Source organism: Aulonocara sp. 'chitande type north' Nkhata Bay, linkage group LG23, assembly GCF_057382095.1.
Source record: "Aulonocara sp. 'chitande type north' Nkhata Bay isolate Kocher_YH1m ecotype deep benthic linkage group LG23, A_spYH_male_GT1.1, whole genome shotgun sequence".
Classification (NCBI taxonomy): Eukaryota; Metazoa; Chordata; class Actinopteri; order Cichliformes; family Cichlidae; genus Aulonocara; species Aulonocara sp. 'chitande type north' Nkhata Bay.
The window spans coordinates 8,752,644-8,874,539 of record NC_141365.1 but is presented as its reverse complement, the minus strand read 5'-3'; the positions used below and the strand labels follow the sequence as shown (position 1 = coordinate 8,874,539).

Here is a 121,896-nt window from a genome sequence, read left to right as displayed (position 1 = left end):
GTAATCCTATCCGTTTCTATTGTATTTTTAGACTATAAAGAAACAAGAGAACAAAAATATCTGGTTCGTTAAAAACACATTTTACACTTTTGCATGCTATTAGTCACGTTCCTACTTTAGATTTTGTTTAAACTCTGCTTTTAACAAGTTAACACTTCGTCACTTACACGTTTGTGGAAAACAAAAAGATCAAAACAAATACAAGTCTTGGTTTATTTCATTTACCACATAAAACACATTTAAAGTAGGGTGGTTTTCTACGTACGCTCATACCGCATGGAACAATAGGACTACAAATCCCAAAGTGCAATTCCATTGAGGCCCTGAATAATTTGCCTGACTTTTTTAAAATTGTGTGTGGTTTATTTCACATACTTAATAAATACAAAAAAGTACATACACCAGATGCTTGGATCAACAGTGAAATAAAAAGTTTGGGTTTTTTTAGCAAATTATAAAACACATTTTTTAATTTTTATTTCGGCGGGGTCCTAAGCTGTCGCCAATCTTCAGAACATTTCAACTAGAAGTCAACTTCGGGCGAAGGTAGCTAACAGCCGCTGACTGACCGGCCTCTTTAATCACATTTCTGGGTCTTTGGGACTTTTAGGGTCATGGCTTTGACCATGAAGATGGTCCGGCTATTTTTGTGTGTCCTGTCCGTGTTTGTCTCACTGGTCTCGGAGAGGTTAGTGGTGCTGGCTGCCTTCTCTCAGTCTCTTGACAGCGACTTCACGTTCACTCTGCCCGCCGGTCGAAAGGAGTGCTTCTACCAGACCATGAAGAATGATGCCTCACTGGAGATTGAATATCAGGTCATAAAGCCTCATAAAATAGGGATGTTGTTTTGGGGTTTGTATGGGGTTAGCTGGTCAACCCAAAACTTCACACTGCTATCTGCCAAATCAAATCAGCGTTGACATATTACACTTGTGAAACCTGTTGATTAGATCTTTAGTTGTGGTACTTATTCCAATAATGGAATATAATTAAGGCAATTTAGCCAGGTACACGTTTAAGGTATTTATGCTTTCTATATCTAACTAATGTTCTACTTTTATTTCGAAGTGTTTTACTGGTAGCTATTTGCTTTACAGCTTTTATTTGACTAATGATTATTTTATCAGTTAAGCTACCGAGCAGTCCATACAAGTAAAGGCGTAGAGATATAAAAATAATCATTTTACTGGGTGCCAGAAATTCTAAAGGTATTTCTCAGTATTATATTCGCAATGTTCAGAAAATAGTTGAATTTTAAAAAGAGCTCAAATGGAGTCCACTTAAACCAGATACAGCAGTAAAACTTAACTGTTACATTAAAATTTGGGTGATGCTTTTAAAACTTTAAGTATAATGTAATGATTTCGATAGTAGCTATTTTTACTTGTAACGGAGTACATTTAAAAGTGTTGCATTTGTACTTTTACTTCAGTACAGGATGCGAATACTTTCTTCAGTTACATCATTCAAACCACATGCAGCCTACACTCGTTTACTACTGTTTTAAATCCAGAGCAAAAGAAGCAACAAGTAAATTGGTTCACACCTTGATTTTCATATTGTTGGGAACCTGTTTTGCAGGTCAGTGTGCAGGTTACGCAGAGAATCGGAATCTATTCTTCCTGTGTGACGTCACAGAGTTTTAATTTGTTATTTAGCTGCATAAATGTCAGACTCCTTACAAAAAAAACAATATTCCTGACATCTCATGTGTTAAAACAAGCATTAGTAAGCCACAACAGATGTGAATTTCTCAGGGGTTGAGGGCTGATATGAATGCTTCCATCCGCAGGTGTTAGATGGTGCAGGCCTTGATGTAGACTTCACTGTCTTCTCTCCATCGGGCCAAATGCTATTCAGTGACTACCACAAGTCTGATGGTGTCCACACGTAAGTAGCTCCGATCTTCTATTTAAAAACTGACATTAATAACTCAGGTGTTTGGGGGAAGATCTTACTGCTTGTGCTTTCTTCCAGCATAGACACTGAGGAGGGAGACTACATGTTCTGCTTTGACAACACGTTCAGCTCAGTCTCTGAGAAGCTCATCTTCTTCGAGTTGATCCTGGACAACATGGATACAGATGAAGACCCAGATGACTGGAAGGAGTACGTCCAGGGAACAGACATCCTGGACATGAAGCTGGAAGACATTATGGTGAGAGTTGGTCTTGTTTGAATAAATTCAACACATTCCAAACCTGTCGTTTTAATAGATTTGAATGTGTGAGCTTTAAACCTTAATAGCACTGATAGATGGTAGGTGGTTAAATTAGATTCAGAGTGTGTTGGTTTTATTCCCACTTGCATTTTTAGACTTTGTCCCTCTGTTGCCTGAGATATTTCAGAGGATCATCCAGGATGACACGGGGGGTGCAAAGTGACCGAACACACTGCCAACAAAATAGCACATAATCCATCACCAACATGTAAAGTTACACGAAGTGTGTCACAAGAAAGGACAATGTCATGAACTCTCACCTACTGGCTGAGGGCGGCCAATTGTTTCAGCTTGCACCACTCATTTGCTAAAAATAGCCTAAATTTGTGGCATAAGTCACATAGCCTTGTCATCTTGGTAAGAGGTAGGAAATTTGTCCCCCAGCTGTTGAGGAAGTAGTTTTTTCAAGGAGGAAGGAACACCATTTCAGACTCACTCTGATTACCTGCTTTGTTTTTGTTTAACATTGGTCAAGTAAAAGGGGCGATCGTGGCTCAAGAGTTGGGAGTTCGCCTTGTAATCGGAAGGTTGCCGGTTCGAGCCCCGGCTTGGACAGTCTCGGTCGTTGTGTCCTTGGGCAAGACACTTCACCCGTTGCCTACTGGTGGTGGTCAGAGGGCCCGGTGGCGCCAGTGTCCGGCAGCCTCGCCTCTGTCAGTGCGCCCCAGGGTGGCTGTGGCTACATTGTAGCTTGCCATCACCAGTGTATGAATGTGTGTGTGAATGGGTGGATGACAGGTTGTGTAAAGCGCTTTGGGGTCCTTAGGGACTAGAAAAGCGCTATACAAATACAGACCATACAGACCATAAAATTGACATAAAGAGTACAGTGGATCTATTAGCTTTCTTCTCAGATTCCCTCAGTATGACCTGCTTTTCTCCTCTCCTTCAGGACACCATCAACAATGTGAAGGCTCGGCTGGGAAAAAGCTCTCAGATCCAGACGCTTCTGCGAGCGTTCGAGGCTCGTGACCGAAACATCCAGGAGAGTAACTTTGAAAGGGTGAACTTTTGGTCAGTGGTCAATCTCATTGCTATGGTTCTGGTCTCGGGGGTTCAGGTCTACCTAGTCCGCTCGCTGTTTGAAGATAAACGGAAAATTCGAACATAACACAACCTGAAATGGAGTGAAACAGAGAGACTGACACAGTTGCCCACAAAAACCTTATGGATTTTTTCAGCTGATTTCCCCTTTTGTGACTTTTAATCAAGGATATTATATATATATATATGCACACTTACACACACAATGATAAAGAGGCAATTTACCACAGTTGTTGCTCTGGTCTTTTAAGTCGTTGCAGCTTGAAGGAAACCCCAGGTTTGGAAAAACTTATGACTCTCAACTTTACATACAACCTAGCTCTGTCTTTCTTGAAAAAACATGCATCTTGTTTGATAGGTCCCCCCAACTGCTGTAGTTCATCAGTGATAGAAGCACATTTACAATGCAACTATTTTTCTAATGGAGCCAGGCCAAATGCAAAAATGTCTTCTTTTTTTCCTTCCTTTTTTTAAAAAAAAAATTAATTTCAACATAGGTTAAGCTAAACTAGATGAAGGAATGGTCTGGGGCCTGTTATTTCTGTCAGATAGGAGTGAGAGGTGCTGCCAGTCTGTTAGTGTGTCTTCCCCTTACTATAAGATGCCTTATTCATTTGGATTTCGCTCCCAGCCTTTTGCCTATTGGTGAGGCCTTTGAATACTTTTCTTATTGCCACAAATATTTATGTTGTTACAATTCAGCCACATATTCCCCTTCATGCCAATACTGAAAATACAGGGCTGCACTGCAATGCTGCTCTTTGGCACCCAAAAGACCGCAAGAGAAGGAAACGGGCCATCTCCAAATCTCTTTATAACTACTGCCCCACTCTCCTCTGCCATGATTTGTGGACTTGTGGCCTGAATGGCTGCCAGCCAGCGCCGCCGCTGTGAAGCCTGTCTGCTGCTGCTGGGTGTCTACTTACAGCCACCTACTGTGTGAAGATGTTGAGCCTGCCCGTCTCTCCTGTGACAGAAGTCTATTTCTATCTGAGTGACATCTGGAAGGTCATTGCCACTACTTCAATGCACTGGTTGGTTTAATATGCATAAACTATCCTTTGCCTTGTGGTTTTGTTTTTTTGTTTGTTTGTTTGTTTTTTTCCTCTTTTCAACATACTTTTCCAGGTCCTTGCACTGCCTCAGATCCCACAGAACCCCATTTTGGCAAACAAAAATGGGTCCACAGTCTACACGGTTGGAATAACACCAGTTTGTTACCTGTTACTTGTATTGTATTAAACTGCTACTGCGGTTGTAGTTTTTATTGATGTTTATTCATCTCCACTGTGGAACCCTGGCTGCTCACTACCTTGGCTCGATGCTTCATGTTGCAGTCTTCTGATTTTTGCCTTGTGCTGTAAGGTGAAGATCATACAGTGAGTTTATGCCTTTGTGATTTACACTATCTTTTGTTAGAAGTGAATAAAACCAAACTGAGTAGACTAATTGGTTTACAGTTATAACATTTTGCCACACGGTATGTGCATATGTCAATCACAAATTCTTTGGATGCCTGTAATAATATTGGATGTCTGGTTGTGAGAAATGGTCATCATCTGCCTCAGTTTCAGTGCTTTTCCTTATTCTCATGTATGGTTGCTGTCACTGGTATTTACATACTGTATGTCTGGATTCTAATAAGTGATGTATTGGTAATAAAAAATATTTTTTGATCAATTTTTAACATGCTTTCAGAATTCTACAAAAACAAAAGAACAACGTTTTTTTTTTTTTTAAAGTATTTCTATGTTACTGAGTAATAAAAGTTTGTGTCTACAGCTTCATTGTCTTTGAGAAATGTTTTCTGTCATAAAACAGCAGTGGGAGAAGAGGGAAAGTGGCATCATATTTATTTAGCTAATATCCTGCAGTTGAAAATTTCTGCAGATTAAACAGCTTCACCTTTTTTCTGACCTCTGCATTCTGTTGTTATATTCCCCCCCAAAGAGTGTGATACTGTGATTCAAATGTAGATTTAAAAACAGAAATTATCTTTGTCATCAATGCAAAGCCATTATATTCGATGCTCAAAGTGAGAAATTTTATTTTTTTTGGTTAGCATATGCTAATGACAGTAACATCTTTCAAAAAAGGTGAGACAAGGGCAACATCTGGTGAAATGTTCCCACAGGTAATTAGGTTTATTAGTAATAGGGATGGGTATTTTTAAAAAAAAAGAGCATCCCGTAGAGAAGTGTCAAGTGTTTCAATAGGCTTAGGAATACTTTGAAAAACTACTGCATGCAACCGTACAAGGTGTGCTGCCTCTCTTGGCCCAGGACATTTAAGAAAAAGAGATTTAAAAACGTAAGACTTCCTGGCTAAATGATAACTGAGCTGTTATCAAATCATTCAAAATTTTATTTGATCTTTTTCTTGGTTGGTGTATTCTTCAGGCTAAAGAAGACCATCTGGCTTAATCTCACTGTACTGTTAAAAATACCAGCATCTGTGACAGTATATAGGGGCGGTCATGCATACAGCAAGGACAACTTGTGCATCTGCTAAACAGATTTTGGCACACAACAAATGCTGCCATCTAGATGATGTCTGTTTCAGAGAAGGCTTCCTTAGGTCAGTAAGACAATGCAAACCATGTTCTGGCTGTATTATAGTAGCTACATGGCAACCAGCAGTCCAGACCAGTCACCAAAAAAAGAAAAATACAAATTTACAACAGTTTCGATAATTATGGAAGTTAAAATGCAACAAATCAACTTAATATTTATTTATATATATATTAAAAAAAAAAAAACAATTTAAGATTCTCACTTGGAGCATTTGATATGTTGTAAATATCATCTTTTTCCAAAGCATCCAAACCTTTTTTTGAAACAGCGTTATGAATAGACCTTCTTTTACAATCATTTCGACATGTTTGTGCATACAGTAACAAGCCTGGTTTTACTGCATATGAGCGGGGTGTATAAACCAGTTATGCAGATGCTTGTAGAATACCTAGGGTATCTGTAAGGATAATTTACCCTGCCGTGAAGCTGCTTGGCTTCTAACATGTCCTTCGTGGTGCGGTGGTGCAGAGATGTGATGATCAGACATTCTTGTAGTGTAGTAACACAGGCCCTTCCAAAGTACAGTGAATGTAACACGGTGGGAAGAAGCAGAATGAAAACGTTACTGCGACTTACTTGCTTTAGTCAATCCACAAAATATCACGTTTCATGATACTTACGGGCCTATCACACCCTGTATGCACGACCGGGTACTCATGGAAACACCGTTATGAAATGATTTCCTCTGTAAAGTCAAATATAGAACAGATGTGGCAAAGATTAAATCATAAAGTAATAATACAACAACATGAATTTAGTGGAAAGTGGAAGAGTAGAGAATGTAGAAACCTTGTTGGGAATTAAATGTTCTTTTCCAGGGTTTCTTTGTGTTGGCAGAATTTACCGTGGTGGTCGGCGTTTGTGGCTCCTTTGACCCCGAGCTGGAGCTGACATGACTGCTGGCTGCCTGAGCTGTTGTCAGGGAGACATGGGGCTGTGGTCTACACTTTGAGAAGCTGTTATTATCACGATACAGATGAGCGTATTGATTAATATCACAATCAACAAGACAAACAATTTTAAAATTGACATAAACTATTGCCACTCTAAGAATATTTTCCTAGAACTTTAAAATGCCTGATTACCTTTTTGAAGCCACTTCGGTCTGTGGGTTTGGTCTTATAACTTCAGCACAGAATGGGCTACGTATGTTCAGCACAGGCAACTTGCAAAAGAAAAAAAGGTACTGTCATAAAGTGGACAGACAGCGCCAATGTGCTTTTCAAACAAAGCACGGTTATTCACAGATACCAAAGTTGACTTTTGAATCCTGACATATTAAAAAAAAATCAAAATCAAGGGGCATACCCTTTCAGACTGGTGAACGCAGATGAAATTCATACACAGATCTACAATTTCATTTTCAGCACAGGCGCGTGGCATGCTAACCACAGATTATTATATCAGATCGTAAGGTTCCCTGCAAAGATGCACTCACATTCATGAAGAGAGCAAGAGAAAACTATATCCAAACCCAGATTTCATATACGAACATTTATCATACTGTATACAATAGGCAATTCTAATGATGTTAGTACCAGTACACATGGGAGTAGAGGGAAACATTTAGCATGCAGACTTTCATGATGCCAATCTGGTATAAACAATTTTGTTAAAGAACTGAGTCAGGATATGTGGGGAAAGGTGGAAGAGGAGTTCTTACTTCCCTGAAATAAGTAGAAAGAGAAATCCCAGGTTGTGGGATGAGCTAAATCTCCACATTCCTAGCTCACTCCCAAATATGTTCAGTGGGCTGGCTGTGAATGTAAAATATCCAAGTAATAACTAGAAACAACCACTGAAGCAAATACTCACTTCAGAGGTTGATTAAATACCTGAGAGCAGAGGTAAATAAACTGTATTTATTCTTTACACCTTGCTTGATTATAATTTTTTTTTTCCTCATTTAGGTGGATCCATCATATTATTATTATTATTATTATTATTATTATTATTATTATTATTATTATTATTATTATTATTATTATTATTATTATTATTATTATTATATCGTACAATATATATAATAAGAGGTCTTGGACTGTATTAATGACATGTAAAAATGTCAAGAAGAGTCTGACCAGCAGACAGTAGAGGGCAGCAGCACGCCAGTGTAGCTACTTCAGAGAGCGCCAGAAGAAGAAGAACAGAGTTCTCCAAGAGGTCGCTGCAGCTAAAGCGCTTTACTTCCGGGATACTGTCAGGATGAGATTGTAGCATCGGCGCTGAGTAAAACCATATTCCAGGTAGGTGGAAAACACCTAAGAAATATTTTTGTAGGTATTTCAGTTAACTCAGCACATTATTGTTTTTACACTCGTGCGTACCGGAGATGCGCGGGCTTATTGTCCCTTTTTTAAACCGGAAGAACCAGTAGTTTTATAATAGACAGACTCAGACTTGACAGCAAAGAAAACGCTTCAGATGTTGTTCAGATCCAACATTTGTTTGGGTAACAGAGCTGTGGGTGAACTACCTAAAAACAACATAATATTATATCAGCTTTAGAGCTTTTGAAGTCTTTTTATGAACCCAGAAAAGGACCCTGGTTGGCCTGCTACTTTAAGCCTTGTCTGTAAGGCTTAATATGTTTAGTAAAATAATGATAAATTTCCCTAGCCACTTTGAGTCAAGTCATGTCACAAAACGGTAGTAACTTTAACCAAAGGGCTTTCCAGTCGTGCAATATTCAGAAACATAATGTGTTTATAATGGGACATTACTGGGTAAGCAGTGCAAAAGACTACGAGGAAACCACAAATAATGAAAACCACATAACAAAGATTGCAGGTATGACAGATCATTTAAGTAGTGGATAAAACACCCCTGCTGGTCTCAAACTCTCCACCGTCTGTGTTTTGTGTGTTGAAATCAGGGTGATGGGGCCAGATGGTGCCCCAGGTCCAGCTGTGCCATGGCGTAAGGTGCTGTGGGAACGCCAGCCTTTTCCAGATAACTACGTAGACCAGCGGTTCTTGGAGGAGTTACGCAGGAACGAGGGCATCCGGCAGTACCGTTACTGGGCTGTAGTGAAGGAAGCTGGATTTGTAGGACAGCAGCTGTCTTGTGTGGCCATTTTTATCACCCTCTGGCTCTACATGGAGCAGGTACTGCTTTGGGTCCCCCCCCCCCCAATCTTTGAAGCACAAAGTGTCTTTACCAAATGGAGCGGGTTATTAAAGAGCTCTACTTTCTTCACAGGGTCTGCTGCTGCCTGAGACGTTGCTGTGGTCCAGCCTCATCTGTGCCCTACTGGGTTATGGACTTCATCAAGCCTTGACATCTCGCGTTGAATCATGTGGTGAACCCCGCACTCATCTGGCCGATTTACAGAGTGCAGCCATTTTCCTTTCCTTCACCTTTGGCTTCTCGCCAGTTCTTAAGACACTAACAGAGTCTGTGAGTACAGACACTGTGTACGCCATGTCTGCTTTGATGCTGCTGGCCCATTTGGTGTCGTTTCCTTACGCCCAGCCATCGCCTCCTGGAAGCCTCTCTTTAAATGCAGCTCTGTTTGCCTCGGTGTGCCTAGCCTCTAGGTTACCCGGAGCTCTGCACACTTTCGCCATGCTAAGCTGCGCCCTGCTGGTGTTTGCTCTGTGGCCCTGCCTGCTGCAGACGCTGAGGGAGAATGCCCCTGGCCATTTTACTGGGGTGTGCATGGGAGTTTGCATTGGAGGGATAGTAGGTCTGGGGTCTCAGACGCTGGGTGGAGCTGTGCTCTTAACCCTGGCTTTAGCAAGTGTAACACTGCTCTGTCCTTTCCTGCTTGTCAGGCTGCAGAGGCACAAAGACAACATTCATGGACCCTGGGATGAGGCTGAGATTCGTGAGGACCTGAGCCGCTTCCTTCACTAATAAGCAGCCTAGCACAAGCAGCTCCTAAACAAACTGATATTAAAAGTGTAACTGAATTTTATATGAACCAATTCACTGTCATAGTGCTGGTTTCTTGGTGCTGTGCATGTAAAAGGACTAATTTTAACTGTTTTGTTTTTTTTTATCACTGGTTCATGTATGATTGGAAAGCAATGACAAACTATTATTCTCTTCCAGGTAGTATGAGGATGGTTTTTAATGTTCAAGCTGCTACTGTTTTGTAATTTACCTCAGTTTGTGCGAAAGGTCTCAACTAATAATATGACTTGTTACAGGATGTTAATGGTTTGCAAATCTCTGTAAGAAAAAATGAAATCACATATAAAGGGCTGTAATTCCATTTTCCACAAATTATTTGTAAATATTAGAAGACTTTTAGGATTTCATTGTGTATTTTGGTAATGAGAGTATTTCTTCAGTGTTATTCAATACAATACTACAAGAAGCTGTTTTACTTGCTACACACTACAAGCTTAATATAAGACATAGCCGCAGTTTTTAGAGTTACCATGTCCCTTGTTCACAAGTCATCAGCACAGCAGGTTGTTCCTAGTGTTTGATTTGGCAGATTTTTACACCAGGTGTCATTCTTGATTTAAAAACCCTGGAAGGGATTTGTCTCCTTCCAGGGTTAAACCGGGTTGCGTTCACTTCAGCTACTACACAGTGGAGCTACACACCCCATATAATGATAACTTCATGAATCTTGTAAAATATGGTACTTTTTGGGGGGGTCATGTTTCAGTTGTTATCAAACTTTCTGTCCTTTACTATTAAGGTGTTTTTAATAAAAAAAACAACACACATACACACAAAGGGACAATATGTTGTAACATTGTCGCTGTGTTGTGAATTTAAATATGGCCCGAAATATGAAATGTGTCATGAGCACTGAGGTAAGAAAATGTAGACGTTTTCTACAGTCAATGAAAAAGATGAGGGTCTTTCATGTCGCCTTCCGTTCAAATCCCAATCAGTGACGTCACATCCGATGAGCAACACCTGTTGACAAGGTGTTTTCGGTCGACAGAGAGCAACATGGCGGAAGTTTGCCTACCTAATTTAGTCAAACTTCCATTAAAAAAACCAAAAACAACTTTATGCTGATGACCTCCCAGTTTGCTCAGCACACAGTGTGAAACAGACCGGGGTTCCTCTGTTTATTTTTAATTTTTGGCTCAGATTAAAGAACAACTACATGGCGACACATTGTCTCCTCTTGCTTTTTGCTTTAATTGCAACATGTAAAAAACAAAAATTTGCTGTAGAAACTACACCAGAACTACTGCTATATGTTGTTTAGGAGCCTCTGTGTTAGCAGCTAATGACCAAATAAGTGAGCTATGACGGCATCAGCGGGCACTAGTGCAGCCGACCTGGCAACAATGCGCGGTGGTCGCTAGGTGTCATACCTTCACTTCTTTCTTTGTCCTGGTGCGACGTTTGACGGCGGGCTTTGCAGCTGGTTTTGACTGCAGTGTTGGCCCCATGGTATGAACAGCGCAGCAGGTAAGATGTTCAGCCGAGCTGCTTGTAGCTGTGCGGCCTCCTTCGAAGAACTACAGTAGAGTGTGCCGTGGTAACAACGCGTCACAGGTTAAAATGTTTATGTTTAGTTTTTTTTCCTTCGTCTTCCAGTCGGAGTTTATTTACACACCAGTGAGAACGCATACACTTTACAAACACGCACACACACACACACACCTACATATAAACGGGTATTATGAACATTATCTTCAAATTGGATTTGAAGACCATAGCTTTAGCTTTACAACTAAAATTATTTAACGACTTTACTGGAGACCACTGCAACCCCATAAGGTAATTTCTAAGGTTTTGAGTTAGCTGGTTTTAACACCTTGTAGGCCACTGAACCCCCCCCCCCCCCCCCCCAAAAAAGAAATAAATAAATAAAATAAATCAGCATAGGGTTCTGCTTACACTAATGCTGATCAAGTCAGCGATAGCTAGCTTCCAAATAATGACATTTGCACATGCATTCAAAAATAAAATACCTGTTTATTCACGGAAAATAGAAACAGTGCATGTATATTCTTTTCAGTATAATAATTCAGATTGATATTTTTATCTACAAAAGGTTCAGGCACTTGAGAGAAGCCAGCAGACAGTTGTGCACATTCCATCGTTTGTGGCCGTTGATATTATGTACAAAACAGGCTCAGGATGGAGTGAGTTTTGCAGACAGCAGCTCCCAGAGGAGACAGAGAAAAGCCCATCATCGTGCTTCAGCTGTATTATACATCATGCAGGTCAGGAGTGTCTCCGGGTAGCAGCCAGCTGCAGCTGAAAGGACCATGGGGGCAGATGGGTAATGGAGTTCAGAGCAGAGGGGGCTTATTTCACACTTGGGATTGCTGGGGGAAGCCTCCTGGAGACAATATTAGATCAAAGACATTACTATATGGTTTATATTAGCAAAGTTTCTATAAAAGTTTCTCTACATTAGATCTTATAACATCTTTCAAAATTTGAAAGACTTATGCATGATTTTGAGGACATGGTATCTCTGATGGGACGGTGCTGTCTCTCACTGTAGCTTTCTTAATCATCCGCATTTAAATTTCTAGTTAATCTGCAGAGAGGTACAGTCTGGGGCTAAGCAGTCAGGACTTTATAAGCTTTATACATTCAGCCTTCCTAAATAAATAAAGGAATAAGATAATTCTGAACCCTGGATAAAGATGTTCATGAATTAGGAGATGCCTTATTATTAGCAAGGAGTTGATCCAAGTGTAGCAGTGCCAGCTGGGGCTTTCAGTTGTTCCTAATTCCAAGTTATAATTTACATATTTCTATATTTCTTTACTGTGTTTTTATTTGCCCGTAGCTCCACACATGATAAGCTAAATAGACTTTATAATGATGAGAAAATGCACATAAAGGCAAGACTCATAAAGCTGCATAGAGCATACAAGTAGAGTACAAGTACAAGACTGATTACAGTAAGATCGTGTCCCAATGACTCTATATCTATAGGGGAGCCAGACAAGCATTAGGCTGGATGGAAAGACTCAGGCAAGGAAAGAGAGTGTATGAGGGAAAGAACCTAAAGAACCATTGGAGAGCACAGAGGAAATGAGGCAGAGAGAAAAAGGAGAGACGGGCCAAAAGCAGGGGAGGAACCAGTGAAAGAGGAGAAGTAAAGAAAAAGTTGAAGAAAAAGAGGTACGGGCAAAAGGAAAAATAATGGTTATTGCATGAGGGAAACTGAGGAAGGCAATAAAACAAATGCATGCTAGAAGAAAAAGGGGGAATGAAGGACAGAGAGAAAGATGAAAAGTTGACAGGGCGCTCAGCCTGTTGTATCTGGCTCCAGTAGAAAGCATGCGGAGGTCTTGTCTACTGAGGCTGATGGGAAGGAGAATATGAGAAACACATTTTCCAGCAGACCCCCACCCAGCTCAAATAACAACTTTTTCTAACCCTGTGCCTTTGTACGGGAACATTTGATTTTGCATGTGTGCGCATGTGTATGCATAAATGCCAGGCTTGGCGAAGCCTAGAGGTCATCATTTATACAACAGGTCAGGTTTCATGGGCTAATCTCTCTGGTTTCACAGTCACCTTGGCACCAAGGCTGGGGTACGATTTTGTTGACTAGTGTGCTGCCGAGAGCCATTAGGGGAGCTTTTGGGTCCAGCGCTGGGCACTCGAGGAACAGGTGGAGCATGGCTACGGATCCCAGGCTTACCACTGGCTGCAGTTTTAGGGAGGCTTGGCAAGAGAAGCAGAAGACGAGAGAAGCTTAAGTGATAGGTTGTACAGATTTGTTTCAATGAATCCATCTATGTATATGTGTACATTTGCACCTGGATGGTTTTATCCAGGAAGAATCCACAGGTGGAGGCAAAGGGGTAGTGCAGGTAGAGGTGGAGATTTCTCCAATGGCAGCGAGCGCCTCCTTCAGGGCAGCATGCTTTTGGAGCACTTCAACTCGGTGCTGTTGCTGCTCTGGTGACTCATCCATCAGAGCTGAGCATTCTCCCAGAGCGTAGAGTTGGGCCAGGAGCTCAGAGCTAATGAACTCCTTAACCTACAGAGAGGGATTATAAACTACTGTGAGAAGTTAAAATGTAACTTTGTGAAGTGGTATTTTATTCTAATTCAGAAAAACGAATCTATATTCTTAATCGGTGGCAAAAAATGTTTTTTTACCCCCTGAAAGTTTCTTTTTTCTGTTGGTCAGGATATGGATCAAGTGGAATTTCAAATTTCAAAAAAACAAAAAATGTAGAAAAAAAAGTGAAAAGGATTTGCTGCACCAAAAAAAATAAAAATAACAGTTAAAAGTGTGGTCTGGAGAGCTTACACTGTTAATCATGAGGTGCATCATGGTCTTTGGCATTAAGTCCCTGACCATCTTATAGATGATGCCCATGTAGGAATCAACCAGGTTACTAATGGTCTCCACTTGACGTTCCAGCTGGGGGTCGGAGAGGTTTTCAGGAGGTCCATTCCCCTGCTCATCCACCTTAGTAAAAAACACACAAGTTGGGACATATACATACATCTTAACACTATACAGACAACCCATTTAAGCAATAATCTACAGTGTAGTGTGCCATGCTACAGGGACTGCTGATATACCACAGCTAGTAATTTAATACAAATACAGATGTGTAAAGAGACAAAGCTTTCTTTTATATTTAGTGGCCACATCTATTCCATGTTAGTAACAAGAAGAAACACATTTGATAGGATAAGAACAAGGAGAGTTGAACACAAGGAACAAAAAAGAAGGAGTCAAGGAGGAATGGGCAGAAGAAAAAAAAAAGGGGGAGTGTGTGAGGGACGAGGAACTGCTGATTAGAAACAGACCAGAACACACACACACACACACATATTGTAGTGACATCATGGACCAAGAATGCTGTACTAAAGAGCCAACGACAGAGCGGGATGGAAGGGGTGGGGGACTTGCTTTTTCTCTTTGGCAGGGGGAGAGAAAGGGGAACATGGAGAGAGAGGGGTAAGGGGTTACAGACAGGGTTTAAGGTTAGCAAAGCCAATGAGTGCATATAACTCAAAGGTAAGGTGCAGACAGGTGCAGTTCCCCAAAGCTAAGGTCAGGACTGGGTTTAATTACGTTGAATTAGGGGTCAAAGTACTAACAGCAACTTTCTCAGGGTAGACTCCGGCCCGTAGCAGAGAAGCCTTCCAGCTGTCCAGCTCCTCCTGAGAGTTACAGGCCAACTCCAGGCATTTGTAGTCCTTATACACATTCCTGCAATTCATTACAATCCTGTCAGAAATGTCCAAAAAATATACAGCAATAACACTTTTAACTCAAGGGAGCTTTCTGCAATACGGAGTAATATACACAAAACCTTATATACGTTGTACGGGAGACTGGCCCAGTGCTTACCTTACGGTTAAGAAAATATACAGTTCATACCAAACACATTTTCCGATGTGTTTCATGGGAACTCTGATGAACGTATACAAGACCTATTATCCATAACAGGAACTTTAACCTTTTCTTGTGAACTCTGTGTAGGTGATTAAGCCAAACATTTAGTTATAGTTGCGAACTTATCAGCTAGGGTGTAGAGTGTTTAAAAGAGAACATCAAGGCCACTTGGACGATTTCACTGTTTGTGTTCGAAATTCTTTATATACAAATATTATTTACTAAGCCTCTGACCCAATCTGTACACAAGTGAAATGTTACTGGCACAAGGATGCCTTCATGCGCTAACCCACAGACTGTATATATATCTTTATATACAGTCTTTGTGTGAAACAAACATAAGTAGCATTTTGTTTGTACAGAAAAAATAATTTCTTGTGTTTCCATAACAAACGTTTAACAGTTTTATTGTTTGTCAGTCTGGGTACCGTATTATTCAGTCTGCTTTGTAAAGCAATGTGCAGTGTGTCCTGCAAATATTTCTCGTTCATGCTGATAAATTTGTTTGTAAAATCAGCCAATGGAATCTTTTTAAATTTACTTTGTTTAAATGGAGCACTGGCTGACCTGTGTCCCATTACTGCATCCTGTATAGTAATAATAAAAATATAAGTATACATCAAGTGATACACGGGTAACAGAAGCTATCAGGCTCTATGTAAACTGATGTGTGTCAGGTCTATGTTACACTTTCAAGTAGGCAACCCTCCCCGTGTAACATGTTGGACACTTGCAGATCTAAAGGGCATAAAGACAGACGCAGACACTTTCAACTAGATTAAAACACACACAGAAACATACACGGCACCGATATACACACATATAACACATACATCATTTATTGCTTCCCAAACGCAATGCTTCACACGACCTTATTCACGGCAGCTTATCTCCTTATCATCATCATCACGTATTTTTTCACCGTGATTCATACCCAAACTCAGCTTGCTCTCTGTTTGTCCTCTCACGTCCCTCTTCACATCATCTGACATCTCAACGCTTAGTAACAAAGTCAGAAACAAGTAAAGAATCTGGAGCAGGCCGTGGCCCATCTGTTAAACATTTTTCTTTAATCACTCGATTGTTTTTTTCCCCCTTTTGTTGTTCCCTCCTCACATTCAGAACACGTAGCAATTAACCTCAAAAATGTGAAGACTGTGTGTGAGAACAACAGACAGCAGAAACTGAGAAACTACACTGTGGTGACAGAGAGGTATACAGAGCGATGAAGAAATAGGCTTTTAGTTTGTGTGCTTATAACTGGGCTAGTATGGGTGAGGCTAATAAATCAGGGTGTGGTGGCTAACAGACGGGGAGCCGGGCCAACCATGACAATACTGGAGTGCTATTACACTAAGATCAGGACACTGAACATTCGTTTACACCAGTGAGCGCATAAGAAAATTGTTCTCTATGTTGATTTATCACTTACACCAACATTTGTTTTAAACGGCCTTTTTTTATGCTCTCTCCTCAGCTCACTGGGAGCTTTTTCACTAATCTGAAGGAATTTCTGCAGCGCTATGACTGCTTTAGATTTGAAGAGTTTCCTGAGGTTTTGATTACTGTCAGACAGGGACAAAGCCACACACACAAATACAGAAAGAGAAACAGAGTGAGGGCGCAGGAAAGGGGGGTAGAGGGGTTGGATTGGGGGGGGGGCGCCACAGGACAGACTTTGACACATTCCTGGCCCATTGGCTCTGATACTCTCTCTCTCTCTCTCTGCTGCTTTCTTTCTCCCCCCCAACCCTTCCAGTTCTTCCCTCTCCCTCCTTTTTGTGGTGAGTCGAGCAATTCTTTCCAAACAAGAGCAGCCTCATCTCTGATCCAAGCGCTCTGGCTTTGATTAGCTGCTTAATGAGCCTGCCGTCGGTATGCTGTGGTCTATACGCATGCTCTTTGCAAAGGCACATACACACATGTGGAAACACACACACGCACTTTTGAATTCAGTTTGTGTGTCCGAATGTAGCATAGCAAAGCATTATAAACAAAGCCCACATGCTCTGGTACAATCAGCCAGGCTTTGGGTCAGCTCCAGCTCCTAAACACTCTCTCTCTCTTGCCTCTTATGTTTTCCCTTTGTCTCTCTGTCCTTCTCAATCTGTTTCACACCCATAAACTTAGCAAACCCAAAACCCAGCTCTGCCCTCAAAAGCCTGGCATATACTTAGAGAGCAAAAAAAAAAAACGGCATCCGCTCCAGTACCCGCTGGATATCCCTTTTGGTTCCGGTGGCAAAGTTGAATGGAAGAGGTCGGCGGAAGGGCAAAACGCCACTCTGACATCTCCTCCCTTTCCTCCTCCAACATGTCCACCCTCGTAAAATATCACAAAAGTTTCATCGAGCAGGTGACAAGAACAGAACTCCCTTTTCTGACTCACGCATTCACTCACCAAACAGGCACATATGAAAAAGCACACGCCTCCAACCACACACAAACCTTAACTCTGTGTTGAAGATAGCAAAAACATATTTGCTGGACATGAAGCCCTTTTCCACGTCTCTGAGCTTTAAGTTGTCCAGTGGAAGCATGTACTTCTTTTCCTTCTCCTGAAAAAAGACAGAATATGAAAAGATAAAATTTTGACATTGGTATGCAGAGTAATATACGACACCATAGAGGCAATAACAGCGTTGATAGCAAAAACCACCAGAGACTAAGGCCAGTTTGCATGTGTCTGGTAGTAAATATTTCTTAGCGTGCACCTAGAGAAGAAAGTGGAGCCAAGAGACATGAACTGTAATGGGAAAAGTGTCAGAAGGCAAGGCGAAATGGAGATGTGGAACATTGTGCTAGGAGTGCATCCGAGTTCATATAAGATGATGTGTCTGACTGTCAGACTGACTCACATTAACAACTCACAAACTAGTTCAGGAGAATCAGTGGGGGAGGGGGAGAGTTGCCATAAGTCTATAGTCTGTCATCACCATGGGGACTTATGAATGACGGAGAACAGTTGGAGGAGTGGAGCGGCTAGTGTGAGGAGAACCAGACAGTATGGAGGCAGGATGCAGAAAAGTGAAGCAGGGAGGGAGGGAACGAGAGAAGTAGTATGAAAAAAAGAGGTAGAGAGGCCGGGCCACATGTGAAAGTCATTACTCAGACTCAAGCTCTAACACAACATTTCTCCTAAAGTCAAGCCCTTCCCCCTCATCTCTCTATTCTCCAGCCTGCTCTTTCTGTCTAGCCTTTGAGAAAGGGCCTTCCATAAAGCCTGGTTATAGGTACAGCCATGGATGGATGGAGAGTTCAAAGAAAAAAGTGACCACCAGAGTCAGAATACCTAACGCCAGAAGAGCATTTTTTAACAATGTGTAGATTCGAATATGTGCTCATGCGTTTGATCATGTGCACGAATGAAATGAGAGGCGACTATTCTGGAAGTACATTTTGGTCATCAGTCTTTCTCCCAGTGCTTCCCTGAACCCTACGACTCTCTTCCTTTGCTCCTCTTTCCTTTTTTTTTTTTAACAAAGGGGCCCACTTCCTGTAACAGAGGTTGAAAAAAAATGACAGAACGCGATTGGCGCTCATACAGCAACATCTGGGATCGCTTTAGACGGAGAGGGAGGAGACCGGAGTGAGTATAGGGTGCTCTGATGGGGTAGAAATAGAAAGTAGAGATGAGAAAGAGAGGAAGCGGAGGGATAGACATGGACAGAGGGAGGTGAATTTCGCAAAAGTAGACAAGGAAATGTTGAGGAACATAGAAAGCAGGAGCGATTGTGAAGAAGAAATGGGGAGAAACTCCAGACCACTCCAAAGTTGATTCCCCCATGGGTCCCATCAACCCATATATGGCTGCTAAGTTCCTCCCTAACTCTCTCTCCTTCTCTCACTCCCCTTATTTCCTTATGCCTTCCCTGAGTGAACAGGCAGATCCCTGGCTGAATGGGTGAATGTGCCACGTCAAGACTGGATACTACATCGGGACACAGCCCTGCGGACGACCGAATCAAGGTACACTAACATGTCTGAAGGAGAGATGCCCATAGGAGTGGATGTCTGATGTGTGTGTCTTGCCCTACGACCCAGCATTGGAACCGGATAAGAAATATGAGAAAAACAGAGGAAACCTTTTGTCAACTCTCCAACGCCTCATGCAGGACTGCAAGAAAACAGCCAGAGATGGAAAAGGCAAGGCCGAACACAAACGAGAAAGGGTCCTGCTCCGTCATCCCAGTGTTCAGACTACCTGTTCAGGATCTTACTGGTGTACAGTAGTCTGCACATTGGTTAGACTGTGCAAGGAAGTGCATCAGCAGCTTATACTAATGCCATCTACAAATACACAAGAGAAGATGAAAACTGCACATAGTCTATGCTGGCAAATATAAGGTCTATTATTTTGTGATGTTTCTCGCTTGCAGATGTGCAAGTGCCTTTAAATATGCATATACTATCACACGATTTCATATCTTTAATCACTGTGACCAGCTTTATACTAAGTTGCACAATCTCTCATCCATTTTGTGGTATTTGTCAGCTTGAATTAACTGTCTTTGTTGACTAGTGAGAATAACACATGTGAAGTATAACTTGACTGTTTTTCCTGTCTTTTAGGGCTGCAAACTAAGAAGGCTACAAATCAGCTAATGAGCTGAGCTTATTTTGCGCACAGCAACTTCAGAAAAGCTCTAACCTAACTTTTTCCACAGATTGCCTCACACATTTTGCATGTGCATCTGCTTTGCAATATGATTGCTCTTGTGGTTAAAGGACATTGTGGCATTGCTTTGTATACACATTTGTGTATTTATGTGTGTGTGTCGTAATCGCAGTGGTGTCAGGGTGGTCGTGAAGGATCATACATCAGAGCTGCTGTGTCTGAAGCTATGTCCCCCCTTCCTAGAGGCTAATGGACCTGAGATAGGCCTCACATGCAAACACATAGAGGAGTGCATGTAGATTAAATGTATAGTCATGAGCCGTCTGTTTTTCTTCAGCTCCCTGGTGGAGTTCTGGCAGTTGAGGGGTGAAGGAATGTTCGTCTGTTCAATGTGCTGTGAAGATTAAACTCTGAACGGTTAAGCTGCACTTTCAGCATGAGGTCAGTGCAGGGTACATATATAATAGAATGAAGATGTAATTCAAACAGGTTAAAACTGTGTGCATGGAAGCAATCAACACAGAGATGATGAAGGGAGGGTGGCAGGGGAGTTTTGGGGGGTGAAGAGGGGGGAAGAGGGGTTTTTGGGAGTAAGACTGTGGAGTAGTTGAGAGGAGAGAGGGGGAGTCAAAAGGGGAGGTCTGCAGTGTAGAAACAGCCATGTGGGATTTCTCTGGGCAGATCTTGGAAGCTGGTGTTTGGACAAAGCTTCAGATTTTCCAGCCAGGAATGTGCACAGTCCCAGGGAGACTGCCAACCACAGAAAGGGGGAGAAAGAGAGAAAGAGGGTGAGACAGACAGAGAGAGGGAGAGAGAGAGAAAGGAGGAGTAAAAGGCAACAGAGGCAAGAGAAAGAAAGAAAAAAATAAGTGTGTGTGCGTGTTGGGGGGGGGGGGCAGCAGTCAAAGAAAAAAGTAATGTGTGGAGGTAGTGTGGGCGGGGGGTTATGAGAGCGGGAACTGTGAGCTGTGAGGGAGAAGAAGCAGGAGTTTGGCTTATGCGTCTGTGTGTATGTCTATGTGCACATAAAAAAAATCAGTAGATCTCATCTCCTGTGATACCATGGGTGACTTAAAATGCACATAAACGAGTGATAAACATGGTGATGAGGTGCAGAGATTAAACAACCATAGCAAAAATGTATAAAGATTTTTTTTTTAAATTTTAATTCTTATAGTAGCTTTAATCCATGTAGTGAAGCATACATGTCTCATTTTGATCATCAGCAGAGAACCAGCTTGCTGCTCTGATGTGGTCGACAGATGATTACTTGCCTGCAGTTGTATTACTTCTTGCCTGTGTCCAAAAAAGTCTTTGTATGACTGAGTTGATTTGCAAATGCTTAGTAAGGGAATGACAGCAAGAGGAAACCTAAAACACTGTGTGTATAATATGGATGCCTGGGGCTATGTTTGGAACACAGCGTTCAAGCAATCCAGTGTTTATCTGAAAAGTGACCATGTGTCTGTCTGAGTGAGTGTATATTTTTCTCCACTATTTGCATGTCACTTTGTTTACATCAGAGTCTGCATGTGTACTGTATACTGTATATACAACCCTGTCCACTGAGTGCGTTTGTGTGTGCATGTGTGTATGTGTGTGAGTCTCAGTTTGGCTTGGGGCAGCTCCAGCTGTGTCAGAGTGAGCCGCTCCAAATGCCTAAACTCCCAGAAGAGGAAGAAAAGGGGGGAGCAAGGGGGAAGACTGAAGGGAGAGCAGCACGAATGGGAAGGGGGGTGTCAGAGGAATGAATGGAGGAAATGGTGGGGTTCAATTACAGGTCCAGGTGGTAGGAGAGAACAGCAAGAGTTAGCTGGACAGAGAGAAGGGGGTTAAAGATGTGCTTTTAGTTGTGACTAGAATGATGTCACTGTTTGTTTAGCTTAAACCTTCAAACTATTTTAGTGTGGTTACCAAGAACAATAACTTATTTGTAAAACAATCAACATACTGTTGCTAAAAAACACTCAATTCTCAGTCTGTCAAACAATGTCAAAGTTTCTTTATCGCGTTCACAGTCACAAATGTTAACTATCCAGCCGTAGAGTTTTCATCCAGATGTGAATGTTTACAGGTGCTTGTTTCTATCCGTAGAGAAATGCTCCAATGTGTTTCCCCTTCTCTGATCTCTTTCCCTCTACTCTGCCCTTCCCTCTTCCCATGACATCAGCTGTGACAGGATGAGACTGTTGTGGTGTGTCTGCCTGTCTACACTTGCTGTGCAGACCTTCTGCTCCTGTACAGCAGGCACAGACAGGCAGACAGATGGCAGCCCCACTGACATCAGAGCAGAGGGCCACTAAGATCTCTGCCACCTACTTCTTCTTTTTTTTAAGAATGTGATCTGAACAGATGAACAATTTTACTTTGCCTCTCTAAAATGAACAATTAACACACTATTTCAAGCTTAGTTTATTTATTTAAATAAACTGATGATGGCTTAAGTGCATTTCTGTGTTTTGGACTATATAAATAAAATATTTGAAGTGTAATTCATCTTGATAATAGATATTCAATTCAGTTTGTCATTAAATAAATGTGAAGGCCTTACCTTGTCATCCTTGAACCATGAGAGGTTCTCTGCAGAAAGTATGAACCAGTATTCCTTGGCTCCACCTTTCATGATGCCAATGTTATTGATGGTCAGCCAACCCTTGCGTATGACCTGCATCAGTCAAGGGTAAGAAGCTCAGAAGGCAACACAGCAGACAATTGTTCACAGCAAGGCACAATTCACATGAAAGCATGAAAAGCAGGTCATACAATGAGAGCAGATTGTGCTGACGAAAACAAGAGTAAAAGTCAAACAGCTGACACTGGAGGAAAAAAATAACATTTGTGCGGGTTAGACATTTGTGAGATACACAGTGATGCAATCAACAAAATATTTAACTGAAAAACAGCTTGCACAGGTGTTTAAGAGAACCTAAAAGGGTAAAGACGGTCGAGCAAGCACAGAAATCAGAGCCTGGCTGTTCAAATTTGGGAGAAAACAGGAAGAGCGGTCAAAGGTGACAGACAAAGGCACTGTAAAGGAAAGATGTGTCAAGTTATAGGAAATGAGACATATTATACCAAGATAACATATACTTCCTGCAAATGTATATTTTTACAGTGGGGGACTGTGAAAGAGAAATTATAAGATTAGCACAGACTGAACAAGAAAAAGAAAAAACACTTTCTGAGAAAGTTGCAGATGATGAAAGATGTGATTATTAAAGCTACAAGGAGCCATTTTGCTGTGTTTGCTGCAATCAGTAGCATGCCAACCCACAACCCTTAAGCTTCACCGCTGTGCACACATATTGCCAGCAGAGGCAGCAGTGAGTGAGAAGATTTAAAGAAACGGGTCTCCTACTATTAGACTTGAATGAGGCGCCACACCCTAGAGAAAAAACAGGAGATGAAGCAGCAACAGAAAGATGGAGTTAATTTTTTCATTATATGACAATTTTTGGGGATGGCGCCAACAATGACTACATTTAACAGTTAACTATTAGCAAAGCATCACTCGGGACTTTGAAAATAAATTTTTTTTTATTTACCTTTGAAGCTGTGGTTGAAATTTACTGCTGTTTAGCAAATATTAACAACACCACATATCAATGTTCCAGTTATAGTAGAAATGTGTATTTAATTATCACTGCTAAATCAAAATGTGTCACATAAATATGTCTACATATAAATCTAATAGAAAAAGACTAAAATGTCTTATTTTTGCTGTGGCACACAGATATGCTATGTGCCACAGCACATAAATTAAATGCGTTTAAAGTTTGAATTTTGTTTGTATTTTTGCAGATTCCTTGTACTGATAATAATTAATAATAATTAAGTTGTCAGGAGATTTAACTCAGACAAAAGTAAAGCTAAGGATCAATGGACTGGTTCAACTGACAAACTGTCTCAGAATGCCTTCATTTGCATTTTAGGGCTGCATGATCCCTGGTTCATTTTATTAAGCCAAGCCATTTAGACTCTCACCTGTTTTCCTCCAATCCGTGCAGCAATCTTGGTATTGGTGTGATTGTGCATCTGGGGGGAACTAAGATAAATGAAAAGCAAGTCTGATTTAATATAGTGTATAATTAACGATGCTTATTATTAGCTAGAAATCTTAAAGGTGATGTGGAGACTCACTTATTGAAGCCAACAAAGTCTTCATGTTTGGTATTTATGTAGGCTACCTGTATGTCAATAAGCAACATGACCTGGACAGTGCGAACATATGTTAACTCATGAAATAAAACAATACACAACATAAGAATGCAACTGAGTAATCCAAAACAATTCATCCCTTACACAAATATGGATTACCTGGTCTCTGCATTTAGTCTCTAGTTCTCGAATTTCAGTGGTAACAATTCTTTCTGTCTCATCTCGCAGCTTGGGAAAGGAACTGAGCTACAGAGTAAAAACAGACCACAAATGAGATATGACACAGTTACTACACCACGAAGTGTAGAAAGCAACACACAAATACATGAAACAAGAGTATTTATACCTTGTCGATACACTGGTACAGAGTGGTGGTTAGTTCCTGACTGACCATGTCAATAAATTTAACACATGGCCCTTTTAACCTCGATATCTGTTTCTTTACTATGGCTTCAAAGGCCGTGTCAGGGGTGAACAAACCCGTCCTGTAGGGAAAAAAATATAAATATATGTTACAGTAGAAAAACAAAAAAAGACCAAAACAATAAAATCACTTGACACTGCTACTGTACTGAACCTGACACCATGGGTGTTTCTGATGGCATAGTTGATTTCCGTCCGCAGCTTCCCTTCATCAGACCCGATCTTAAGACATGCAAAGATGCACAGTACTTCATAAAAAACAGCACTTGGCTAAGGAGCAACTTGGTTTATCATTACACTTATTAAAGGAAATGCAGGTGCCCGAAGAACATAAACCAATCACCAAAACCATAAACATCATAATCCAAACAAATAAACAAGGCACCCACACACACACATGAAATGATGCCAATCATATATATATAAAATCTCTGTATTATTCTAGAAGCTATTTGTATATATTGAACCTATTTCTTATATTTGTAACTTTGTAATACATTGTATTATTTAATTTTGTCCAGTCTGTAACTGTTCTTATTGTGTTGGATCAACTGTAACCACATAATTTCCTTAGGAATTAATAAAGTATTTTGTTTCTGATTCTCATTCTGACACACACACACACACACACACACCTTGATTAGTTCATAGGGGAAACGTTCATGGAAGATTCGATTGATCTTAGCTCCTCCGGACAGGTTGACGGTGTCTACTTTGTCACCTGAGCCCTCAATCAGCTTCTCAAAGTCAACAGCAAAGCGCTGAACTAATCTAAAAGACAAACATGCAGGCTATGAAAAACACAGAAATATATATACATAGAATATGTATACACAGAATGACTGACTCACTGTAGCAATGTCTTGGTCCTTCGTGCGGGGTCATTTGGATTAAACTGCATGTAATCTTCAGCTTCTTTCTTCAATGCCAGAAGCTGGCTCTGCAGATGACTACGGAAGGCTGGCAGTGTGTCCCGAATGTGGTTTGTGAATTGCTGAAAACAAATATTGTTAGTAATAACACAAGCACATAATGTAATATTTCTCAGTTTAAAAGTTCACATATTGAACCTGGTTGAGTATTCTTTGTAAATAAGGTGTTCCCATTTTTTCAGACATGTGTTTGTAGGCTGGGTGGGACAGGAAGAACTCCTTCTCTGCCCTCAGAGCTTCCTTAATGTCCTTTTTCCCATCAATGTCCTTCTGACTACGGTTCACCACCCCTATGTAACCTGGGGAGAAGGAGTTGAAAGGGAAATTATAAAAAGGTATGTAAGGATAAGGATGACAATGTGCACTAACAGGAAGGAGAAATTACAGGCCTCTGATGTAAGATGGATTCAACTCGCATTTTCTGGAGGGTGCCTGGGAACTCTTCCCAGACCACCATTTGTTCCATTATAACTGTAGCATACAAGCAGGAAATGTGTGTGTTTCTGCAACAGCAGGGCGGATTGTGAGGGGCAGGCCAAATTGCCTATTTGGTACAGTAATAGATGTAATAGCACTAGGCTTCACATCTAATACTTCAGCTCAATGCTGCTACCGGCGGAATTATTTCAGAGGGCTTCCATGGCTAATGCATTAGTGCTGTAGGAAAAGCATGAAGCAGCCAGCACCTGGTGGTGCTTTAGCCAGTCTGTACACTGCCTGCATTGCCCAATTCCAGGCCTCTGTCTCTTCCGCTCTCTCACAGACACAAATTACAAACTTTTCTAAGCTAACAGCTGGGCTGGTGCCTATCAGTTCCCACTTGTCAGACTCTACACTTCTGGCTGATACACAAACCAACACCATCAATAATCCATTTCTTACTCTTTATCTCTTGCTGCATACATAGAATACATGCACATACACACACACACTGAATGGGAGTACAGTGATGTCACGTAAAGAGCTAAAGTTATCTTTGTGCTTGGCTGTGAGTGAGCTTGTGGCTGGTAATAAATACACAATGATTATGTCAATCCTCTCCAGAGAGTCTCTATTGCGATTTGATAGCACACTGAGCAAGAACACACACACAAGCAACACACCTCTGCGTAAAGGAAGCAACTTGTTCTCTAGTATTTGTCTGGCATTTGTTCCTTCATCCATCAGGTCCAGCTTGGTGATTACACCTATTGTGCGCAGCCCTAAAGAGAAGAGAAAAAACATGCATATTTCCATACAAATGTGAATAAGGAATATAACATCCATCTTTTATTAACAACAGAGCATGAAATTTTTTTTCAAATGGTTAAACTGAGAAAATGTATGATTTTAAGAAAAATGAAAGTTATTTTAAATTTGATGGCAGCAACACATCAACTCAAAAGAGTTGGGACAGCAGCTTGTTAACCATTGTGTAATATCCCCTATTCATTTAACAACAGTCTATAAACATCTAGGGACTGAAGAGAGCAGCTGCTGGACTTTTGGCAGAAAATGTTGTCCCATTCTTGTCTGAAAAAGGATTCTAGGTCAACAGTCCCTGGTCTTCTTTGTTGTATTCTTCAATGTGCCAAATGTTTTCAGCGGGTGAAAACTCTGGGCTACAAAGCCATGCTGTTTTGATACATGCAGTATGCAGTTTAGTATTGTGTTACTTAAGTATGCAAGGTCTTTGTAAGGCCTTATGTAAAGAAACAATTCCAAAATTCTACCCATCTTTACTTTTAATAAGCTCTTACGCAACATCCCAACTTCTTTGGAACTGGTTTTATATTTTAATAATGTCACTATTTAAAAACAGCAGGACATTCACAGTCACGGGGCTTACCTTGAGGGTCAACATCTTTGGCCAGTTTAAGTGCATCAGAGTTGGCCAGGTCAGTGTTGGCAGGTGTGACAGCCAGGATGAGACAGTTTTCCTTACAGATGTACTGCATGATCATGTCTCGTACCTGGTACTCTATGTCTGTTGGCTGATCGCCTACAGGCACTTTGGTGATGCCAGGTAGGTCTACAAGAGTCAGGTTCAGCACTGTACACATACAAATAAACACACATGGACATAAGGTTTGTTTAAGAACTAGACCAAAAGTAAGTTAAGCGGGGCAAGTAAAACACAAGGACCTGCACAGTACCATGTGGTGAGTGGATCCGTAGGTGGATGGGAACAGGAGAGATGGCTTTATTAGATCCCGTAAGTCTGTGTGTTTCTGTCTCGATTTCCTTGCGGATCTCGTCAAAATCTGTAAACTTCTTTCCCTGACAATGTAGAAATTCACCATACTCTGGGGGAGACACAGAGCATTTGAATACATGCAGCACCTAAACAATAAGAGGCTCATAATATCATCTTAGCATTACAGTATCTTTGGAAAAACTCTGCCTAGTCCACCAAATCTATAGCTGTTCTTAAAATTAGTCAACTGGCTAACACAATAACATAGCACTAACTTTCAATATAACCAATTTTTCTTGCAACTGTTTTCTTCTAGCAGCTGTCTTAAAATACTTTGACTGTTTCTGAGAAAAAATAAAAATGCTATCCATCATGCCAATCCTCTTTTTTTTTATAGAAAAGGGCAATAAAAAGCAGGACTCTATGAGGCACAGTCATCATAAGACGCCATACTGCCATCTGGTGCCAGTTTTAAAGAAATGCTACGGCATGACATCCCTATGAGCTCTCTTACCTGTGTTATCACTTAGCAGCTGGAGAATTAAAGGTCTCCGAGTAACAATTCCTGAACCCCGCGGAAGGAAGTCTCTGTTAGAGGAAAGATAAAAGAATATACACATAGATGTGCGTATTATTACTGGTGCTGATTCATCTTCCCCGCCACCACCAAACCAAATATAAAACATTAAGTTTACCATACCATATTAATAATTTTACATACTTTGCCCACAGATATGACCATTAAACTGAAAGTATTTAGGGAGTACCTTTATAGCATTAGACACAATAGCACCCAGTATTAGGTTTAGTTCAGTTGCCATACTGCTTAAAAAAGGGGTGTCACACTCACTTCAGTTCATGGACCTCATGTGTTTTGTTGGTGCTCACCTGGGCCGGACCAGTAAAGCAACTGCATAACTTTAATTTACGTTACTGTACAAATTGTCAAGATCTAGAAATCAAATTTTCAGTACATGTGTATACCTATGTAGTAAAGTGAAGCTATACAAGACACTACAATTTTAACTTCCCTGGTCTTTGTAAGCCATCTGCTGGGCCAGGTTTGAGCCTGTGTTTGACAGCCGTGTCCTAAAACATCAGCAACGTTCTTGTTACCAAGACCAAGAAAATGATTAGCATTTAATCCGCTGAACCAGATGAAGAATTGAGGAATAATCAGATATGTAACCTGGATGGTATTAACCTGGCCTCTAGTAATACTGTAAAGAGACCTATGATTTTCACCACTATATGTCCTTTAAGAGACACAATAAACTGATATATAGGACTGCCTTCTTTCATCTCTATTGTTACTTCTAGGCTGCACTATTGTAATTCTGTATTGTCACTCCCCCCAAAGCCTTGAGCTGATCTAAAATTCTGCAATAAGAGTACTAACATGGACTAGAAAGAGAATTTCTCCCATATCATCTCCTTTTCACTAACGCTCTTTTAAATCCAGTTGAATTTAAAATCATATTATCCCATATTATCCAAACCAAGCACTTCTCTGTCAGACTGCAGGATTACTTGTGGTTCCTAGAGTTTCCAAAAGTAGAATGGGAGGCTGAGCCTTTACTGCTAGGCTGTTCTTCTGTGGAACCAGCTCCCAATTTAGGTTCAGTAGATAGACTTAAAGCCTCCCTTTTTGATACAGCTAACAGTTTCCACTGAATCAGCTGACCCTGAACCATCCCTTACTTTTGTTGCTATTAACTCAGGCTGCCATGGGACTTTCCATGAGGAACACAGTATTTCTTCTCCACTTCCCTTTTGTTCACTCCCAGTGTTTTTTTAATATAACTATCACATGTCATAAATTTTTCTACCCTCTCCCATAGTTTGTGCTTTGTCCTTTTTGTTTCGTGGTCTTGCTATGCTTGTCTTTTCTCTCTTTTTTCCCCTCTCAACCCCCAACAAGTCACAAAAGATAACTGCTCCTCCTTAAACGAGGTCTCTTCCTGTTAAAAAGGAGATCTTCCTTCCCACTGTTTCCAAGTGCTTGCTCACAAAGGATTGTCTCATCATTGGGGTTTTCTCTCCAATATTATAGGGTATAGCACCTTACAAAATAAAGCAGTCTGAGGTGACTGTTGCTGTCAATTGTTGCATTAAAACAGCATGGATTAGATTGGGTAATAAAGCTAAATAAAGGGTTAATTCTAGAGAAACCAAATGCACCGGGTATAAATAACACTCCCTTTCCTTTTAAAATCAGATTCAGGAAGTTTGTTTTATTACATCCTGTCTTAGTTTAAACAGCTGTTGCAGTCATTCACAAAAAGAACATACTCATGTCCAACAGGTATGTTACAAAATATCAGGACGTGAACAGCCTGCTGCTGGAATGCCACAGATTATTGCATAGACGGCCTACAGATCAGAACAATGCATAGGCCTCCTACGGCTAACAAAGCTTTACTGTCTCAGGAAGCTTGAAGACTATTGACTTAATCATCAGTTTTCCTTCCGGACAGGATAGAAATACTTGGTCTCCTCATCACACACCAAATGCTCTCAGTTGCATTTAAACTTTACCCAGACAACACTGTTATTCATAAGCAAGCGAGGATATTTTTAGGACCTTGAAATCTGTTAAAGGGCAGAAAAAGATGAAACAAAACAAAGCTTGTTTAGCTCCACCTTGGTGAACGTAATGACTTACAAGATAGCAAGAATTCTGCTTTGATTGTGTTTCAGAAGTCATATTAACTGTCACCTATTCAGTGACATCTCTCTATGAGATAAGCTGCTATACTGACTACTTACATACAGACCCTGACATGCCCGGCATCCACCACTCCAGACTAGCAACATAGCATTTAAGACTAGAGTTGGATGGATGCCATGATGTAGAAAGTATGAACACAGGCAGCTGTATTAAGTTTTCCTTTCACTTTAGGGAAATCATGCATTTCACAGGCCCAACCTTGAACAGTTTTGACAACAGAAAAAACTCACCAATTGTATTTTAATACAATTAACAAGTTATTTAAATAAAAAAAATACATATTTTCTGACAACGATGCAGGCTGTTGACGATGTTGTTGATGATAATTTGAATCAAAATTTGAATTTATCGCTTCAAAGACTTGTTACCACTGATTTTCAATCCAGTTCTCAGTATTTTCCACCTGTTTCCCTTCATTGGGAATGGCTTATTGACAGCCACTTTTCCACTAAGATAATTTATGATGAAGCTGCAGTGAACAGCGGATGGATCAGCTGAAGGGGCCTATCATCTTGTTGGTGCAAAAATACTACTTATGCCTGACAATCTTCTTTGTTGTTTTTTGGAGATTCAACTAAAGAAATTGGACGAAACTGTGTGTTTTTGCAACAGGCTGTTAGCAGCAAAATACCCAAAGATACAATTTAAAGTGGATTCTTTGCTAAGTTGTCTGTTATGTGTAAACACAACACTGGTTCATTACTTAGTTGCCTTTTTGATTCTTCAGTGATTTTTAGATGTGTTAAGTTAAAAAAAGAAGACAAACAATACCTTTGAAAATAGTCAGAAATTGACAGAAAATTGGTGGGGAAAAGACAATTTTCAACAAAAGAACATTTAAAAAAATTACAAGAAAGTCTGGCTACTTAGAAACAAAAAAATGAGCTGTGGGTCAAGATCACAGTATTTTCTGTATAATACTGTGTGTATAACAAGTATATACTGTAATATATATAAAATGATTTAAAGTACTGTATATAAAGTGTATACAGTACATTTTTTGCCATGCCAAACCCGAGTAATGTGTCCCCAGTAGTCTCACACAAACGTAGTCATTACTCCACATTAAGCTCACTGGTTTATGATCAGCCTAACTAAGTTGTGACAATTTGATTAATTAATGGTGAGTATAGCATTTGGTTCATGATGGTTCATAGATTTGGTATGACTCAAATAATCATCATCAGTTATAACATTGTAACTTCACCGTTCTTTAGTAAAGAGTGAGTCACTTAGGGGAAAGTCATGAATATGAAACTTGTTCATAATGGTTATGACTAATTTGTAAAAGATCTGTTACAAATGAAAATGCTCTCTTGGTATCAGTGGTCTCTGTTGTATAGAGATGAGTATCTTTGGTTTACCTGCCAACAAAGTTTTCCAGCACGGAGCTCTTGCCTGCGCTCTGGCCGCCCACCACAGCAATCTGGGGCAGGTGGAGGCTGCAGCTTTCCCCCACGCTGCTCAGGGCATCTCGAAGGCGGTTGACCAGCGGAATTAGATCCTCCATCCCGCGGTTGCCCATCGCAACGGGAGTAGCTACCTGTCCAGCTCCTGCCAAGCCTCTTTACCTCCGCTTCTAGTCTACACCACTTGATAAAGTAACTATCATAGTGAGTGGCTGCTGGTAACCAGAATTATTATTGCTGTTATTAAAAACTGCAAATTAGAGTTTTCTTGAAGATCGGTGTGAACTTTTAAAGATCCGCAGCTTTAAGGAGTCGTTAGTACGGTCTGGTTAGTGTGTCTGGGAACGACGATAGTGTCCACATTTGTACTCACGCCCCTCTGCTCTCCGAAAAAAGCTCTTCGAAGTCATTTTCCGTTGTTTTAAAACTCCAGCAATTCGTAACGGGAGTCGCTTTCCTTAAACTCGGGACATTTTTAATTAGTTAGTCACCGCTCACCGTGCTATGTCTGGTCTCTGTTCAGTAGAAAACGCTCTGATTTGACAGCTTACGGAACAGTTTTGTGCGCATGCGCGGTAATAAAGAAGTTTAACTCAGCAGCCCCCACCCCTTAAACAGGAGATAGACAAACTTCACAGCCAGTTATGAAGGTACCCCGAATTAAGAGAGCGCACGCGAGGATTCACTCCTCCAGCTATTTAAAATCCCACGTATCCAGTGTGGGGAGGTCTGCGCTGCTCCCCTCTCAACACTTGCAACAAGAACCAGAGTGTGCGATTCATCTACTGTAAATAACGCTGCTGCATTCTTCACCAGAGCAGGGAGCCAGCACTGTGCAGTGCAATGGAAAACAGACAAGTAAAAGAGAAAGTGAAGGCATTTAGTGGTGAAATAATGCAGTCCCATCTATGACATCTAACAGCATAGTTAGAATAGTTTCAGTACCACTCTACTACTTAAGTTTAAAGGATAAAACGTTTATTTGTGACTGCTTATGTTACACATGTACACTTTAAATGACATTGTACTGAATGGCAAAGTCAAAGCACTTTTTCCCATATTTTAATATGTTTGTCGTACAATCTCAAACACTGTCCCGACACGTGGTTAACCTCAGCCCTCAATGGTCACAAACATGCTTCACACTATTCTCAAGTCTTTTAGCAACTCTGCAATGTCTATATGCAGCCTACGGCTGGGTTCAGTCCCACTGGAGCACAGTGCACTCTGCAGATTCTTGGCTGCCTGGTTTAAGGATGGCAAAATGTGGGTGGCGTCCGTTGTCTCCTTTTCACCACGAGTGCACAGAAGGACTTCATTTATCTCTTCCTCGATCTTTCGAGACAGGATGGTGGGAAACACGCCACTGACACGCTCAAGCACGCTTTTCCTCAAGGCTGGGTCTCGACATGCAAGGTTCAGTATGAACAGACCTGGCAGGGAGGGATAAAGAAAGGATATTACTTGAAAACTAAGCACATAACTTTGATAAACTGTTTGTATCAAAAAGTAACATGTCATATTTGAGACTGATAAAAGTATGGCTGTTTATTAGTCTATTTTATTTTGGTTGCAAGTGTCACATCAATTTAGCAAAAAAGATAAGATTTAAGCATAAGAGATAAAGTATTTTAAAATGATTCTGTACCTCTGGGAGTTAGCAAGTTATGGACTTTCTGCAGGATTGGGGTTTCTACAAAGGCAGCAGGAGGACAGCTCATACCCAGAGTGCTATCTTTATTGTCTACATCAAACATGATGGCATCAAACAAATGACCACCTAGAGAAAAGGAAAAAACATACTTTATTTTTAATACCGATGAACCATTATATTCACTGGATTACTTTTAATTGCACTGTAATCCACACCCTCACTGACCTTCTTTTTCCAGTGCACAAATGCGTTCCAGACCATCCCCAAGAGTGACAGTCAAACGGTCATCTGGTTGAAACCCGAACCATTGTTTAGCCACCTCCAACACAACTGGGTCTAGTTCCACAACTTCAATAGTTACATTGGGCATAAAGTCCCGCAGAAACTGTGGAAGGCCTCCTCCACCGAGCCCCACCAGGAGCACTGACACTGGGATGTCTAGGAAGGATTAGGGAATGAAGTTTAATTGAATGTGATATTTTAGAGCAACTGAAGAGTGATAAATGCATGAATTACATGATAGGTTCTTCCTACATACACGCACCTTTGTTCTGTGGCATGCCCACGCCAAGCATAGCAAGACAAGCCACCATGACTTCATGGTGAGCACAGCAGAGGAAGCCACTGTCCACAGTCATGGAGGTTGAAGATGCTACTGGAGCTGCTGATGCCTTGGCCTTCCTTTTGTTCTTTTTCTTCTGACTTGTCGCTGCCCAAATACAAAACAATAAAATTAAGAGCTGTACAACTTCAACATCTTCTGTTTTTTCCTTTTGTGTTTTGGTTTGCTCAGTTTCATGCATTCTGGTATTAACTGGTAATCTCCCTATACTGTATGTCTGTGCATCATTGGTTGTGCTCAGTAGGTTAATTATTTACTTGTAAAAAGACCATTCATAAAAAATACTTTATTATTAAGTGAAACAAATCAGGAAAGTACAAGACATTACCTGTATTTGATGAGACCAGACGGCTCTCTGATTGGACAAGGGCAGCATTAGACAGGAAAACAAGTCGGCGATACAGTTCTCCGTCCTCTCCTTTGACATTCTCCACGCAATACTCCCCACTCAGCTGACTCACTCCCCTGCTAACCTCCTCTCGCCAGCCAAGGTCACCTCCCACAGACAGAAATGGCACCTGAAAACAGGGAAAAGAGCACAAAGGAAAGTGCTTCTTTAGACTGTTAATATTTTACATAGCATGTTTTTAAAAAAGGGATGCTTATGAGTGGTTACCTGGTGGTTGGCTGGCATACCCGGGGGAGCCAGGTCCATCACCACTGGTGAGAGTTCTGACTGGACAGCTTGCATCTCTGTGTACTCCTGATTCCTGTGCATTGATACAATAACCAAGCGCCGAAAGTTAGCACTGGCTGCTAGCTGCCTCCGCCCCTCACCAGAGCTGTAGAGCCAGGCTGTCTCACTCCCTTGAGGAACTGACAAAACAAACAACAAATCAAAGGACTAAATACACCCAATTCCATTAGAAGGCAGAAACTTGATGAATTGAAGCCTGGGCTCACCGATAAATATAGCAAACTGGTTTGCTCTTGGAACCTTAGCACCTGGTGGAGAATCTTGTATTGTAAGAGTGTATCTGGGAAGGCCGGTCTTTGCATGGCAGAGCGTGAGTGAGAGGTTTGAGTTGGCATCAGTGTTCGTCCGGAGCCTCTTTCTCAAGACGGAGTAAGCCTGATGCTCCCTCACAGCTGACAACAGTTCAGAAACATGCGTGTGACGGACAGGGGCTCCATCCTCTCCGAGGCACATCTCAAGAATTGGTGTGGGCATAGGCTGACGGAACTTGGTGCAAACCAGAACAAAAACAGGCAGAGCAAACGAGTCTTCCTCTGTTCTGTTTTCTTCCTGCAGGCAGTGGAGCCTCACTGCCCAGCCGAGCTGAACAAAATGCTCCACAGCCAACTTGATCACGCTCTCCTGAGCCAGTGTCACACAGACATAACGACCCCCGACACTTAGCACACGACCCACCTGGAAACACAAGAAAAATACAGTGAAGTTCATGCAGAGGTGTATATTGATGATGCACAGCCTGATCAACCTGCTTCTCACCTCTGTGAGCATGTTCCTGGCCAAAGCTCCTTCTTCTTCAGATGCCATAGCATCTAAGGTGCCCTTGTCCAGAGCAGCCTGATAGCTTGCATCCTCATATGGAGTTTTAGTAGCATCCACCTGATGGAAGGTAAGGCCTGGCCTGCGCTCAGCATTTCGCTGGTTCATGTTGTTGACCACAGTCTCACTAATGTCTATATTGGTCAGATGCTTGTAGCCAACATCATACATCTGTTCACTCAGCTCAGAGTTACCACAACCAACCACCAGCACCTGAAGGACAGAAATAAAGCCTAGCGGTCACTTATCAAGGCAAGAAATATACCAAGGCACAATCAGTGTTAGCAACACCCAAGTATATAAACATTTCAGGAGGTGGATGATTTGGTAAACTTTTCTTCTTTGCTCAGCTTTCCTATTTAGGTGTCATCAGAGCAGATGACCTGCTTCCATCTCATCCAGTCCCTCACATCCTCCTATGTCCACTTTCACTACATCCATGAACCTTCTCTGAAGTCTTTCTCTTTTCTTCCTGCCTGACAGCTTCATATTCAGCATTCTTTGTCCAATATATCCACCATCTCTTCTCTGTAAAGGTCCAAACCCGTCCTTGCTTCTCTGACTTTGTCTCCAAACTGCTTGACCTGCGTTTTTCCTCTGATACACTCAACTCTTCTGCCTCCAGCTCGGCCTCCTATCTTTTTGTTAGTGCCACTGTCTTCAGAATATACATCATAGCAGGTCTCAGTCCCATCTTGTAAACCTTCACTTTCATTCTTGCTTTCATAATTCTGTTACAAATTACCCTGAAAATTCTCCACCCCACTTCATCTCTCTTGTTCACTGTTCATTGCCCCCAACTTTTTAAACTTGCAACCTTTACGCCTCTTCCTCTTTACACCTATCTCCCTCTCACTCACAAACATGTATTCTGTCTCGTTTCACTGACTTTCATTGGGCTTCTATCCAGAGAATACTGGATCTCTCAAGGCTCCCTCCCGTCTGCATCCCTACTCTCACCACAGGTCATGTGTCTGTCTGTCATCTGCAGAAATTCCTGCCCGACATCAACGGTCAATCTATTCATCACCACAGCAAACAAGAAGGGGCTCAAAACAGATCCCCGATGTAATCCCACCCCCACCTTCAACCAATCTGTCACCCCTACCGGACACCTCATATATGTCTGCATTACCCTACCATACTTCTCCTGACTTCCTCACATAGTACCACAGTTACTTTCTTGACTCCCTATCATATGCTTTCTCTAAAGCACAGTGCTACTCCTTCAGACCTTCTCTATATTTCTCCATTAAAACACTCAAAACAAACATTGCCTCTGTAGTGTTCTTTCTCTTTATAAAGGCATACTGTTGCTTGCTGATCATCAGTTCTCTCCTCAATCTTGCACATCAGCTCTCTGTAGTTACTGCAGCTCTGCATATCACTGTTGCTCTTGAAATCATGTGGCAAACTAAATTTCTTAATGCAGTATTAAAAGAAACAGTGAGTGTTTCGCCAAACCCCTTCGTCACCCAATTTACCTTATCTTGGACTTTGATGTATTTGTGCAGCACACCGCACAGTTTGTTGTAGTCTCCATACCATTCAAAAGCCTTCTCCCCTCTCTTCTTAAAAAACTTCTCCCAGTACTCAGCAGAGCTGAACTCCTCGGCGGTGCGAGGTAAAAGACTCATGGTCGTCTGTGATGGTTCAAAACGTTGCAGATTTTACCGTAACTTTACCTACAGCCACTTCTACACATGGCACTTGGCTCTGATTTCCACCCGGACAACATTGCTTCCAGTACCGCTTGCTGATTGGTGGAGTGCCCCTACAGATTTAACGATGATTGGCTGAGGCTTTCAGAGTTGCTGTTATTGGTCGCTGCATATGTGGAAGTGCTCGGTTCGCTGTTGTTAGTCATCCGGGTTCAATTCATCATGGCGGTACCCGCTGGAAGGTCTGTGGTTTTCGTGACAGGGAACGCAAAAAAACTTGAAGAAGTAAGAAACAAATACTTCATACCTGAGATGGATTGTATGTTTACGGTCGGAGTGGCCTTTCTAATCCGTTCCAGGAAGAATAGTGTTCATTTAACGGTCCTTTTCATGCTGCATGTTGAGCTAGCTAGTTAAAGTGAGATTGAGACTGGAGCAGTAACTTAATCCAGAAATCCCTTGTTTCGTTTGCCACAAAAAGGCCTCACAAGATTTATGAAGATTTATGCTTCGTCTGCTTGTTTGTGATCCATCAGGTCATTCAGATACTGGGCGACAAGTTTCCCTACAAACTAGTGGCGAAAAAGATCGACTGTGAGTATCAAAAGTAACACCACCGGCTAAAGAAAAATAAATACATTAAAATTATGTGGTCATTGCTTTTGCAAAATTTTCTTTATGCAGTGCCTGAATACCAGGGAGAGCCAGATGAGATCTCTATACAGAAGTGTAAGGAGGCTGCACGACAGGTACAATGTAATACCACTGCCATATCACGTATTAATTAAAGACAGTGCCTTAACACCCCCGCCCCCCCCCCCAATTCAGATTGATGGACCAGTCATAGTAGAGGACACCTGTCTATGTTTCAGAGCTTTGGGGGGATTACCTGGTCCTTACATGTAAGTCAACTATCTAAAGTATGTATTCAACGGTATCATCTTACATGGTGATAGTGAGCGTCAATTTTAAAACAAATATCTGTTTCCATAGTAAATGGTTCCTGGAAAAACTCAAACCAGAAGGTAAGTAATGAAATAAATGCTATCAAAATGTGTTGTTTAAACAAACGTATTCAGAGCTTGATGAATGCTTGATAATCAAGTTAGGAAATCCCAGAAAGTTGATTCAGTTCATTTGGGCAGATTGCTTTCAATTGGAGAAACCTGTCATCCCTTATCCAGATGACTTCACTGCAGGCTCCCAAACCTTATAGACAGTACGGTTGCATAAAGATCAGCACCATTGCTTAACAATGACTCACGTGACCAGATATGCCAATTAGAATTTTCTTCAGAAAAACCAAAGAACTGCTGGCTAGGCATGTTGCACGGAAGTGTTACCTAAGCAGGCCAGAACTTGGCAGTCTACACTTACAAGCCAGAGGCCAATCTTTTGATGAAGATGTGCAGATTCTGGACAGGAAAGAATGAAGGTTTGAGCGAGGAGGGCATTGATATAAAAATAGAGGCCCCCTTCCTCAGTTCTAAAAGTAAATCTCCTACCATCTTACAATGCCGTGATTGGAGCCATTCCCCAGTTCTTTGTTAGTAGTACTCATGGCCATTCATATTTGCATATCAGCAGTCATCAACTGATCGTGTGGCTCATTCTTATGCAAGCACCTTAATAGTTAAATTTTACAATCTGTTTATAAACCTGCAGTCAGCTGATACTGAAGAAGTCGCACGGTCACTTCACATAAACCAAATCAACATTCTGGTATTATGCAGAGCTTCTTTAGAAAAACTAGTCTTGACTTTTGAGGGGTGTTGTTTTTTTTTTTTTGTTGTTGTTGTTTTTTTTTTCTCTTTAAATTATTATTTTTAAAATACGTTTTAGGCTTGTACAAACTTCTAGCTGGATTTGAGGATAAATCTGCATGGGCTCTCTGCACTTTTGCGTACTCTGCTGGGAAAGATGAACCCATTCAGCTCTTCAGAGGGAAAACAGAGGTCAGTCTGTCTCTGTAAATCTGTCCTGGTGTTTGTGCTTTTGTGCGTGCATTTTGAATTGACTCCTGTGGTATTTTCAGGGGTGCATTGTAGAACCCAGAGGGCCTCGAGACTTTGGCTGGGATCCCTGTTTCCAGCCAGATGGATATGACAAAACGTAAGCAAAACAATTTGCATTTCCCCCTTTCGACCAACAAGGGGAGCCAGAGGTTAACACACTGCCTCTGCATTATCAACCATACAAAATCCTTTTTGCTTCATGCGGTGCACTTGGGATGAAGTATTACTGTTATTATTTAACATTTGTATCAAATAATAATTTTCACTACTAATTTCTTCTCACTTCTCTGCAGCTATGCTGAACTGCCCAAAGAAGTTAAAAATTCAATCTCCCACCGGTACCGGGCGCTTGCTGCCATGTCTGAGTATTTCTCGCAAACCAACAATACCACACCACAGACCAAGAAGAAGAAAAAGGAGGAAGACTAAAGATAACTTTTGCTCCAACTTCAGGCTTTGAAGTTGCAGTATTATGCATCAAATATAAAGGGAGAAAATATTCCTTAATAAGACACTGTTTGTTAGCCCAGAAAAATACAAAAGATAAAACATTTTTGATGCGTACCCGTAGTCTCTTAAGCGGGCAAAGTGCTGCGTAATATCTGTTTTCTCTTATTTTTTAATAAATGGTTTTGAACAAATGCAATAGTCCATGTGAACATTTCTCTTTGAATATTACCTCTTGGATACTCTGAGACAACCTTCTGAGTTTTTGCTTCCAAGGACTGACAGAGATAGACTGAGGAAGAGTATAATTCATAAAAAACAAGAGCTCCAGGGTCCTGATGAGAGCAGCAGACTCCTCTGTGGCTGAGACTGGCTCCTGGATTTGGGGAGGGAAGCACAGGGCTAGAGTCCAGAGAGGGGAGGGTCCCTGAAAGGGAGAGCGGGGTGTTCAGTACAAACACCACAGTGATAACAAAGAATCTTGGGTTATAAATGACCCATGAAGTGAAAGCCTCCAAGCAGGAACTATGCATACACCTGTGACTAATATCTCCCACATGTATTGAATCAGTGATGCATGCTTCCACAGCAGTAGAAGCATGTGTCTGCTTCTACTGTTACCAACTGTTTAATCACTTGAATCAGTTGTGTATTGTTCTCACTTATCTTTCCTACATGAAGCACTGCACACTGTAAATTTTTCCCATCTAGTTAATAACATTGATAATCAGTAAAAGTAACAGTTTCAGAAATAAAAGTGCAAACACAGGACCGACCACCCTGTTTCCCTAGACCTCTGACTCTCATTTGGGAGTTGAAATAACAAGTTGCAAAAAAAAAAAAGAACATGGGAGCTGTTTTGTTCTCGTCAGGAAACATTACCAGTTTTTCCCAGAATACGAAGTCTGCCTGCCAGGCTTCAGGTTACTAGAGGTAAAAGACAAAACAATTACTGTAAGTGCTGAAGCATTAATCAAAGCCCCACTGTCTGTGTGAATGTTGGATCATTTGAAAGGTATGATAAGGGCATGATACCTAAATTTCAATACACTGTCCAAGCCTACTAACAGGAACAATATTCATGATTTTAATATGATACAGTTTTTGGCTGATAATGTGTTATGTCGTCCCTGGGGTCTATTTATGTAGATTTCTAAGTGTCTTCAGCCTCATATGTAGAAATCTCACAATATATTTCATTCACTCCACTTTACTTACTTTAGTACTACTTGCAGCTCATTTTTTCTTGCCTTTTTTGTACTAAAGAGTGTCTGCAGCACTTAAAAAATCTGTTTCCAAGAAAAAGAGTTCTACTCCTGGTACCATCCAAACTATAGAGATTAATAATGCTAAAGTTTCTGAATTTTCTTAAAAAGCCATTCAGATTTAAAGTTTTTGGACAGAGTTTTAAAAAGAAATGTTGTAATCCAGATACTGATTTCTGGAATAGGAAAATAAATAAATAAAAATTATATATATATATATATATATATATATATATACACACACACATATATATACATTAGGGGTTCGATACATTCGGTTCGATACTTTGGTGTCACGGTTCGATATTTTTTCGATACAAAAAAAATGTTCATGCCTTTTTAATTTGTCATTTATTAAAATTATAAATATATATTTTAACTCAAAAGTACAGTTTTTAAATTTAATGTTGCTGAAACAAAAATAATTAAAAAAATAAATATATCTGATTGAGGAGTCACTCATCTTTGGAAAAGAGAGTTTATTACAGAGAAATGGCTCTTTCCAAAATAAAAGCTATACTATACGCTTCTTCTGGGCTATATTCTCAGCAGCATATTGTAGCGGGTCAGGGCTGTTCGGGGTTCTGTTTGTACAGTTATGTTTTGTTTATGTTGCCATAGTGACGGGTGACGCCCTCTTGCTGCGACGGTGTGTCCTTCCGGGGTCAGAGGGCGCCGTGTGTTGTTGTTGTTGTTGCTGTGCGGTTGCGCGCTGAGCAGTTAGCTAGCAGCAGTGTTCTTCTGCAGATGTCAATAAACGGCTGTGCTCCCTGGCTAGCTCACGGGAAGCAAGACCAAACAACACCTCCGTCTCCTCGTTGTCTGAGCTCGCCACATTGGTGTCAGAAGTGGGATGATGGTGGCACCCCATGTTCTGACCCGAGTGACTTTTCCCCCGCCTGTCGTGACCGGCGGTGCGCCAAAAGAAGGCACCTGGATATTTGCAAAGTGAAAGCAAAAAACAAGCGCAAATTCAAACGATTTCAATATGTCACATATTGACAGTGGCTCACCGATGCCAATGACATAATTACCCAGCTACATTTCCGAAAGAATGCAAAAGCATTGACATATATTTTTCCTTCCTACAATAGCCCGACGGGCAGGGCAGAGATAGATTTTGGTAGCCCAACTGGAAAAATCGCTAGCCCGATTTTGCAAGCCCTGTGTTACAGGCATGGCCCTTTAAGGATGAAGCCTGATGGGAAATGTATTCGGGATGTGTGTAGCGGGACTGCCTGGTGTGTGTGTGTGTGAAGAGAGAGAGCAGAGAAGGGGAAAAAGTAACGGTTAGCTACAGAAGAGACGGAAAGAAAATAAATAAAAGGAATATAATAACTCCCTCGACAGCCAGAGTTGTGTCAGCGATGCTCGCTGTGAGTAAACTGTTTCAGCCCACTGTACGCTGTGTTCGTGCCTTAGAGAAGAAATAAAGTTCGGTGAAGCAGTTTCCTACGCCTCCTTCGATCTTTTTGCTAGCGGAGTTGACCTGTATAGTAAGCTGTTGCGGCTACGAGTCAGTTACGGAACCTTCAAGTAACTGCCAGAGGTTTCCTTACTACGGTTCGGGGCCGCGGATCTGGCGCGGTAACACCTGTATCTGATTGAGGAGTCACTCATCTTTGGAAAAGAGAGTTTATTACAGAGAAATGGCTCTTTCCAAAATAAAAGCTATACTATACGCTTCTTCTGGGCTATATTCTCAGCAGCATATTGTAGCGGGTCAGGGCTGTTCGGGGTTCTGTTTGTACAGTTATGTTTTGTTTATGTTGCCATAGTGACGGGTGACGCCCTCTTGCTGCGACGGTGTGTCCTTCCGGGGTCAGAGGGCGCCCTGTGTGTTGTTGTTGTTGTTGTTGCTGTGCGGTTGCCGCGCTGAGCAGTTAGCTAGCGGCAGTGTTCTTCTGCAGATGTCAATAAACGGCTGTGCTCCCTGGCTAGCTCACGGGAAGCAAGACCAAACAACACCTCCGTCTCCTCGTTGTCTGAGCTCGCCACATTGGTGTCAGAAGTGGGATGATGGTGGCACCCCATGTTCTGACCCGAGTGACTTTTCCCCCGCCTGTCTTGACCGGCGGTGCGCCAAAAGAAGGCACCTGGATATTTGCAAAGTGAAAGCAAAAAACAAGCGCAAATTCAAACGCGATTTCAATATGTCACATATTGACAGTGGCTCACCGATGCCAATGACATAATTACCCAGCTACATTTCCGAAAGAATGCAAAAGCATTGACATATATTTTTCCTTCCTACAATAGCCCGACGGGCAGGGCAGAGATAGATTTTGGTAGCCCGACTGGAAAAATCGCTAGCCCGATTTTGCAAGCCCTGTGTTACAGGCATGGCCCTTTAAGGATGAAGCCTGATGGGAAATGTATTCGGGATGTGTGTAGCGGGACTGCCTGGTGTGTGTGTGTGTGTGAAGAGAGAGAGCAGAGAAGGGGAAAAAGTAACGGTTAGCTACAGAAGAGACGGAAAGAAAATAAATAAAAGGAATATAATAACTCCCTCGACAGCCAGAGTTGTGTCGGCGATGCTCGCTGTGAGTAAACTGTTTCAGCCCACTGTACGCTGTGTTCGTGCCTTAGAGAAGAAATAAAGTTCGGTGAAGCAGTTTCCTACGCCTCCTTCGATCTTTTTGCTAGCGGAGTTGACCTGTATAGTAAGCTGTTGCGGCTACCAGTCAGTTACGGAACCTTCAAGTAACTGCCAGAGGTTTCCTTACTACGGTTCGGGGCCGCGGATCTGGCGCGGTAACACCTGTATCTGATTGAGGAGTCACTCATCTTTGGAAAAGAGAGTTTATTACAGAGAAATGGCTCTTTCCAAAATAAAAGCTATACTATACGCTTCTTCTGGGCTATATTCTCAGCAGCATATTGTAGCGGGTCAGGGCTGTTCGGGGTTCTGTTTGTACAGTTATGTTTTGTTTATGTTGCCATAGTGACGGGTGACGCCCTCTTGCTGCGACGGTGTGTCCTTCCGGGGTCAGAGGGCGCCCTGTGTGTTGTTGTTGTTGTTGTTGCTGTGCGGTTGCCGCGCTGAGCAGTTAGCTAGCGGCAGTGTTCTTCTGCAGATGTCAATAAACGGCTGTGCTCCCTGGCTAGCTCACGGGAAGCAAGACCAAACAACACCTCCGTCTCCTCGTTGTCTGAGCTCACCACATTGGTGTCAGAAGTGGGATGATGGTGGCACCCCATGTTCTGACCCGAGTGACTTTTCCCCCGCCTGTCGTGACCAGCGGTGCGCCAAAAGAAGGCACCTGGATATTTGCAAAGTGAAAGCAAAAAACAAGCGCAAATTCAAACGCGATTTCAATATGTCACATATTGACAGTGGCTCACCGATGCCAATGACATAATTACCCAGCTACATTTCGGAAAGAATGCAAAAGCATTGACATATATTTTTCCTTCCTACAATAGCCCGACGGGCAGGGCAGAGATAGATTTTGGTAGCCCGACTGGAAAAATCGCTAGCCCGATTTTGCAAGCCCTGTGTTACAGGCATGGCCCTTTAAGGATGAAGCCTGATGGGAAATGTATTCGGGATGTGTGTAGCGGGACTGCCTGGTGTGTGTGTGTGTGTGAAGAGAGAGAGCGGAGAAGGGGAAAAAGTAACGGTTAGCTACAGAAGAGACGGAAAGAAAATAAATAAAAGGAATATAATAACTCCCTCGACAGCCAGAGTTGTGTCGGCGATGCTCGCTGTGAGTAAACTGTTTCAGCCCACTGTACGCTGTGTTCGTGCCTTAGAGAAGAAATAAAGTTCGGTGAAGCAGTTTCCTACGCCTCCTTCGATCTTTTTGCTAGCGGAGTTGACCTGTATAGTAAGCTGTTGCGGCTACGAGTCAGTTACGGAACCTTCAAGTAACTGCCAGAGGTTTCCTTACTACGGTTCGGGGCCGCGGATCTGGCGCGGTAACACCTGTATCTGATTGAGGAGTCACTCATCTTTGGAAAAGAGAGTTTATTACAGATAAATGGCTCTTTCCAAAATAAAAGCTATACTATACGCTTCTTCTGGGCTATATTCTCAGCAGCATATTGTAGCGGGTCAGGGCTGTTCGGGGTTCTGTTTGTACAGTTATGTTTTGTTTATGTTGCCATAGTGACGGGTGACGCCCTCTCGCTGCGACGGTGTGTCCTTCCGGGGTCAGAGGGCGCCCTGTGTGTTGTTGTTGTGGCTGTGCGGTTGCCGCGCTGAGCAGTTAGCTAGCGGCAGTGTTCTTCTGCAGATGTCAATAAACGGCTGTGCTCCCTGGCTAGCTCACGGGAAGCAAGACCAAACGACACCTCCGTCTCCTCGTTGTCTGAGCTCGCCACATTAGTGTCAGAAGTGGGATGATGGTGGCACCCCATGTTCTGACCCGAGTGACTTTTCCCCCGCCGGTCGTGACCGGCCGGTGCGCCAAAAGAAGGCACCTGGACATTTGCAGGACTTTGTGTGGGGCAATGGGGTCGTCGGGGACGACTGACCCCTTAGGCGGGGGCTATGTAGCGGGTCAGGGCTGTTCAGGGTTCTGTTTGTACAGTTATGTTTTGTTTATGTTGCCATAGTGACGGGTGACGCCTTCTCGCTGCGACGGTGTGTCCTTCCGGGGTCAGAGGGCGCTCTGTGTGTTGTTGTTGCTAGCGGCAGTGTTCTTCTGCAGATGTCAATAAACGGCTGTGCTCCCTGGCTAGCTCACGGTAAGCAAGACCAAACGACACCTCCCTCTCCTCCTTGTCTGAGCTCGCCACAATATTAAACATATCAGGTCCCCATAAGGAGAATCATGTGCTAACGGCTGTCTAAATGACTCGGGTAAAGTTTGTAACATGCATGCTTGTTGTTTTTGTCTGCTTCCACTTGTCTTTGCACTAGGATGATGTCGGCGTAAATGTGCAGTCATATTCGTTGTGTTCCCACTAGTGCTCCGTTATCGAGCTACCCCTGCGTGGGGCTAGACGGCTAACACTTTAACGAGCTAACTGCTCGCTAACACACTAGTTCCCACCCATGTAATTGAGCATTGCGTGGCACATCCAACATACTGTTTTACTTTAGTCCATGACGCGCTTACCTTCAGGGTCATACGTCACATGAAAACCAAAATAATTCCAAACGCCACATCTGAATGAGGGTGGGGAAGGTTCAATTTGCCATGTTGCAAGGAGAGCTTAACTTCTGTCTCGCTAGCTTGCCCTGCGCTCGTCCTTCTGATGATGCTGTCTGTGTTGAGCGCTCAGTGGATCTGCGCTCGACAGTGCAGCCTAGGCTGAGTAGTCGAACGCAGATTTACTGAGCGCTCAACACAGACAGCATCGTCAGAAGGAAAGTTGATAAAATAAATTACAAATTTTGTATTGTTCGATACATATGCGTACCGAACCGAAAGCACTGTATCGAACGGTTCAATATCGATACGAGTATCGTTGCACTAGAGCTGGGCGATAGAACGATAACGATATGTATCGCGATATAACTTTTACTCGATAGAGAAATTAAGCTATCGCGATAGACTTCACCGCTCTTGTCCTCAAAAAAAAAAAAAAAAAAAGGTCAGCCAATCCAAATTAAGTAGCGCAGAGCCGAACCAATCACAGCCGCAGCGTCACGTCGCGTGACTTGTTACGTACAGCACAAGTGCCAAGCCGCACGTGTGTTTGTTTGGGAAGCAGCCAGCGGGTAATGGAGCCAGCGCGTAATGGAGGAAATGAGTGTGCCGACTAGAAAAATCAACCGAGCGTGACCGAAGAGAAAACAGATGATGGTTCCAATGCCGGAGAGATTGTCAAACGGAAGAGCCATAGAAGTTCCGTAGTGTGAAGGTATTTCGGCTATTTCAAGTCTGACAAAAACAGAGTAGCGTGCACTGTAAATTGTGCCGAAAGCAAGTCTGGAAATACAATAAACTGGTGCATGCGTCACACTGTGCGCCACGTTATTGTTTCGGTGAAATGAATTTCTACAATACTGTTACTGTTAATTCTACTCTCTGCAGTGTTTAAATGCTTACATATACACACAGTTACTGTCCCTCCACACTTACGACTCGGTTCTGCTTCTATGCCCCAGCTTTGTTTACTTTTTCCCACCGAGGCTTCTAGACTTCTGATTGGCCAACATTTCTGCACGGTTAGGAATCTAGCGCCACCTGCTGCTTTGGCATGTTCATAGCAGCGTTTTCCTTCATTTCTGCCTTTATGTGTGGACGGGATTATTTTTTAAAACGAAAACGGAAAATCTCCGTTTTCAAAAATACCCGTGCACGTGTGGACGTAGCCTCAGTCTCTGACTGGAAGCGCTAATTCGTCATTCGGCTTTTGTCAGACTAAAGTAACTGTTAAAACTGTTTGAAAAGCTCAGCTATACAACAAGGAGAGATTGAGAATTTCCTTTTAGTTCTCAGTTTATTTGATATTGACAAAAGTTAGTCAGTTTTGTCTGTTCTTCTGTAAAACAAACTAAGATTTCTTTTTAGAATTAATATTTTGTTTCTAAGTGGAATTGACAATTTAGTAGTCTGTTTCGTTTGTCCTATTTTGAAACTTAAACGCTTTAGCGGCTGCCTTTTGTGTAGTTTGCAATATTTGCCTTTATTTATCTGAAAAAGTCTCATGTTCCTTAAGTACATCTACCCTGTTGAACTTATTATGGGAAATAAATATTTAAATCAAAACAAGCTGCTGATTATTTCACATTTTACTTGTGAGCAACGGCACATTTAAATCTTACAAATATAGTTATTTGGCTTATATCGTGATAGATATCGTTATCGCCTGAAATGAAAAAAACATATCGTGATATGAAAAAATCTCATATCGCCCAGCTCTACGTTGCACCCCTAATAAATATATATATATATATATATATATATATATATATATATATATATATATATATATTGATCGTGGCTCAAGAGTTGGAAGAAAAGTGTCCGGCAGCCTCGCCTCTGTCAGTGCGCCCCAGGGCAGCTGTGGCTACAATGTAGCTTGCCATCACCAGTGTGTGGATGACTGATTGTGTAAAGCGCCATTTTCCATTTACATATTTTTACATATTTTTCCATTTACATATATTTACATATATTTACACTCCTGAAGAAATTCTATGACTCTGTTGTGGCTTCTGCCACAACAGAGTCATAGAGCAGCTCCTTCAGTGGGAGACTGCGGCACCCACGGTGTGGGACGGAGAGATTTCGCAGGTCTTTCCTCCCCACTGCTGTCAGACTCCATAATAAAGACTTTAACTGATCAAGCACACACATCCATACATATGCAGTAATACTAAGTGCAATAATCCTTTCTGTCATCGTTGTATTTTTACTCAGTTGTATATAGTATTTGTATTTGTATTCTATTTTTATCTTATTGTATATTTATTTTATTCTACTGTATATAGTATTTTATTTTATTCTATTCTGTACAGTTGTGTACTGTATTTATTCTTATTGTATTCTAATTTTTGCCTCATAACTTTTGCACTGTCCACTTCCTGCTGTGACAAAACAAATTTCCCACGTGTGGGACTAATAAAGGTTATCTTATCTTATCTTATCTTATCTTATATATCTATTCTTTTTTTTAAATTTGTGACTATATTTCTTATATTTCAATTTCCTTTACCATGGCAGAAACAGACAATGGTTCTTTTGTTTGAAACTGACTCTCACTCATGTGCATACGACAAGCATTGCAAGCCAAAAACCTGGAGACTATAGAACTTGCCCAGGAGCCCGTCAGTAGTAGGCTTTTTTCCAGGCACTGAAAGCCCATGGTAGCTGGAAAAGCGTCTCCTGACATGACCTGCAAATCAAATACCTTTCCCCAAAGCCCTCATGGGGAAACACAGGATGTTTTCATTCTTTATTACAAACAGAACCAACACAATGCTTATTCAAGGAAACTTGCTGTTCTAATAAGAGAGTATGCTTTGGTTAAAGAAGGAATGTGCTGCTTAGGGATCACTGAGAGGAAAGGACGCCTGACTTTACGAGATTCTTAATCAGTCGTGGTTGTGCCAGAGGAGAGGGAGGGCTTGATGTGGCACTGGGGAGACAGACTTTACTTCATTTTTATTTGTTATGCACGACTCACCTGAATTCTCCTGCTGTGACAAGTTTTATTTAACAGCAGATTCAAGTTAAAAATATTTTTTTCTTCCTACAATAACACGTGTACCTGGAAAAGGCTTTGATTATACACCACATGACTTACAATGCTGAAATCTAAAAAAAAAACTGACTGCAGAAGGACACTTAATAGAGGCCATATTCCACTCTATAAATTTGGTTTCACCAAACTCACTCTTGAATGAAGTGTCTCCAAGGGATTTTAGGGTTCAGACTAATGAATTAATCCACCATGAGGCCACTGGTGTGCATGATGGAAACAGTTGACCTAATACATATTCCTGCTGGGACTGCTCCTCTCCATTTTCACTGTTTATGACAAAACCATGGAGCTCTCTGTGGAGGCACAGAGGGCTCCATGAATATTTTCCTGTTTTTAACTTCTCCAGAGAGATGTTGGGATCTAATTTTAGCCAAAACCTTCTGACTTGTACAATGACTTTTGGCACTACTTTTATCACCACTGTACTGTAAAAACAGCCAGTATAAAGAGCATATCAGAAGCTGAGTGTTACAAACTTAAAATCAAGTAGTCCTAAGGGGAAGACTGCGATTTATACATAAGAATAAGGTATTTCTCTTCGTTAGTCATTTCTAATTTACTTGTGTCTTGTCTGAAACAGGTCTCTCTTGTAAATGAGACACTGAGTCTCAATAGGACTACCTGTATAAATAAAGTTTAAATAAAATAAGTAAGTCTGCATAAAACATGCTTGAGTACAACAGCAGTGTTTTAGAGTAAAATACAGAGAGAATGAGACAAATAATTCCAGACATGTATAATAAAGTCATTAATTTTTTCAACATTTAATTGTTTTTGTTTCAGCCCTTAAATTAAAGTTGATTTTGAAATTTTATCACCTTGTAAACATTTCAAGACCCAACTGTACCTTTACATGGAAAGGAAATGTCTTCAAATGAACGATAACTTGCTCATATTAATCCAATATGTGAGATTTACTACAGAATATAGTGGCATGGTACATACCAATCATTTGAACTTTAAATAAAACTAAACAATAGTTCAGTTTTTAAATAGAACAAAGCATAACAGGGACTCCTGTGTTTCAGGGAAGAAGCATGACTGCTGCTCTCTGAAAACTTTATTTGCATCAAAACATACATCTGACTGTATCTCAGCCCTAAAACAGACCATAGCATTGACGCCATGCATAAAATATTCTTAAAATATGTAATTAGCTACTGAACTGATTGAGAGATTTAAAAAAGTTTAACTATGAGGTTATTCAACAAAGCATTTCCCCCCATAATAGCACTTTTTAAAAAGATAGCAACTGCATTATGGTATAGGGGGAAGGTGGCTTTAAATAAAGGGTCTATTCCACCGGGGGAGATGTGTTGTGTGACATTTGATGCAAACAGAATAAGCTCAGAATTTCAAAAATATAGTCTATAACCAGCCTGCCTTTTAAAAATGTTGTTAATGTCCCCCAGGGAGAGAGACACCACATCATAAAAGTGGACTTGCTCTACCCGAAGACCCCAGGGTTATGCAGAGTCAGAGTCTGTACGAGGTGCTGGAAGTCCTTCACCATCCAGGGCTGTTGGTGTGTCCCCACTGCACAGGCACTGCTGCTCTCAGGGCTGATACTCTGCGGGTCATTAAATGTTATGAGGACATCTGTGGAGAACTGCGGCAGACGGAACAGGCCCAAGTGGATGGTCACTGAATTCCTTGCTTCTTCATTGAACTTAGAGACGCACTGAGTCCCAGACAGCATCCACGCAGTGCTGCACTCTGACAGGGACAGCTCAGATTTGGGCAGAGCCACAACACTGGTCACTTCAAAAGCCCCCGGCTCCAGAGCTTTGTTGCTACCCGCGATGTCCTCAAAGTGGTACCTGGCTGCATCCTGGTCAGCCACCTGACCCTGGTACTCCACCAACTCGACGATCAGGCTCTGGTCTGTGTGGGCGTGGGCAAACACCTCCTGGTTGTCCGGGATTTCCCTCAGCTCGCTGATGTCTGTGGCGCTGTGAGGGATCACAGCTGACAGGGCTCCTCCAAACAGAGGATGAGCCTCGTTAGCGCTGCCTGCTGCACTCTGCATTTCTCTGTGAAGCCTGTAAACAGAAAGAAACACCACAGGTGAGACCGTCTCCACCCATATAAACACCACCTACTTAACAAAAATTGTAAAGGAAAAAAAAGAAGCTTATAAACACACATCTGCAGCTCACCAACTCACCTCCCACTGCACGCTCAATGTGGTTCCGGTGAAAACTTAATCTTCTTCTTGCGCGTGTGGCTTTTTTTTTTGCCATTATAACAAACACGCTGCTGCCACCTACAGGTGTGGCAGACCTCGACAGAGACGATTTCGCAGAATAAACTTAAAAAATAAAAATCTAAAATTTCTGATTTTGTTTTAAAGCTCATAACATACATAGCAAAAAAAGAAAGAAAGATATAAGTAGGTTTAATTCGAACATTTAAATGCTGAATGTCCAAATGACGTGGACGTTCAACAAAACAAAGTTCCCAATATATTATTCATCTGCATAAAAGTAACACAAATTTTGTGCTAAAAGGATAAGTATAAACTTATATGATCGCACTCCTGCTTTCTGTTTCATAGCCAGATTCAACTTTCTTTCAAATTACCTGGAAATGACACAAATGACAAATGACACAAATAAACAAAAGACTCCCTTAACGAGGTAAAAAGATGGATAAATTGATTTACATTAATTTTTTTGTTGCATGAATTGATTAGGTTCATTAATAATCAGCAGCCATAACTATGCAGTTTCCACAGGTCTTTTGTTCCGATTTGAAATCAGACTTTGCCTTTATGTGATAAATTACACCTTGGATACGGATTCAACTTTTTTTTCAACTTTTTTTTGGGAGGGTGGATTGTACCTTTAAAAGATGTTGGGTATATTAATTATGTTTGGTCTCAATTGGATTTGTGGGAAAGAAACGACTCAGTCTTTTCCTTTGTGAGTAAAAAATAACGTATTTTTTGTTTGAAAATGTGAAGTTGTCAGTGTTATCAGCTCAACATTTTTAAGCAACCCAAATGTAACAAGGAAGAAAGCATGTACAGAAAGAGCGGAAGAACCTGTCTATTTATAGATCAGCTAAAACTTATTTTATCGTATTTATTTGAAGAAACAAGTGGCAATACCCTTGGCACAATTCTCTGTCTCAGCACTGGTGATTGTTTGCAATAAATAAGGTAAAGGCACCATAAATACATTGGTAAAATTATTTGTTTCTTTGAAGAGACCAGATTTTTCTTCTTTCCAAAAATATATCACTTTGATCCCATTTGAACTTTCTGTGTAGAAGTGGAATATTTACTGCATAAAATAATAATGGATTGCATTTATATAGCGCTTTTCGGGGCTCTCAAAGCGCTGTACAATTCCACTATTCACTCACTCTCAAAAGAACGTAAGGTAAAACATTTTCCGCAGGCCGTCAAACATCTGCGGCATTCTCTCCTCCTCCTCCACCAGCTGTTTGTGTTGATTTCCTGGTCAGCTGATTCAGACCGAGCAAAGATAGGACGAGGAGAGCTGACATCCACAATGATCATCGTGTTTCATGGTCATTGATAGCATTTGCGATGAATCAAACAGATCCGTAAAGTCGCATTAAGCCTTCGTGTTAATTTCTGAGTTTCTGTGTGGAGGAGTTTACCTGCTTCGAGCGAGCGGCGGATCCTGTGGAAAACAGCAGGTAGCCGCGTTAGCATCCTTAGCTTAGCTTGGTAGCTAAGCGGCCTGTTTCATACAGGTAAAATAATAAAGAAGAGTGTAACTAAGCTATAGTAGCTTTTAAATTGTTTTTCGTATTGTGGAGTTGAAGCTTCATTGTTAATTAGGTTGACAGGAATATTATTTGCTAAGATTTAGGTTGTCAAATAGCTCGACCTGCTAAAGTTGTTGACGGCTGTGATATAATGTTAATTAGCTTATGAGATTGTGAGCTTGAGTGTTCAGTTTTACTCCTTTGCTAAACTGAGGGACCCTTAAAGCTATTACTTTACATGTAATAGAAAAAAGGGGGGGAAATCGGCCAAGCTAAGGGTTAACCCCTAACCCCAAGCCAAGCTTTACTCATCTGGTATTCCTCCCTTGATAGAAATTGATTGTGGGGTTGATTTTTCATTCTTCTTCTGTTTGCGTAAAGTTGCAATCAATTAATTGATTAGGGTCATTAATAATCAACAGCCAACATTAAGCAATTTCCACAGGTCTTTTGTTCCAATTTGAAACCAAGCCTTTCCTTTATGTAATAAATTACTGCTTTTCTTTCTGTTTTTCTGTTTTTTAAAATTGACTCATCCTGCTTTCCTGCCTGAGCCTTAACATGTTACATAGATGTAACTCTGGCTTCTTTCTCTTCACACTATTCCTGCTTCAGATCTGTCCCCTGCCTCTCTTCTCTGTTTACTGGAAAGCTCTTCTCCTCTCCTGACCGCTGAAAGGCCCAGTTTTCCAGCTGCAGTGCCAGAAAAAGAATCTGAGAAAGCCACTGTGTCAGAACTAGCTGGATTCAATGGTATAAGTTGTATTGTTGGGTTAGCAGAGGTTGTGTGTGTTTGTGATTATATTACCACTGAGGGTCACATGTTGTTTAGTTCAGTGTCACAGAGGCCCTTTAATGAGGCATCTGTGTGTGTTTTGTCTCGCTCTTTGGAGCATGAAACACCCAAACACAGACTCCAGGGTGCATAATTGGAAGAACAGCATGTTTTCCATTTCCGTGTTACATGGAGAGCAATGATGACATTTCCTTTCATATCTAGTGAGACTCAACACCTGCTCCACCAGAAGGATTTGGATTTAAAACAGAAAATAAGATATCTGTTTTTGGACTGTTTTAAAAAAATATTATGTTTCTTGTATATGAGAAGCTGGAAACTCAATATCTGATCCAACATCACATCCAATTACTTTGGGGACTGCAATAATCAGTTATCTTGAGCTACACTCTTGAGAGTCCTAAACCTGATACAGTAAACAGGCTATGTAAAGTAAAATAGCTCAGGTGAATAAAATAGAATACAGATGTCTTGCATTAAAGTGGCTCAATATATCCAGAACAATAAGAGTGAAATAAAGTAGCTAAACAAACAAATAGAGTTGTATTGCTGAACCGTGAATTCACATTTAGTCATTTATAATGTTTAGATTCTCAGTATGTTTGTAAACTCTGCATGTGGTTATGTCTGTAACTCCTTTCCTCTTACCAATACTGAAATCTTCTCTATTCAGGTATCTAACTCTGTTTTCAGTTCTCCCACAGTGTGGTAAAGCTTCATTGATGATTTTTCTTCTCCTGCCCTACAGAGGGAGCCAGACCGGGAGGAGCAGCCTGAAGACAACATGCCACCGAAGTTTAAACGACACCTCAATGACGATGAGGTCACGGGATCCATTCGCAGCGAGAGGGTGAGACACAAATAGACATGAAGGAGCTGGTGCTTGGCATTTGGGTTTGCAACAAATTGCATCTGCAGTTAGAGAAGTAAAGTAGGACATGTAGTATATTTTCTTAACCACTTATACCATTCATGGTTGGAGAGAGATGGAGCCTGTTCCTTCAGATGTTAGGCAAGAGGGTATTGGACATGCTGGACTTCTATCTCATAGGGTAACACATTACTTTTACTGTGGATTGACTGATTGAGCCCATCCTGAGCAAGAAAAAGCCCCGTATCAGATGTAGATTTTTCCAAGTTTATTTGTCAGATTAGTCATAATGGAAAAACAACAAAAATAAGGGGAGAGAACCAAAGCGACTTTTTTTAAGGGGTGAAGCTTTAGAAACTGCTACGGCCAAATGTCTGGTTCTCATCAGGTTGATCACCCCGTCCCACGCACCTGCACCTCCCCTGTCCTCCCTCCTATTCTTTATTGTGTTCATTCCTCTGTGTCATCCTGTTTGCTGTTGTGCTGAGCTGAGATCAAAGCAAAGCTTACCGGGAGGCTTGCATAACAAAATAACCTCCCATGCTTTTCCTTCAGTGCCCGGCCTCCTGTCTTACAATAATTGCTAACAGTTTCCTTCACGTCTGCTGTCTCAAATGGAAAGAAAGAAAGACGTTTGTACAGAAGGAGATTGTTAGTGCCTTAACTTATAAAGCATTTTATGATCATATGGCCACCATTCCCACAGATTTTTTGCAGATGCCGTGTTATTTACAGGAGAATAAATTGTATTGGCTCGACATTGACTGGCAGAATTGACACTACAGTGCATCCATAGGCGCCGCAGTTATTAGAAGGTGAATGCCATGGCTGAAAGAATTGAGATTTTAACCTTGGTTACTGCTAAGGTAATGAAATTCAAATGTAATTGATCTTTCTCATAAAAATTTCACACTGTTGGGTTTTAATATCGATTACCTTTCTTGTGTAGTATCTAGTAGCAGTGGATAAAGTCCACCTGCCTTCAGTCCAATAAGAAACAGACTCGTTCTCTTCTCCTGTGAGAATTCAATGCAGCTGTCCTCACTTATTCTTTATACTTAACAATTTACACCAGAGTGCTTTTTGACCTGATTACAGCCAGCAGTGGCTCAGACTTGTCGTCACTGCAGGGATATTGTGGCGTAATTCACCGTAAGATGCCAGACAGTTTGTCCCATCCTTTTCTTTTTACTTTTTTATCTGATCTGTAAATTTTTATGTTGGATTCTCAGCATACTGATTGTCCATCCATTCATCCATTTTCCTCCACTTATCCGGTTCGCTGGGGTAGCAGCCTAAGCAGAGCCACCCAAACCTCCCTCTCCCTATCCTAGTCCTCCATCTTATCCAGGGGAACACTAAGGTATTCCCTGGCTATCTGAGAGATATAATCTCTTCAGTGTGTCCCTGGTCTACCCTGTGGCCTCCTTCGGGCAGGACATGCCTGGAAAATCTCACACAGGAGGCATCCCAACCACTTCAACTGGCTCCTTTTGATGTGGAGGAGCAGCATCTGTACTCCGAGCCCTTCTTGAATATAAAGAAGAGGCCAGCCACCCTTGAGAGAAAGCTTACTTCTGCCACTTGAATTCACACTCTCATTCTTTTAGTCACTATCTAAAGAGCATGACCATAGGTGAGGGTAGTGATATAGCATAATAATCGTCCTGCTCTGAAACCATTTCACTCCAGTGCTTGTGTAATGTAGTGGCTGCTCTCACACATCACATTCTTAGATCAACAGACTTGAACTTTTATTGCTGCACACTGTGACGACTGCCCACCTGGCCAGTAATAACAAGGCACCAGGCTGGAAAACAAAATCTGGGGAAAAGTTAATGGTGTGCCTGAATTCAGCCAGTCATGCAACAGAAGCTTGGGTTTGTATTGAGCCTGTCTTAGAAATAAGACAAGAAAACACATCGGGTGTCTGTTTTAGTAGTCACATAGCTCTTTGTAAGTAGGCAGTGTGTTTACACACACATATTGGTTATGTGTTCCTCCAATTATTATGCATTATTTTAGTGATGCCCTTATTTTGGGTCATCACTAACAACCTCTACTTAGAACAGATGAAGGAGTTTTTATTGGGCTTTGGCCAGCAGAAATTCAGCTTTTTTTTTTTTTTTGCTTTTCAGTAGAGATGGCACGATACCACTTTTTTATGTCCGATACCGATACCGATATCATAAATTTGGATATCTGCCGATACCGATATGAATCCGATATAGTGTTTTTTAATCAACAAAACTGTTTTTTAAATATCTTGTTGCATTTTGTATAAGTTCATACTCAAGTTTAAAACAACAACTACACTAAAGCTATTCTGTTATACCTGTATGCAAAAAAAAAAAATTTCATAGTTCAGCAATACTGATCAATCTAATAAACTTAAACCTGCACCATCCTCCCTATTCTGGTATTTTAAAGAGTACTTAGCATAAATATTAAGCAACCTAACTAATAGGGTTCCAACTCCCAGCAACAACAAAAATAAATAAATAAAAAATAGGGAACCACCCCTCACGCTCCACCTCATGATGCTTAATCGACGTAATCAACCTTAATTTGATGCAGTGTGAAAAAAAATGCACAGAAATCAATTATTTTTCAAGAAATATTAAATAGATTCAACATCTTTCTTCAACAAAATTGCAGACTGCACAGATGGTACCTTCCCAAAGGAAAAAGTACTATAGCTTACTAGGGTATATATATTAGACTTAATAGTTACTATATACAGTAATTGACTTCTATTCATTTTACATCAAATTAAAACTTTGGGTGTCAGGTAATTATTTATTAAAAGCTTTTATTTATTAGACATTTTAAATGAGAATAAGAAAGAAAAGTATGTCTTTGTGCCCCCTTTTCCCTGTTAATGCCCTATCGGCCCCCCTGGCTAAACTTTGCTAGATCCGCCCCTGCACAGTTACCAGCGTCAGCTACGTAGAAAAAGATCCTCGAGTAGAAAGTAATATTAAATACATTCTAACAACAGCTGATCAAGCTTAAACGTGCTGCTGTTGTTCAGCCGCTGGTTTCCTCTTTCTGGTGCAAAGTGGGCCAAAAGCAAACTAGAGACACGGACTCGCGACAGAAAAGCCGATCAGCTGATCGTTAAGCAGTTTCATGATTGAAGTAGCAGCAGGAGAGGCAGTCGCTTGTTAAGCTTAACGCAGGAATGCTTTACAAACATTCAGAGATGGACTTACACACTTGCTTTACTTCTCTCGGGATAACTTTGTCGGAGATGAAATGCCGGGTTGCTAGCGAAGCTCCACATGCTATCCAGACCACCGACAGGTCCTGCATGCCACAGCCGCTCTATCACGTGATGCATACTGCTCCAACGTGCTAACGTTCTGAGGTGAGTTACGGCGTGTTGCAAGTTTTGTGAGGTGCTTTCCTGATATTTAATGGATCGGATTACATTTTTTTTATTTTTCTCCGATATCCGATCCAGTAATTTAGGTCAGTATCGGACCGATACGTAATATCGGATCGGTCCATCTCTACTTTTCAGCCACCATACAACAGCCTGATATTGGAGCCCTTTGTAACTTTGGCCCGTTGTAGCATGGATCCTGTGGAACTTGAATTTTGTAGGATGGGGCCTGCATTAGTCAGACTTGTTGTATTCCTGGGTGATTTTCTTGCAGTGTGCTGGGGATTATTATCCTGCAGTGGGCTGCTATGGGGTTGCGCTGTTTTGGCATCAGTGTTTAGGCAGGGTGTTCAGGTGTGAAAGTAACATGTTGATTAATTGCCAGGACCCAAGGTTTCCTAGCAAACAACTGCTTTTTAACAAGCTGATCAGTTTGACTGTATTTAGACAATCTGTTAGTGGTTTTAATGTTTTGGCTGATCGATGCACTGGGCTAATGTTGTATTCACTGTATTGACCTTCGAAGGATAGTAAGTCAAAGACTGTCATTGATCCCTAAAGCAGCATTGTGGCCTTTTGGTGAATAAAGTGCATCCAGTTTCTTGAGTTCTCGTCACCAGGACTACTCCTCAGCAATCTGCTCAGGCTTTAATATTGGTTATAGACTAGCGCTCTGACCAAGTCCCTCCTCATCCAAAGTAGATATCAGGCAGGCAATAGTCCCAACTTCTGTGACCTCTGACCTTTTTCTCTTTTACAGAGGAATTTGTTGGAGGAGGACTCTGATGAGGAGGAAGACTTCTTTCTGTGAGTGTTTGTTAATTAATTTATTAATAATACATTAGATATTTAAAATTAAGTTGCATTTCAAACAGTAGAGCATTAATTTGCTCAGATGAATCAGGTTGTGAAGATGTTATGTTTTTCTGACATATACTGACCAGGTTTTAGAGCATGGAGAAAACAACCAACCACCAAATTGAGAAAGTTTAATAGCCAGTCTAAAGTTGCAGCCAGTCTATGGGAGTAATATTGATTGTTAGAGCATAGTACACTAACTAATCAGCACAATTCATGCTTGTAGTCTGTACATTTGACTTCATCCATGCTTGTTTTTCAGGAGAGGGCCAACAGGACCCAGGTTTGGACCTCAGAATGACAAAATCAAGCAGTAAGTACAAACGCATACCTCATTACAACAAAGAATCAGAGGTCAGAGTAGTATTTCCATTACTGGTTTTGATATTGGTGTTATGTAACTATGGTTCGTAATGTTTACCAAAAGCTGCTGGTTATTACCAGATTGTGTAAGAGAACCCATCATGTGCAGGTTATTGTGTAACCTTCTCAGGATGTCTCAATCCCTCTGCAGACTAACAGAGAACAGAGGAGGTCATTGTTTAGATCGTCTCGCACTCTGACTCGTTTCTCCACACTCCATTCATACTTTATAGTTTGTTATTGTTGTGAGCATATGAAACTAGATGCCATAGCTGCACATTTGACGAATGTTAAATTCACGGGGCTCTTGAACCTTAACCGCTGTGGTCACTGTAGTTGTTTATGTGTCATGATGGCAGCTCATACTTCTTTTATGTCTTTCTTTCTTGTTTGTTTTGCTCTGGCTTATGACTGTATACTACCTTCAGCATGCAATCAAGCTGAAAGCCAAGTCTGATAATTTACTGCAGAGCTTTTGTTTGAAACAGTCAGTTTGATTGTGAGTGAGAGCAGACAGTTGTTATAGAGAGAAATTCCACAGTTTTATATCATTACTTTTCCTCCCTCGTGAGTTTCCTTGCCAACTTCTTTCCGCTTGTTAACCATGCAGGCCTCCAAGTGGTATTACTCTAAAATAAGGGTGACCTAAGGGTAATGTGAACTACTCATGCCATACTCAGTTATGAGTAGTATAAATAAAGGATTTGAACTTAATGCTGCAGATACCTAACAGGTGCAGACAGGTCACGCTGAGGCTGTCAGGCTTTTCATTGTCTGCCAGCTGGACAAGGCCAGACATAGAGAATCTTTCTACTGTACCAAAATAAGACCGGTCCTACCGTTGTGATTCTGTGTCCTCAGGGTGCAGTCGCAGGTCGACGAGGTGATTGATGTGATGCAGGAGAACATCTCCAAGGTGATAGAGAGGGGCGAGCGACTCGATGACCTGCAGGACAAGTCAGGTGAGACACACCAGCCACCGCGTGTGCATATTTACCAGACATGTGTGCACTACTCAAGCATGAAAGGCAGGAAATACCATTACTATTATTGTTTGTTTTAAGGTTTAGTTTCCAGAAAGACCCTACAGACTTATTTTATTTTGGGTTACCTAGGTATTTAATAAATTTGATGCTATGTGCATCAAATTCAGAAGAAAGTCATTTACTAATGAGGCTTGGACATTCGTAGCATGCAAACAACCTTAAAGTTGAATGCCCTCAACTTTAACGGTAATGCAAGCATGTGGTTAGCTCTCATTACAGTGTGAGACTAATTTAGAATAGTTTTTAACAGATGTATTCAACTGGTAAGAAGGTCCAAAGTCAAACAAACAGCCAAGTGTTACTGTGCACTGAAGATATCCTACCTTTACATTGTGTCGGTGTGTTAAGTAAATTAAATGGAACAATTTCTGTAAACCTTAAAATATTAAATGTTTTGGCTCTTAACAAGGATAAAAGCATTAACATTATGCAAAGTTGCTACTGCACACACTCGGGTGTGCAGTAGCAACGATGGCATGTGAATAGGCTCCATACATGCAATGTTAAAAATACCTTGCATGCATCCTTGTGTAACTGTTTCCAGGTATGCAACTTAAAGCGTTCGACAGGTTCTGTGCTCTTACTGCTCTTTGTTGGACACGCACAGCTCATCTTTTTCGCCGCTAATGAAAACACATTGCTGCATTGCACTTGTTGTTTTTTTTTTTTTTTTTTTTTTTTTTTTTTTTTTTTTCCCCTTTTTGGTGACACACACACACACACACACACACACACACACACACACACACAGATGTTGTACATTGTACTCCAGCTTAGGTCTATTGTGTTGACCAGACAAGCAAGACAATGACGCACATCTGGAACACATCTTTGTGTGTCTTTGATGTGAGTCTTTGTGCATGTGGACATGTCTGTGTCTAATTGTGGCTTCGCTGTGCCTGTCGCCCTTCAGCCTTCCTTCTGCGTTTACGTGAGAAATTTACAATCATGTAATCGACACTAGCAGTTTGCCCTCTGACCCATGTGCAGGTAGTCTGTGGTTAAATTCCACGAGTCTTTTTAGAAGCCTGAGCACTGCTCTGTAGTGGTGACAGGTTGTAAACATGGAGATGGAAACAGCAGAGACAAAGACTTTAAATAGGGACGCAAGCTTAGATAAGTAATACAGTGCACACTAGGGAGCTCAACCCTACCTTCATGTTATCATGCATAAACATAAAGTTAACAACAGTATCCAAGAAACAGAAAATCGGCGGTGCGGGTGAGTCGTTTGGAGAAGGGCTGGAGGAAATGTGTTTTTGCTCCATTGTGTTTTAATGTGGAAACGTGTACAACAATTGATGCCAATAGAGTTGGTTTTAAAAAAAAAAAGCTGTTTAGAGGAGTGACTTCACCATCACAGTTAAGTCTTACATAACTCCTACACATGCACAACACCGAGCCAAAAAACTTGAGTGACCCTATCCAGTTTGAAAATGAAAACAATATTCAGCTTATTGTTTACTTTACTAATAAACAGATGTCCTTTTTTTTTTTTTTTTTTTTTTTTTTGTCCTCTTCGATTTACTTCCCTCCTCACGTGTCCTTCACTCATCTGTGCCGTAATCATGTGATGTTGCAGAGAGCCTATCGGACAACGCTTCTGCTTTCAGCAGCCGAGCCAAACAGCTGCACAGGAGGATGTGGTGGAGAGATATGAAGGTGGGGCATCCATTTCTTATTTAATATATATATTTAAATGCAACACAGATAACATTTAAATATCTGCTCATTATGGAAATGAGGAGGTAATCTAGCAAATCAGCTTGATTAGCAAAAGTTTTAAGTTCTGTAGTTATTTGTAGTCTGCAAGTAGCTATTTCCAAAGTTGATCTAAATAGGCAAAGCATTGAACCCCATGATAGCGCCCTTCATTTGGATAATGAAGGAGAAATTATACAAATTATATGAACATTTTACATATTAATGAATGCCTACATTAACTTTTAGTGTTATTTTTAATGCATTTAATGAGTTATTTTTTGCATGTATTTACGATTATGACAGTTTTTGGTCCTCCACGGGAGATGTTCACCGTTGTGTGTTCTGTGTCTAATGTGTTGTTTCTCTCTCAGATGAAGATGATTATTGCGCTGGTGGTGGTTGCTCTCCTGCTGATTATCATTAGTAAGTATTATACCAAATACATGAACAGAGTGTAAATTTACAAAGTGCGCGGGACTTCTCTCTTACTGTTACTTTTTCTTTTCTTCTCTTCATCAGTTCCAGTGATTCTTCGATATCGCTAGTGACTTCGGAGGAGGATGGGAACAACCTTCCTCTTCCTCTAGCTACCCCTGCACACAATCCTCCACTCCAGCTAGGGGGCGGCAGCCAGCTTCCCACACCCTCTTCAGTATCATCCTGTATACCCTCAAGGATCTGGTCTCTACTTTCCACTTAGTACAGATCTTATCACTGTATTCTCACATAAATCTACAGTGAGGTCGGTACTAAGGCTTGGTTTGATCCCCAACTTGAAACTAAGCTCCAGAAATGGGACACATGGGGAAAAAATGGGGAGATATTCCACCAGTGCTGTTTGGGAGAAACCTCTCAGCCCTCTAGTCAATGTGAAGGAGTGCTCCATTCCATGATACATATCGCATGCAGGACGTGACAACAAGTCCTGCATGTAGCATCATATACATCGATATTGTAAAGGCAGGGAATCGATGCCAACCATCTCTTAGTTTAGCCAGTCTGTTTCTGCTGCAGCAGTCTTATATAAAGAGGCTGTGAACTTCCAGCAGATAAACCTCTGATGTCTGCCCACGATTTCCTTGTGTGCTCACTTACTCTGAGGCTTGGACACTGAGAATGTTTTCTGCCCATCACAAGGTGGGAGAACATCTGAGGTTCATCTGTGGGGTCTAAAGTGGTGTTTCTTTCTTAATCATTTCAGTGGCTTTGACTGCTTTCACTTTTCAGGTATCTTTCCTCGTTCTCACAGAAACACGAGACTAGAAAGGAACTACATGTATTCATACAAGAACCTGCTCTGTAACAAATATCACCATAGATTGTTAGTGTACAGAAGAACCATGTCAAACCAAAACACCAAGGTTATGAATGTCTCCTAACCATTCTGTTCTCAGATGCTGAGCTTGGTCACAGCTGTCAAATTTGTTTTCCCGCTTGTGACATTACATCATCTCTCACGCTGCAGATGGTTCTGTTTGGTTTATAGGCTGCTTCTGTCTTTTTCTTTTTCTCCACCGTTTTCGATTTCTTATTCGCTCAAGTGTTTAGCTGCTGGTGTTCCCGTCGTCGTTGGAGGGATTGTATGGTTCACTGTATGGTTACGTTATAAGGAGGGGGGGTGATTTATGTGGTGAAAGCTGAGCTGTGAAACAAGAGTAGGTGTAACTGTCTGGAATTAACTCTACATGGTCTTTTTTTTTTTATTTATTTTGGCTGTAAATATTGATTCTGTAATGATGTATAATACTCTGGCATTGCATTGGAAGACTGTGATCCTTTTTTTTGCTCTGAAATAAAATGATTTTAAAGGGCACTTGTCTGCTTTGCTGTGGTCTGAACTAGTACACTGTCTTATAGGAAGTCAGAATAGATGATTATGGATGGAAATGGGGAAATATGTATAGAGGGGGAAAAAGTAATTCTCATGCTGTACCTCCACTTTGAAACACCCTTAACTATCCTCATGCTCACAGAGCCTGCAAAGTCCTTTTATCTCTTCTCATTACCCGACAGTTTTATTGGCTTGTGGCTTTACTGGCAGTTTGGCGTCCCATGATGGCACTAAAGTTGGAGGGACTGGAGCTCGTGAGGTGTTATTGTTCTGACAGACGCGCTGCCTCTCGTTCCCTGGACAGTAGACGCAAACGCACACTGACAGCTCTGCCCTTTACTTAGCCAGCACTACCCAAGTCTTCTAAAGGAGGAGGAATTAAATTGGCCCATAGGGACCTTGCCTTTTATTGATCATACGCAAATGGCATTCCAGTTCGTGCTCATTAGTGATGCACACAGTAGGGGGGATGACTTAATTTCAGCTATGAAGAGGAGAGAGGTCATTTCATGTCATGCACTTGCCTGAATGTCGTTAAAGCTGTGGTGATAAAGGTGCATGTTGCTCGATGGTAATCACAGATGCTGTAAAGTCCTGGCTGTAAAAGCTGCTGCCCTGTCAAGAGTTAGAGCTTAGAGTTTTGAATTTTGCTACTGGTCAGGAAAAAAGATTTGGGCCACACTACTACTTAAATCTATGAGACACTTTTATCCGTTGCCCCTGCTGAGACACTCTCACATTGGCAGCCGAGGATGTTTTGGTCCTCTGCAAGGTGCTGATATCTGATGACTTCAGATTCCGGGCATAGCGACGAATTTATGAGTCGTATAAAAGTGAATTAAACCCACAAGAAAGCAGAATGGATAATATGGCAGCCAGATAACGAGCACACACCCTCTTCATCTGAGAATGATCAAACAGAAGATAGTGTCAGTGGTTTTAGGAGACTCTTTGCTCTTTATTTTAATTCTCCTCGTGAGTGTTTACCTGTGGTTCTTTTGGTTTCGCCTTTAAACTTCTCTTTAATTTAAATTATTGGAAAATATTAATGAAATTAATATCTAACAATACCACATAAAAGAAAAGTTGATTTTAAGCATAGTGTACCCTATTCATCTGTTCATCCATCTTTCCAGCCAGTCATTGCTTCGATAAAGGTAAATGTGTCAAGTAAGTATTACCAGAAGCAGTATTACGTCTGCATGTCTTATCTTGTTTACTTTCTAGCTGACTGGCTCTCCTTTTCCCTCTTTTCCCTTTGGCATCCCTAAAGTAGACGATTTAGGCATCAGAGTGATCTGCCAGGTCAAGAATTGAGAACATAGAAAAGTAAGGAGGCATGAGAATAAGAGGAGTAGGAAAGGAGCCAGGAGAGATTCAAGAAATGCAAACAAAGGCAGGATATGAAGGTAAGCTGAGAGCTGTAAAGATTAGTTTCGACTGGAAAGTATGTTTATCTGCACCTGGAGTGTTTCTCTTTCAGATCTTTTATTCTGGCTCTCTAAAGCTATCCTCGTATCTGATAACTGTAGGAATGAGTCACTACAGGCAGCGTGTCAGAAAAGACAGAAACAAATCCACTCAGGCAACAAGTGCTGGGAATTTTCACTCATGGGGATCAACGTCAGGTATCCAGTTGTCAAAGGACTTATAACCTTTGACCACTCAGGAGGACGGCTCTTACTTGCCGATTGCATCACCCCCGCCCCCCCCCTTCCAATTTGGGAAGGGAACACTGTCTTCTCAGAAGGTAATTGTATCCAACAAGGACAAGCTTTCCCCTCTATTATTGACCGAAATGTCAAGCAAATCGCCTTTGACACACAGGATGAGGCATATTATTGGAGGCTTTTACACAATAAAAGGTATAATTATAGCAGTAATTGAAAATAATGAAAAGACAGCAAGCTGTAACGTCTGATTCCTAAATCTGTAAGCATAAACAGCTTGTGCATGAATGAGACTTTTTTTTTCTCAAAACAACCAGTATTTCTTTACTTTCTTTTTCTTCCCTCCCTTCTCTTCCTCCCTCCTCTACACCTCTCCTCTCATCTCCTTTTCATTTCCCTCCTTTCGTCCCCTCCAGAATGTATAAATATCTGTGAGCTGTCGGGGGAGAGCTCAGTGTTGCAGACCTGTTTATAGAGGAGAGACAGAGGAGAGAGCAAGAGTGGGAGGAGAGGGGCAAAACTGCAGAAAAAGAGAAAATACCTGAGGGAAGACTTAAAAAAAAGAAGAAGAAAGCCATCAGTTGAAATTAGGAGTTGCGAAAGGTTTAGGATAATTCCACAATAAATCCAAGAGTGGGCAAAAGAAAGAAAAAGTTTTTAGAGTTAACTGTGAGCTGTCTCAAACATGTTTGCTCTACTCTCATTCTGTTTATGCGGTCTTCTGATGCGAGGTGAGGCACAGGACAGAGCTACTCTGTGGAGGGGAAATGACCGAGGTGGGCGATGCCACTACACCTTCACGGTTCCTAGCCCTGTTGAGTCCAGCTGCCCACAAATTGGAGGTCCGGAGGTGGAAGGACTGAAGGCCAGACTCAACCTATTGGAGGTCCTGGTGTCCCAGCTGAGTGCAGGGGACTCTCGGCTCCCAGGGGTTCAACAAGGGTCTGGAGCCAGAGTTCAGTCTGAGCTGCAGGAGGCACTGAACCGGGCTGTTGGAGAGAGGAACCTGCTGCAGAGCGAAAAGGAGCACCTAGAGAGGGAACTGAATGGGCTTCAGCTTCGAATGGAGGAGATGAGGAGGGAGACAGAGAGGCTGAGGAACAAACCCTGTCCTCAACAGACACCCATGGTCCCACCCAGCCCCACTCTGCAGGACAGGGTCTCAAAAAGACCTGGTAGTGGTAAGAGAACCACCACATACTTACGTGCAATGCTTAATAACATTTGCAAATAAAAAAAGAATATCTTTACTTGACAATATCCTATTTTTATCATCAAATTAAAGAAATCTACCAGGTCATTTTATATCTACATCAGTAATTAAAATGCACAACAGAAGGAGCTACTGTCTGCACACAGGCTGTCATTTAGTTGAAATATATAATGAGCGTTTCAGTGAAGAATATTGGGTGCATCAGAGCAGCGAAGGGATGACACAACAAATTCTTCTATGTAGAGTTGCACAAAATACCAAAGCACTGCTCATGTATGTGGATCGTGTGGAAGTCTGTTTATGGTCACTGCTTAAATCATCAGTGAGTTCATGTTTTAATGATTCACACCTGTTTGCATGCTGTTAATGTTTTGGTTGCCCCTTTTGTCTGCAGCTACACTCAGCTCAGGTTTCTGTGCTTCCCACTTCCTGCACTGCATTTAGGGATGATAAACACGCAGCCCAGAGGGGGTCAGCTTAGTATTTATGGGCAGAGGTTGCTTTCTTTATGACTGGTGTTTCCCTCTGCATGGCAAGAAGTGTGCGAATAGCTCTGCTGGGGAGGGAAGGGGGACTGAAATGTGATGCACTCTCTGGAAGCGGTTGTTCCTTTGCCCAGATCTCATCTGAGGGCTTTTGATGATAGCTGGTGGGCTGGGATTGTTGAGGATGTGGGTCTGTGGCCAAGAACAGGGGTTAGAGGGCTCCACGGAGCTTAGAAGTTATCTTAGAGCCACTGAGGTTATAAGTGGCCAAACACAAGTAGAACTGACATGGCCATAATATTGTTGGTAAGCACTCTCTTCTTTTTTTCTACGCCGTCACTCCGTCCACCCTCCTGGCTCTCGTCGTAAGTTGCTTTTAAGGCTGAGCTTGCCATCAGCAGTAAATCCTGCTTTTCTAATTCCTGCCAGACATCCCTACTCCCTGTGCATCAGGAGAGCTTATAAGCTCTATCTCCTGCATACTCCAGGCTATCTGCTGAGCTCCTCATGTTTGCACCTGCAGACTGAAATACACAGAGAGGCTCCCTCAGGGTGACAGGCAGATGTCGAATAGATCAGAGTCTGAGGAAGACATGCAGGAGGAGAGAAGAGATAAATGTCAAACCAGGTTGTGTTTAGGAGTAAGGAAACTCTGACAGGAACATTTTTTTATTGTTTACAACCCATGCAGTGGTTATGATCTCTAGTAGTAGTTGCCACTCAAAATATACGAGCCGCACTGTGTAATGTTATTCTAGGTCTTATAAAAAGATATTCACATAGAATTTACACTGGAAGTGATAACACAAACCTTTTTTAAGGTAGACAGCTGAACTAAGATCCAAGAAAATCAAAGTTTACAACTTGAAAATGGTGGAAAATCGATGAAGCCAGTAGAAGACAAGCAGTAGAAGTCAGATTTATATAGAAAAAGGTTATTTTAGTTTTAAGTCACAGGAGAGGAATAAATACAGTCTGCTTCATTGTCTTTTAGAAGAGTTTCTTCAACTTCCTGAATGTGCAGCCAGCAGGATTTGCAGTAGTAAATAATATTTGCAAGATGCCTCAGGCACAGGGCTTCACATGCAACAGGTAGAGGAACTGCAGCTTAAGAAAATCTTCTGTGTGGTATACTTCAAACACTGACTCATGAGTATACAGGAAGAATAAATATCCAGATGCAAAATGTTTACAGCAGCCGAGCCGAAGTCTGCTAGCTGGGGTCAATTAGACTCCTCCATCCTCACATAAATCCTCCGGCGGGAAATTAATGAGGTTTATGGTATTTTACTCAGTGACATCCCAAACAAAAGAGGCAGGATATGAGGGCCCATATGGCAATCACTGCCATACACACTAGGGAAAAGACAGTAGGAGAATGTGGCTGTTTACCTGTGATGATGATAAATGGCTGTTACTCTGTGGGACTGTCCTCAGAGCAGAGGCAGACATTAAACTTCCTGCTACAGTTAAATCACGACTGGTGCTTTTGCTTTAAAAACCTTTAATTTTTGGGAACATTTGGGAACGTTTTTTACAACACGACTGTTGTTCGTCATTTACCATCCTTCTTCCCGTCTTTATCATAAATCAAGATTTGCTTCCAGATGAAAACGTTCTCTGCATCATTAGGCTTGATTATGAAAAGCACGGCTTTCACATGCTCACACCCATGCAATTAGTCCCAGAGGACGGCCATACCCAGACATAGACTGCGTATCATTTTTTTTCTTTTGTAAACATCACCGTGTTTACGTCTTCAAGTTTCTGAGGGGTACACAGTTTGCAGTTATTGTTTGACATTGTTTAGGTTTGAGTATTTCATGAAGGAGAGAAAAGGAGAGAAAAGGAGAGAAAAGGAGAAGAGAAGAGAAGAGAAGAGAAGAGAAGAGAAGAGAAGAGTGATATAGGGGAAGAAGAGCAAAACGGGTGGTTTGAAGTTGAGCTGACGGTGGGGTGGAACGGGGTGTCAAGTGTGTTGACTTGTGTGTTATGTATGTGTGTGTTATGGTCGGTCAATCTACCGACTGTCTGACTCCAGAGCAGCTGGGAATCCATTTAGGGGTGTTTCTTTTCTGCTGTCAGATTCCCTGCTGTCATTGATGCCATAGACATATTTGGGTATACATAAACTCTCTCCAACTACAAGAAAAGTGTGCAACAAAAACCTATGATGTGCCTGTCTGTGTTTAGGGTTGAATCCGATGTCTCGCCTCATAACCAGACCCAGCAGGCAGGAAGACAGCAGCAATTTGAGAGGTGAGATGACTTTTCTGCAGAACTTTCACTGTCTCCTGTATCTTCTTCAGCTCACCCCAGGTCTCTCTCTGTTCAGATTCAGCATGGCAGTATGGAGCTCCGGGCTTTCAGGAGCTGAAGGCTGCCGTGACAGAGGTACCCGCTCCAGGTGGCAACGAGGACAACACAGGTAGTTGGATGGTGTATTTGAACTGAGGCTTATTGCTATTTATGGAATCACAAATAGAGACCAGTAGATACATATTGTCTATACACACCAATTAAATGCATGTTGTGCAGTACTGAACTACTAGTTGCAAAATGGAATAATGGAAACAAATATTTTACAGTTGTACGGTGGGTCATTTAAAAAGTGGTTTTCTTTAAAATAACTTACTTGTTCCTAAACGGGACTCCTTGAACATGTTTGTGCCTTTTGAAGAGTTTTAATACCACAATACTTATTATTTATTTCACTTTTATTGTTTTTTTTTTATTTTTGTTCTCTTTCTGTGTCATTTTTATCTCAGTGAGATATTATTTAACTTTTCCACCTGATATAAACTATATTGTTATAGGTTGTGTTTAATGTTTTGTCTCCTTTGGTATAATATTTTAAATTAACCTATGAGATCCTGGTGTTGGTCTTGTGCACCACTTTTGTGAGACTCTAGTCTAATTAGCAGGTATGTGTGTCTGTGTAACACACCCATACAGATTATACTGTAGATTACTAGAGATGATATTGTAGCACTCTACCCTCTCATCCTCTCATCCCGACATGGTCACTCCTGACTCCAGAAAAACACGGTGCTCATAAACCAGTGGATGATGTCACCATGACTACGTTTTATAAGGTTTATAGTACAAACACACCAGTATGACCCTTTAAAGTGTCCAGTTTTTACAGCTCCTACTTCCCTCCCTCCCTTCACCCTTCTCCCCGTGCATCCATCTGACTTGCCAAACATGACACTCGCCCCCCCACCTCTGCTGACAGTCTCAAAGCAAATACTACTATTAATACTGGGGCATTTGGGGTGAGAATACCACAGTCATGCCTGTCTGTAGGTATGAGCGCAATCCTGAGTTTCATATTTGTCTTCTAAGTGTAGAGGGAAAGCACCTCTAGCGATGACACGCTTGAACCTTCCCAAAGCCACGTCACCGCTCATTTCTGGGCTAGTTTCTTTTTCATGGACATCATGAAAATACACATGCAGTCAACACAGATAGTCATTAGATCTTAGATGAGGCCACACTAACCAGTATATTTATAAGACATACTCCTATTTAACCTTAAATCCGGCTTTACTTCCTGAACCTGAGAGCAAGGGTGTATTTAAGGAAGTGGTAAATATACAGCCTGCCTTATCGTTTTCCAAATAAGAGAAGCATAGAGTTCCCGCGCAGGATGAGTCGTACTACAGCTGCTGCTGCTCTGGTCATGGTGACTCAGGCAAAGTTGGACTTGTTGTCGAGTTGCATCTCCAGACCTGTTGTCTGCTTCCATGAGGAGAAACCGTGACCTCGATCAGATTCCTGTCGTCACCCCTCAGTCATGCGCATGTAGATCTCCTCGTTTGAGCCACCTTAAATGATCCCATGGCCTAAATGTTTAACTATCAGGGAACATTTGTGTTTTTTGAGAAAATAATAGTAATTTCTATCCTTCCTGTTTGCAGGATGTGGGGAGCTCCTTTCAGTTGGTGAGCCGGTAACTCACAGGAAAGCTGATAATATAGCAGGTAAATATGGTATTTGGATGCAAGACCCTGAGGCTGTTTCTCCTTACGGACCCAACATGCTCTGGCGCATTGATGCCATTGGTGCTGAGGTCAAGCAGATGTTTGGGTATGAGGACTTGGAGCAACTCTCTAAAGGCTTCCCATCCAAGGCAGGTGTCACATGGTTGATGTTCAGGATGGAACACATCTTTGATCTTAATTAAATCTTGATTATTGTTCTTGTTTCCCCTCGGTAGGTCCTGCTGCTGCCGGAGTTGTTAGAGAGCACTGGTGCCACTGTGTATAGAGGTTCCCTGTATTATCAGAGACGCAATAGCCGCACTCTCATCCGATACGACCTGGCTTCTGAGAGCGTCGCAGCTCGCCGTGAGCTTCCTCACGCTGGCTTCCATGGCCAGTTCCCATACTCCTGGGGAGGCTACACCGACATCGACTTGTCTGTGGACGAGAATGGGCTGTGGGCCGTCTACTCCACCAATAAGGCCAAGGGAGCAATCGTTATCTCACAGCTGGACCCAGAAAGCCTGGGGGTGAAGAAGAGCTGGGAAACCAACATCAGGAAGAACTCTGTGGCCAACTCTTTCATCATCTGCGGCAAGCTGTACACCGTAGCTAGTTATGCATCTCGTGAAACCACCATCAACTACATGTACGACACCAAAACCAGCCAGGGGAAGAACCTGGCCATCCCCTTCAAGAACAAGTACGGCTACAACAGCATGATCGACTACAGCCTGGCTCAGAGGAAGCTCTTTGGTTGGGACAACTTCCACATAGTGTCCTATGACGTCAGGCTCGGGCGCCAGCAGGCCAACTGAGGCCAGCACGAAAAGTGACATTTGCTTGGCTGTTCCCGCTTCAAAGACTCACAGCTTTAGAGCATGAGTGGCAGCAGTTGTTAGAAACCTAACACCTTCAGTATCCATGTGTAGAGGAGCCTAACTACCAAACTTAAAAGTGAGATGAAAACATCTGAGGAACAGTGTTCCAGGCAGGTGCTTTTTTCCTCAGATGTGAGGAGCTTTGGCTGTGGTATGGTCCACAAACATGTTTTTAGAGGAATTATTTTTGTACCGCCTTTAATCCAGATGTATAATTTTGTTGTTTTCTTGTTAAGCTATGTATATTTGAGGTTGAAAGAAAAGAACACAGAATTTTTCTATGTGGAATTAAAAATATATGACAAAAACTCCTGTGGTACTACATACACCCTATACAGTTGTTTCACCAGTCAACATCTTTTATCAAATAAACTGCGCTCTTACTTACTGAATAATGCATGTACTTGTACAATGTAGTCAAAATAATGATGTAATGTTCAAAATCATCATGAAATAAACCTGAATTAGAAAGTCTGAGTGATTATTTGTTATCTTAAGATGTTGAGACGTTCAATTTTTAAAGAAAAGCCAAAGATTTAATGCAATTTCATCGCTTTCTAGCTATTAAAACTAGATTGATTAAAAATAAAACAATTATTCTGATCAAAGTATTGCACATGCTCACTTAAACGTCAGGGGTATAAATCTATCCAGGTAGGGAGCAGAAACCAGTGTGAATCCATTTCACACCCAGTCTCCCAGCACAGTTTCAAGAGTGTGGAGAAGATACCATGAGACAGGTCTTTTATTGCACCCTCTTCTCACCACCAGGACCATGCAGCTCGACTGGCATGTCCCAACTTCTTCCAGCTCCCCCAGGATGACACATACACAGGCACTGCAAAGTTTGTCGTCTCTCCCAAAACAGTCTCAAGAGTGTGGAGATGGGGTGTTACATGATGGCACCTGGACAGGGCCGCATAAGGACCAGCATATGCTCCTTTGTGCAAGGAAGAACAGAAGCACTACCAAATTATGTCCAGAGGGCTACTGGTGGATATGTCCAACTAAACGGTTAGAAATTGATTCCATAAGGGTCTCATCGGGTTCTGCAATCCTTTAGTGAGACTTGTGTTCACAGCTGTAGATTATGCAGCTGAACTGGTATCTGCCAGAGAACACCACTGTCGACTTCACAGATGACAGCAGTTTAACCCAGAGCATCTGGTAGACGTTAATAAGTTGCCAGTTGAGCTGCTGCTCGCCACTTTCATTTGTACCAAAGCAGGTAGAATGGACAGCTCGATATCCCTGAAGTATAATATATGTTCAGCTGAACAGGTGTCTAAAGTCGTTGTTGGTAACACAGCTAAAACGGAACTGTTGTTTTTAGCTCATAAGCTGAGGTTTTCAAATTATATGGTTCAGGAAATATTACTTTAATACTACTAAAATACCATTCTAAGTCTTGGAAAACTGAAAGGGCTCAAAGCACTGCTGATTACTGGCGATTCAAATGAATAAAAACCAAGTCTTACCAATTAGCAAAGATTTAATCTAATTTTCAAATAAATAAAATGATATTTAGCATATTTGAAAGGTTTTTAAAGTACTTTCTCTCGAGACAAAACCCTGTTAACCTGGTCAAGCAGTGACTTTAACCCTCTCCAGGCAGGCGTTGCAGATTTGCAACAGTTAAATACTAACAACGTGATTACCCAACATACATATTTTATGAGTTTCTTTTACTCAGAAGTACCACTGCAGGACTTGGTTGTGCATTAGCAACAAAAAGTTTAATTTAAGCCTGAGAGGGTTAAGGGGTAATAAAACATCAGTGATTTACTGACCAGTCATAAGACCTTTCCATCAGCTCTTCAAAAGAAGGTGGAACTAGAAGAAAATGGGTTTTCCTCATGTAAGCTCTCCATTGTTCCCATTTAAAATGGTGTTTACTGACACCTAGTGGTCAGATGCAATCAAAACCAGAATTAAATTGATTAGAAATTTCACAGCATGATCATCGAAAAGGATTTGGAAGTAAAAAGCACACTTCACTGAAAAACATCTCAACAGTATATTATTTATTAGTTTCTGTAACCAAACCAAGAGAATGTAAATAAGACCGTACATATTTTAATACAGCGATGAAACCCCTGTACAAGTACAACAAAAATAAAATAAAATCAAAAACAAAACAAAACAAACAATTCATTACCCTCCCTCCCTAATCCCCCCTCCAGAGTAAGGACTTTTCCCTCAACCAGGGTAGACGTGAGGAGTCCCCTCACCACCTCAGGGCGCATACTACTGTACATTTCTGAAGGACCATTGTCACCACAACCCCAAGATGAGAGCATTGTGGGTGGGGCAGCCAGTGGAGGTGAGGCAGAGAGAAAACAGCACTGATTGCTCTCATCAGCAAAGACAACAAAATAATAATTGTCCTTCTGCCCAAACACTTCAGAATTTGAGGCTTCTCTCCCTCCGTCTTTTTTTATTTTTATTTTAAACTTGTTCTCCGTCCTGTTCCTGTTCCCTCTCGCCATAAAGGTCAATACACACACACACACACACACACACACACACACACACAAAAAGATTTGTTTTAAACGATCGGCTCACTGATTCCTCTACCCAGCCCTATCCTGCTAAACTCTAGCTAAACTCTAAAAATCAGTCAATAGCAGCAGGTCTCGGTGTTTGACAGTGAGGTGTGTATGTGTGTGTTTGTGTGATAGCAAGGATGGGTGTGAAAGCAGTGAATGGGTGTGTGTGTGTGTGACAGCAGCTCCTACACTGGAACAACTGCAAGTAGTGATCATACATCATCCATGTAAACCTGTAAATCCACTCAAATCTCAGCAATCTTAAAAAGGCTGCGACTTCATCTCTGCTCTGCTTTAACCTTTGGCTAAATAAACAGGAGAGTCCAGCTACAAGCTCTCCCTCTGTTTTTACCACACGCACAGACCCGACACACACCCACCCCAACACATCGGTAAAATCTCAGGCAAGGAGATGAGAGCAGAAGGCAGGAGCAAAGGCTCACAGGCAGACGAATCAAGAACTCAATCGATTATTAAAGTCAATCAAAAGCTGCGATTTTCACATTTCAATTCTGGTAAAAAAAAAGAAAGAAAACAAAACAAATGACAACAGGATTTCAGAATTCATATCTTCGAGCAGTAATCGGATCAAACCGTTGAGCGAGAGGGTGTGCACGCCTGCACGGATCTCTGGATTAGTTATAATGGGAGATTGGGGAACAAAACGTGTGCTTCACTAAATGACATCTTAAGATTGCTTCAACTACAAAATCAAATTTGATTCATTCTCTTGTTAACAAAACAGGGATCTGATATAATGTGTGATCCTATTTGGTGGGTGGGAGGGTAAACTGAACAGAAATGAGGAGCTATAAAAAATGGCAAACTCAGCAGCAAATTTCAGATTTCTCTCTCTCTCCCCCCAACTCTCTCGTCATCTACCGTCACAGTAGATTTCTATGGAACAGCTTGCTCAGCAACTTTACCGGCAGCTAAATGTGATGGAACAACCCAACTCAAATGCCCCCACCTACAGCGGGACAAGACGGGGGAAGGAAGATGTGGAAGAGGATTTTGTTTACACTCCAAAGGGCCTACTGTCAGTAACCACTACCATCTGTATCTCTACCCAACTCCTCCCCCACGCTGTCCTCGGGGCTGATGTGAGGTGGTGGCTGAGTGAATGGGGCTAGATTCACTCTTCCATCCTTTCGTTTCATTATCTGAAGAGGGTCAGAAGTGCTTTACTTTCCCTCCTCTGGTTTGATGGCCTGCGGCTTTATGGGGCCAGTCCGTATGGGCTTGGCCGTGGATGCGGAGGGTTTTTCAGAATCTGGGCGCTCGCCTCCTGTCTGGTGGTTTGGAGCTGATGTGTCAAGCGGGGGTTTTCCTCCTTGATCGATTCGAGATGCTTTGCTGGCTTGCGGGGCCTTGAGCTGCTGCTGCTGTTGTTGCTGCTGTTCTGAGAAGAACTTGTGAGTGGACTGGAGCACCTCAGCCCGCTGCTTTGCCTAAAGAGGGAAAGAAAAATACAAATAATTCAACTAATATATCCATTAGACTGCACAGGCTACTCCAACAAACAAATAACAGCAGACACACCTTTAGGTCCTGTTCAGCCTTTAGAGCTGCTTGCGTGCCTCTGGGTGCAAGGGTTGAGCCAGGTGGTCCCCGTGGGGAGTGGTGGCTGTGCTGTGGGTGCTGCGGTCTGGGGTGAGGCATGAGCCCACCGCTTACATTGGGTGACATTGGAGGGCCCATGGGAGAGCGCTGGACACCTCCAGCGAAGGAGTTAGCATGAGGAGGGCGAACCAGAGGAGAGACTATGCTGGGCTGAGACAGAAGCTGAATAAAAAGGGAGCAGAATAAACTCAATCATTTGGAATTAATAGTTCAAAATTAGTGCTTTATACAAGTTACCAAAGAAAAACAAAATTTGATTATTACCTGTGGGTTGAACTGGCCAGGAAAGTGCTGCGTCATTCTCATGCCGGCAGAGCTGGGCTGAAACTGCTTCTGGTAGAGCATACTGTTAATCTTGCTTGACTGGCTGCTAGGAGAGGTGGAGCTGGCCCTGCAGAGAGAAGTCAAAGAAACATTACAGAAACATGATATTAACAAAACCTATGAACACTCCTGAGAATAAGAAGCGCCTTAAGGTACATTTTTAGTTTGTGACACAGGAATATCTATATAAAATGACTGGTTTTCATTACAGTTTGTTCTCTTCTGTTTTGTCCACATTAAATAAGGCTTCAAATAAAAATGATAACAATGTTAACTGTACTTTTACGCATTTACCTGTAAGGACTAGAGGTGGGTGTAGTGCTCCTGCCGCTGACAGGAGGAGTCCCTGGCTTCACGTCCATCCCACTGCCAAATAGTTTCATATCCATGTCCATCTACAACACGTCACAATAAGCCACTGAGTCTCACGTAAAAACTTCTGTTTATTTAAATTGTCAAATACAGATGGTTCAATACCTTGCTGGTGGGAGGCTGCATCATGCTGTGGTTGGGGCCCATGATGCCTCGGTACGGCTGAGAGACTGGGGGCTGTCGGTTGATATTGGGGGGCTGGGTTTGGGGAGGAGTGGGAGGTAGTGCCAAGAGGGGCTGGCCTCCACCCGAGCCAAAGTTAGGCAGGGACAGCTGAGGGACCGTCACCTGGGGAGAAATTAAAACAATGGTAACCCCAAGTGAGAAGAAGAAAAATAAAGTGTGGTCCAACATTTAAAACCCAGAACAGGTTCATAAATTTATTATTATTTGTTATTTTTGCATGTAGGTTACCTGCTGCATTGCAGAACTGGGTGACTGTGTGTTGCTGTAGTAGCTACTCTGACCATGCTGTTGCACCTGCCCTGAGTACATGTTCGAGTGCTGATTCATTCCCTGTCGAGTCTGAACCAAAGGCACAAAAAAGTGAGATGAAATGCATGCATATACAAATTAATCAAATTCACTGTCCATATGATTTTCCGTTTACCTGCAGCAGGTGTGTATCAATGAGCTGAGACCCACCCATGCCAGAGGGCTGGTTCAGCTGCGGCTCAAACAGAATGGGAATGTGCTGGGTGGAGGAGGGTTGTTGATAAGCCAAGTTGGACTGAGGCTTGCCCAGCTCAGGTGCCTGTACACCAGGATAACTGTGGAGGGATGGTCCTGAGAGCATCATAGAGGGCTGTGATAAGTTGCTCTGCATGAATGCCTGCTGGGACCTGATGGATGACAAAACCAAAGAATGAGATGAAAGAAACAATGGCGGGAAGAGAGAAGCAAACTGAAAGCCTGTGATGCCGTTACCTGTAAGGCTGCAGTGAAGAGCTAAAGAGGTCCTGTGGCTGTGAGACTGGAGGGCCGGCGCCGAGTCCTAGCTGAGCCTGATGAGTGTGTTGATGCTGAGGCTGACCTTGCAGAGGAGCATATATAGGGATGGGAATCTGCTGCACGGCAGTTGGCTATAAGGTGGGGGAAGAAGAAAAAAATTAAAATAATGGTTTTGTCTTTTAATATTTCTCTAAAGACTTAACTGTATTGTTTTATTCCTACCTGTGAGAGGCCGGGCTGGAAACCTTGCTGCTGCGCCAGGGAAGGAGGAGCCAAACGAGGATGGGGTGTGCTGAAGAGGTGGCTAGTGTCCATGTAGAAGGCTGGAATCTGAGCTGCAGAACCTACACATGTTAAACATTACAGATCAATCACAGAAACACACACACACACATACACACACACACAAGAAATCCACACATATGTAATAACAAAACCTTTAAAATCTGTATAACAGAAGTTTTCCCCTCACCTGCTGCAGACTGAGAGACGTACACCTGTGGGGTCTGCTGTTGCTGGGGCAGGAGGGGAGGCACACAGCCAAGCTGAGAGAAGCTGCTGCTACTGCTGCTATTGCTAGAAGAGGACAGGCTTCCACCTTGCAGCTGCTGGGGCTTCACCTTACAGATGTTAGGGGGGTCAGAGGCTGTGGTGGTTTTGGTACTGAGGGACGATGTCGTATAAGTGGCAGAGCCTGCGAGGTGAAAATGATTAAAAGATGTGTTTTAACAAGTTTGCAAAAACAATACTGTGGGAAGTAGGATATGTTTGAGTGGGAGTTACATTACCTGATAGTGAGGTACTGGGGGTAACAGAAGCCACCGGGATCTGTGGCATGGAGGCTGAGGAGAAGGAGGAGTATGAGGAAGCGCAGGAGGTGATGGGGGATGAGGAGGTGGTGACAGGAGAACTCTTCTCCAGACTTGGAGAATTTTCCCATGCTTTGCGTGCGGATTCCATCTGAAGAGGTAAAAGAAAGAAAAAAGTGTTTAAGTGATGGTTCAGAGAACAAAATTTTGCAGAAAATAATGTTGCTTAGAGTTTTCTGTACATCTGTGTACCTTTAGTGTTAGGTCAACAGTAGCTGGAGAGACTGTACTGAGACTGGAGCTCTGCTGGAGGGTCTCGCGGCGAGGGAGAGGCAATGAGTGCGGTAGTGCCACCTAAAAAACATAGAACCAGAGGGAGGGGAAAAAAAAGACGTAATCTCCTCAAATTAAAAATGGTGTGTAACATTTTGAGCCTGTGTAAAGACATATACTCACATTGGCCACTAAACTCTCTTCCATTTTGTTGCCTGCTGTGGGAACGCTGTCGGCCAACGACGAGGAGGGGGTGGTATAGTCAGTGACAGACTCCTGAGGGACAATAATTTAATATGAAGGCATTCATATTAAAACAGAGTAACAAAAGTACTATAAGTGTTAACTAAATGTTGTTCATGATGAAAAAGTAAAGAATTTTGGGGAGGAAAAAACATCACTGGTTAAGTAATAATTTGAATATTGTGCCAGCCATGAATGAAGTCCCAAATGAAGTCATTCAACAGAGTTTGAGGGACAGGATTTGATGCCCGGTGTTCTCTGATTTCCATTTGTAGTTTGCTTGTAGCCCAAGTGCTACTAACTGATCACATTTGAACAGACTTTGGTTGCCTGCCAGTAACCACAATGTGTGGTGAGCAAAAGATGGATGGCTTTTGCTTACATGCAGTCAATAATGACCTGATATTGTCTGAAGAGAAGTGGTTTCTTTATCATTGTATTTTTTTTAGCTCCATCTGTAAACAATAAATTGAGGACATAAACTAAACTCTCCCCCATTTCAGTCGTCAGACTATATGGGTTAATTATAGCAGGACTTCATCTAGCTCAATGTGAACGGTTGTAAAACAGTTGTAGTATACCTTAGAGTTGCTGTTGTACTCTGCTGAGGGGACTGTGATCATGCCCTCAATGTCTCCACCCAGCTCTGGTACTGTGGTGTCGCTAGTGGGAGGACTGGAGTCTGCTGCTCTGCTAGCACCTCCTCCAGGTACTCCTCCCTCCATCCCATCAGCTTCTCCTCCACGTGCATCTTTGGCCTTACGATTTTTTAGAGAGCGCTCTTTACCAATGGGACCTGGCTTGTACTCCTTGGTTTCCACTGGTTCCATCTCTGGTAGCTGAGGAGAAGTGGTTAAACATTTAGGCTGGAGTAAATATTTACAGAAATGACACAAGCCAGTGTCATTTAACACAAAACTGCATTTCTAGAAGACTATGTGTACCTTCTGTGTTTTGATTGGGCCAGCTCGAGGTTGTTTCTGTCTCTGTTCTTTGGGAGCAGGTAGTTTGTTTTCAGAGCCACTTTCAAGCAATGCAGGAACTCCATCACTGTCAGTGCTGCCTGCAGATGATGGCGCTCCAAACTGAATACTGTCTATCCCCAGCTCCACGCTGCCCTCCGCTCCAGGCTTTATACCCTAAAAAACACATGTTTCATGGTTTATCGTGTGACAAAAGCATTAAAACAATAAAGAGGAAGGTGCGAGAAGCATTTTACCTACCTCAGAGGAGACAGTACCAGTAAAGGAGGTAAGAGGTTTGTTCCAGGCACTCACAGAAGGTGGCTGGGGAGGGCTTATTGGACCAACTGGAATAAACATTGTATATTTTAGATTAGAAAGCCATCCACAATTCAACCAAAGATAATTTCAAGAGTCAAAAGATTAAGACCAAAATTAACTTTTCCACTCACGCTTCTTGACATCCGGAAGGACGGTACCACCCGCTACCTTGTTCTCCCACAATTCAGTACCCAGAGTACTGTGTGTCTGTGCAGGTGCAGGGGGTAGGCTCTTTGACGTGAAGTCTGCAGCAGCAGGGGGAACAGAAGGCAGAGGAGCCACTGTTCCTTCCAGAGTCTGAGGTGAAGCAGCAGGCTGGGAGGAGGCATGATGAGGATGTTGGGCAGCAGGAACTGAAGGCTGCTGTTGGGCCTGGGGGGCAGCAGCTACAGGAGGCTGAGACTGAGGGGCCTGTTGTTGTTGCTGCTGCTGCTGCTGCGATGACTGCTTTTTAGCAAATCTTGGTGGCAGCTTTCCTCCACTTCCTCTGCTCTTCTCACCGGGGCCTTTTTTACCCCAGTTCTGTAGGACATGTGTGGATATTAGTTACACACCTACATTTTTTTAACTTTAAACATTGCACCACACAAACTATCGTTCCCCCACCTGAGTAGTTTGCTCTTCTTTTTTCCGTTTCTCTTCATCCTGCAGACGCTTCTGTTGTTTTCGGGAGACAACCTCTGTGAAACCATCATCGTTGGCACTGGACTGTGGGTCCTCTGTGGTGGTAACCTCTGGGTGGTCATCAATAATCACAACACCTACAATAACAACAAATTTAACCTCAGTTTTCAAGTGATAAACAGCTCGAGTGCAGTACAGGCTTAATCTATGAGCATGTTTACTGACTGGCATAATTATTGAGATCAAACTGAGAAAGCGCATTCTCCTTGGGCTTCTTGGTGGCCTGCTTAGCTTCATCTTTGCGACGCGCAGGCTGCTCTTTTGCAGGTCGCTGGGCTGCTCCTCCAGGTGCTAGCGCTGCTGTCTCTGAGTTCTGGGCTGCAGGGCTGTTTCATTAAGAGACAAGTAGAAAGCAAAAACATTTAAACCTTTAATTCCTGTATATTTATGCAAAAAACAAAACCACAGGCAGCTTGTACAAGAAACAGTGAGAATCTTTCTGCTTTCCTTCAGAAACCTGAGACACAGTAAAAGTCTAAAAATACCACCAGTCTGATTCCGTATTTAGCTACTTTTATGACAGCCAATTATAGCATACTGATCACCAGAGTGAAGAATCCTTCTAAATAATTGCAGAAATAATGGCCCCTTTTAACAAAACTTAAAGCTCAAATACAAGGATTGAATTTAGTTCCTACATCCCATAAAACTGATTGTGTATAATAAATATACTATGATGATTATACCCCTTTCCTTTTTTAAATGCACTTCCAGTAGAAATTCTTCTGGAAATTTCTTTCATCTTAACAAGATCATTTCCAGATTTATTTACCAGGGAAAGAAACCCAGTCTTGAACTTAAAACAACAAGAACATGCCACTTCAAACTACTGCGATATTTACATTCTGCACTGGTGCTATTCAGTTGAACTCTTAATTAGGCATAATAACTACACAAATGGTTTACTGTTTGAAAATAAACTCTGTTCAACTTCTTTGTGCAAGTGACAAAAGCCTCATTGTCTCACACTCACCCTTTGCGGCCAGCTTTGGCCCCTCCTCTCCTCTCTCCCTTGCCCCCTGTGTAGCTGCGCCCTGGTTTGGCTCCACTGTTGCCTCTACGATTCTGTCTCTCTGTAGGCCTCTGACTCGAGAAGCTCCTCTTGGCTCCAGGAGCTCCATCACGTTTTGGTGTCAGCCCTCCATCAGGTGAGCTTTTACTGGGAGTCAAAGAGCCCTGGGGTGGTGCAGGGGCTGGTGCAGATGCTGTAGCTGCTCCATTAGCAGGCTCCACTGCTCCTTTCTTCTCTTCTCGCTCTCTCCTTTCATTAAAGTCACTGCTCTCAGAAGCAGTTTCCCATTCCTCATTCGCCTGATCTGACGAGTTCTGATTTGACAAATCAGGCGACTTGGTACCAGCAGCAGTAATAGTGGGACTACTTGTATCAGGCAAAGGCGCTTCTAAAGGAGACGGCAGGTCAGGTGTGGGCATAGAGGCTGCCGTTTCTGCAGGCACAGTTAATGGGGTTCCTGGAGCTCTAGAGAGAGTTGGGGAGAGGGGGATTGGGGCAGTTGCAGTGCTGGGCACAGCAGCAGCAGGAGGCACTGAGGGTAAAGAAACAGGGGGACTGGGGGCTGACTCTCCACTAGCCAAAACTGCAGCCTCACGCTCCTTTAAACGCCTAAAGCGGGGCGGTTTATCTTGCCTTGGGGGCCGTGCTGGTCTAGATCGACGAGGCCTCTCTCTGCTACTTTGAGGACCCCCCTCCCCAAATTTCTTCCCCTCAGATTTTGGGGGTCGTCGGTCAGTAGGAGGATTGTCAAATCTTGATGTGGACTCTGCATCTTCAGGCCTGAATGTCTCCATGGGTTTAGAGGGCCACTGGGACGAAGGTTCTCTGGGTGCTGGTCGTCTAAGAGGGGCTGAGCGTGGGCCTCCACGCTCCCTCGCTCCACCTCGTCTGCTGTATAATCCCCCTCTTCCTCGCCGAGAAGGCTCTCCTTTAGGAAGGAATCCTGGTTTGGGGCGGCTTTCATCATCTGCTCTTGATCCAACCTTTTCCCCCATGTGAGGTGGTCCAAAGCCTGGCTTGTGAGATACTGAGCGGCCCTCCCCAGGGAGCTCTCTTCTCAGTGGACGGCTAGGTTTGGTGCTAGGCTCACGGTCAGATGGTCCAGTATCACTGGCAGACTCCCTCCCGCCTTCACTTTCAGAGTCTGTGTCTGAACCACGGCGCCGTCTACGTTTTGGTATAACCTCAAAGTCCGAGCTCTCACTTCGCGTTTCACTTTCCTCCCTGTTGCGAAAGGCAGCAGCACCTGCAGCAGATGGTAAATCTGAGCGTGATCGGGGCTCTCGATAGGGGTATTCTGCCCGGCTTCTACCCCGACTCCCCCTGCCTCTACCACTGTAAGTCCCACGGTAGCTTCGTCCTCTGGAATAATACTCCCCTCGACCACGACCTTTGAAATTTGAGTCTGCCGGCCATTCTCGCTCTCTGTCCTTATCCATTTCCTTCTCCCGCTCTCGTTCCCTCTCTCTTTCCTCTCGCCCCCTCTCTCTTTCCTCTCGCCGGTAGGAACGTGGAGGGAGGTTGGACTCTTTCCGAGAGGGCAGTTTGGGTTCTGGATGTTTCTCATTGCTGGGTGCCTTTTCCACCTTCTCCTCCTGAGAAGAAGAGGTGGGAGCCCCAGAAGAAGGCTGAGAGTCTCTGGCCCTCTGATGGGCAGTTGGAGTTTCCTCCGCCTCTGCAGTTTCTCTCTTTCCCTCACCGTGAGGCCTGGAGTCTTCTGATACAACAGCAGCTGCAGATGGAGCTTTGGACGACTGTTCCTTTTTGGGCCTATCCCCTCTTTCCCCTCTCTCATGACGCTTCTCTCTTTCTTCTCTTTGCTCCCTCTCTTCTTTCATGTCCCTTAAGACAGGTTTCTTTATTGGCCCAGATCTACGTGCAGGTCTGTCTCCTCCTGGTCCTTCTCTGCGTCCAGCTCCTGATCTTCCACCCCACCGCAGCTCAGTCTTCTGCTTGCTGGGTGCTGGCAGAGGCAACTTCTCTTGTTTGTGTAATCCATCAGCAGGAGGGGTAGCTCTGTTATTTGTTACAGCAGCCTGAGAGTAGAGCTCATTCTGGGGCTTATCATCAGTTCGTTCCCCTGCTTCCTGTATCTCTAGTGATTTTGTTCCCAGGGGTAGCCCGTCAAACCTAGGCTCTTCAAGCTTAAGAGAGTGGCTGGAGCCCTGTGAGACATTTCTCTGGAGCATGGCTTGGCCAAGAGCTTCTACCTCCTCCCCACTTGGTAAGCCTGGCTCCTCTGGGTCAAAACCTGTGCCTACAGGGACTCTGTCAAGAGGTCCTGGCAAGTCTTCCGGGCCCTGCGTAAATGCTGATAGAGACTCTGAAGGGTCCCGGAAGAAGTTACTTTTACGAGAGTCCAATGAACCGTGATCTTGGGGATAGATAGCTGGAAGACCCCTGTCCAGATCCAAACCAGAATCCATCCTATAAATAAAAACACCAAATTTTAATTGAGATGTTTAAAGCGTGAAAGAAGTTAATTGCCAAATACTTCCATTCATATTTTTCTCTGTCAATTAATATTTTTTAACCTTTGCTCCTTGTTATCATCCCTTCCTTTTGGAGGAGTCACAGAAGGTAATGGCTCTGACTGTGGGTATGGGTCTGATCCCCAGACCATCCGTGAGTCTGAGGCCAGGCCGTGGTCACGAACTGGTCGGGTTAAGTGGTCAAATGAATCCGAGCTAGAGCTTGAGTTGTCCCCTGGCTCCCTGCGTACAATCTGCTTAGGTGGCATCCTCCCTGAAGTTGACAAAAGATGTACTTTGAAAAAAACAAAAAAAAACCCCACACAGCAACACTTATCACACCCACACCAAATTTATTTTGCATATCTACTTACCAGGGTGAATGTTAGTTGGCATGTCCATAGGTGGCCGGCCTGACATCATCCGAGGGTCCATGTAGGACTGCATCATAAGCCAACGGGGATCAAATCCCATGGAGGCCAAGTGTTGGTGGTGAGGGCCTATGGGTTGGTACATGGAGCGGTGCTGTTGTTGCTGCTGCTGCTGCTGTTGTTGGGCAGCTGGAACGCTGCCACCACTTGAGGGAGACACAGAGCCCCCACTCTGCTGTTGCTGCTGTTGTTGCCATTGCTGCTGCTTCATCTGTTCCTACAAGTGCATTGAAGAACATTTAAGAAATGTTAAAAAAAAAAAAAAAACTCAAGCCAACTTAACCCATCAAACAGACACATCTTATCAAATTATTCTACCAAGCGCTCAACCTGATCACCATATGTCACAGTTAAAGCTATTGCAAAGAAACAGCTCAGGTGTGGAAATGTTGCTTGACAGGCCTTCTAAGATCCCCAACTAGCCTATGGTACAACCAGATAATGATTTACCAAGTAAGGCCAAACCCTTACCTGCTGTCTGAGGAATCGAGGTGGTAAAGACTTCTGAAACTGTTTGGAATAGCCTGAGATGACAGAAGGACGCATAGCAGCTGCTGCCTCCCCTTCCAGCGGTGATTGTGCAATAGGGACTTCATCACCAGCAGGGGTTTCCTTGTGGGGCAAAGACATGTGGGGCTCATCCACTGTGGAAAAACAAAAACAGTATTGGCATTAATTAACAAGTGGTAGTCAGATAATTTTTTTGCAACTTGATCATTGTTCAGAGTTAGCTTACCTCTGTTGTCCTCCATGTTAAAATAGTCTCGGATTGGCACTGAGGTCCTATCAGTTTGGTTCTCGTCCATTATGGGACCAACCTCAGCCAAGGAGGTCTCTCCCTCGCCCTGTGGCTGCTCTGGAGCTAAGGCTACAGGTCTCTGGACAGGCGGGGTGGGCTGACGAGGCAGGTGAACCTCTTCCTCAGCATTTGGTTCTGCTCTATCTCGCTCCCCTCTCTCAGGTAAGGAAGTCTGCATGACTGTGGCTTGTGATTGTGAAATTGGGACTGAAGGTGCAGGACTAGAAACAGGAGGAGTTGATAAAGATGCTTCCTCACGGGGAGCTCCTGCCTCATCATTGGTGGTCTGAGCAGGGGAAGGCTTGCCCTCATTAGCCTGGCGGTGTTTTTCATTTAAACGTTTAAGTTTTTCAGCACAAGCAGCAAGTCGTTGCTCCTCCATCCGGCGTTCCTCTTCCTCTCTCCTCCGTCTTGCTCGCTCTACAGCTTCAGAAATTTCAGAAGACTTTTTCCGTTTTTGCCGCCAGGCTTCAGAATCCTCCTCAGCACCAGGTGCCCCTGCAGCCTGTGCTTTGCCCCCACGCTGAGCTCCACCACCACCAGAGCGACTGCCAGCCTGAAAAACGGAGAATAAAGTCATAAACAAAGTGATCACAGTGTTGTTACGTTCCCCTAAACGGGTCCAGGCGGTGAGGGGGAAGTAACAGTGTTAATAAAATTAAGACATGATAGTAGGCTTCTTTAACTTGCACATGCTTTACCTGGAAGTCCTGTGTAGCAGCTGATTTATTATATTGCCCCATACTCCCAGGTGATGGGGCTCTGGGATCAACACTCTCAGCCCATGAAGCTTTACTTCCTCCACGGTCCTCAGATCCCTCCTTCCAGCCCTCCTGACCGTCCGTTGGCCGAGCTCTCATACGATCCACTTTACCCAGCCATTCCCTGAAAAGAAGATAGTTAAGTAAAAAAAAAACAAAAACAAAAACAAAAAAAAACAAACAAACACCTAACACGCATGCCCAATTTTCAACTAATTGGAATTGCTAGTTTCATTAATGACTTCATCACAAATGCAGCCAAACTTCCATTTAAAATAAAAAAAATGTTTTATTATTTCACTTTGCATAAATTATTTGCCACTTTGCCCATCAACAAGTGACAATAATGCTTCCATTAAACAACCATTCTCATGCTGTGGCCTCCCAGCAATATGTGAATATCAATTTCTTTCTTTGCTCATGGAAGTGAATGAATCGTCAAGCGCTGTAAATCATCTTTAACAACTGCCCATTACTGCACTGTTTTATCGTGTATTGGTCCATTTACCAACAATCATTCATAATGTTGTCCACCTCATTCAAATGCATACGACTGTTTCCCCTACTGTAGCCATCTGTATTAATCATAAGTTAATAAAACTTTGGACCAACTCAGTTCAAATTTTGCCAATACTGGGAAACACTTGTGTGGTGCAAGTGAAGAACACAAAAAGTAAAAGCAGGATATAGTAAATGAGTAAATGAATATATTAAAAAAAATGCTAACCAGTTTTCTCCCTTGTCTTTAGCAGCTTGGTTCTCCTCATCATCACTGAAGTTAAGTTTCTCAGTGTAGTCCACCTCCATCTGAGCTCCTGAATTGCAAAATAGACATGACTGATAAGAAGCTAGAATTATCAGAGACGCACAAATTTCTATTACAATTAGATGTTGTCATTTATAGAAGATATAAATCTACTGACCTGCCCAGCCCTCATCAGCATCAGTGTCCAAGTTGTCGAGTTCCTTCAGTTCAGTTGCACTGATAATAGAGGGTCTGTCTGGGTCTTGAAGCCAGGATTGTGGGGGTGGCTGCTGAGGTCGTGCTGAACGAGGAGCCCTGAAAAATAAAGGAAAGTTGATTTTTAAACCTAACAAATACATAAATTACTTGTGTACACAATGTGCTTCTGTGATCATGTAATTTGTGTAGCAATGATGTTAATGTTTCATGTTTAAAATAATCCAAAAATACCGTACTAATAAAAACTCAAAATTGATCTTTTTTTTCTGCAATCCAAGTATCAAGCGCTTATCCCTTAAACTCACTTTGCCCCATCTTGTGGTACAGGGTATCTGAAGTTCCCCTGCCCTGCACCAAAGGACATTTGCGGATAGGCGTGGAACATCTAAATCACAGAGACAGCAATCAACACACAGCGTAAAGAAAAACAACCACTAGTTTTTGCAGTTGTGATATTTTTGTTTTGCCCATCCAGAATATGTAACAATATTACGTACATAAGGTGGCATCATGCTCCTGAAAGCAGGGTCAAAGTGAGTTGGTACGCCAGCAGGAGGCTGTTGGCCTCCATTAACTTTAGGTTGAGGGGGGCCAGAGGGAGGTAACCTCTCCCTGGGATCCTTCTTCTCCCTTTGGCCATCAGTGGTTGTGTTTCGGCCAGGTTCATCAGCTTCGACAGGTGGCGTAGAGGTACCAGGGGCCGTGCTACCCTCCTCCACAGCCCTGTTCTCCATCTCCGGGGGGCTAGGTGCAGTGTTCAAATTCCTGCCGCCACCCTCACGCCAACTGCCAACATCTACCAGGACAGACAGAAAAGAGGTTTTAATTGTCTGATTACAGTTAGGAATCTTTTAGACCAGGGGTCTCAAACTTAAATGAGCTGTGGGCCACTGCTGGCACTGTCATTTCATTGGAGGGCCACTGTAGTGTTCAAGTAGTACAAAAAACCAAAAAACACCAAACAAACAAGAAAACACCCCAAAATATTTCAAAAAGTGTAGTTTTTTTTTTTTTTTTTAAATTTTAAATATTGTATAACAAGAGAAAACTGCAAACGTGAATGCAATCCCCCCCGTTCCCCCGTCGTGGCTGTGTCCATACTTTGAGGTCTAAGGCTTGGGCCTGGTCCATAAGGCTCCTCTTCTTGACCGTCCTTGACCTCACCAGCCGCCTGCAAGCTGGGAAACTCCTGGTGAAAATGGCTGCTCACACGGGGAGAACCTGTCCAGGACAAGCAGATCATTATAAATGTGAAGAAATCACAAGGTTAAATATATAACAGTCATTTACAGATGCACTGAAGGGTCTAATCCGCAATTTGGTACACAGAAGTTCTACACCCTAACATTACATTATGCAGAGTTCAAATGATCTGCATTCCAAGCGGACTATAATGGCAGACTGAGGATTGGGACTTTGTTTGGTGAACACAAGTAGGGAATGTGCTGGATACTGTTTACAATCTTTTACATAATTTCCTAGCACAACCATGGTGTACACATAGATAATAGTTTTTTGAGCAGGTGTAAGGCTTACGGAGCAAATGGTACGCATATTTACCGTCTAGCTGTGTCTGCTTGCTGTTTGCCCAGGAACGACTGCCCCCAACAGAAAGGTCCTGTGGCTGGACCACTGCTGGTTTGTTTTGAGGTGGTGGTGTCTCCTGTTGCCTATGGTACATAAAAACAGGGTAAAGCTTTCAACAACATGAATCTGAAATATGAATGGTACTTCACTTTATATTAGATAATTACAGCTACTGTTAAGTAACTTGGGGTAAAACGTTTAGACTATTTTCCTCTGTATGAAAAAAACAAATGTGGATCCAAGATATTTAATGCAAGCAAGTTAAATGCACCTCTCCTCCCCGGCTTCAGTTCGAGATGCCCATCCACTGCCGTCTTTGGGGACAATGTTGACGTTGGGATCGTTTCCCTTGTTCTCTGCTTTCAGGCTGGGGAGGTTGGCCGGAGGGGGCATGCGCCGGCTGACAGCAACTTTGCCCAAACTCTGGAGCCCATGTCTGGCAGCCACTGGAATGAAGAAACATTATGCAGAAGAAGATCAAGATTAGGATATTTTGCCCCCCTGAACTGCTTTTAAACAATGTTCACATGAGTAATAGGGGTCAGCTTATTTGACTTATTTTGGATTTATTCATAACACAGCTGTCACACTGCTCCTCATGCAGCCTGCAGTGTAGTCCCAACACGTCAGTGATAAACTTGACAATTAAAAAGAACACAGACAAAAGATACCCGTTTGTTTATATGCATTCTCTCTGTATAATTCTTTATCTGAAGTATACCAACAAACAACCTCATAACTGCCTATGAACATGAATATAAAAACAGTTAAGCCAAATCAAAGATTCATCGAGTACTTAGAATAATTAGATTAAAAAAAATATCCTACAATTCTTTGCTTCCATGCTTTATTACTGGAAGCTTACCTGCAGTTTTCTGGGTTTCCAGAGATTTGCCTTTGTAGGTGTTGAAGAGGCTAAGGGTTGCATACTTTGTTTTGCCATCCTTTGCCTTGGTGCTCTGCCCTGACTTCTCGGACATTTCGCTGGAAACTCATTGAGTCTGGTCCTTTGGCCTCGCCCCCAGAACCAGCCTCCTATAGCACAAGGGAGAGAAAAATAAGATCAGAGAAGAGACCCCCCCCCAAAGTTTATTGGCTAAAATACCAATGTGTTTGACTTGGTATTAAATTTAAAAGGGGTTTTCCCTCCAGGGACTACGTTAACACTCATAATGAACTTGCATGAACCCTGATCCACCTAGTGAGCAGATCATCTTTTAATGGTCTGCCAAATTGGAAGTAGGGCTGCCACAAACGATTATTTTGATAGTCGACTAGTCACCAATTATTTTTGCGATGAGTCGACTAATCAGATCATGCACCCATTGGACATAAAATGTACAACTTATTGCACCAGCATCTGCTACTCTTATATAACTATCATTAGCTTACAGCTTTAAGTGTGTAAGGTATGTGCTAACTAAAAATAAAGACAAGATGATAGTTTATTAAATTTTAATGAAATGTGCAGATTGTTTCAGTGGAGTTTAATAAACTCAGCCGTGTGCTCCTTGCCATCTAAAATATAACAGGACATCGGAGTATATTCTCGAGCATGTCACACTTCTGATAATCAGTTGCCTGTTTGACGTTTATTCAGCTGTGTAAAAACGATAACTTTAATCTCAGCCAAACCGATTTACTCAGGAACAGATGAAATACTAAAAAAAGCCAAACAATATAATTTTTAAGTTATCCAAGTCACTCATATATTATGTTTAACCTGAGTAGCGAAAGACTGTGGTGGGTTTGAAAACGATTTGCCGCGAGTCCGGTGTTCTCACGGGCTCTAGTGAGCCTTGAACCCCGGTTAGCTATCGAGCTGGTGGGTAAAAGACGTCTCCAAAAACGTCGGAGCGCTTTGGAAAATATGTGGTCTCTTGATAAACTGAGCAAATATTTGAGGTTTACACAGTTATATTCTCGCCTGAAAATCTGTTAAGTTTATTTTGTGACCATGAAAGAATAATAAGAGTAATATTAAAACCAACTAGCTGCCACCATTGTTGAAAACTGAGCAGGGCTGCGCTATGAATACTGGGACACAGCTTCTTCTTCTTCGGGGTTTAACAGCAGCTGGTATCCTTGTACATGCAGTGCTGCCATCTTCTGTTTCTGTCCGTTATTAAACTCTTAAATCCTACTACTTATTCCAGCGTCTTTTGGGATCTTACAAAGCTTCAAACGACGCGTCGACTATTAAATTACTCGTCGACGATTTTGATAGTTGATGTAATCGTGACTAGTCGACTAATCGCTGATAATTGGCGTCTGTCTGGTGTCAGTGACGTAAAAGGCGGATTTAATGCGACATGACCGTTCAAACAGCAGTCGCTTTCTAAAACATCGGATATGTATCGGATTCAGTACCACATACGAAAGTGACCCAGATCGGATTTGAAAATATCAGATTTGTGCCGTTCACACTGTCATACCATGATCGGATATGGGTCGCAGAGGGTAAAGAAAAATCGGATTTGATGCGCTTTTGCCTGCAGTGTGAACGTAGCCATAATGACTTTTATCAAAAAAAAAAGAAAAAAGAAAAGAATACCCACCAAAACCTTTTAGTAGTACAAAGACAACATAAGAAATGACACAAGAAAAGGCACTCTGCTCAGTTATGGCAATGGGGCGATGACAGGAAATAGAGTAGGATTTAAGATACACAGTTCAGTAACCAAGAAAAGGAAACACCAGAAAGTGAATTGGAGTGAGCAGCTCCAAGAACAGAGAGGCAACACATTTACAGCTGCAGTGTCTTTCCTATGTCACACAAAGGTCATTTATTATTAACGGGGGAAGTGGTGTAACATAGTCTGTAAGTGTGAGATTATGTTGGTGTGTGTATGTGCGCGCTTGGGGGAGCCGACAGCTCAGATCAGTCCACACTATCCAAAATGCTGCCGGTGAACACCAACAAACTAACTTAAAAGGAAAAAAAAAAAAAAAAAAAATCATATTCAGGACAATGTGGCTCTCATTTTACAAAATACTTTCAAAAAGATTTCCTCTTATTTTCTGTAAGTATGAGAGTATGAACATTACCCCTGGTTTCTGTAGCGATGGTAGCCAATACAAATCCATAGTGCCTTTATTAAACCAAAAACACATCTCCATTCTGTTCAGTTCAGCTTATTTATTCATTTTTAAAAAGAAACCTTTTTATTTTTTGTTGGTTTCTTCATTCTTTTTCCTCCCAACTTAGACCAGGTTTATTAATTGCCCCAAAATAGATTTTATGACTCATTTTAGAATTTTACATTTTTTCCCCAGAGGCACCCACAATCAGTTTATTAGCGGACAATTCTTCACTCAAGCTTTTTGTTTGCTGGCCACATTTCTATAAGGGCAGTTCTCAACTTCATCCAGCTGTTTCCTCAAAAAGGATCTGTCTAACCAAACCCCCTCGCAGGTAGAGAACTGGCATCAGGTGCCACTAACTCCAAGGTGATTGAGTAGGAATCCCTCTGCACGAGGGGAGGTAAAAAAAATAAAATAACTATCAGTAAAGGCCTTCATGATGACTTATGAAAGCAAGATAACAGATGTAAAACAGCTATTGTGGTTAATCCTTTTTGTGTCCCTCCAGTGATGCTCTTCTTTTATCACTTATAAAGTGATAAAAGGGGCTACAGTGGTGACAAGTTTTGACAGGTCCTATTAACCTGAGATGATAAGAATAACACAGGGGAAACTAAATCAAGATTCTTTTGTTAAGCTCATTAACGAATACAATTTTTCTTAAACGTTCAACAAGCACATTTATAAAAATCCAAAGTCTGAAGTTACTCAAGAATGAGCTCTCTACACCAAATGGGGTAATTTAGTATTTAATATGTTGTGGACTTGCTCTTAATCAACATTCACTTAAAGAGACTATATTGTAAGAGTTTTTGAATGATTATATTAGGAGTGAGAGAGAAAGATTTGTAATAACATCCCAGCTCTCCAGCCCTAATTTGTCTAGCCTGACCTCCAGTGCAACCCTGCACACCTGCAACTGCTCTGCATTAGCGTTTACACGCATGAGCTCTTTTCTTCCCCTTATTAAATACTCAAACTATCAGCACTTTGGCATTTCTTTTGTGCATCAAATAGTTTGTGTGCAGTTCTCAGAGATTTTGACGGTTTAATGAAGGTAAAATTACTGAGTCTAGATCAGATATTTATTAAATAATAAGATCAGAATCATTTGACATGAAACATTAGAAAAAAATAATTGGCAATTAACTGTAAAATGTTCTTTAACTAGCTTTTTTCCTGAGTTGAATTTTAAAAAGAGTGAGATAAAACAGGTTATTGGCAACTGATGTGGCCCCAAAGTTGCCCGCAAACACAGAAGAGGGGAGACCAAAGTCAGCAGCAAAGCTGTAGTTCCTCTCATTCTGAGGATTACTACTGTAGTAACAAAATCACCACAGGGCAACATTAACACCAAGTTTCACATCAGAGCAAGATCGGTCTAGTGCTTCACTATTAAACATAATACAGCACAATAATAGTTCATCTTAATTGTTTTTTTTTTTTGTTTTTTTTTTTTAAATAATCGCTGGAAGCCCAAATTCTTAATTAAAAATAAAACTATTACTCGCTCAGCTCTAGCATGTTGGCAGTGAAAATATTTTCCTGTTCTGGATAACAAAGTTAATAAACAAAGATGATGTTTTTGACACATTTGAGAAGGCATTAATAACTGTCGCCACTGTGCTTACACTTGAAAGTAGAGCATAACTAATTAACAAGACATTTAAACAGTGCTGCCCTCACTTGACAGGAAAAGACATACTTAAACTAAATATGCCAGGTAACTACTGGGTCTCAGATGTTATGCTGCCACCTGCTCCCCTCTAACATTGTGACAGGAAGTTGTAAACAGGCAAGGTGGATAAGAAAGTGGTGTGGTTCTGCAGTGCAAAATCAATTGTTGTATGCTGGTTGTGTCAGAGTAAACTGCCATACAACCACTTAACTAGAACAATGTATACACACATTATGCAAACACATGTGGACATTATTCTGCAATGAAATATGACTAGAGTTCAAAATTGCTCATAAATCCACACTCAAAAATTAGGAACACTATTGGTTTTGTGTGGTTATTGGCACTCTAAATGAAGGTTAGGACAAGGGATGCGCTGATCTGACATTTGGATTAAATAATGGTCCAATAGAGACTCCGGTGTTGGTAACAATAAGCTGAGCAGTGTGATTTCTCTCAACTCGAAACTGGACAAGTTTAATTTGTGCATCTCTAGTAAAAATAATTTTTTTAATTTGCAAGACTCCCTTTTACAGGTGAGCTCTACTTGCAAGTTTAGTAGACTGAGGTTACGTGTCTGTATATTGCTGATGTCTACACCATTCTGTTTGCAGCGGGGCTAGATGATTAATTTGGTCATAATGCAATTGCAATTTTGATTTACAGCAATAATACAACTAAATAAACGTTAGAATATGATTACTACTACAAAGCATTTGTTTTGTCTCTTCTTGATAGCAGTACTTTTTCACCTGTAATGTGACTAACAGTCTTGTTCTTGATGGTCCTCTATGTTTTGCACTGTAATGGTGCAGTTTAAAAAAAAAAAAAAAAAAGGAAGAAGAAAAGAAAAAGAAGAATCTACACTGGCCATAATGGGCTACAATTTATATATACACCAGTCAAAGTTAGAGAAAATGCAGAGAATACAGAAAATATTAAACCCTTAATAATGCAAGCCCTGTCAACAATCGACTTTGCCAGCAATATCTGTCAAATAATAACCTGCCACATGATATGGCCCATAAATAGAAAACATTAATAATTAGAACCCACTCAGCATCTATCAACTGACATTCACATTGGTCAGGGCCAATGAAAGAGGCTTAAGTAAGCCATTATTAATGACTGCTTAGTGTTTTTGGCACAGTGAACATAAAGCTGGGTGAAAGGACTGGAAATTATTATGTTTATTCAATGGCATCAATCCTAATGAATCCATTTCCTTTGGGAATTGTCTGCAATTCCATTGTGCCCATAAGAAGGTGAAGTATGGTTTTGTTTTCAGTATGAGGATGGGTAGGTGCTTAGATTGGACATTCAAATGAATTAAAGTCATGTCATGGGATTAAGTGGTGTGATAAAAAAGTAAACTGATATCAGTCCCTTTAAAGTTGTTTTTTATGCCAAATGAAGGATAAAAATAACTTCTCTTTATCTTTATAAATCACTGCTTCCCAAAGACTGTTCCCTTCTTGTCCCTGTGCCTCTCTGATCAGGCACCATCACTGACTGGTGGATCAATAAGTACTACTCTAATCAATATTTCCCTGAATGGCCTCCTTGAAACCATTCAGATGTAGACCCATTACTAATCTAAAATGCATAAGCAGAAAGCATCACCATGAAGCCAATTAATTATCTTCCAAGTATTTTCCACATCCAAGAGATGCTTATGAATCATATGGAGTCTTAGACAACTCAACCCTGCCAACATGCATACTCACAGAGTAAAAATGTTCTTTACGACCACAATTCGTTAAATCTGCACCTCATCATGGCTGGAAATGAAAGCAGTGCGCTAAAGTTTCATTTTAACATAAAGGAAAATAACACCAGGACATGTTCCTTGGTTAAATGCCAGATCAGATATAAAGGTTTCACTGTTCCGTGCAGTTTACTTTTCTTAAATTACTGCCATTCATGAATCTGCAGGCCATCTCTCCCCATGAATCGACCCTGTGGTGGGCTGGGTGGCTCATACCGGCAGGGGAGTGCAGGCCCTATTCGCCGGAACTCAACCAAACCGGGCTCAAATATCACCTCACTCTCACAAAAGCTAGGCACAAAACCGCCAACATTATAACGCAGCCAACGGGCCAGCTTTTAACGTAAAATGTCATTATAGGTGGCGTTTGAAAGCAGGCCGTCAGCTTGCACGGTTTAGCACAGTTCCGTTTCTTACTAGTCGCCATCACCTACACTTCCAGCCCGTCAGTGGCCAAAGCATGCTAACCAGCTAACGCTGTGTGCACACCAGCCCATCAGTGACTGAACAAAACTTCACACTTTCAACTTGCATGACACACAGACCCACCTGCCACCGCCGGTGCCTCCTTTATCCTTTCGGGTGCTGTACGGCTTTACTTGAAATCCGGTTTCGGCCTGGTTTGTAGTGGACCAGTGAGTGTCTGGCCGGCGGATTACAAAAGCTGGCTAGCCTGCTAACCCAGTTCGGCTAACGATGGTTAGCTACTCCGCTCGCTGGCTGCCAACAAACCGCTCTCCACATGCGCGGTCCTGCACTTTCTGTCTTCTCCGCAGTTTCACGCCACCGGTCTCTTCTCGTCTGCTCGGCCGTTACAGCGGGAACCGGTTCGCAGTCTTCTCGTGGTTCCGTATGTCTCCCCACCCGTTATCTCGTACCAGACCGTTTTTGTAGTTGAGTGAGGCCCCGCTCGCGCCGCGGCCTGTCTCACAATCAAAGATGGCAGACCGCGGTTGCCAGATATGCTTTCTGACATCCCCCTCTCTAAAAGCTTCTCACATCCCGTGCAGGTGCACCAACATTTGATTGAAATTCCAGATTTCAGATTTTATATTAAAAAATTATAATTAATTGAGATGATAATTGAAAAATTCTGAGGTATCCTTTTTTTACGCTGCAATTAAATTGTTTTCTGTTATACTGAGTTAAAATAATACAACATGTAAGTATTACTGAACCTTGATTTGTTTATGATCACAATTAACCAATCCCCCATAACTATCTTATTTCAACTAGATCTTGACATCGTCTATAAATATATTTAAAAAATATTTAATGTGCAACAATATCCCATCTAAAAGCACAAGCATACACTGCATATGTTGCACAAACCTGATATCTGTTCATCTTCTACAGAGACAAAAACCCGTTATAAATGTATAAAAGGGTCACCTTAAGTCCAACTTTCAATTCTCTGTAATATATCAGGATATTTATTTATTAGAACTATCTGGAGAGCTATTTTGTAATATTTTGTAATATTTAATATTGGTACTTTAACCTGGTCACTACTATTCGTATTGTCTTGGAGCAACTGTGACCACATAATTTCATCTAGAACTAATAAAATATTCTGATTCTGAATAATGATTCCAAATCTACCTGGAGTCAACCATCCATCCCGATGGTGCACAAAAGCAGTGAAGAAGAGAGTGCAGGCAGGCTGGGTGGAGGGGGGGGGTCCTGGGGTGATTTGTGACACAAAAGGAGCAAGTGTGAAAGGGAAGGTTTAAAATATAGTAGTGAGAGCTGCCATTATGTATGGTTTGGACACTATAGCACTGTAGAGTGACCATGATGAACATTATTAGAAAAAGAATACCTCAGAGGGACAGCTCAGGTTGAGCATTTGGAGATAAAGATAGTGAAGCTGAGATTGTTTAGGCATGTGCAGAGGACATTTTGGACAAAGGATGTTGAATATTGTTGAATACTGAGGTGCCAGGCAGGGGGAAAAGAGTAATAGGAGGTTCTTGGATGTTAATATTGGTACTTTAACCTGGTCACTACTATTCGTATTGTCTTGGAGCAACTGTGACCACATAATTTCATCTAGAACTAATAAAATATTCTGATTCTGAATAATGATTCCAAATCTACCTGGAGTCAACCATCCATCCCGATGGTGCACAAAAGCAGTGAAGAAGAGAGTGCAGGCAGGCTGGGTGGAGGGGGGGGGGGGGGGGGGGGGGGTCCTGGGGTGATTTGTGACACAAAAGGAGCAAGTGTGAAAGGGAAGGTTTAAAATATAGTAGTGAGAGCTGCCATTATGTATGGTTTGGACACTATAGCACTGTAGAGTGACCATGATGAACATTATTAGAAAAAGAATACCTCAGAGGGACAGCTCAGGTTGAGCATTTGGAGATAAAGATAGTGAAGCTGAGATTGTTTAGGCATGTGCAGAGGACATTTTGGACAAAGGATGTTGAATATTGTTGAATACTGAGGTGCCAGGCAGGGGGAAAAGAGTAATAGGAGGTTCTTGGATGTGATGAAGGAGGACATGCAAATTTGTCAATGTGCTAGAGGAGGATGTGGATAAGGTGAGAGACCGATGATCCACTGTCGGGACCTCTAAAAGGAATACCCAAAAGAGGAAGGTGAGAAGGTATGCCCGAAAGTTGATTCTGCTCATCTGGAAATCAGTGGGAGACACCAAGAAACTGAAAAAGTATCTTGGAATGAAAGGTTTCTCCCACTGAGAATGCATGCATCCGGGTGAACAGACTCAACTTTCTTAGATTTTCTTACCCGAATGATCGAACATGCATCAAGACAGGAAGATCTGTGGAGAAAAGCTAAAGGATTTTTTAACTTACTATTTTTTTTAATGTATTTATTCTTTACTCAATACTCAAATAAATAAACAAATAAATAAATACCCCACAACTATCTGGAATGTTTAAAAAATTCCAGTTTAGTATTCTCTGTCCATTTGTCAGACACTTACCTTCAGAAACTAGAGTCAAGTGCCATGGAAGTCAAGGTATGGCGCTTTCATTACTTGCATGGCATCTTTTGGTTTAGAATAAATTCATTTGGACTTCTCTAAGTAAAGCCAGACGTTGCATTTTTAAGTTAGCATGTTATCATTTCAGTTCAGTTCATTTCAGTGTTATTTATACACCGTCAGTTCATGGCGAACTCACTCAAAAGACAAATTAGCAGTCTCTAGCGTCAAATACGTGAATTTTCCTTCACGTATTTTTCTCCATATCTTGTTATCTCTAAATCTGGCAACCCAAATGTTAAGAAATCACGCGTGGACGAAGCTTCTTCTGGGGTGTTTAGCGGCGGCTCGTGAACGGCGGATAACTTAGTATGTACAGTAAAAAAAAAATAAAAAAAATCAATCACTCAATCAATCACTCAATCACTCAATCGATCGATCGATCTATCTATCTATCTATCTATCTATCTATCTATCTATCTATCTATCTATCTATCTATCTATCTATTAATAAAAACAAACAAACAAAAGGTTTATTTTAAAACACAACGATTATATATTACTGAACTAAAATAAAAGACAAAAAAAATTCTTTTGTAAACTTTTATAGAATTTTATAGAATAATAAACACAGTGACAAACTACCTTTTGGGTTATAATTCTCATTTCACTCTTACAAACATCAAATTATTATTATTATTATTTATTTATTTATTTTAACTTTCTCACGTTTTTATCCTGCTTTAACGGACAATTGCATGACACAATGGTACTATGCCATCCTTAAAAAGCAATCTTAGTTAATCATAGTCACTGATTTGGCTGCAAGAGGGAGATTCATAATCACATGCTTCCATGTGGCTTCCAGTGTGATGCAGTGAGACACAAAGGACAATACGAAAAACATACTGTAGTTTCATGTGGCTTTTTGAAGCAAAACATCATGCAAATACCCAAAGCACCATTAGGTGGCATTACTGATTAATTTAGGCTACATTATCAGTCCATGATTCAGCCTTGATATGGAGTTATGTAATAAGAACTGCCCAGGGGGTAAAGGTAATAAATTTAGAAAAGTACTTGGTGTGTGCAATTCATGCATGGACTCGAGCAGAGGTCTCCAGTACCCGAGAGCTACTGTCCTGCAGCTTTTAGATGCATCCTTGCTCCGGAATGCCTGAATCAAATGATTGGCTTGTTACCAGGTCTTTGCCAAACTTGATGGCATGCTGAAGAGGTAATTCGACCATTTGATTCAGCTGTGTAGGAGTAATGATGCATCTAAAAGCTGCAGGACAGTAGCTCTTGAGGACTGGAGTTGGAAACCCCTGTGTTAGAGGATTTAGGTGAGTTACAAGAGGATGGTGCATATGTGAGCAGTTGGCTATTGAAGACGTTTTTTCTAAGTAAATGTACTTGCGTGAAGTTGCCATTGACATGGAATCCTCACCATATGTTAGTATCAACCCATCCAATCCACACATTATGTGCAACAATGTGAAATGAAACAGGGAAAAAGTATTGAACATGTCAAAAAATCAACCAATGAGCTCTCTCAACACACACACACACACACACACACACACACACACACACACACACACACACACACACACACAGTTCTGACTACCTTCCTTCTCTTTGTTACCATCCGACTATACACTTCTTGACTCCGAATGACATCCCGTAGATCCTGGTGGTGTGGATCAGTGAATCAATGTCTCGTTCATCCTTGGCATACAGCTTGATGTCATCTATCTAGATTAGGGGGCTGACAATTGCTCCATTCCCCAGTTGGTATCCGTAGCCTAAGGAGCCTAAGGAGACCCTTTCTTGGATGTCTGCCACTGTGATGCTTACTGGAGCTGTTTAGGGAGGTTGCTATGGTCTGCTCTTAGATCCACTATAGCCACTGAGCACTGTTGTTATGGGTTATGTCAAGTCTCAGGTATGGATAGCTTGCTGTATTTCTTAGGCTTTCCTTGCTGTACTACCCTTTCTTCATCACACTTTTCTGCAGCTCTGATAGTTGGCTTCCCTGTGTGCTATCTTGATCTTGGCCTCTAGTCTCTTTTTCCAGAAAGGCACAGCTGATCACTGTTTTCATGTTGTAGATCAGTCAAAGGAGCTTGCAAAGAAAAGCGTCTGGACTTCTTTAAGTTGCTTGAAGACGTTTCACCTCTCATCCGAGAAGCTTCTTCAGTTCTAAGGTCAAATGGTGGAGAGTCCCAGATATAAACCTAGTGGGAGTGACCCCCCACAGAGGGACAAAAGGACCCCCTGATGATCCTCTAGTCGCCTGAGCCAAGGTGGGAAACTGGGCGTGGGTCCCAATCAGCCAGAGTTTCGGGTGTGTTCATTGTGAAACCTGGCCCCACCTTATCATGCGAATTCCTGAGGTCAGATGGCCCAGGATGTGAGTGGGCGTTAAGGCGACTGGGAAGGGATCTCAAAACTGGATTATAGATGGCAGAGAGTTGGTGTCGTAAACCCACCTTGGCTCAGGCGACTAGAGGATCATCAGGGGGTCCTTTTGTCCCTCTGTGGGGGGTCACTCCCACTAGGTTTATATCTGGGACTCTCCACCATTTGACCTTAGAACTGAAGAAGCTTCTCGGATGAGAGGTGAAACGTCTTCAAGCAACTTAAAGAAGTCCAGACGCTTTTCTTTGCAAGCTCCTTTGACTACGATGACCTGGATGACTGAGAACCTTCACAGACATGTTGTAGATCAGTTTGTTTCTGCCTGGTTTCCCCTGACGTTGCATTCACATCTTCTAGTAGACCTTCAGAGGGTACTTCACAAAATTGGTCATGGAGGGTCCAAGTTTTCAGCTTAGCCATGATACTATCTCTCAGGTAAAGCGCTCAACACCTTCAATGTGCAAGTTGTACTTGGGGCTCGGTACTCAATCTTAGGTGGGGTGGGGATGATAATATCTCCCCCCGACCTGACATGCTGGTTTCCCCTTGTCGTAACAATTATGCTGTAGCTCATCAATCTCTAGTTGTGATAGCAGTTGCTTGTCCCTAATGTTGGAACACTGAGCTATTAGTTGTTTCACTTTTAGTCTAGATGTTGGGTACAGAAAATAACATAGGCCCCACATGTCTGTGAAGGTTCTCAGTCATCCAGGGCATCGGGAGCTTGGAAAGAAAAGCGTCTGGACTTCTTTAAGTTGCTTGAAGGTCTTCAAGCAACTTAAAGAAGTCCAGACGCTTTTCTTTCCAAGCTCCTTAAAATAGGCCCCACATCCACTTCATGTAACAGCACCCGTTTCTCATCCCTTGTTCCCTTATGCCTTCTTGTTATAACAACAATCTAATAGCATTTAACAAGCTAACAGAACCCACCTTTAGGTCTGCTTTGCACAGGTTGATGAGGTGGACACTGCAAATGCTCTTATAGAATACAGGGATTGTGCAACACTGAGTGGCAACCTGGGTTCATTCAGGAATTTTGTTATCTCATTCATGGAGCTGATATAACAGAGAAGATCAAAGTCCAGTCAAAATGGACTGTGAAGTCAGTAAAATAAATGCCATAGGGTAACTATATACCTCAGAAATCTGCTGACTTTTTTAGATCAGATTTGCGGAGAAACAGATATTATGAGTACACAAAACTCCTTTGGGATAAATTATGCATTATGTAAATTATGCATCAGTTCCAGTGTGCAATATACTGAAAAACGGACTCATTTGCCATGTGCATGTATTAAATGTCACACACGCACATGCACGCACACGCGCGCGCGCGCGCGCACACACACACACACACACACACACACGCGCGCGCACATACACACACACAAATAAAAAAGTGTCCAAACTTTTCATGACAACCTGATTAATAGAAAAGCCAAATGAATAGGAGGCATGAACCTTTAACACAGTGTCAACAGCACGAACTGAAAACACAAAAAAACAAACTTTTAAGGGGAATGTTGAGGCTGTTTCATTTCTTATTAGAAAAAGTTTTTTATTTACTTCCTTTGCTAGATCTGAGCATAAATTGAGCATATGCAATTCTACAATTTTAAGTCCTGACATTATAGGACACTTAGAAAAAATATTGTCTACAATGATCATATTAACCTTACACTTACTTCGAGCTGTTTTCTTCTCACAAGCTCTACAGAACCTCTCGGCCAAAATGGTGCCTGAGAGTTGAGAAGCATTTTATATTACTCAATACAAAAGTGAAACAATAATGTAAACCAGAGAAAGGAACACAGGGGTATACAGTACTGCTTTACATGAAAATGTTTTAATATTTTTTAACTGTTCAGACTCAATGAAATTCATAATAAATGTTAAAAAACTATAATTAGTCATTTAAATAGAATTTTTGAAACTCTAGCCAGAGGGCACAGAAAGGCATAATGACACTCCTGAACGAGGCATCCGTTCAATTGAATAATGCTAAGATGATACAGAAACAATCATATTATCATGGTTCTGGGTTATTTGATGAGTTTTCTTGTGTTTTCATATCTGTTATGCATTATTATGATTATTTTGATTTAACTGGTTAGTTCTGAGTTCATTCCTATTACATCTCTGAGTTCACTTATCATCAGTTTAGTTCCTTGTTTATTAGGTTCCCTTGAGTCTTTGTCCTCTGTGCCCCTCTCTCGGTGTCTCCGTTTATATGCGTGTGTGTGATGCTCATGTCTGGGTTGTCCCTATTTAGTCCCCATGTTCCCCTCTTTGCATTTATTTCATGCCTCCCCTGTCTGTAATGTTTGCCCATGTTTCCCCAGCCTGTCTCTCCCTGACCCTTGTGCCCCTTCTCGCTCTCGTTCCCTCTCTCTCGGGTCACCCCTCCTTCTCTCTCTCTCTGTTTTCATCTCCTCCTCTTGTTTACATGTTTCCCTTTGTGTCTCATGCTAGGTCTTCCCCATCTGTTATGTGTGTTCTCACCAGCCCGTCATATCCTCTGTATGTGTTCCATATTTATGTTTGCGTCTCGTCTCCCATTGTCAATCCCCTGTTCTCTTGTTAAGTCCAAGTGTTTTAGTCTGCCTTTTTACTGTTTTATTTTGACAGTCTCATGGTCCATGTTCAGTGTGTTTAGTTTTGCTTCCACTGTGGCGTCTTGTTCATTCACCTGTGTTCCCCATGTTTTCCCCTGATCACCTCCTGTCTGTATATATTGTCTGAGTTTTCCTCTGACCTTTGCTGTATTGTGTCTGTTTTCCCCCCACGGCTCTTCCATGCTTCCTCTCGTGTTTCCAAGGTTTCCCCAGGTTTTTCTAGTATTCCAGTTCTTGTCTTATTTTCTTAGTCTCTCCAGTTCAGACGATCCTGTGTTTAATTTTTGTTATTTATGTTTCTCCCTGTTTGGTATATCTGCCTTAATAAATAGCACACTTTCAGTTAAATTCCAGTTTCCATCTGTCTGTGGTCTGCTTTTGGGTCCTCACATAAACAATTCATGCAGTCTGCCTCTGCAGATTGTGACACATATTGTAGTTGGCCTTTGAAGTAATTAAATCATTGCACCACTCACTAATATATTTCAGTAATTAGTCCATTTCCAACGCTCATGTTATTTCTTATTAAACTATTACAAGACTAATCAGATCTTTTATTTCTGTTCAGTTATACATTTTGCATTACTGTGTAGGCAGGTAGATTTTAACCCTGTCCAGCAAACTATCAGGATCCTGTAGGAAAGCTGGAAGGTTGTTCCTCTTAACGTAGACAGTGAAGGACAAAGCAGCAGCCGACAGAAGCAGAGGCCACTTATATGATCTCCTGGGTTTGGGCTCATCGCATTGCCTGGTCTGCAGGGGTTGAGTCACTCTCTCCCACTGAGTGAGGATTGCCTCGCGGGCTCCAGCCCACTTTCCTGGCCCCCTGAGACGATACTGGTACGGCGTGCAGGGACCAAAGAGCACATTCATTCCCAGCCTGGGGTCAGTCAGCAGCATCATTGAGATGTTGGGTTGAACTCCCACTAGCTCTGCTATTTCATCCATGTAGCTGATGTAGTCCACCTGGATGGTGTGTCTCTGACTGGTGACATACCTGAAAATGACATTTAGGTTGAACATGTGCAGAACAAAAAGTGGCGTGTTACAGATCCTATATATTTAAGCAACCACAAAATCAAGTAAATATACTTTATTACCTTTGAGCCATGGCTGCCTGCTTCCACTGTATATCCTTCAGCATAACAACTACAGAAGGAAGCTTTATGCAGCCTGTTAAAGAACACAACAGTTTACTTTAGTAATAATGAAAACCTGTAAATGCCTAAGTTGAAAAAGAAAAGTATTTTAAATTAAACTCTGACCTTTAAAGACACGTGTGGCCCACCTGGCCTGCAACTTGGATATAGCCATAATAGATCCCAATGGCTGCACTAGACCAATGATAGCCAGCGTGGGGTGTTCAAGCTCAGGATGAAACACATATTTGTACAGAGATGCTTTGTTGTTAGACACAGAGACCACCTGTGAAGCCAGGAATGGAAAGGAAAACTGGTATCCTGTAGCAAACACCTGAAAGACAGCGGTCCATGTTAGTCAAAAGTCAATTTCACTGATCTCTATGAAGGTGAAGAAAAGTATGTAATTTCAGACCTACCACCAAGTCAACATCTTCCACTACACTGCCATCATCAAACTCCACACTGGAACCTTGAAATCTGCGGATGTTGGGTTTCACCTGAACTGTTCCAGAGAGGATGCGGTTGGGAAGCTCATCATTTAATGTTGGATATTGGCTAAACAGCCTGAAATGGAAAGTTAAACGTTGCCCTACTGATATGATGAAAAAAATGAATTTACTGGCTTTCCAGTCATGCAATCATGAAGCCAAGTTTTTGTCCAAAATATCTGATAGGAAGAAATGCAATAAAGTCATCAAAATAGTAATAAAGATTTGCCCAACACAAGATTCAAGGGAGTCTGCCTACTGCATTAGTGCAGTTGTAGATATTAACACAATACCTGTGCTTTGGCTTTAGACTGTACAGAGCATGATCAAATATTTTGTTTAGTCGTCTCTCTCCCAGACTACAGAAAAAAAACAAAGGGAACAGTTTTCCTTAGAAAGTCGAACACTCGGTTAAAATACAAGTCAATGGGAATCCTGTTATCCCCAAGTCTGTTCAGAATCCAGGCTCCCCTTCGAGTGCTCAGGTAAACCTAGGATGAAATTAATCATTGTCAGCCATTGCTCTGGTTCTTGGTATATTTTTTTAAAAATGTAATTCTCATCATATTGATAGCGTCTGAACTACTGATAGGTTAATAATTCATGTATAAGGTGTATGTTTTGGTGGTATGGATTCAGGTCCAAAAATGACAGAACTGAATTTAACTGAATGCATTTTGGGGTAAATTTTTATTATTTTAAAAAAATGTTAAATGAGGAATCAGTTCATCTCAGTCCAACCTGCTTGGTGACTCTACTCAGTTCCACTCCTATTTCTGCTCCAGAGTTTCCAATTCCAATCACCACGACCTTTATTCCTCCACTCCTCAGGAGTCTTGTAGTCTCTGCTGTGGAAATACTTCCCCTGGAAAGTTTCAATGCCTGAAGAAAATAAAACAACAAGACACAATCTCCCTTTCTGTTTCCACGACAGACATGGTTAAAGAATGTCAAACACTGTTATTAAATATTATTACTTCCTCTTTCTATTGCTACAGCCAAACTCTATAAGGCTACATAAAATCTACATGTAGTTTATTGCTAGCCCGCAGACATGTGTTACCTGGAAAGTCATGAAGAGGCATGTTGAGGTAGCAGTGGCGTCCAATACAGATCATTACAGCTTCAAAAACTGTGTTTCTCTTTCTTGCCATCCTTGTTCTCTGTTTCAACAACCCACTCGCCTGAATGAGAAAAATCAGATTTCTGCTTCACCTGCAAGACTTTGGTCTGGACAACAGAAAGACAGACGCAGGTTTTTGATAAGAGTGTGGGTATGCCCCATTTATATATATCAGTACTAAAAAAGTACTAAAAAAGCTTTTTTCTTTGAAAACTTGGTGATACGTTAAGTTTTGCCAACAGAATACAGAAAAATAGCAAAACATCCTTACGTTAAAGAGTATGTGCTTGGTGAGCTGGAAGTGGTCCAAAGTAGTCCACGATGAGGGAGTTGTGCATGTAGTTTGAGAAGTGCGCAGGGATGGGAAAATCACTGAAACACATCATCTCCTTGGAAGAGTTGATTATGACAGAAAAGTAAATACTGGCCCTGTCTGGCTCTGGATTCTCCTGCAGAGAAAGCCATGAATAGAGAAAAACAAATCTCATCTGTCAGAGCAAAGCAAAGTCCGATCTGTATGTTGTCTAACCCACCTTAAACCTCCACAGACCACCAATGTCATTGCTGCTTTGTTTTGGCCATAGCTATAGTCCACTCTGGCTTTGGATTTCATGTTCCCAGGTAATTTAATGTTGCAAGGCAACATGTCTTCACAAAATACTCTTGGGAGTCAACATTTAGTCAGGTGATAAGACCAACTCAAAAGAACTCAAAAGGCAGCTTTATTGCTGAACACCAGATATATAAAACTAACTAAACTGGGAATACACATGGAACTAAGCAGGTAGGCAAGCAGGCAGAACACATGGCCACCTCCTCCAACTTCTCCAGGGAAACGCCAAGGTGTCCCCAGGCCAGCCAAGAGATATAATCTCTCCAGCGTGTCCTGGGTCTGCTTCCCAGTTGGACATGCCCGAAACACCTCACCCAGGAGGCGCCCAGGAGGCATCCTTGTCAGATGCTTAAACCACCTCAACAGGCTCCTTTTGATTTGGAGGAGCAGCGGCTCTACTCTGAGCCCCTTCCGGATGGATGCAAACAGTTCCAGTGCAAGCTGGAGGCTGTCACTTGACGAAGCCAAGCTCTTGCAATGGAGGCATAAGTATCCAATGGCCGGTACCAATGGGCCACACACCACATACTCCCAAAGCACCTCCAACAGGACATGCTCAAATGCCTTCTCCAAGTCCACAAAACACATGTAGAGTAGACTGGTTGGGCAAACTCCCAAGAATCATCATCAGAGGTTAAAGAGCTGATCCAGTGTTCCACGACCAGGTCAAAAAAACATATTGTTGCTTCTGTATCCGAGGTTCGACCAATGGATGGACTCTCCTTTCCAGCATCCCGGCACAGACTTTCCCAGGGAGGCTGAGGAGTTTGATCCCCCTATAGTTGGAACACAGCCTCCGGTACCCCTTCTTAAAGATGGAAACACCCACCTCAGTCTGCCAATGCAGGATTGATAATAATTAATTATTCTATTATTAATTATTACTATTAAATAGTTTTTATTTGATTTATAGTTCAACTTATTGTTCACATTTTTGTTCTTCATGTATATCCTTAGTATTTTGAATCTTAAGATCTTATTTCCCATTATTGTGCATATCTGAGTTTCTATACACAATAATGTGTTTTTTCCTTCTGTGTTTTCCTCATGTTGACTTTACATTTGTGTCTAAGTTTCCCTCTTTGGTCATTGTTACTTATTTCCTGGTTTAGTTTGCTAGTTGTTTTTTTCTGTGCCTTGTTTATAGTTTTACTTCCTCTCCTTTGATTGCATTGATTGTGTGGACTTGCCTATTGTTTCCCCATTAACCCTCATTGTGTGAGTATATATAGTCCTGTTGTTTCTTTGCTCACTGTAAGTGTCTGTTAACCTACTTGCCTTGCCTTGCCTTTGATTTCTAAAGTTTGTTTTATGTTTTTGACTGAAATATATATTTTTTTTGACTTTTGCTTCTTGAATTTGAATCCTCAATACTCTGTGAAACACCTAGACTCAGAAACTTTCTATAAACATATATAAACTGCCACATGCCCCATATCTCACAACAAAACGAAGCAATCATAAACAGATGAGAACACCTAAATGTACAGTTCAGAACTAAAAATGAAGAAACAGCTAACCCTGATACAACAGCCCTTAATGCACTCAGCAGTTATGATAAAGAATCCAAATTTCTTACCTTGTTTGAAGAAATTAAGAGAGCTTTCATACTGCATTTAACTCAGCAGAGAGTAGGAATGAAAATGGTTGGTCTAAATATAAAAGGAGCCTATGAACCCTTGCTTCACAGGAGGGTCAGTTATTTGACTCCAGGACTGAAGGAAAAGCAAACAAATCCTCAGTATGTTATATTTTGCATGTCAGTGACACCAAAAAGCAAAAATTACCATTATACAAAACCTGGTGTTAAAAAGAAAAGCACAGTAAAATTTGAAAATATACCGAGTTTCATCTTAAAAGGATTTAAATGGTTTTCTAAAATGGTACTTTGCTTTTCAGTGATTCACTCAATACAAAACAATTCTGAAAAAGTTAGGTTTCTGAGTAGATTGTAAACAGAAAACAAAAAACAACAATCTGCAAATCCCCTAACCCACATTTTATTCACAGCAGAACACGACAAACATCAAATGCTTAAAAATGTTAGCGCATTTTGAATTTGATGGCACCACCACATCTCCGAAGTGCTGGGAGGTGGTAACAAAATACTGGAATAGTAAGTGTTACTGAAAAATATCTGGAGGAACAGTTTGCCAGTTATTCGGTTAACTGGCAGTAAGTCAGGAACGTAACTATAAAAAGTTTCTCAGAGGTAAAGATTGGCAGAGGGGCACAATTGTTCAGCAATTTTAGGATGACGTTCCCTGATGTAAAATTTTGTAGACGGGCATGTTTTTAGTGTTCTATAATGAATTACGGGTTTATATTTGAAACTCACTGCATTCATATTTTCATGTACATAGCTTCCAAACTTTTTTGTACATATTCTTGCATGACTTGGATAAGCACACCTTTCTGACGTTTCTCAGATGATTGGTGATGACTGAAGTTCTCACTTGCGTACAGATTCACCCCCTCCCTCCCTGGATCACACTTTTCTCTCAGTTCCTATGTTGTCTCCTCCTTTGTTAGCTGTTTCTATTTAACACTTTTATCTCTGCTACCAAAAAATCTAATTACAAACATGAATAGCAGAAAATGTCACATTGTCAGGCACTGTAGCCAGAAGTTTCACACTTTGAACTGATTGTTCATACTGGACATTGCACTGGTTGTTACGCACACCAACATTGACGCCATCACAGCACCATCAAAATTTATAATGGTGCTTGAAGCATGTCAGAGTTGACCATATCCTGAACAATATGCGTCACTTCTCAGAAAAAAACCCTCTGCTGATACAGAGGTGCTGATATAGGAAGTAATGAATAAGGGAAGCAAAGTGACTGCACGCAGAGGCTGGAAAATTTTGGAAAATTTTTATCTGGAAAAATCTTGTCTTTTTCAGCTGCTGAAGCATCTGCATCTGCATAAGTTGGGACCTTCTGAGAACCTGGACTTGTATATCACTGAAATGACCAAGCCACTCACACACTGGAGTCTCCAGCTTGATTGTTCCAGCTGTAAGTGCCAGAATATAAAAGTGAAGACGTGCACAATAAACACTGCACGTCAGCAACTGTAACACACACTTCATGTGTGTGCCACTGTTCAGAAGGACAAAGGTGAGCACAAAAAGGCCATCATTTTTGTCTTAGAACAACCACTTGGAAAAATCTAACATGACAGATTATATTACATTCTATACAAGCTACAAACACAGTACCTGTGCTTTGGGTTTAGATTGTGTTGAGTTATTAACAATCTACACTAGAAAGTTAACTGAAAGCTCAATTCAGCTTTAAAACTGAAGCCTCATCCATTATCATTGCAAACAATGATGGTAAATGGACTGATTCTTATATAGCGCTTTTCTAGCCTCCTGGAGTACTCAAAGCGCTCTAGACAACACGCCGCATTCACCCCACACACACCCATTCACACAAGCACTATTATCTACTTTGAGTGCTTTCTAACTATCGTTCATACGCATTCATACTCCGATGGAAGCATTGGAAAGCAAGTCGGGGTTAGTATCTTGCCCAAGGATATTTGGCATGCAAACTGGGGGAGCCAGGGATCAAACCTTCTCATCAGCAGCTGACCCGCTCTACCTCCTGAGCACCCCAATAATGTATGTATGGAGGAAGGGGTCCCATTTCACTGCAGGTAAGATGTACGTATAAGATAAGATAACCTTTATTAGTCCCACACGTGGGAAATTTGTTTAACAAATGTATAACATTGCAAGTGACAATTAAAAGCATAATCAATCAATCAATCAATCAATCAATCACCATCAAAAAGAGGCGTGCTTGCACTGGTCTTTAGTATTAATACCAAGTCAAAGCAGAGAAAAGAGATCTTTATTTTTTCAGCAAACAATCTCAGATCTTTGTGGCTTAAAAGATTTATTTACTAATAAAAGACATGAAAATGGATTTGTTTCAAGTGCTGAACTTTTATTTATAGTTATGAGTCATGTTTTTCATACTTTAGAGTCACTGGGACATAGTAATGGATAAAACAACATTTTAAAAATGTAGTGAAAGATGTGACAACACTGTGATTTATTTTTATTTGAAAGAAACAATAGCAAACCATCTGTGCTGTGTATCAGTAATGTTGTAAAAACATTTGAATACTTCAATTAATATAATGAAAGAAAACAGAGCAGCATGTCAATGTAGAGTAACAGTGCTGATGTTAAAAAAAGGATAACAACAGTTTACCCCTCTACAATGACATTCTGTGCTAGCATAATTTCTTTTTACCCATGTTTATGCTCATATATTGCAAACAAATCTGGATTAAAGCGCTATTAATGTATTTTTTTTTTTGTTGGAAAACAATTTTTTTTCTTTTTTAATCGGCTTAAATTAGATTCTATGTCACAGCATCCTGTTAAGGGTTAAAACAAATAACCTGCAGAAATTGTGTAATTGAAAAAGGAGATCTTTCCAGTTACACAATTCTGAAGGTATAAAGCAAGAAACCTGAGACAATACACATGAATGTAGCTGTAACTGTAGCTTTTAGTCATTTAAGATCAGCTGGTCTTTGATGTTAATATACAATTGCATCACTCACTTAGTAAGCTGATGAGTTATGAATTTTCCATCATTGTGTAGGCAGGTACATTTTAACCCTGTCCAGCAAAGCAGTGGGATCCTGGAGGAAAGCTGGAAGGTTGTTCTTGCTAATGTAGGCAGCCGAGCCCACAGCAGCAGCCGACAGAAGCAGAGGCCACTTATATGATCTGCTGGGTTTGGGCTCATCGCATTGCCTGGTCTGCATAGGTTGAGCCATTCTCTCCCACTGAGTGAGGATTGCCTGGCGGGCTCCAGCCCACTTTCCTGGCCCCCTGAGACGATACTGGTACGGCGTGCAGGGACCAAAGAGCACATTCATTCCCAGCCTGGGGTCAGTCAGCAGCATCCTTGGGATGTTGGGTTGAACTCCCACTAGCTCTGCTATTTCATCCATGTAGCTGACGTAGTCCACCTGGATGGTGTGTCTCTGACTGGTGACATACCTGAAAAAGTTTGAGTTGAACATATGAAGATGCAGATCTTAAACATAGGTTTCTATAAAGCTGAGTAAATCCACTTCATTACCTTTGAGCCATGGCCTCCTGCTTACACTGAATATCTTTTAGCATGGCAGCTGATGGAGGAAGCTTTATGCAGCCTGTTTGAAAGGGGACAAAGCTGTTTACTGTAGTAAAAATAACAACTCTATAAAAATTCTAAAATCCTGAGTGATGAGAAAAAGCTGTGTTAAAGAAAAAGTAATTTTTTACCTTTGAAGACACGTGTAGCCCATCTGGCCTGCATCTCAGAGATGGGCATAATGGCTCCCAGTGGCTGCACTAGACCAATGATAGCCAGAGTCGGGCGTTCGAGCTCAGGAGGAAACACATATTTGTACAGAGATGCTTTGTTGTTAGACACAGAGACCACCTGTGAAGCCAGGAATGGAAAGGAAAACTGGTATCCTGTAGCAAACACCTGAAAGACAGCGGTCCATGTTAGTCGAAAGTCAATTTCACTGATCTCTATGAAGGTGAAGAAAAGTATGTAATTCCAGACCTACCACCAAGTCAACATCTTCCACTACACTGCCATCATCAAACTCCACACTGGAACCTTGAAATCTGCGGATGTTGGGTTTCACCTGAACTGTTCCAGAGAGGATGCGGTTGGGAAGCTCATCATTCACTGTGGGATGTTGGCTGAACAGCCTGAAATAAAAAGTCAAAAATACAAAACAAATTCAGAAAGGAGTTTTTTCATATTATTTTATTTATACAAAAAAATCTAATTGCAAACATGAATATCAGAAAATGTCAACGTTGTCAGGCACTGATTTTGACAAGGGGTTGTTGTTGTAGCCAGAAGTTTCATACTTTGAACTGGTTGTTTACACTGGACATTGCACTGTTGTTGCATAAAATAACACCAACATTGACGCCAGCACAGCCCCATCAAAATTAATAATGGTGCTTAAAATGTGTCAGAGTTGATCGTATCCTGAACAATATGTGTCACTGCTCAGGAAAAAAAAAAAAAAGAGGCAACAATGATGATATATGCAGTAATCAATACAGGAAGCAAAGTGACTGCATGCAGAAAATTCTCATCTTTTCCAGCTGCTGAAGCATCTGCAGATGCATAAGCTGGGACTTTTCTGAGAACCTGCACTGATAGATCACTGAAATGGCCAAACCACTCATCCAGCTTCACTGTGCCAGCTTTGTGGGCCAGGTTACAAAACTCAAGGGGTGCATGATACACCTAAAAAAGCAAAATATTGCAAGTAACATATCACGCTGCTTCTGGTGTGTGCCACTGTTCAGAAGGACAAAGGTGAGCACAAAAAGGCCATCATTTTTGTCTTAGAACAACTACTTGGAAAAATCTAACGTGGCAGATTATATTACATTCTATACTAGCTACAAATACAGTACCTGTGTTTTGGCTTTAGATTGTAAAGACCATGATTGAATCTTTGGTTGAGCCGACTCTCTGCCATACTACAGAAAAAATCAAAGGGAAGAATTTTCCTCAGAATGTCCAGGATTCTATTAAAAGTCAGGTCAAGGGGCACCCCATTGTCTCCAACTCTGTTCAGAACCCAGGTTCCTCTTCGAGTGCTCAGGTAAAGCTTTGAAGGAAAGAAAGAGTAGTTAGCTCTCTTGTTGGTTCTGTCTGAATTGTCTCAATTTTACTTTCTAAACTACTAATATTACTAATTACTAATATGTAAATAAAGCATTAAGAAGATGTACAAGTTAAATAATTATGCCCATTGTTTGGTTTTACATGCTTGTATTTATATTGGATTCAGCTTTAAAACTGTGAGAATCATGAAGTTTCACATGTTAAATACTAAATCAGTTCAGACACATTTTTTCTCTAATGATGCGACCAACTCATTCCAACCTGCTTGGTGACTCTACTCAGTTCCACTGCTATGTCTCCTCCAGAGTTTCCAATTCCAATCACCACGACCTTTTTATTCCTCCACTCCTCGGGAGTCTTGTAGTCTCTGCTGTGGAAATACTTCCCTGTGAAAGTGTCAATGCCTGAAGAAAATAAGACAGACTTATGGTGGGTAGACACAATGTTTCAATACTTCTGCTCTGACCTATATTTGAAGATACGTGAAAGTATCAAGGGTTGATTTAAACAATAACACAATTCCCTCTTTATCTTGCTACAACTGCAGAGTCAGTAGTTTTTCCCCCCCTTGAGGTAACTAAGAGGTAATCGATTGTAGGCCAAGGGTTACCTGGAAAGTCATGAAGAGGCATGTTGGGGTTGCAGTGATGTCCAATACAGATCATCACAGCTTCAAAAATGTGTTTCTCCTTCTTGCCATCCTTGTTCTCTGTTTCAACAACCCACTCGCCTGAATGAGAAAAATCTGATTTCTGCTTCACCTGCAAGACTTTGGTCTGGACAACAGAAAGACAGACGCAGGGGACAGAACAAAGTTTTTTTTTTTCTATGAAATTAATGTTGTAGTAATTAGGATTTAATTTTATTTATTTATTTTTTAATTATGTGATACAATTTACCATTTCAGACATCATAAAGCATTCTTACATTAAAGCGTATGTGCTTGGTGAGCTGAAAGTGGTCAGCGTACAGCCGAAAGTAGTCCATGATGAGGGAGTTGTGCATGAAGTTTGGGAAGTGTGCCGGGATGGGAAAGTCACTGAAACACATCATCTCCTTTGAGGTGTTGATGATGACAGAGTGGTAGATGCTGGCCCTGTCTGGCTCTGGATTCTCCTAAAGTTAAAAAATAAATAAATAAATAAATAAATAAATAAATAAATAAATAAATAATTGAGCTGAAGCACCATTACTCTTTCAATGCTCGTCAGAGGCCTGAGTACAGTTTTATTGCATTTGTAGTTTAGTTATATCTATGTTTTTACGCGTCTAATAAATATGATGCAAATATTGTACTTTGTTTTTCACACCATTTATTTTAGAGTTTACATTTCCCAATATAATCTGCTCTATTACTGATAATTATTGAAATTAAGAATATTTAATGCTAAAACTTTTGAACTAGGTATTAGGCTTCTTGAGAAAGATTACCACTTTTTCTCAAGTAAGAAATCTAAATACTTGTTTTGTCACTGAGCAAACAAGATGCCTAATTCAAAACAGTGCTTCAACCCTTGTGCCCGCACCATTTTTAGCATAATATTTATTTCAGATCAAATTCTGATTCTCAGTGCGCACCATGTGCCCCCGAAATGAAGGAAATCCACTTCATATGTATGAAAAATGATAAAACATGACCAAAAAGTAAAGTGATTCACATAGCGTCAGCCAACCTTAAACCTCCACAGACCACCAATGTCATCGCTGCTTTCGAAGCACACAGGCTCCAGCCCCTCATCCAAACAGCACTTTATGCAAGCCAGACCCGAAGACCCTCCTCCGATCACTGCCACACGACGGGTCATACTGCAGCTCTGCGAAGGAGACAGTGCAAAATATGTTTACTGTTAACAAGAAGCTGCAGCCAATGAGCTACGCAGAGCAGGAAGTTGTGCAGAAAACAAGAGTAATAACAACGTTACATTCATCCCCCCCGTTAAATCGCAGGCTCTCCAGTTATGTTTACATTACTGCCGAAAAACACTTCCTCTAATACTGAATATGTGCCACATTTAAAACTTGGCAAAAATCAAAGTGACTTAATATGTTTATTAGCTGTTCGAAACGCCACACAACGCAGACAACTCAGTAAAGAGTGCAATCGTTGCCAAACTTTAACAGACTTCACGGACAGTACAAACAGTCTCCGACAGCCGCAATCATCGGCTTTAAATCTGTTCCAGGAAGCACTCATCAGCTGCGATCGCATATGCTCGTTTCCTACCTTTGATGCCTCGAAGAAAGAAACAATGTTTATCGTGCTGCAAGCAACTCAACTGTGGGCGGAGCGAGAGCTGCTCCCCTGAATTTATGAAGTAGCATGCTGACCCTTGATTCACTGTGGCGTCAGAATAAGACCGAGGGAAAAGCAAACAGACAACGCCTCTGCATGGCAGGACTGATGTGCACAACACACCTATAAAAATAGAAAAACAATAGTTCACAAAGCGCAAGAGCACAACAGGAGATATATTCTATTACAAAAGAGGAAGAAAAAAGATAAAATAACTACAAATAAATCACATTTCAAAGGACATTCAGATTTATTTTTTATTTTGTGTTCATGAATTTTTCCTTTTGTTGTGTTTTGCACTCAATTTCCAAAGCATGTAAAATGAAAAACATCATGTTATATGCTGCATTTAACAGTCATCCGGAGATACTACATGCTGTGTTTGTCTTTAGAAGGCACGGATCCCACTGCCAGCCAACCGGTGTGATCAGTGGTTTGTTCTGGTTATTTATTTACAGAAATCCAACCGTGTATAACGTCAGTGTGAATTTACAAGCTCACTCAAGATCTTTTTCTGCATAAAGAAGTAAGCCTCATTGTAAAACTGTCATACTAATATGTGTTTACTTCTGTAAGTCTTTGTCTTCTTTGTGTTAAAAAAGAAAAAAAGGATATGAAATGTTCTGGACTCAAATGAAACGGTTACATTTTTAGGGTTTTCTGTGGGCTAAAGTCAAGGAGCGGCACCTTTCATAAAGCCCTATACCTAAGAGGTTATACGATAGAGATATGTCTTTGTATCAGAGGAAAAGTGGGACTGACTACCCGGGGTCTTGGAATGAAAAGCTTATTGGTTTTGTTTTCAGGTTGTTAAAGTCCAACGTCCAATGTCAGACGTGACTGTTTCAAAATGACCTGGTTTAGCTTTCCACCATGAAATGCATGACCCTAAATTTCAGAAACAGCCGGACAAAGTGAAGCAGCATCAATTCCCTCTTCAAATTATGTGCCACAAGCTGAATTCTACAGTGGCAACTGAAAGTTTTTCCAAGCAGTCATTTATGTCGATACCAGTTTCAACTGAAAATTCAGCAACAAACGTCAAGCAGTATCAAGCTTTGTTATATGTTGGACCAGCTGAGAGGTAAGTAAAGGATTTTAAGGAAGCAGGGACCTTTCCTGCTGATGAAACAGGATCTTCAAATACCGCAGTGACACTGCTTAAATATTTTTTTTAACTTACTTTGCTACTTCTAATGAAACACTGTCAAACAGCACTGATATGCTTGCGTATGTTTTCATGCATTATTAAATCAACCTTTAAGTGTTAAAAAACTGCCAGGGTACTGCAAGTCCTCAACCTGCCAATTGTTGCGTTTTAGTCTGTCTTCATTCTCTCATTTTCTCTGTTTGTTTGTATTTATGTGCGTTTGTATGCACTGGCCTTTCTGCATTGTGGGGACCAAGTTTCAGACACACACCTGGTGGCAGGAACACACCTGCTCTGATGATCTCGTTTGGGCAGCTTCATAAGGAAGGAGCAGTGGATCAGTCTTTGCTGGATTGTTGCCTTGAAAGCGGTAAATGAAGCGTTGCTCCTGCTCCTATTTTTTGGGTTAATTGTGAAGATACGTTAACTGGTCTGTCCCTGTGCACAGCATTTAGAAATTGTGAGATATCGAGTGGTGAGCTGACTCTGGTGTGACAAAGCTACTTTGTCTGCATCTAAAAGGAAACCTTGTGGAGACTGGACCTTCCAACTGCTAAGATATTTTTTGAACGGTGTTTTTTCTGTTGACTGTGAATAAATGCACTGTATGCAGCCGTGGGTGCGAGTCCTGCCTCTAAACATGACACAAATCTTTGAGCCCTAAAAATAATAAATACTTTAAAAGAAGAAAGAAAAATCATGGACTCTTAAGCTTGACACTCTAAGCAAAAGCCGCAAGTGGCCATAAAGTAACTGTAGAAAACATGTAGACTTATGGAAATTATTTATTAGAAATTTTATTAGAAAATTTCATTACTGGCTACTGGAACGACCACAGATTGTTGGCTGAGTTATTTGCCAGAAAATAAAATTAAAAAACAAAATTTTAAGAAAGCTGCAGAAACACTTCTGTTCAGATTCTAGTGCAGAGTTAAACAAATCCAGAATGTATATTTTAAAAACTCATGTCTTTCATTGTTAAAAACAGTCTAATGCAGCCTCTTCGTTAACATTAGTACTATTATACTATTAGAAGGTCTATTGTGGTCCTCATGCCACTGTGGTCATTAGAAGTCGAACCATTCGTTCTCACTATGCGATGATGGCCTGGCTGACTTCAGCCAAGTAAACTGATTAAACTTTCATTATTTTAAGCCTGTATAGCAAAGCAGTGGGATCCTGAAGGAAAGCTGGAAGGTTGTTCCTTTTAACATAGACAGTGAAGGACAAAGCAGCAGCCGACAGAAGCAGAGGCCACTTATATGATCTGCTGGGTTTGAGCTCATCACATGGTCTGGTCTGCATAGGTTGAGTCACTCTCTCCCACTGAGTGAGGATTGCCTCGCGGGCTCCAGCCCACTTTCCTGGCCCCCTGAGACGATACTGGTACGGCGTGCAGGGACCAAAGAGCACATTCATTCCCAGCCTGGGGTCAGTCAGCAGCATCCTTGGGATGTTGGGTTGAACTCCCACTAGCTCTGCTATTTCATCCATGTAGCTGATGTAGTCCACCTGGATGGTGTGTCTCTGACTGGTGACATACCTGAAAAAGTTTGAGTTGAACATATGAAGATGCAGATCTTAAACATAGGTTTCTATAAAGCTGAGTAAATCCACTTCATTACCTTTGAGCCATGGCCTCCTGCTTACACTGAATATCTTTTAGCATGGCAGCTGATGGAGGAAGCTTTATGCAGCCTGTTTGAAAGGGGACAAAGCTGTTTACTGTAGTAAAAATAACAACTCTATAAAAATTCTAAAATCCTGAGTGATGAGAAAAAGCTGTGTTAAAGAAAAAGTAATTTTTTACCTTTGAAGACACGTGTAGCCCATCTGGCCTGCATCTCAGAGATGGGCATAATGGCTCCCAGTGGCTGCACTAGACCAATGATAGCCAGAGTCGGGCGTTCGAGCTCAGGAGGAAACACATATTTGTACAGAGATGCTTTGTTGTTAGACACAGAGACCACCTGTGAAGCCAGGAATGGAAAGGAAAACTGGTATCCTGTAGCAAACACCTGAAAGACAGCGGTCCATGTTAGTCGAAAGTCAATTTCACTGATCTCTATGAAGGTGAAGAAAAGTATGTAATTCCAGACCTACCACCAGGTCAACATCTTCCACTACACTGCCATCATCAAACTCCACACTGGAACCTTGAAATCTGCGGATGTTGGGTTTCACCTGAACTGTTCCAGAGAGGATGCGGTTGGGAAGCTCATCATTCACTGTGGGATGTTGGCTGAACACCCTGAAATAAAAAGTCAAACAAAACAAATTCCGACATGAAACAATCCAGACACCAATTACATTGTAAAATGTAATGTATTAGTAGAATACTATACCTGTGCCTTGGCTTTAGGTTGTACAGAGCGTGATCAAATTTTTTGTTGAGCCGGCTCTCTCTCAGACTACAGAAAACACCAAAGGGAAGATTTTTTCTTAGGAAACCTGTCGCCCTGTTAGAAAACAAGTCAACAGGAATCCCATTGTCCCAGACTCTATTCAGAATCCATGCTCCCCTTCGAGTGCTCAGGTAAAGCTTGAATGAAGGAAACAAAAAAAATTAGCAAGTTTTGCTGTTACGTCTTCTTTAATGTCCACATCCATGTGTCACAGGTCACTGCTTGTGTAGTATTTAAACTGTTTTCAGCCTAAAACTGTGAGAATGTTGAAACGTCACGTGAAATTATTTTCATCACTAAGAATGTTAAATACTCAACCAGTTCAGACACATTTTTTCTCTAATGATGCGACAAACTCATTCCAACCTGCTTGGTGACTCTACTCAGTTCCACTGCTATGTCTCCTCCAGAGTTTCCAATTCCAATCACCACGACCTTTTTATTCCTCCACTCCTCGGGAGTCTTGTAGTCTCTGCTGTGGAAATACTTCCCCGTGAAAGTGTCAATGCCTGAAGAAAATAAGACAGACTTATGGTGGGTAGACACAATGTTTCAATACTTCTGCTATAAAAAGACTGATCTATATTTGAAGACACGCAAAAGTTTCACTCATGCTTTGTTGAAGGTTGATTAGTTCTGCCCCTTGAGTGAACTATAAGATAAGAATAACGTTCCTTTTGATAAAGTATATAGTTGGATCAGGTGACCCAAAATCCTCCCTTAGTTATACTGCAATAGGTCTAGGATTCCACCGATGCATTTTGTGTTTCTTCATCAGTCATCTTTTTTGCTTAGTATGTGTTAATACACCTCTCTGGATTTAATTATTAGTTATTATTAATCTCTGGCTCACTTCCACAGCATTTCTTTGTCCTGTCTTCATCCGCTTACTCCCAAACTGGCACTGAATTGAATGTTGATAGCTTGTAGTGCAAGGGTTACCTGGAAAGTCATGAAGAGGCATGTTGGGGTTGCAGTGATGTCCAATACAGATCATCACAGCTTCAAAACTGTGTTTCTCCTTCTTGCCATCCTTGTTCTCCGTTTCAACAACCCACTCGCCTGAATGAGAAAAATCTGATTTCTGCTTCACCTGCAAGACTTTGGTCTGGACAACAGAAAGACAGACGCAGGGGACAGAACAAAGTTTTTTTTTTCTATGAAATTAATGTTGGAGTAATTAGGATTTAATTTTATTTATTTATTTTTTAATTATGTGATACTATTTACCATTTCAGACATCATAAAGCATTCTTACATTAAAGCGTATGTGCTTGGTGAGCTGGAAGTGGTCAGCATACAGCCAAAAGTAGTCCATGATGAGGGAGTTGTGCATGTAGTTTGGGAAGTGTGCCGAGATGGGAAAGTCACTGAAACACATCATCTCCTTTGAGGTGTTGATGATGACAGAGTGGTAGATGCTGGCCCTGTCTGGCTCTGGATTCTCCTAAAGGGGGAAATTTATTTAAAAAGATAATTGACCTGAAGCACCATTACTCTTTCAATGCTCGTCATAGGCTTGAGCACAGTTTTATTACATTTGTAGTTCATTTATATCTATGTTATTACACATCTACTGCAAATATTGTACTTTGTTTTTCACGCCATTTATTTTAGAGTATAAATCTACCAATATAAGTCTGCTGTATTATTGATAAGACTACTTTACAGTGCATAAGGTGACATATACTTCATATAACACTTGATGTTGGAGACTTAATTACTTCAATAATATCTACAGTATTGTGCAAAAATCTTGAGCCATCCATTTATATTTTTCTTGAAAGGAACCAGACAATTTTATAAAGTGGTCTTGAGTGCTGCTTCTCCAGGCTTTCTGGAGGTTTTTGAGATTTTCTTTAGACATCGGCTGTCTTTTCAGTCAGTTTTAGTTTGGCTCTTGTACCTGATGATTTTCAAAATGAAAATTTAAAATTGAGATGCTGAGATGTTCTGCTGTGTGAAATGTAATTTTAAAAATTTATGGCAGCAACACTACTCAAAAAAAAAGTTGTAGCGCTTTTATACCTTTCCACATTGATTAGGTTTGCCAGATGGTCCCTCACATTTTTAGTCCAGAGAATAGGCACCCATTTTTTCTAAAAAGGGTTTCAAATTTAGATTTATTTTGTACTTAGAAGTCTCCAATTTAAATAAACCTGTGGCCAATTAGTTTTAAAGTGCTCATCCAGATGTTTCTTTTTATTACCGCTTACATAATTAATCTAGTAAAAGGAAAGCACCAACCTTAAACCTCCACAGACCACCAATATCATCACTACTTTCGAAGCACACAGGCTCCAGCCCCTCATCCAAACAGCACTTGATACAGGCCAGACCTGAAGCCCCTCCACCAATCACTGCCACACGACGACTCATGCTGCAGCTCTGCGAAAGAGACATCAGATCGGTTCAAAAATGTTTACTGTTAACAAACTGCAGCCAAAGAGCTGTACGCAACAAGTAATTACCTTCGGAAGAAACAGAAAAAGCTGAAACAGACTTTTAACCTGATGTAGCAGTTTCTTCTTGACCAGGGGTAGGCAAATCCAGGCCTCGAGTGCCTGTGTCCTG

At 41.7% G+C, this 121,896-nt stretch overlaps 12 protein-coding genes and 1 pseudogene across 25 annotated transcripts in view; 5 read left to right on the top strand and 8 right to left on the bottom strand.

The window, feature by feature from the left end:
* Positions 1-510: 510 nt before the first annotated feature.
* On the top strand, positions 511-5,046 carry tmed5 (transmembrane p24 trafficking protein 5). Its single transcript, XM_086283017.1, has 4 exons — positions 511-815; positions 1,793-1,890; positions 1,978-2,158; positions 3,114-5,046. Exons 1-4 carry the CDS (start codon positions 615-617, stop codon positions 3,330-3,332), a joined length of 699 nt encoding a protein of 232 aa, XP_086139143.1. The 5' UTR covers positions 511-614; the 3' UTR covers positions 3,333-5,046.
* On the bottom strand, positions 4,468-11,337 carry LOC147301172 (uncharacterized). 2 transcript variants are annotated; one of them, XM_086283019.1, is made up of 6 exons: positions 11,130-11,336; positions 6,924-7,003; positions 6,683-6,794; positions 6,459-6,523; positions 6,253-6,349; positions 4,468-4,623 (listed from the first exon to the last, which is right to left on the bottom strand). In XM_086283019.1, exons 1-6 carry the CDS (start codon positions 11,205-11,207, stop codon positions 4,540-4,542), a joined length of 516 nt encoding a protein of 171 aa, XP_086139145.1. In that variant the 5' UTR covers positions 11,208-11,336; the 3' UTR covers positions 4,468-4,539. The 2 variants fall into 2 exon arrangements, with proteins under 2 accessions (XP_086139145.1, XP_086139144.1); XM_086283018.1 differs by having other exon boundaries at positions 4,471-4,623; positions 6,227-6,349; positions 11,130-11,337.
* Positions 7,956-10,922, top strand: pigc (phosphatidylinositol glycan anchor biosynthesis, class C). Its single transcript, XM_086283016.1, has 3 exons — positions 7,956-8,084; positions 8,714-8,945; positions 9,040-10,922. The coding sequence occupies exons 2-3, from the start codon at positions 8,718-8,720 to the stop codon at positions 9,694-9,696; spliced, it is 885 nt and encodes a 294-aa protein (XP_086139142.1). The 5' UTR covers positions 7,956-8,084; positions 8,714-8,717; the 3' UTR covers positions 9,697-10,922.
* Positions 11,338-11,712: 375 nt separating the features above from the next.
* dnm3a (dynamin 3a) lies at positions 11,713-32,158 on the bottom strand. Of its 3 annotated transcripts, XM_086281784.1 has the most exons (21): positions 31,550-32,157; positions 27,969-28,042; positions 27,414-27,563; positions 27,107-27,310; positions 26,382-26,480; positions 25,417-25,577; positions 25,198-25,340; positions 24,982-25,117; positions 24,501-24,568; positions 24,270-24,408; positions 24,083-24,169; positions 23,906-23,976; positions 23,750-23,810; positions 23,124-23,150; positions 22,317-22,430; positions 17,596-17,705; positions 14,851-14,962; positions 14,048-14,209; positions 13,548-13,771; positions 13,303-13,452; positions 11,713-12,106 (listed from the first exon to the last, which is right to left on the bottom strand). In XM_086281784.1, the coding sequence occupies exons 1-21, from the start codon at positions 31,708-31,710 to the stop codon at positions 12,073-12,075; spliced, it is 2,487 nt and encodes an 828-aa protein (XP_086137910.1). In that variant the 5' UTR covers positions 31,711-32,157; the 3' UTR covers positions 11,713-12,072. The 3 variants fall into 3 exon arrangements, with proteins under 3 accessions (XP_086137910.1, XP_086137911.1, XP_086137912.1); XM_086281785.1 differs by lacking the exon at positions 23,124-23,150; XM_086281786.1 differs by lacking the exons at positions 11,713-12,106; positions 13,303-13,452 and having other exon boundaries at positions 13,632-13,771; positions 14,825-14,962; positions 31,550-32,158.
* Positions 32,159-32,538: 380 nt separating this feature from the next.
* Positions 32,539-37,286, bottom strand: mettl13 (methyltransferase 13, eEF1A lysine and N-terminal methyltransferase). Its single transcript, XM_086283683.1, has 9 exons — positions 36,868-37,286; positions 35,324-35,596; positions 34,774-35,242; positions 34,487-34,686; positions 34,199-34,388; positions 33,793-33,957; positions 33,474-33,686; positions 33,243-33,374; positions 32,539-33,027 (listed from the first exon to the last, which is right to left on the bottom strand). Exons 1-9 carry the CDS (start codon positions 37,018-37,020, stop codon positions 32,735-32,737), a joined length of 2,088 nt encoding a protein of 695 aa, XP_086139809.1. The 5' UTR covers positions 37,021-37,286; the 3' UTR covers positions 32,539-32,734.
* Positions 37,188-39,700, top strand: itpa (inosine triphosphatase (nucleoside triphosphate pyrophosphatase)). Its single transcript, XM_086283684.1, has 8 exons — positions 37,188-37,329; positions 37,581-37,638; positions 37,729-37,793; positions 37,873-37,946; positions 38,038-38,069; positions 38,887-38,999; positions 39,080-39,156; positions 39,353-39,700. The coding sequence occupies exons 1-8, from the start codon at positions 37,267-37,269 to the stop codon at positions 39,486-39,488; spliced, it is 618 nt and encodes a 205-aa protein (XP_086139810.1). The 5' UTR covers positions 37,188-37,266; the 3' UTR covers positions 39,489-39,700.
* Positions 39,701-49,683: 9,983 nt separating this feature from the next.
* On the bottom strand, positions 49,684-51,156 carry rangrf (RAN guanine nucleotide release factor). Of its 3 annotated transcripts, none has more exons than XM_086282165.1 (2): positions 51,102-51,156; positions 49,684-50,976 (listed from the first exon to the last, which is right to left on the bottom strand). In XM_086282165.1, exon 2 carries the CDS (start codon positions 50,961-50,963, stop codon positions 50,382-50,384), a length of 582 nt encoding a protein of 193 aa, XP_086138291.1. In that variant the 5' UTR covers positions 50,964-50,976; positions 51,102-51,156; the 3' UTR covers positions 49,684-50,381. The 3 variants fall into 3 exon arrangements, with proteins under 3 accessions (XP_086138291.1, XP_086138292.1, XP_086138290.1); XM_086282166.1 differs by having other exon boundaries at positions 51,094-51,112; XM_086282164.1 differs by having other exon boundaries at positions 51,081-51,106.
* vamp4 (vesicle-associated membrane protein 4) lies at positions 50,361-63,514 on the top strand. Of its 5 annotated transcripts, none has more exons than XM_086282168.1 (9): positions 52,373-52,603; positions 53,291-53,428; positions 54,220-54,321; positions 58,491-58,537; positions 58,851-58,901; positions 59,813-59,913; positions 61,580-61,659; positions 62,073-62,124; positions 62,221-63,514. In XM_086282168.1, the coding sequence occupies exons 2-9, from the start codon at positions 53,426-53,428 to the stop codon at positions 62,244-62,246; spliced, it is 462 nt and encodes a 153-aa protein (XP_086138294.1). In that variant the 5' UTR covers positions 52,373-52,603; positions 53,291-53,425; the 3' UTR covers positions 62,247-63,514. The 5 variants fall into 5 exon arrangements, with proteins under 5 accessions (XP_086138298.1, XP_086138295.1, XP_086138294.1 ...); XM_086282167.1 differs by having other exon boundaries at positions 52,373-52,660; XM_086282172.1 differs by lacking the exons at positions 52,373-52,603; positions 53,291-53,428 and adding an exon at positions 50,361-51,001.
* A 131-nt stretch (positions 63,515-63,645) lies between these two features.
* Positions 63,646-72,232, top strand: myoc (myocilin). The gene is made up of 5 exons (XM_086282163.1): positions 63,646-66,383; positions 69,094-69,159; positions 69,236-69,328; positions 70,824-71,035; positions 71,123-72,232. The coding sequence occupies exons 1-5, from the start codon at positions 65,888-65,890 to the stop codon at positions 71,702-71,704; spliced, it is 1,449 nt and encodes a 482-aa protein (XP_086138289.1). The 5' UTR covers positions 63,646-65,887; the 3' UTR covers positions 71,705-72,232.
* Positions 72,233-73,776: 1,544 nt separating this feature from the next.
* prrc2c (proline-rich coiled-coil 2C) lies at positions 73,777-96,371 on the bottom strand. 2 transcript variants are annotated; one of them, XM_086281977.1, is made up of 34 exons: positions 95,983-96,371; positions 89,769-89,938; positions 89,175-89,349; positions 88,877-88,986; positions 88,418-88,537; positions 87,814-88,112; positions 87,622-87,701; positions 87,276-87,412; positions 87,080-87,167; positions 86,293-86,476; positions 85,529-86,147; positions 85,264-85,436; positions 84,736-85,009; positions 84,425-84,635; positions 81,852-84,317; positions 81,044-81,204; positions 80,801-80,955; positions 80,326-80,716; positions 80,135-80,220; positions 79,856-80,050; positions 79,493-79,750; positions 78,852-78,944; positions 78,648-78,749; positions 78,375-78,546; positions 78,059-78,280; positions 77,809-77,930; positions 77,563-77,717; positions 77,246-77,477; positions 77,050-77,160; positions 76,741-76,923; positions 76,558-76,658; positions 76,204-76,330; positions 75,859-76,101; positions 73,777-75,767 (listed from the first exon to the last, which is right to left on the bottom strand). In XM_086281977.1, the coding sequence occupies exons 2-34, from the start codon at positions 89,881-89,883 to the stop codon at positions 75,501-75,503; spliced, it is 8,427 nt and encodes a 2,808-aa protein (XP_086138103.1). In that variant the 5' UTR covers positions 89,884-89,938; positions 95,983-96,371; the 3' UTR covers positions 73,777-75,500. The 2 variants fall into 2 exon arrangements, with proteins under 2 accessions (XP_086138103.1, XP_086138104.1); XM_086281978.1 differs by having other exon boundaries at positions 77,809-77,921.
* Positions 96,372-102,381: 6,010 nt separating this feature from the next.
* LOC147301164 (flavin-containing monooxygenase 5-like) lies at positions 102,382-108,463 on the bottom strand (annotated as a pseudogene). Its single transcript, XR_015127203.1, has 9 exons — positions 108,371-108,463; positions 106,450-106,627; positions 106,119-106,285; positions 105,797-105,937; positions 105,349-105,546; positions 104,984-105,131; positions 104,691-104,898; positions 104,526-104,598; positions 102,382-104,422 (listed from the first exon to the last, which is right to left on the bottom strand). The product of XR_015127203.1 is annotated as a flavin-containing monooxygenase 5-like (transcript).
* Positions 108,464-110,732: 2,269 nt separating this feature from the next.
* LOC147301163 (flavin-containing monooxygenase 5-like) lies at positions 110,733-115,851 on the bottom strand. Of its 2 annotated transcripts, none has more exons than XM_086281906.1 (10): positions 115,699-115,851; positions 115,148-115,288; positions 114,402-114,590; positions 114,085-114,250; positions 113,736-113,878; positions 113,261-113,457; positions 112,387-112,534; positions 112,094-112,301; positions 111,909-111,981; positions 110,733-111,826 (listed from the first exon to the last, which is right to left on the bottom strand). In XM_086281906.1, exons 2-10 carry the CDS (start codon positions 115,277-115,279, stop codon positions 111,412-111,414), a joined length of 1,671 nt encoding a protein of 556 aa, XP_086138032.1. In that variant the 5' UTR covers positions 115,280-115,288; positions 115,699-115,851; the 3' UTR covers positions 110,733-111,411. The 2 variants fall into 2 exon arrangements, with proteins under 2 accessions (XP_086138032.1, XP_086138031.1); XM_086281905.1 differs by lacking the exon at positions 115,699-115,851 and adding an exon at positions 115,397-115,674.
* Positions 115,852-117,698: 1,847 nt separating this feature from the next.
* LOC147301162 (flavin-containing monooxygenase 5-like) overlaps positions 117,699-121,896 on the bottom strand; it is a 6,068-nt gene continuing 1,870 nt past the window's right edge. Inside the window, exons 1-10 of one of the 2 annotated variants that reach the window (XM_086281908.1) lie at positions 121,794-121,896; positions 121,570-121,710; positions 120,581-120,769; positions 120,265-120,430; positions 119,689-119,831; positions 119,263-119,459; positions 119,021-119,168; positions 118,728-118,935; positions 118,543-118,615; positions 117,699-118,460 (exon numbers count right to left, since the gene is read on the bottom strand). The exon at positions 121,794-121,896 is cut by the window's right edge and continues 46 nt beyond it. In XM_086281908.1, coding sequence (XP_086138034.1) covers positions 118,052-118,460; positions 118,543-118,615; positions 118,728-118,935; positions 119,021-119,168; positions 119,263-119,459; positions 119,689-119,831; positions 120,265-120,430; positions 120,581-120,769; positions 121,570-121,701 — 1,665 coding nt within the window. In that variant the 5' untranslated portion in view covers positions 121,702-121,710; positions 121,794-121,896 and the 3' untranslated portion in view covers positions 117,699-118,051. The remainder of the gene's footprint in view (positions 118,461-118,542; positions 118,616-118,727; positions 118,936-119,020; positions 119,169-119,262; positions 119,460-119,688; positions 119,832-120,264; positions 120,431-120,580; positions 120,770-121,569; positions 121,711-121,793) is intronic. The other variant, XM_086281907.1, reaches the window with a different exon arrangement.

Coding starts and splice junctions, on each gene's coding strand:
- itpa (XM_086283684.1), top strand. CDS start 37,267: ATGGCGGTACCCGCTGGAAGGTCTGTGGTTTTCGTGACAGGGAACGCA. Junction 37,794..37,872: donor GTAAGGAGGCTGCACGACAG/GTACAATGTAAT, acceptor CCCCCAATTCAG/ATTGATGGACCAGTCATAGT. Junction 38,070..38,886: donor GGAAAAACTCAAACCAGAAG/GTAAGTAATGAA, acceptor AATACGTTTTAG/GCTTGTACAAACTTCTAGCT.
- pigc (XM_086283016.1), top strand. CDS start 8,718: ATGGGGCCAGATGGTGCCCCAGGTCCAGCTGTGCCATGGCGTAAGGTG. Junction 8,946..9,039: donor TCTGGCTCTACATGGAGCAG/GTACTGCTTTGG, acceptor CTTTCTTCACAG/GGTCTGCTGCTGCCTGAGAC.
- tmed5 (XM_086283017.1), top strand. CDS start 615: ATGGCTTTGACCATGAAGATGGTCCGGCTATTTTTGTGTGTCCTGTCC. Junction 816..1,792: donor CACTGGAGATTGAATATCAG/GTCATAAAGCCT, acceptor TTCCATCCGCAG/GTGTTAGATGGTGCAGGCCT. Junction 2,159..3,113: donor TGAAGCTGGAAGACATTATG/GTGAGAGTTGGT, acceptor CCTCTCCTTCAG/GACACCATCAACAATGTGAA.
- myoc (XM_086282163.1), top strand. CDS start 65,888: ATGTTTGCTCTACTCTCATTCTGTTTATGCGGTCTTCTGATGCGAGGT. Junction 69,329..70,823: donor TGGCAACGAGGACAACACAG/GTAGTTGGATGG, acceptor TCCTGTTTGCAG/GATGTGGGGAGCTCCTTTCA. Junction 71,036..71,122: donor CTAAAGGCTTCCCATCCAAG/GCAGGTGTCACA, acceptor TCCCCTCGGTAG/GTCCTGCTGCTGCCGGAGTT.
- dnm3a (XM_086281784.1), bottom strand. CDS start 31,710: ATGGGCAACCGCGGGATGGAGGATCTAATTCCGCTGGTCAACCGCCTT. Junction 25,118..25,197: donor AGGACCAAGACATTGCTACA/GTGAGTCAGTCA, acceptor TTTGTCTTTTAG/ATTAGTTCAGCGCTTTGCTG. Junction 23,151..23,749: donor CACGGATTGGAGGAAAACAG/GTGAGAGTCTAA, acceptor TTTTTTCTCTAG/GGTGTGGCGCCTCATTCAAG.
- mettl13 (XM_086283683.1), bottom strand. CDS start 37,020: ATGAGTCTTTTACCTCGCACCGCCGAGGAGTTCAGCTCTGCTGAGTAC. Junction 34,687..34,773: donor CCAGTTTGCTATATTTATCG/GTGAGCCCAGGC, acceptor TTGTTTTGTCAG/TTCCTCAAGGGAGTGAGACA. Junction 33,687..33,792: donor GGGCATGCCACAGAACAAAG/GTGCGTGTATGT, acceptor AATCCTTCCTAG/ACATCCCAGTGTCAGTGCTC.
- vamp4 (XM_086282168.1), top strand. Junction 58,538..58,850: donor GAGGAGGAAGACTTCTTTCT/GTGAGTGTTTGT, acceptor CTTGTTTTTCAG/GAGAGGGCCAACAGGACCCA. Junction 59,914..61,579: donor TGACCTGCAGGACAAGTCAG/GTGAGACACACC, acceptor GTGATGTTGCAG/AGAGCCTATCGGACAACGCT.
- LOC147301172 (XM_086283018.1), bottom strand. CDS start 11,207: ATGGGGCCAACACTGCAGTCAAAACCAGCTGCAAAGCCCGCCGTCAAA. Junction 6,350..6,458: donor ATACAGGGTGTGATAGGCCC/GTAAGTATCATG, acceptor GTACTTTGGAAG/GGCCTGTGTTACTACACTAC. Junction 4,624..6,226: donor TATCCTTACAGATACCCTAG/GTATTCTACAAG, acceptor TTCACCTTACAG/CACAAGGCAAAAATCAGAAG.
- prrc2c (XM_086281977.1), bottom strand. CDS start 89,883: ATGTCCGAGAAGTCAGGGCAGAGCACCAAGGCAAAGGATGGCAAAACA. Junction 88,987..89,174: donor ACTGAAGCCGGGGAGGAGAG/GTGCATTTAACT, acceptor TATGTACCATAG/GCAACAGGAGACACCACCAC. Junction 88,113..88,417: donor CCCAAGCCTTAGACCTCAAA/GTATGGACACAG, acceptor CTGTCCTGGTAG/ATGTTGGCAGTTGGCGTGAG.
- LOC147301163 (XM_086281905.1), bottom strand. Junction 112,302..112,386: donor TGGAAGATGTTGACTTGGTG/GTAGGTCTGGAA, acceptor GCTGTCTTTCAG/GTGTTTGCTACAGGATACCA. Junction 111,982..112,093: donor GGCTACACGTGTCTTCAAAG/GTAAAAAATTAC, acceptor CCTTTCAAACAG/GCTGCATAAAGCTTCCTCCA.